This window comes from Rhinolophus hipposideros (genome assembly GCF_964194185.1).
Source record: "Rhinolophus hipposideros genome assembly, chromosome: 23".
Classification (NCBI taxonomy): Eukaryota; Metazoa; Chordata; class Mammalia; order Chiroptera; family Rhinolophidae; genus Rhinolophus; species Rhinolophus hipposideros.
Genome location: NC_138069.1, coordinates 25,952,416 through 26,096,594, shown reverse-complemented (window position 1 = coordinate 26,096,594; position 144,179 = coordinate 25,952,416). Strand labels below are relative to the sequence as shown.

Genomic DNA, 144,179 nt, shown 5'->3' with positions numbered 1-144,179 from the left:
AAAACAGTTACTCTATACGCTTGCCCCTGGTGGAAGCACTGGTCCAGTCCTAGTTACTCTGTCATTGCCTGAAGCAGACGTCATCTATTTTTGTTTTGCTTTTCGGAGTTGCTTTTTGTAATTTCATTTCATTTTTATCTATGATTATATAGAATATTTACATGATTCCAAATCAAATCTACAAAACAAGATTTAGTCAGAGAAGTCTAGCTGGTATTCCTGTACCTGTCATCCTACCCCCTCCATTTCCCTATATGTAACTATTAAAAATAATATTTACAGTTTATTTTCTATTCTTTCCTTTGTTAACATAAACAGAAGCACGCATGTGTTTTGCATGCATCCCTCATTTTAATAAATAGTAGCACATGCTCCATACTTTTTTCCACTTTGCTTTTTTTCATGTAACTATGATTTCTGATGATTGCTCCATAAAGAGATCTCACTCATTCCTTCCTTACAGTTGCATACCCCTCAATTGTAAGAGTGACTAACTGGTCCCTATTTGCCTAGCACTTTTCTGGTTTTAGTGCTGAAAGTTCATGTGTCCCAAACCAAGCTGGTTGGTTGCCCTGTCATTGTATGAGTGTACTATAGTTTATTCAGTTTTCCTTGGATGGACATTTGGGTTGCTTCTAAACTTTTACTATACAAATAGTTCTCACTGAATAGCCTTGTGCATATATCTGTTTCTATTTTTTCCAGTGTATTTTTGTGTTATACTTTTAAAAATGGCATTGCTGGTTCAAAGACAAATGTGTATGTAATTTTTCCAGATATTGTGAAATTCTCCTCTATACGGATTGTACAATATGAGTTTCTACCAGGAAAGCATAATATCCTATTTCTCCAGAGATTCATCAGCAGAGAACTTGTCAAACTTTCATTTTTTCCAATTGAATAGGTGAGAAATTATACCTCATTATAGTATTCATTTACATTTATCTTATTATAAACAAATGTAAGCAACTTTCAAAAGGTTAAGAGCCACTTGCACTTCTTTCTCTGGACTATTGGTACAATTCTCCAGACTATTTTTCTATAAGCTTATTGGTCTTTATCTTCTCTAATTTTAGAAGGTGTTTTATATATTAGATATATAAATCCTGTCTGTGACATAAATTGCAAATATTATTCCCATTTTATCATTTACCTTTTCAATTTGCTTGTAACAACTTTTGCCACGTAAAAAATTTTTTTTGACTGTAATCAATTTATATTTTCCCTGTTGTTTATGGATTTTTGGTCATAATTAAGAATGATTTCCCCATTCACAGGCTATAGAGCAATTCAACAATGTTTTCTTCTAGTGCTTATATGGTTTCTTTTTTTATATTTACATTTCTGATCCACTTGGGATCTATCCTGAAGTATGACATAAGGAATGGATCCAATTTTTTTTCTATGTGGCTATCCAATTATCTGTATATAATTCAAAAGTCCTTCATTATTCCTCTGATTTGAGCTGTTGTCTTTATCACATATTAAATTTGCATATGAATGGGTCTTTCCCTAACTTTTCTGTTCTATTTTATCTCAGTTATAGAGGCTTTACAGCATATTTTAGTATCTAATAGGCATGGCCTCTGCTCTTTGTTCTTCTTTTTCAGGATGTTCCTCACTATTCTTATTTGTTGTTCTTCCACATGAACTTTATAATCAACTTATTTAGCTGCAGAAGAAAATCTGAAGATATTTTTGTTGGGACTGCCTAGGTTTTATAAATTAACTTAGGGAGAACTGTCATCTTTATGACATTGAGTCTTCCTATCCAAAAACATAGTATCAGATGACATTTTTGATTACTTTATTAGACAAGGGAGTTGGTGAAGTGCTTTGTGTGAACATGTGACTGAGGACTACTGGGTCTCACAAGTCTTCCTGAGCCCATCCAATGCCACCTGTTCCAGGAAGTCTGCCGTCTTTTTTTAGGGAAATGATCTCTCCATCCTCTACAGATAAGTGTGGTTCACAATAACACTTTCAACTATTGGTTATACCTATACTTTTGTGTGCCCTATTTCCCCTTCTGGTCTAAGAGATCTCTGGGAACTTAGTATGTATTATAAATCATAGCAATACTGATACAAGCTAAGCTAAGAGTAGAGACTCTAAGCTGGTTCCTTCACATTAATTATTCTTCACATTAATTATCTCATAGTCTTTCCAGGGGTCACCAGCTAGCCAAATCCAGCCCACATTTGACCTGCATGGAAATATTTTATATTTTCAATTAGTTGCCAACATTTAAAATGATAAGATTTCACATAATAATATAGATTTTCAGATTCTCTAAAAGTAACAGAAGCTCTGGCTGTGCTGGGCCACCTTCCCACATGGTAACAGCCAGCTGGAGTACCTGCTGCCCCCTTAAAACCAGGCATGCACACCCCAGGTTTTCCCTACCTCTTCATTTCTGTTACCTACCTGGGCCCTAGAAGCATTTGAGTAAATATCTCTTCTCCTTAAAACCATGGGAAAAGGAAGGAATAAAATCCCTGGCCCTGGAACATAGTGGGGGCCCAGCAAATATTTGTGAAATGCATGAATCCTTCTTTGCCAATTAGATTCTGAGAGCTTAGCTGACTTAGCGAAGGTCACATGGCCAGCAGGTGGCAGAAGAAGGGACCCAAAAGGTCTGCCTTGCTGCACAGCGCAGTGGTGTTTGACAGCCTTCCAAGTGCTGGCCCACTAGGTCTTTCTCACCTATTAGCTGGTTAATGGCCATAGATTTGGTCTCACGCCCTTAACTCTCTCCGATGGAATGTCACTAACCGCCCCATTAACACAGACCTCCCAATAACACAGACACAGGCAGGGCGGCCTTGCACCTTAGGGGGGAAATGGGCCCTGGTGGCTTTATAGCTGCATAGAATTGGTTTCCAATCGCTTTTCTTTTTCTCTTCCCACAGAGCTCCCCTAGGCCTTGTCAAATCTGCTGACCGTGAGCATCCCGGGAGAGCTCTGTGGGAAGGCAGAATGAGGTTTGCCCTAGGCAAGGGGGGCCTGCACCCACTGCTCAGGGATCACCGCCTCTTAGAAGGAAGAGCAGAGGGCTCCAAGTTCTCCATTCTTTAAGCCTCCCCATCCCCCAGGATACGAGAGTTTTACCAAAAAATGAACATTATAAAGATAAGTCATTTTCCCCCCATTCAACAAGTAGGGGTTGGGTCTGGACCCTGCACCAGCCACAGTAGACATGCCCTGCATTCTAGCAGGAGAAGCAGAAAAATAAGCTTGCGAGGAAAATGCAGCTGAACAGGAAAGGACAGGTGCTGTGGGAATACCTGGCGAGTACCACCTGACTCATGTAGGATGGTCAGCAAGACTTCCCTGAGAATGCCACCTTCCAGCTAACACCTCAGGAACAGACAGGGGTTCGCTAGGGGACAGGGAGTTGGAAAAGCATTCTCCAGGGAGAGGAAGAGGAGTGTGAGAAAGCACAGGGGCAGATCTCAGGGGCTGAAGGAAGTTCAGAGGCTGGAGCATGGCCAGCAAGGGGCAAAGGGGAGGCAGGAAGCAACACAGGCACCGTGCAAGCAGCCAACAGTTAGATGTGGAGAACGCTTACTCTTGGCTGAACTAAACATTTCTCTGCCTAACAGGATGTTGGAGAAACTCATCGCTTACCCTGGGGCAGGTACCTAAGGTCCACAACAAAGGACCCAAAAGGGCCGCTTTCACCCTGTTGTGATGAGGACTGCCAACAAGTGTCCAGACACCCTCCTCAGGGCCAAGGAGAAGGCGGCAGCTTAGTCCTGCCACCCCCAGCCAGCCCCCAATTCCCCCTCTGGTTTGTAACTGAAAAGCAGGAGAATTGTGGTCCTGTGGGGATCAAATTTCCTTCCTTCCCACTCCCTCCCACCACTCCCTCCAGCACCCAGTTAAGGAGTAGGGGTAGGAGGACTCCAAGGGAATCCCTCCCGCAGGGTGGGGACCCTGACAAATCACTCTCTGCTGGACATTTGCTGAGTGGCAGTGTCTGCCCAGCTTGTCTCACTGCCATGGGAACCGAGAGTGGGGAGCAGGTTGTGGGTGTGCCCAGCGTGGGTCCCAGAGTTGGGGGTGGATGTGAACATGGAGCCTGGTGCTGGGAAAGGCAAGGACAGCAGGAGCTGCCTGAGCCAGCTGGGTGACAACGGGATTCAGGGCACGCTACCACAAACGATGGCACTTTGGCATGTTGAACATTTTAAGCTGAAGGAATTTGAGAAAACAGCAGCAACACGAAGGACTCACCCCCACCCCCCTCCCTTGAGGCAGGTCATAAAACCCTCAGGTGAGAGCCCTTCTCCTCTAAGGATGCCCTGAGCACCCCTCTGCCCTCTGTAGCTCTTTGCGGAGGAGCTCGCTACCATTTACAACTCAAGGTAGTAAGCGCTGGCTACCGTTTGGCAGTTAGCTGCTTGGCCTGGCCTCTGTCTGCCTGTACCTGGAGGAAAGCAGCATCCTCACCTTTGAAGACAAGGGGACATGGAGAAGAATTGAAACAAACAGGCCTTGCCAAGTTTGCCGCAGTTTACTATATTCACCTCCTACTTCTTGCCCTATCATTTTCTTCCATAACTCCCCACTCTTCATCAAACCTAGCACAGAAATATTCAGCTTTGATGGTTTCTTCAGGTCGTCATTTCCTTATGAAGGCTCTTGTGTCACTTAAAAGTTAGATATATTTGTATACTTTTCTCCTGTTAATCTGTCAACTTCCTTTCCCGCGCCAGCCAAGGACCCTGAGAGGGTCTGTCCCTACAGTGAGTAAGAAGCTGGAGCGTATTATGAGCCTGAAGACGCAAAGGGCTGGGTGCTCAGGGGTTCCCTGCAGCTCTACATGAAAGAGCTTGGAGGCTTCTGAGAGGGGCTGCAGATGGCAAGAGAGAAAGTGCTGCCATGAACTCCTGGCAAAGGCTGAAGGGTGAACAGGCTGCCTTTACGCTAAATTAAATGCCACCCCAGGAAAAGCAGACACATCCCCATACACAGGTCACCACATCAGCAGAGACCATGAGCAGCATCTCATGGAAAGTCACTGACCCTCTGGGAGGCCAGGGACATCTCTCCACCATCACCAGGAGGTCAGATGGGTAACACATCAACTGCCTGCCTTGGACATTGGATGTCAGAGGAGGAGGAGAGGAGGCCGTCACCCCGAGGGGCAGGAGTAGAGGGCGTGAATAAGCAGGCCACAGCCCTGACCCCGCTTCTAGACCTGTTTCTTGATCCATGGGGCCACGCCACACTAGGAGGAGGGAAGAACTGAGGTTTAAATTGGACCGGACTTTAAATGACCAGCATGTTTCGGCATCTGCTGAAGTGATCATTACCAAATGCATAAAGTGGTGGATTCGACTGCAGGCAGACAAGGAAAGAAAAGAGCCATTTCATGTCAATGGCACAATAAATCAGTTACTCGTCCGCTATGTCACTGAATTCTCCAAACAATCATGTAAGGCAGATACGGTTATTATTGCAGTTTTAGAGATGAGACAACCAGGAGATTAAGGAACTTCATCAAAATCACACAGCTGAGGAGTAGCTGAGCTGGGATTTGAACTCTCACTGAGGGACTCTGAAGCTAAATCTCTGAACTGCACCACCTCCCCAGAGGGGAGCCTAGGCTGGCACTACCTACACGCAAGGATCTCCTCTCTCAGCTACTCTCTGAATGAACCCAGTAACAGGGAGCTCACCGGCACAGACATCTTACTGCATTTTCAGATGGCTGCTGAAATAATAAGAACTTACATTTTTTTTTAACAGCGAGAGCATTCCATTGTGGTTTTTTTGTTTGTTTGCTTTTTGTTTGTTTTTAAAGAAAAATGGTTTACTTGGTAACGAGTAAAAGAGGAATTCTCCATTCCTTTTCTCTCTTCTGGTGACTGAACTGTGATAATCAAATAGATAGCAACATAGAAGAATCCCCTTGCAGTCCTTGATCTTCTGCAAAAATACAAAGATACCTGAGTTATGTGACTTGGAATTATTATTTTCTAGACAGAAGTGCCAGCTCTTGTGCTTTCCAGTGTATCAGCAGTTGCTACATTTTCCTTCTTGTCTTCGGGTTTCATGGCAGGAAAGAGAAGTACTTCCTGGATGCTATTGGAGTCTGTGAGAACCGTGGTGACTCGGTCGATGCCCATGGCCAGCCAGCCGTGGGGGAAAGCCCGTATTCCAGGGAGGTGCAGAAATGGCTTCATCGTCACCAGCAGTCCTGGCCTTGGCCTGTTCTTCAAAAAGCTGCCGCTGCCGCCAGACGTCATTCAGCTCGGTGTAGGCACCTCATGTTTCCTTCTTCATGACAAACAGCTCAAAGCGCTCCGTCCGACCCTCTTTAGAGCAGTGCCCTTTGGCCAAAGGGCTCATTGTCTGCGGGGGATCACAGGTGAATGTAGGATCGATACATGTCACTCCAAGGACTCCCCAACAAGCTTCTCAAGGAGCCTGGCTCTCGACCGAGGCCAAGGGCATTCAACAGCTTTTGCCACACGGATTTCATCAAGAATTTTGCGGGTCTCTTCAATTTCAAAGAGGTTAGTTTCTGGTAGCTTCCCCCCCAGGGCTTCCTGATGCTCTCTACCACGCCGATTCTCCCTGGAAGGGTGGGGTGACGTCAATCTCATAGGCCTGGCCCTCTGGGCCATCTGGATGGTAGGTGACTTTGTAGCTGCCTGTAATGTGCTTCACCACCCCTGACATCATTTCCTCCGTGATTCCCATGAGATCGTGATATGCTGCACAGGCCATGGTGCACTCACGGGTGGTGAGCTCCGGGCTGTGAGTCAAATCAATTCCTTCATTCCAGCACTGGCATCCAATGGCAGAAGCCACCAGCATGTGACAGGCGAGTTCTGGAGCAATTCTCCTACATAAATTGGTGTCCAGCTCATTGTGGTAGGTGATAAAAGGCTTGGCCGTCGCTCCCCCTTGGATGATACTCATCATGGGAGTTTCAACCTCTTGGAATCCCAACTCATCCCAGAAACTTCTTATTTATGTGATGATCTTAGAGCGGATGATAAATTTCTGTCTCACAACGTCATTCAGGATCGAGTGCAAGTATCTCTAACAATATCGTGTTTCCTTGTCTTTGAGGCCAAAGTAAAGATGAGGTAACAGACAGAAGCAAGGAGACAGCAGTGGGATCTCAGGGAATGATGCTCAGCTCACCCGCCTTGGTTTCCCCAGGATTCTCCCGAACTCCAGTTATGTCTCCCCGACTCCATTTATTATTGCTACGAATAATAACGTCTTCTTCTGATGTGTAATTCCTGGAATTAGAATTTCAAGTCATTTCCGTGACTTGAAACTTGACCCCCTCTCCTCGAAGGTCATAGCAGATGAGCTTTGCCCCAGAAATTCTTTTGCCATGGATCCTTCCTGCCACCTTTAATGTGATGTCACTCAGGGGGTCCCCAGGCTGCAGGTGACTGTATTCTTGGATGAAGTGGGTGAGGGAGACGTGTACGTGGAACCTGTGGGTCTTCCTCACTGCCTTTACTTGGCGGACTGCTTGCGGTCCTAGTTTGGGTCCAGGCTCTCCTTGGCACCCTTGTGGCAGCAGCACGGGCCTGGCTTAGTTGTTTCTCACTGAGCTCCTTCTGCTTGGCCTCCTTCTCTGCTACATTTTTCTCAGCTTTCAGGCATCTCTTTAGCTCACGTCTTTTATTAGAAAGTGGCTTGTCCTTGTGAAGCACTGTGAAAGGAGCGAGTTGACAAGTCGCAGCTCCCTCTGCCCCTTCTGTGCCCAGGAGATTTGGCACAGGGACCCCTAATAAGCCTTACAGCAGCTTGCATTAACAAGGCAGAATGCCCTGGAACGAATGATTACCACCGCTTTTTGCTCACTGTGGACTCGCCTCTGTCTACGTTCACCTCAGTCCCCTGTACTGCCGCCATCTCTCCAAAGGGTGGGAGGCAAAAAGCCCTTTTAAAAAAAATGTTTATTTTTCAATTACAGTTGACATTCAAGATTACTTTATATTAGTTTCAGGTGTACAGAGTCATGGTCAGACATTTATATAATGTACGGAGTGATCCACTAACTAGTCCAGTACCCACCCGGCACTCGACATAGTTATTACAACATTACTGACTCTACTCCCTGTGCTGTATTTTACATCCCGATGACTATTTTGTGACTACCAACTTGTACTTTGTTATCGCTTCACCTTTTTCACCCAACCCCGCAACTCTCCTCCCATCTGGCAACCATTGGTAGAGGAACTTATATGTTTAAAGGGCTTTGTGGTAAACACACACAACAGTCATTCAATAAGTACTTAGGAGCCACCTCCCACTGTGCTGAGCACCTCCCAACTGCTCTGAGAGGAGGGCTCAGCAGGCAATCCTCTCATCTGTCTTCTGCAGATGAGGGAAGGCAGACATAGAAAGACGGCATTTGTCTAAGGCCACACGGAGCTGGGGCACCACCAGCACTACCAGACATTTCGAGAGAGCTCAGTATGTGCCAGGGCAGTGCGAAGTGCTCCACAGGGTCCTGTGGGAACCTCTCCTGTCCAGTCCTCTTTCCACTACTCCAGCCGGCCTTCCCACACTCCCCACTTCCTGCATGGAGCCCATGGTTGTCTGGCCAAAGGCTGGGAAGACTATAGTGGGGAGCCTGGGGGTCTTAGAGAACACCGAGAAACTTCCTTCCTTCCCCAGGGCCAGCTCATCCCTCCTGCTGACGTGCTACCATAGAAGGTGGTCACAGTTCAAAGGATGGGCCCTTGATGAACGTCTCATCCTCTAGAAATAAGTGGATAACCGTGTGCGCTGCACGCACTGCTTCCTTGCTTCCGTGAGCCCTTGTGACTGCACTGGCCCCGGGAGGTCAGATTTCAAGCTTTCAGCCACTGTCACACTCCTCAGCCTGCCTGTCCCCACCCCTCCCCCTACCTTCCTTGTGTTTTTCAACTTCTAGAGGCCACCTGGGTTGATCCCTGCTCCTGTCATCACATTTCCTTCTCTTACTCTGACCCTCCTGCCTTCCTTTCATAAGGACCCTTGTGATGGCATTGGGTCTATGCAGATAATCCAGGAAATCTCCCCATCTCAAGATCCTTTACTTAATCCTATCTGTCAAGTCCCTTTTGCCATGAAAGGTACATATTCACAGGCTCTGGGGATTAGGACACGCACATCTTCGGGGGTGCGGAGGGGGGGGGGAGGGAGCGAATTATTCTGCCTATCACACTGGCCTATCAACTGTGTGAGGAATCTTGATGTAACAAAAAGAGCCCTGGGGTGGGAATCAGGAATCCAGGTTTTAGTCTGGACCCTGTGCTGACTCACTGTGGGACTGTGGGCCAATCCCCGGCCTTGCTGGACTTTGTGTGGATATAAAATGAAGGGCCAGGGCAGATGGTCCATCTCACAGGCACCTTCCAGCTTCCACTTTATATGCTTCTACATACACGCTTTAGGCTTGGGGTTCTATCCAGCCACTCTTTTTATCTGCATGCGCCCATTTCTTCCCACTCCCAGGGTAAAGGGAGCGTGCCTTCTGAGAAGACCTGGGAGGCCTGCAACAGATCCTCCAGTGGTCCCTCCCTTTCTCTTCCTTTCTATCATATAGCCTCTGAGCCTTTCATCCAGAATGACTTTGAAACCCTGCTATTGATTTTCCTGTCACTTTAGTTCATACCCTCCCACTCTACCTTCCTTTAAGTAGAAGTTTGAAAACCCAATTTGGACCAAAAAAAAAGAAAAAAAGATTGCCCACATGATTTTCGGGGCTTGGCTGATAGAGTAGCTTTTCAAAGAGACTGAGCGTAAAGTGCTTGGGAGGAAGTAATAGAGATGTCCCTTAAATACTCATTTCTGATATGAGCCGACCTCTTTTTTCATTTGCAGTTGATGGCTGTTCTAGCCATGGGCTCCTAGCAGTCACTGAAAAGAGAAAGTGGAAAACCAAATCATGTTTTGTGTGTGTGTGTGTGTGTGTGTGTGTTTTTCTGCTAAATAGGAAGCCTACTTTGTTAAAAGCGAACCAGCAACCTGCTGGGCCTCCACATTTCCTACTAGCCAAGCAATTGATCTTTGCTAGCTGGTATCTCGTGGCTGATCACCTCCTCCATCTATTCTCTCATTGATACAATCATTTGCGAGCATCTACTTTTTCTACTTTACATCGTAGTTAGTGCATGTGCCTTGAAGTCAGAAGTTCATTCATTCCATAAATGTTTATTGGGTGCCTACTTTATGTTGGGTGCTTGGCCAGGCACTGGGGACAAAATGACAAGCAAAACAGATAAAGGGCTTTTCCTCAAGGAGCTTATACTGGTGGAGAAAACAGGGTAATTGTGTAACCCCAAAGTATGGAATTACAAATTGTAAATGTCATGAACGAAAGGTTGGAGAAGTCATGAGAGCTGATTACAAGAGGGCATGGCCTAGTTTATGGAGGAGAGGCCGCCCTGAGGAAAACGTGAGCCACGAATTAACTGGGTGAAGGAGAGGTGTGATGCAGACAGAGTAATCTGCCCAGATAAAGCTCTGAGTAAGAAGAAGCTGGGCAAGTTTGAGGGCCTTGGAAGAATGTAGAGGGTGAAGGAAGAGGGGAAGGAGGAGCCACACATAATGGAGAGTTTTGAATGTATTAATTCTGCAATATAGTCTGTGAACAAGTTAACTTTCATGTCCTCATCCATAAAATGGGGACAATGATACCTTCTTTGCAGAGTGGCTTTGAGGATTCACTGAGATAAAGCATGCCAAGTGCTTAGCTCAGAACTTGGTCTGTTACAATCCTAGAATAAATGGCAGCAATGATTTTATGACTGTGCAAGGTGCACCATTGGTGGGAACTAGAAGGAAAAAGATGAACCAGATTTGGCCCTGATCTTCGAGCAGCTCCTATTACAGTTGGAGAGATCAGCAACAACTAGCCTACAAGTGTGCCAGTTTCTCCACTGACACTGCAGTGTGAGTGAGCTGAGAGGAGGGTGCTGACTCGGGTGGGGAGTCACGGAAGGCTGCATGGAGGGGGAGGCGTCCACATGCACCATCAACATGAACCTACATGATTCTAGTCAGGCAGGAAAGCAAGGAACATGTTGGCCGCCCTGGGAGCATCTGGGATGCAGAGAGAGAAACAGCTGTGTTCCCAGCCTTCCTGCAGAAGGGAAGGGGCTCGGAGGAGCCGCTTCTCTTATTAATCCAGCTGCGAGCATTTTTTACTCCAGATGTTCTCCCCATGCTGAGCCCCTGAGGAATGAGGCTCAGAGGCTCAGAATGACATTAAAATGCTTCCCAGGAAGAGACTCCAGCAGAGTAGGTGAGAAGCTAACAGCAGCAGTGGCAGCAAACAATGAGAGCTCAGAATATGAGGCAGAGAATGCTTCCCGGCACCAACTTACTGAACTGACTTGAACAAGTTCCCTCACCTATGGGCCTTAGTTTTCTCACCTGAAAAGTGAAATGATTGGCCTAGCTGACCTCTGAGGACATTTGTTCTTCTGACATTCTAGGTTTCCAGAAGGAAACTATGTGAAATGGCCACATACTCCCTTGTTAAGATTTTGGGGACAATTTCTATTAAAAGCAAAAGAGAAAATGGAGGCAATTCCCCACGTAATTCTGACTCCTCCTCAAAAACCTTTGTACATGTAAAACCTACACAACTGCAACCTAAGTGAGTTTAGGAGCCTAAAATATATCTGGCAATAATTTAACTTCACTTCATTTTCCGGATCCAGTCCTAGCACAGATATTTCTAATAAATATGTGACCACAAACAAGGCACTTAGCCTTTCCGAGGGTCTGTTTCCTCTTCTTAAAATGAAGACATCTGACTGAACCATCAGTTTGGACCCCTTCAGGTCTGTTTTCTCTGCTCTTTTTTTAATTCATGACTTTGATATTTGTGCAGGTCACTCACCTCCAGCAACAAGGAAGATGTGGGAGAAGCAACCCAGGTAGTCTACCATCTCTCTGAACCAGTGTCACGACCTGAATAAAGTCATGTGTTTAATGGTGTCTTTTGTAGGCCAGAAGAATAGCAAAGTAGTTACAAGCATGGGCTTTGAGGCAGTCAGCCTGGGATCAAATATGGTCTCTCACTTACTAGCGGTATGGCCTTGAGCAATTGCTGACCAATGTGAAGCGTGTATCATTCCAGTTAGGCAGAAAAGCGAGAAGACTCAGCTTCCTTAGCTGTGAAATGGGAGTGAAGATTCTGCCTATTGCTTAGAGTTGTTAGAAAGATTAAATATATAGTGCTTTCCAAATTTTTATCTATTGTAGTATCAAACATAGTTTCTCTGATAAATGGGCAATTGACTCTGAGCCTTGGCCCTAGGTTTAGGGAAATAGGGAGTAGTAGGGATTAAGGCCAAGTAGAGAGTGTACATTGTCTCTGAACGGGGCAGTTTACTCCAGCTGACTGTCACATTGTACGTCTCAGTGTGGCCAGATCTGATTTTTTTCAAGAGAAACCAGAAACCTGTTTTTTTTATGTAAAATTGCCTGAATTTAAGATATTGGCTCACAATGTTTTTACAACATAATGTGCAAATGAGACCCGGCTGCTGCCAGGATGTGGCCCACCGTTGCCAGTTGTTAACCTCCATTAGGTGCTGCATGAATAAGAGGAAAAACCCAGATCGTCTAATTTAGCTCTCTTAACAACCCCATTCCACAGATATGGAAACTGAGGCCAAGGCGAAGAAAGGTGAAATGATGTCTTCAATGTTGCATGGCTGGATTACATTAGAGCCGGGACTCTAACTTAGGTCTTTTGATTCCCAGTTTGGTGCCCTTTTGCCAAACCACAGGAATCCTTCTAGAACCCAGCAGCCTGGGTGCTAAGCTGCTTGGGGTGGACTAGAAGCCCTGCAGGAGCTCAGGCACTGGAGACACAGTACTCGTTGCTTCTCCCCCCCACCCCAGTCCTTTCCTGCAGTGCTTGCAGATGACAATAGTTTGAGATCAACCACAGAAACTCAACCAATGTGCTTGCATGTAATACCCGCAGCCCAACGGTGGCTCAGGGGACATGTGTGGGGGATGTGTGAGTGATTAGGAGCTTCGAGGAATCAGAATTGACTCAGCTGTTCCCCTCAGGCCAAGCCACTCAGCTCTGCCCACTTTCCCTGAGATCAGATGCAAAATGTCTTTTAGTTGCAAAGTGTCTTTTAAAAAAGGTTACAGAACAAAATAATCCTCAATACAATATAACATGTAACCTGCTTTGTGGTTAAATACTTGAGCTTTAGCAAATTTTAAGCTAAAAAAAAAAATGGATGATTTCATTTTTTATAAAAACAAGATTAGCAAATGAAAATCCATTCATTCTTATTAGAAAGATCCAAAAAATGGCTGCCTCTAATTGAGCTTTCAGACACCCTCCCCACTATCCACTTCCTCTGGTGCACACTTTCCTTTGGGAAGCCTGATACATGTACCTACATTGCCTTCTAAAATCTCTCACTTGGGCCCCAGTTCTCAACTTTCATTTCCTTCACTGTAAATTTTAGTGCAAACCAGCTCAGCCTTCCTGTCAGCGCCCCTTGACGCAGACAGGCTCTCTGCCCATCGGGCAGTCCACTTTGCCCCATGCTAAGAACGTCATTAGAGGGGATTGGGATGTGAACCGCTGGCAAATAGCTTCAAGAAACGAGTTTCCCACTTGGGCAGGAGATGGAGCAGGGCCTATCCCACCAGGGGACCGGTGTGGCTTAGTGGCCTTAGTCACCACTCTGTGTGCTTTACCGGGTTTTCATCATTTCTTTTCCCTCAATTGCTTCCTCTCAAAGGTATTTGCATTTAAACAAGAGTTTGCTTCCCCGCTGATTATGTCCCCCTCTCTGATTCCTTTGCAAAGGCGGCCAGAGTTGCTGGCATGTTGGTGTCTGGATGGGCTCCATGGCAACAGCCAGGAGTTGAATGATGTGAACTTCACCTCTTTCCTTTTGCAGACACTGTTCACAGAGTGGGCATATTTAGGAGAAAAATCGAGGAAGTGAAAACAGGACTATTTGTCACCTTTGGGTCTCAGGAGCCTGCTTCGAAAACCTCTGGCAAGAGTGCAGTGGACAAAATTTCTCAGAGAGGAGAAATTCCTCTGGGTGATGTTTTAATGCCAAGAGCACACGGTTCTACGCAGGGAGAACCGTGCGAGGAACAGGAAGAACAAAGTCCCGGGTCTCCCCTGACACTGACCCGTGGCATAACCTGAGGAGACTGGTGGCCTCTGGTTAACTCGAGTGCTTTGCACACTGCTGGGTGGGTGAGGAGACTCTGAGGCTGAACTCCAGGACCCTTGCTGTGGCGCTTAGCTCACCTCCTGCTCTAGCAGAGGGGTTCAGCACGTTAAACACACGTACAAGCTCTGTTGTCACACAAAGCTGGGTCCAAAACCCAGCTGCCTCCCAGACAAGGCTTTTGACTTCAGGCAGATAGCTTACCTGTCTGAAGCCTCAGTGTCCCCAGGGAGTAAAATGAGGTTGTCGCAGATGGACTTGTTCTCAGTTCTTCCCACTTTCCCTCCCTCTTCCACGTGACCAAGAGTGTGACAGAGTACACACGTGCACAAGAGTGTTATCCTCTCACCCTATGGATGTTGGACTTGGCCATGTGACTCATTTGGGCCAATGGGATGTTGTGAGGAGAGGTCATATACCTGCTTCCAAGGTTTGGCTTGGTTCTTGCATGTATGAGTCACCACGGGGAAAACACGGACTTTACAGTCATGGGTCTGAGAAGAATGAGGACACGCGGAACAGACTAGAGACAAACACCAGCCTGGAGACATCCTTCGGCTAAGCTGAGCCCCTCTCAAACTGGCCTGCAGACACATGAACTAGGAAATGAAATGCCTTTTATCATAAGCCACTGAGTTTTGGAGGTAGCTTGCTCTGGAGCATGTGTGTGGCCATAGCTGACTAATACTGGAAGCTACAACAGTGAGAATTCAATGAGAATATGCACATGGTACCCGGATGCTAGCATCTCTGTGTGCCACTGCTTGGTTCAGTCTGTACCAGCCCAAGGTAGGACTCTGTTTATCAACTCTCCCTGCCCTGGCCTCCCACCTCCACCGACATCCAATCCATGACCTCACGAAGCAACATAAATTTTGCTAACATCTGGCCATCACTCTCCATTTGCCTCCAAATCCCATGCGCTTGCTGAGACCTACCTTATCACTCCTTTTTATTCTCAGAGGCAGTTAGCTTTGGCTTTCCCCCTCCAGTCTGGCATCTTATGCCCATCACTTAATGTTGTCTTCAGGTACACCCAGGACCATCAGCAAGCCAGACTTCAGTTGCCAAGATCCGTGCCCTTACATGGTGTGGCAGACACTGTCATTGCCCTGCCCATAGCCCCTCAGTGCTCACCGTTCCCAAACTGCATCTCTACTTCTTCATGTACCTGTTACTTTGTCTAAAGACCTCGCTCAGCCTGTATTTGGGCAGGACGAAAACACCAGGGAGTTGACTCTGTTAAGAGATGGACAGCTGTGGGCGGATAAATCCCTCAGCTTCTTTCCCCCTTGGAATGGGCAGCTCGGAGGCATGTTCTAGGCTGTCTTCCTGAGGACGCCAGCAGACTGAGCCCCACTTGTCCACGGTAGTCATCCGCTCAGAACTACACCTCGTACCGACTTCTTTCCCTTCCTTGTCTTTCTTAACCCACTCGGTCATCATCACTTCCTGGGATCACCTCCCAGATAAGCTCTGTACATCCTGATCTTTGTCTCAGGGCCTACCTCTGGAGAAACTCAACTTCAAATACGTGCGCAAGTGTGTATGATATAAAGGACAAGTAAATATCTTTCTTGCTATAAATAACAGTCTCTCCCTTTCTTAATGCAGTGCCAGGCAGATAGCAATAAATGGTAACCATCATAACGATGATAACTCTGGCAATTTTTGTGTACTTTAGCTGGGGTACACTTGGCGTTGTCCCCAGGAATCAGGAATCTTCTTAGCAGATTTTTCCTTCCTTGTTCCTCAAACACCTGGACTCATGGATACCTGTCTTCCTTGCAGCCCCTGGTTTAGCCTTAATAATGATAATTATAACCCATAACATCTCAGGAGCCTTGTAGAGTTCATAAAATGAGTTAATATTCATTCACTCGCCATTCCTTTATTGAACCATTGTTTTTCAAATGCCTACTATATGCCAGGCATTGCCCAAGGTACTGGGAAAATAGCAGGGGCTAAGACAGACAAAGCCTGTGCCCTCGTGGGACTTAAGTTCTAGAGGGGGAGAGGCACACAACTTAACACTGAATCAATTAAGTTAATTTCTAAACATGTATTTAAAAACACATATTTTGCAGACGAATAATTAAACAAGAGCTTACTGTAATTAAGTGCCACATGGAAAATAGAACACAACTGTGTGATAGGGAAGGATTGGGGGGCACTTTTTAGATGGGTGATCAGGGCTAGTGACTGCAAAGAGAATAGGTACCCAAAAGTTCAGGTGTTTAGCTGGAGTATGGAGCTGACATTTCTCATCTTGGAATCATAACAACCTAGCCAGGTACCTATTCTTAATCCCCTCCACCGCCGCCTTTTTTTTTTTTTTTCCCCAATGAGAAAATCGTAGCTCAGAGGAATCAGATAACATGCCCCACCTCACAGAGGACCTGGAACTTGAAGCCAGTTGTTGGAAGGTTACTCAGAGGCACTGACCAGCAGAAGACCTCAGATGAGATGTCAGAAATCCACGTGACTGCCCTGCCCACCCCCACCCTCAACTTTAAGCCAAGTGCCATTGCTGACTCCTCCACCCACCTGCTCAGTGCGACCAGCCAATGCACCCAACAGGAGGAAGGCAATCCTCACCAGTCCTTCGCCAACAGAGCCAGCTGGATGCCTGGAGCGACACATGCTGCCTGGTCTACCACAGCAGCCAAAGCTGCCAGCTGTCACCTGGCAGCCTTAGGATAATGCAGCGATGCAGGGAAGCGCCACTGCTAACTCAATCACACCTCCTTGCTGCAGGTGGCAGCCACAGAACCACAGCATGAACACGGAGGGAGGGGCCTTCACTTCCAGACACGGTGCCAATCGTGGGCAGGGTGGCTGGGCAGGCTGGTGGCTGCACGCAGGCTAGCAGGCTGGCAGCTGTGCTTCTCAACCTTCAGGTTCTGAGGTCAGGGTTCCATAGATACGACCTTTCCAAGTTTACCCCCAACTTGAAACTAACCAGAGGTACCCACTGTCTAAAATTTTCCTTTATGGGGAAACAGAGGCACAGACCTGGCAATAACTTGCTTATAGTCAATGCGACTGCGAACTCTGGCTAGGACCGAGGGCCCCTCTAAGTCTCTGTCTTGCACCAAGTGTTGAGTACCTGCTCTGTGCCAAGTACTGCACTCGATGCTGATAAGCTCACTTCTGCTGAGGAAGAGAGAAACATGAACTTACCTGCATTACATTAGAGGTGATAGAAGGGGTGTGGGTCATCTCCAGAGAGACCCCAAAGTAGGGAATCAATGCTTCTCCATTCACCAATGGAGGCCAGGCAGAATGTATGGGATCTTGAAGGCTTACGGCAAAAGTAATGCTTGAACTTTCTCCTGCTTTTTCCAATAAGATTTATTAGAGCTCTCCACTTGCTTGAACTCATTTTATTAAAAGTAAAATAAAACACATTTATTTTTAGTGTCAGTATTTAGTTTAAGCATTTAATCATGAAAGAAGCATTATCATCAAGCGGTGTGAGTTTTAGCAGGTCCCTAAACCTCTCCGTGTCTCAGTTTCTTCAAAGGGTGCTTCGGAAGACTGAATGAGTTAAAACGTATCAAGCACTTAGCACTGGAGCCCGGCAGTATGCTAGGATTCTTGCATTACAGCCCAGAGGACACCATTACGTGGAAATCGGGTATAAATGGGCGACTGTAGCAATTCAGACACCTGGAATTTCCAAACACTGCTGCTCTTGGGAGCTGCAGAAGCCAGGTCCAGCCTCAGTGAGCTGGGAGTCTGCGGACGCAGCCCGCGCCACGGTGAATCTGCAGTGTAGCTGTAAGGGTTGCTCCCGGATGCCCTGCTGGTATATGAACGTGACGCTTATTGTTTCTCAAAACACAACTGTGTGTCCTGGGGTGTTTTTTGTTTGTTTGTTTGCCACAGGCCAGCATTTGTCTCGTTTGCTAAAACACACATACAAATAACCCCCCCCCCCAAAAAAAAAGAGTCCACACTGCAAAGAATTTCTATGGAGAGGCGAGATGCATGTTTAGGCAAATCAGGGACAGTAATGCTCCATCACAGCCATTGGCAAAGCATGCTGCACTTGTGACTGGGCTTGGAGGGGTTCTGCACAGAAATGATACCCTAAGCGGGTCTCAGGTCTTCGGTGTTTGCTGGGAGGGGCTGGCAAAGACCAGCACAGGTAGCTGTGAGCAGAACGGAGCAGATGGGAACTTAGAGCTGGACTTACTCCCAAGAGGGCTCTAGTGCATTAAACGCCCACCAAGGAACGTCTGGAGGTGGTAGGACCAACAGCCAGCTGGTCCCAGGTGGTCCCTGGGGGTGGCCACATGCAAGCTGATGAGGAAAAGAAGCAGCATTTATTTGGTGCTCAGGATACAGAGCCTCTCCACCGTCTCACGGCTGGAGGGAGGCAGGAGGAAGCTCAGTACCTGGGACATGCCAGAGCAAAAATGAGTTCAAAACTCAGCTTGGGTGCCCATTGAAGCAGCTGCTCTGTCTCTGTGCCTTCAAAGATGTCATCGTCCCTCCCCTTTTCCCCGGATTTTGTCCTCCATAGGAAGCCATCTGCCTACAGCTACCCTTCAAAACCTGGCTTGGAACTTGCTAATTAAATCATGTCACTGCTCAGAAACCTTCAACAAGTCCCCAATGTGTACGGAAGTCCAAATCCGAGGCTCAGCACCCACAGCCCTCCCTAACATGGCCCTGAAGTCCAACATCTTCCACTCATGTGTTAATCACAGCACACGTACTCACCACAAAGAAACCTGTATTGACTCTCTCTGGGCCTTTGCCAATACTGTTTCCTCTGCCTGAAAGGCTTTCTTGCTCTTCCCTCATCCTAATCCTGTCATTGATTGGACAAGATTTTATTTGAAATGGCCAAGTGGCAGCTTGCAAGAAAGGCCACAGATTCATCCCCTCCTTGAATCCACTCCCCCTTGCTGTGTAACTTTAAGTGCCCTCCCATTCTGACGCTGGGTCCTGGACCCAGCATCATTTGTTTTGGCCAGGGGGATGTTAGTAAATGTGATGTAAGCAAAAGCCTAAAAAGTGCTTGAACTCTTTTGGTTTCTTTTGGAAACCTGCCACCATGGGAATGAGCCTGGGCCAGCCTGCTAGAGGCTGAGAAACTTTGTGAAACACAGATGAGCCATCCCAGCAAGAGCCCTCGACCAATCAGCCCCAAGAGGACCCAGCCTCCGTTCGCAGATGCATGAGTGAGCCCAAATTGCTAACCACACTACCGTGTGCCACATAAATAGTGGCTGTTAAGCCATACACTTTAGATGGTTCCTTAAGCACAATAGATACCGAATGCAGCCATCAGTTGTTTTTATCTCCTACCCTTCCTGTTGGTAATAGCAGCCTGATTTTATACTGATAAACATCCTCCTCCATTCTTAGTCTATGCACATGTTTCTGCTGCAGCCAATTCCACCTGCTCCTCTGACTCCAGAGACAGGCATTCAGTGTATGGCTGGCTGTCGGGATGGGCACCTGATTCCCACGGTCCAATAAGACCCCTATATCTGGGATTTGGTTGAAATTCTTGGGGAAATGGGACCCTTCTTTCAGCAAGGTGGCGAAGCCAGGAGACTGCCAGCCTTGAGCGGCTGGCAGCAATCTTGGCAGCCTGAGAGGAGAGCCTGTCTGAGAATGAAGCTCACGCAGAAGGGAGAAGAACTGAAAGACACAGTCCTACGGACATCACATGTGGCCTGGGGCAGCCTGTGCCCATGTGCCTTGGGGTTCTCAGTTATATAAGAGGAGAATATCCTACACTTCTGTTTCACGCACGCAGGATGAACAGGATCTCTGTGATTTATAGCCAGACATTTGTGACTGACACACTGCTCAAATGCTTCCTTTTCTAAGAAACGTTACCTCATCTCCCAGCAAGAATGGAGGTTCCTATGGATTGTGCATATGGTCGAGAACACTAATTTCAAGTCCGAGAGACGTGTTCTCAAATGGGGCTGTCCTTTGCTAGCTGTGGGTACGAGGCACACCATTTAACATCTTTAAGCCCGGATCAAATGGCTACTTTCTATCACACACATGCCAGTGCTGGCACATAAGTGAGAGCTCCACAGCTGGTAACTGTCCTCCTTCCTCTGAGCTCTGGGACTAAAGAGTAAACGAAACCATGTGTATAAATCACTTGGTACAAGTTTAACAATTGCTATTATTTATTTATTTTTATTATCCTTTACTCTCTTGATGGCAAGAATAATGACTAATTAGCCCTTTAGACCTTACTTATTATGTCTTTTTATTTCTGTTTTCAGTCCAGTGTATAAAGCTTTGAACATAAGTAGATGCACATATTTTTATATGTGGGTTCCTTGGTCAAGGTGATAAGGAATCTGTCCTCTTATCCAAACAAACCTGATCTTATTGGTCATCCAATCACCCCAAATAGGAAAATGCCTGATTTTTGAGAAGGTGTCAGGTTGGAGTCTCAATTGCCTAGCATAGCATAACTTCTGGTCCTCTCATTTGGTGCCCAGTGGGAACATAAAATATTATCTTTCCTAGTAGTGTAGGCTCCAGAGTGACAGCCTGATAGAGCACATGGTGTGTGCTAAGTGATTTACATACATGGCAGTGGGAAGAATGTGGTCACTTGTCACCAGTGTGATTATAATGGACAGTGGTTTCTGTTGCCTGTCTGAATCTTTTAATCCCTCTCTTGACGTTGCAAGTCAAATTTTATTAAGGAATCACTCCTGCTCTGCCTCTCAATCTGTGTGATATTCGAGGGTGGGCTTTCTTGCAGCTCCAGCTGTGGGTCCTGGAATCAGGCCTGGCCAACTAGGGCACTCCGTGACCCTGATCACAGGGTTTGCTTTGGAGGCAGGCACATGACCCACACCAGGCCAATGGGTATCAGTTCTAGGACTTCTGCTGGAACTATTAAGGAAGAGAAGCGCTCTCTCTGGTGGGGTTGCTAGGCTAGAAGGATGAGGCAAGAAGTTTGTGGTTTCTATCTTACAACCAATAGCAAAAGCCTGTCTGGTGGTCATAACAACACAGAGGAAAGCCAAGGCAAGAGATGGACAGTCATGACATCTTTGAGTTCTTCTAGTCAGCTGATATCTTGAAGGCCAACTTTATCCCTAGACTTTTTGGTTACTTGAGACAATATTTCCCCCTTTTACTTAAGGTGGTCAGAATTGGGTTTCTATCACCGAAAGAGTCTCTCAGTCTCAGGTTTGTCTTCTGCTACATGGGGTTTAATAACACCTCACCCTCGCATGTCAGGTGTCTAGTGCATGCTGCACATAGTGAGAGCTCCACAACTGGTAACTGTCCTCCTTCTTCTGAGCCCTGGGAGTGAGGGAAGCCAGCCCTGCAGTGCCAGGCAGCAGCTCCTCCTCTGTTGGCCAGCTGACTGGAAAGTGCCCAGAAGGCTAAACGAGAGGCCAGGAGCCTTCTTTCTTTGATGCAAATAGCATCATTTTATACGGGTGGATGGAGGCGCTCAGTGGAATATATATTTGTCCCTGGGCTTTCTGATTGCCACTCTGGGGGTGCCCAGCAGGCAGCCTGCTGTGTTCTATGCACCACAGCCAGATGATAAACCTTTGATTTTTGCTCTTTTATGCTTCTTGGGAATAATGAGTCGGTAATGAATTACATCCCCAAGAATAGCTGTAATTGCAACAATGCCACAAAGAGGGAGCTGGCAAATCAGCCAGTCCCGTGAAATGCGCCTGCTTTGTTCCAATCACTCTTTTTGGAATGGGTACCAGCTTTATTTTATTATCATTTTTTTCTATCCCAAACTTTTAATAAGTGGTGGGTTTTTCTGTAGGAAGTGAGGAATGAAAGCGGTACGTACGTCTGGGAGGTTTTATTCTTGGTTTGGTTGTTTTATTCCCTTGTCTGTACAATTTCCCCTGGAATTGGGGCTCAGGGAAAGATTCTGCTCCCCTTCTTCCCAAATATCTCAGCTGCCGCCAACCTGGCATTGTCAATGAATTGACACCTCCCTGATATCCATAACAGAATCATTTGTACACTGTCCAAGGTGCTGATCAGTGGTATTTTTATGGAAATTTCAAAGGAGGTCTTGGCCCAGCTCAAAGGCTGCATTGTGTACAATTAGGGAGATGGGTGGTTGGGCGTTGGGGGCAGGGTTGCAAAGGTTGGTAGAGAGGGGAGGTCCCTGACCCCCCTGAGTCCGTTCCTGTCAGTATGTCTTTTTGGAAGTCTATAGCTACCTTGGCTCTCTTTGAGACCCTGGGATTCACATAGAATCAAACGATAAGCAGTCAAGTCAGGATGGCAAATATGATTTTCTAATGTTCAACCTGGGTTGTGGAAAAACATAGGAAGGATCAGTATTAATCATATTTAGTAGCTAAAATTGTTGCATATTGCTATATGCCAAGCACTGTGCCAAGTTCTAGGTACTGTGTTTCCCCAAAAAGAAGACCCAGCTAGACCATCAGCTCTAATGCGTCCTTTGGAGCAAAAATTAATATAAGACCCATTATTATATTATATTATATTATATTATATTATATTATATTATATTATATTATATTATACCTGGTCTTATAGTAAAATAAGACCGGGACTTTTATTAATTTTGGCTCCAAAAGATGCATTACAGCTGATGGTCCAGCTAGGTCTTCTTTGCGGGGAAACACGGTATCCACTTTCTTATTTAATCCTTACAACAACCCAGTAAGTTAAGTTCTATTATTGTCCTGATTTTTCAGTCAAGAAAACTGGAACTTAAAGCAAGGGCTGCGTTTTGACCCCAAACCACCCTCTTAACCACTATGCTATGCCTAGTGAATGTGCTCAAGACTGGGTTCTAGAAAACCCAGGCAGGTCAGCCTCTAGGTCACCAGGTGACTTGGAGCAAGCCACCTCTCTCATCTGGGCCTTGAATTCCCCAGCTGAATTAGTGGGTTCACACTAAGGCTTCCAATTAACCAGGTAGCCCTGGTTTACTGGTATGCTCCCTGACATCGGAAGTCAGCTGGAGTCATCGCTAGGAAAGCACATGACAACAAAGTCACAGAGTGCGCTCCATCATGGAATGAAGAGATGGGTCCACATGACTTTTACAGTTCTTTCTCCTATGGGAGTCTGATGCCAAAATGTTTTTTCACCTATTTTCAAATCTAAAAGGCCAATATTTGTGCTTTCTGGAGCTTGGTCTTGCCAATTGCAATGCAGTTCTATTTGCTGCAATTTACTACGGTGACTCAGCAGGAGGCGTGGGGGGGGGAGGGGGGCGGCATCCATCCATTCTGCCTTCCTCCTGAAGACCTTGCTTGGCTGAGCACAGGGAGAGTGGGTGGGAGGGCCCCAAGATAATTGCTCAAAATATATTTGTTGTTGATGCTCCTTTTGTCTTCTGCAAGCACCAGATTTCCCTACCCCTAGAAGGGTTCTCATTTCATTGAACACCCAATGCCCATTAGGGAAGCTTGTTGCTTTCTTATTTGTGGGAAATATCTGACATGTAAGGGTAGGTACCACTTAAAATGTCAAGGCAGCAGTGCGGTTGGCAGGTAAATTTCTGTGTAAAAATCCATGTTCTGCTTTGGAGCAGGGAAACGATGTAAGACTCTTGGATGGCACTGGACATAAGGACGGCCTTAGCCAGAGAGGAAGGAGCAAACAGCTTCAGTAATCCAGGCAGTTCTTAAGATTCCAGTGCTGGCTCCCTCCACCTCCACATTTCCAGTCTTCCTACAAGGCATCTGTTCCCCTCTCAAGACCCCTTTTCATATTCCCTATTGATCAATGACTCCTCCAGCATTATCTTTCCTCCATCTCTACAGCCATGTCTTCTGGGGATAATGTCCTAACTTATCTTCCTGCCTCTAACTTCTCTACATGCCAATCCATTCTGCAAGCAGCTACCATTTGAAGACTATTGGAGAGGAATTCTGAGTGGCAGCTTCCCAGCATGCAAAGTTTCAATGGCTTCTTCAGTGTTTCCAGAAAACAATTAAACAACACCCCTACCCCCAATCCCCATGCCTAACCCTTATTGAGTGCTTGCTCCATGCTGCCAGGAACTACATGAGGCCCTACATGTGTGAACTTTCACAATAGCCCTATGGGGGGGTGGGGGTGGGGGTATTAATGGCCTCATATGACAGCTGAGTAAGCTGAGGCTGAGAGATGAAGTAACCTGCCTAAGATCTCCCAATTTTTAAGCGCCTGACCCAGATTTAAATCAAAGTGGTCTGTATTTTCTCTCTCTTTCATTAGTACTATTATAGACTTTATTTTTTGGAGTAGTCTTAGGTTTGCAGAAAAGCTGAGTGAAAAAGATAGTTTCCATATAACTCATCTCTGCCCCCTCCTCCAACAGTTTTCCCTATAACTAACCTCTTGCATTATTAGTGTGGTACCCTTGAGGAGCGAGCCTCTATTGATGCCTTGTTAGTAACTGCAGTCTGTAGTTTACCTTATGGTCGGTCCACTTTACCTGCTGTACATTCTATGGGTTGTAACAAATGTACGACGACATGTATCTACGACTACAGTATCAAACAGGACAGCTTCACTGCCCTAAAATTCTCGTGCTCCAGCTGTTCATCCGTCCCCCCACCGCCTGGCACCCACTGATCTTTTTACCATCTCCCAGCTACCTAGAGGCCCTCAGTAGTTTCAAGCTTCTTCCACTCCCTGGAAGAATAATGCAGCGCAAGATTCACCAAAGCCAGACCCTGCCACCACCACCATTGGTGGGAAGGGGCTTCTTCCACTGACGAGGCCTGGTTCTCATTGGGCTTGAGGGTGCCTAAAAGCTCATCATCTGTTTGCCTGGATCCACAGACTTGGCAGGTGGCTGGGGGGTGGAGAGGTGGGACTGAGAAGCATCATCAGCATTGTCAGAGAATTTAGCATAGGGAGCAAGTGATGGGATGTGGCAGCTGTTGGGTCGGGCTCATTTAGGCTGTGATGGGGCAGCTAATGTTTAGTGCACCTTCCTGTGGCAACCATACCTGTAGCATGCCCTTCAGAAGAGCGTTCTCCACCCCAGCTAAACGTGTAGAGCAGCACTTCTGAAACTAATATGCATATGGATATTACGCATCTTGTAAAAATGCAGATTCTAATTCAGTAGGTGTGGGGTAAGGCCTGATAGTCTGCATTTCTAACAAGCTCCCAGGTGATGCTGAGAGTCGCAAGGATGTAGGAAACATGACACGCATTTATCTTGGACGCATTGCCTGTTTTTTCATTTGATTGCAGCCTAATTTTGTTAAAAGCTCTGGTTGTTTCCTATGCTTTAGAGAAATACTTGTATCTGGCTGAGTCTGATTCTAAGCTCCCCCATTCAATGAGAACATTTTTAACCTGCAGTGCGCTCAGATGAAGGCACTTGAGATGGATAATGAGGTCAATCAATAAATATCTGCCAATGTGCTGGACACTGTCCTTCTGGGACTTCCAGTCTAGCAGCCAAAGGGGGCAAAACGAGTAACGTAAGTTGTGATAGGTACACGGAAGGATACTGACAAAGGACTAAGTTTGAGTCTAAGGAGGGGGGAGGATTTTAGAATAAGTGGTTGTGTTAGTTTCCCACTGCTGCTGTGACAAATCAATACAACCTTAGTGACTGAAACAACCTAGACCTATTCTCTGACCGTTATGGAGACCAGAAGTTCAAAACCAGCCTCACTGGTCTCTCAGACCGCTTTCCTCGTCCAGGTTCAGGGGGGACTCGTTTTCCTTGCCTTCGCCAGCTTCTAGAGGTCACCTGCATTCCTTGGCTCATGGCCCCTTCCTCCAATTCTGCCAATCTCTGTGTCTGTTGTCTCATCTCCTCCCTGACTGGCCCTCCCCCCTCCCTCTCCTAAGGCCCCTGTGATTACATCAGGGCCATCAGGATAAGCTCCCCATCGCAAGATCCTTAATCACACCTGCAAAGTCACTTTTGCCATGAAAAGTAACATATTCACAAGTACCGGGGACTAGGATGTGGACATCTTTGGGGGAGAGCAGGCATTATTCTGCCTACCACAGGGGTCAAGAGGATGTAAGCGAAATATTTAAGCTAAAGACTCAGCACAGGTCAGGCATGAGAAAAGTAAAAGAAACAGCTTTCTCAGTGGAGGAAACATCCAGAACAAAAACACTGAGGAAAGAGCTTTTTAGCCCAAGCACTGGAGAGAAGCCCAGGGTGTTGGATCCCAGTGGACAGATGAGATGGGGGTGGAGCAGACGGCAGGGACCTGTGGGCCTTGGGAAAGATGGTGAGGACTCTGGGTTTTATTCCAAATGTCATTAGGAGCCATTGGAAAGGCAAAGCTGGTTACTGATGTGATCTGCCTTTGTGTCCAAAGGAGTGACCGCTACTCAGCTCCAACCCATACTTGCCATGTAAAAATATGCACACGCCCCAGTGTGGCCAGGTCTTCTGACTTCTCAGGGAAAACGGGAAATCTGGCTATTTTTAATGTCAACCTCCCAATTTTAAATTACCGACAATATATTCAAAAATTTTAAAGCACAAACACAAGTAAAATTTGACCAAGAGCCATCTCCGAAGAGGTTCTGGTACTTACTCTCTTTATGGGTGAATGACAGGGGTGAATGACAGAAACATCTGGCCTCACGTTCCTGGTCTGTGCAGTGGAGAGAAAAGTGGTGGTGACCACAGAGGGTTGTTATGAGGATTCAAAGCCTATTAATGAGAGAAATCCATATAAAATACTTAGCCCCGTGCCTGGAAGCATTCAATAAGCACATATCTATGTATATATGTTTTTTAATTTGAGGGGATTACATGAAGGTTTGAAATAGATGACCTTTTAAATTGTTTCTGACTCTGAGATTTTATGATGATAAAAGATTCCTCATTAATCAGACCATATATTTAATAGCAGGAGACCTAAGTTGTCTTCCCTCTCCTGGTTTTCATTTCCTTACCCAGTATGCATTGCACAGAATGTGTGTTTGGTAAGATGAAAACAGTCTCCAAGACAACTACAATGCTTGATGGCCAAAACCACTGTGGCAAGGAACAAGGTCACCTGTCGATGATTATGTGCAAAATCAAGGAGTTAGAGCCCCAGCAATCAAGCGATTAGAGACTCAGTATCTGATGAATTCTGGAATGGACATCTTCTGTGCTTCTTAAAATATGCATGTGGTTTCTTCCTTCTTTCTACCCAGAGGAGTAAAATCTGGGGAGGGGATGGACCTGTATAGCTTCCATCCTCTGGGCAGGTGAGCCTGTCCCCTCTGGGCAGGTGAGCCTGAAGAGTAAGGGCTTCTGTTCAGGAGGGCCTCCTCCCAGAGCCATGCTCCCCACCTCTAGGACTCTGCTCAGAAAAGCAGAAAGCAGAGGCAGGGCAAACCTGAGCCCAGGTAGAGCTCCAGGAAGGAGTGGTTGTCACCGGCTCTGAAGGATGTCATGGGTTTGAATTTTATTAACAGGAGCAAAGCGTGCAAATGACAATGACAAATACATTTCACGGCTTCTTGGAATACCACTCAGGGACACTCTGGCTTACACACATTCCCGTGTACACAGAACTCTGACTTCTTTATCAAGCTTCAGAGGCAGCTTGGAGTTGGGAAGATAAAGCCCGACCCCTGATCACCAACACATGTCTCTCTAATTGAACATCCCCAACAGGAGGCTGAGGTCACAGTGGTAGGCTGGGAGGTCCCCAATGCTCTGAATCTCAGCTTTCAGCATCTCTAGATTGGATAATATATTTCAACTGTACCACGTTAGGGAAATATGTGGAGAAACTGCCCAGCACCACACCAACACAAGGCATGGATTCTGATGCTACTTGTGGCCTGGGCGGGCATTCTTTTGCCGCATCCTGGTGCTCAAGGCCATCTGTGAAGGTTCTTTGTTTGCAAGCCACCAGACTGACTCCAGCTAACTCAGGCCCAAGTGGGTTGAATGGGAGGTTGTGGGGCTGGCAGAATCAAAAGAAAGGCTGAGGGCTTGGACAGGACTAGCAGAGGCATCTCCAGCACCCAGGGCACAAACAGACTCTCTCCCTGGGGACTGTACTTGGTGAGCTGGTGCCATGGTTTTCTGTCTCTGTGTCATTCTGCTCAGGATTTAAATCCCTGAGAGATTCTGATGGCGTGGATCAGCTCTCTTCTGGCCAGGGTGTGGCCAGGACCATCAGACTGCATGCTATGGGGAAGCAGTTTCCCCCAAAGAAATACTGATGTACTAATACCAGAAAAGAAGGGGGGAAGCAGGCAGGCAGAAACAGCAGCTGTCTACCACAAAGGTCCTACATGAAGAGGTTCCAGCCACCCCTGTGGCCCATTTCCCATGGTGTCCCCCCCCTACACACACTGTCCCCTCCTCTTCATTATTCCCCATTGCTTCCAGTTCGTGCCCTGCGCACTCTGGGATGTCCTTCCTAACTAGTTCTGCACGTTCCTGCCCACATCATGTGGACCTCTTCCTGGTTTCTGCCTGTCGTGCATTAAGCTTTGGGTTGGATTGCATGTAGGTTAAGGAATAGGTTTTACTGGGGAAAGGGAAAACTTACAAAGCTGGGCTTCCATACCCCATAGAGAGAAGCCATTGCTGGGCCCATAGCAAGGATCTGATTTCCAGCAGGAACCCATTGGCCCCTATCTTCTCCCGTTTATAGGACAAAAGTGAGGAAACAGCCTTGGTAGAGGAACACACTTGGTGCCTTTAGTCCAAACTTGGGGTGCCAACCACTTATAGGAAACGTCTGGAGACACCATACTTGAACTTGGCATCCATAGAAAGTTAGAGTACCCCCAAAAGGATGAAGGAAGCCATAGTCCTGTGGAAAGCTAAGTTTGAGTATAGCCCCTCTGTTGGGTGAATGGGGAAGGATCCTGATCCTAGCTAGCTTATTTCCAGGCAACCCACATACCCAACTCCAAAGCCACTCCTTTCATAATTCTTTACTGGTCCACACTCTTAATCCCCAAGCCCCACAAACTAGACAGCTGTCATTTCTCTGAACTCTTTGATGGGGTTACCTTGAGAATTCGTCCTCTTTTCCCTGTTTCTATCTTTATTCATCTCTGCCCAGGCTCGTGCTCTTTTTTTTTTTCCCCCAAAGATTTTTATTGGGGTAGGGGAACAGGACTTTATTGGGGAACAGTGTGTATTTTCAGGACTTTTTTCCAAGTCAAGTTATTTTCCTTTTAATCTGAGTTGTGGAGGGTGCAGTTCAGCTTCAAATTGTTGTCCTTTCAGTCTTAGTTGTGGAGGGCACAGCTCAGCTCCAGTTGCCATTGCTAGTTGCAGGGGGTGCAGCCCACCATCCCTTGTGGGAGTCGAACCAGCAACCTTGTGGTTGAGAGGATGCACTCCAACCAACTGAGCCATCTGGGAGCTCAGCAGTAGCTCAGCAGTAGCTCAGCTCAAGGTGCCGTGTTCAATCTTAGTTGCAGGGGGCACTGCCCACCATCCCTTGTGGTACTCGAGGAGTTGAACCGTCAACCTTGTGGTTGAGAGCCCACTGGCCCATGTGGGAATCGAACTGGCAGCCTTCGGAGTTAGGAGCACGGAGCTCCAACTGCCTGAGCCACCGGGCCAGCCCCCAGGCTCATGCTCTTGATTTTAGATGTCTGTAGCCCTGTATCCTCTACTAAACTGGCATCTCTTCAAGGACATCTCACACGTGTGCCTTATCTTTGCACTCCTGTCACTAATTTGAAGTTTGGTCCAGATGGGCTCTCCATACAAAATATAGGATTGACAAACGAATGAGCAGTTTCAACTGCAAGATGGAAATCTACTCAGAGATGCAGTTAGAATGGATCAGCCAAAGTAGCTCTCTAGAAAACCAAGAAGGTGACATGGATGACAACACTCCCAGGAATAAACGGACTAATGGGGAGAAAGCTTGTATGGCGTGCAGGCTGGGTACAGAGTCGCGTTGTTTAAAACATGGATTCCATCAACAAATACTCTCCGGCATCTACTACACATCAGGCTCTGCGCAATGCCCTGAAATACACCAGTGAATAAAGCATTGACAACCCCCACCCTCACCGATTTAACTGGGTATGCTTTCACTTCCTCTAAACCCTGGGAGTGAAGTTTCTTTGCTTCACTAAATCCTTAACACTTCAAAATAAACTGGGCCCTTCTCAGATCCAGATTTATTTGTGCATGGCATTAAATCAGAGGGAAAACTGGACCAAAAGGTCCCTGTATTTGTTAAGAAGTAAACAACAATAACAAGAACAAAAACCTCTTTCCTTTAATCCCCAGACATTCACATGGTCAAGATCTGCCCTGCAGCTTGTTATTAGGCCAGAGACACAGCAGGGTGTGGCATTGTTTTGAGAGACTTAAAAGTCTTCAAAACCTAAATGGCTTAAATGTAGCATGCTGTCTCTGTGAGCTGTCACTCACAGATTGCTCCAACCATTGACCTAGTGAGAGTGAGGACAGATCAATAGTCGGGTAGGGAGAGGTCTGGCTTTTAAGTCCATGCTCCTCTCACTTGCTAGCTCTGGCCTTGGAGAGGGATGGGGGAGAGAAGGCACTGGGTTATTCTGAAAACCTTGGTTTCATCACCAGGAGTCAATCCTTGGAGACTGTAAAGCATAGGCTGCTGATTCTATAGAGATTATGAGTGTGGCGCCGTATCCCTGACTTCCACAAGCACTTCCCTGGTTCAGTTACCCCCGTTATAGGTTATAGTTGTTGGGCAGCATTGCCCATTTTGCGTTCGTCTATCTCCTTGAGAACAAAGAGACCATCTTATTCTTTTCTATATCCTTAGCACCTAGTAAGTACTCAGTAAATGTCTCATGAATGAAGGAACAAACACCCAGTTGTTACAGGCAGCCCATTTTATGGCACTTATGAGAGGAAGAAATGGAAGCATCAGGAGTGGGGTGGGGGAGTTCGGGAACAGGAAGGGAACAGGAAGATAGAAAAGGGGGAAAGAAAAGGAGAGGACAACAAAGGAAAAGGACAGAATGCAAAGCTGCAGGAAGGAGATGCAAACTTAGAAGGTCGGAGCCCAGTGGCTTCCGGTAGGATTCCAGGAAAACATTGATCGGACTCTGTGGTTCCCTAGGGCTGATTGCTGAGAGTGGATTCCTGTTATCACTTCTTTCTGAAGTGCGAATTAGATTAGCCACTGTTCAGAGGTCTTTTGCCACTCTTTATCTCCCCCAGCTCCACTGTGATGGGGACAACTTCAGGGGAACTAATTTTTCTGTACTACAGCCTAAAAGCTAGAATACTATGAGAGCCAGAAGAAACCAGATTTGGCTCCGTGAACTGGCTCACAGAGGTCTTCTTTATCCCTCTGGTTGAAAAAAGGGGTTTCTGCATCTACTCTGATCATCCGTAGGCCTGGATTTCATTATCCCTACACGATTACATCTGTCACACAAAAAAGTAGAAAAACAGAAAAGCAGAGGATAACGGGACTTTTGGGGTTTCCATGTCCCATTTATTAACTCTTACTGTGTGCCAGGCACTGCCCTCAGCAAATCACATAGATCATCTCACTTATTCCTCACCTTTGAGGTAGGCATTTTTATTATTCCCATATACCGACGAGGGAACTAAAGTTGAGAATGAATAAGTTGCCCAAGGTGAGACACCTGATCCCTATCAGAACTCATAACTGAGAGGCTGGGCAGACTGCAGAACCCATTCCCTTCACCACGAGGGCGCAGAACTACCACCCGCCAGGAGGCACCAGCTCACTGCTGGGTATGGCACGACGGTGCAGGTGGTGCTAAGGATGACACCCAGTAGCTAAACTGTTATTACTAAGCATTTATTTTCTGCCCAACACTGTACTAAGTGATTCACAGACACTCTCCTATTGAAACCTCCCAACAACCCAGTGAGGTAGGTTTTATGATTTATTTGTAGACGAGAAACTTGAGGCCCAAGGAGATTGAGGGGCTTAATCAAGGTTGCGCAGTGCGTCGTGCAGCGGCAGAGCTCAGCATGGAAACAGTCTACCTGGCTCTAAAGATGATGCCAAGGCTGGGAAGGGTTAAACAAGAGGATTGCTTCACTGACTGGAGTTCACTCTAATTCACAGAACCTTCCAAGAGGAAGAGATCTCCAGGGATCTTTTGACTCACCCCTCTGCCTTTGGGTGGGTAAGCCATTATTATCTGCTTTTGATAGTTGCGATGGGGTCAGGGAAACAAGGGGCTCATTCAACATCATGCAGCCTGGATATTCAGAAACGTGTCTGACACCATCTCAAGTCCCCCTAAGATTGTTGGGTGAGTGTTGGGTCCCCCTCAGGCTCGCTCCGCTCTTCTGCACTTCATTTCCCCAACTGGGCCCAGCTGATGTCCTGGGGTCCTGAGCCCCTTACTATTCCTGCCTCTGCTGTCCGTGTTGACCTCTTTCTCTCCCTGGAGTTTCTCTCTGGGTGTCCCTCCTGACCCTGTCCAGCGGCTAAAGTCAATCGGATCAAGCTCATTTGCAGCAAAGCATTAATGGCTTACATGGCAATCCTTCCAGGTAACTGCTGCATGTTAAAACACCCCATCTAAATCCTGGACCAATGCTGTGCACTGCAGCGGAGTGGCAGGCAGCCTTTTGGTGAGATTTTCTTTCTACGCAGGCAAACCACTTGCCTTACACTTGAAGGCGCTTCCGCAGAATTACCAGTGCAGACAGGTCTTTCTTGGCACAGCTTCAGCTGCCTTAATCTGCAAAGTGGGGACGGAGACTTTTGCCTGGAAGGAGGGGATTGGGTCTGCTGCTCTCCTGCAGCACTGAGATCAATCTAATTCCAGAAGTCTAATCTGAGGAGGCAGAGGCTGTCAGGCAGCCAGCAAAATTAATGAGAAAACGGGAGCAAACACAATGTGCGTCTTGTCTGCTCAGGTTGGGAGAAGGTGACTTGGTGCGTCTGCGGAGTCGGGTTCTTTGGGGTGTACGCGGTCCATGGGCCTCTTTGGAGGTACAGTGTGCTCCGAGCTAACGCATTCAAAGGCACGGATGAGGGCTTAGACAAGAACGCCTACACCTGGATGGCTTCTGGAGAATCTGTCATGTACTTGAATCACATCTTAGATCTGCCCTCTGTGATCCAATTAATGCGGAGTAGCACACACACAAAGCCCCTCGGTGTGGGAGAAAAAAGATATGCTCACTAGGAATGGCAAGAGGGAAAAATCAATAAATGATTGAAGAGCTTCTGATTCACTGCCTGGGCACACACCTCACAAAGCGGGGCTTCTTCTTTTCTCTGCATTGCGAGATGCGAACATCAGGAATAAGAGAAAGGTGCCATTTGACTGAGTCCCCTGTAATGGGGAGCGTCTTTTATCAAGCATGTACACAGGAGGAGCTGCCATTTCCTGACAACTGATTTGCTTTAATCGACCAAATACTTTTATTCCTGGCTCATGACTTTGAGGGGAAAATTTCTTAGCAGAAAACAAGTAAAAGATGGGTAACGGAGACCTCGTCCATGGATCTGTGAAGAGAAAGTAGGAGCCGAACGACAGGGACAGGTGGTTTAGGGTGAGAGTGGCACAGGCTGTCTTAATTACTCTTGGGTTTTCGGTGACCTGGAAGGTGAATTAAAAGGACACGACTTGCCTTTTTAAATCTCTATTATAGAGGAACTATTCATTGGGTAAGGTTGCAAACGCAATGCCCATGGGGGAAAACAAGTAATATGAATAAGTAGCTGGGACACAGGCATGCACCCTGGAAGGATGCCAGGTGAGGATAAAGGCAGAGATCGGCGTGATGCTTCTACAAGCCAAGGAACGCTAAAGGTTGGTAGTAAACCACCAGAATCTAGCAGAGTCACGGAGCAGATTCTCCCCAGCCCTCAGCAGGCACCAAGCCATACCAACACCTTGATCTTGGACCTTTAACCTCTAGAACTGTGAGACAATACATTTCTGGTGTTCAATCGGCCAGTTTGTGTACTTTGTTACAGCAGCCCTAGCAAACTAATACGTCTGCTGAATTCCAATGGCTTAAAACAACAGTTTATTTCTTGCATATGCTATATGCCCATTTTGGGGTGGCAGGGGGCTCTGCTACCATAGTCTTTCAGGTACCCAGGCTGACGGAGTAGCCACCAGCTTCAGGGTTTGTCTCAGCAAGGGAATAGGGCCTGGAGAGAATGGCACACCAGCTCTTAAACACACTACTCACATTTCATTGACCAAATCAAGTCACATGGCCATGCCTAACATCGAGGGGAAAGGAAGCATAATTATCCCATTACCTGCAAAGAGAAGAAAATGCAGTGATGGGCACAAGTAAAATCTATCACGATTATTTAAGAATATCTACATAGAAAAATGATGGGTTAGAAATGTACTGAAGAGCACTTGTTGATTATTAAGAGTACTCGAATTACTATACTTTTCTAAATTTTCCAAGTTTTTTTTCCCCCTACAAAGGATATGTATTACTTTAATAAGCAGGGGGGAAGCCTTTTACTTTTTTAAATAAAATAAAGGTTGGCTCACTTGTCGAAGGTTAATAAGTGGATGGACCAGAAAAGAACTCAACTCTGTGGAATGAAATTTCCTTATTAGAAAGGCTATATACATAAGATGGACATGGACACCACCAGGCTGAGTTTATTACTGCCTAGAAACCTGATGACAAAGTGGATAACTTTGCACAGTGACATTCCCATTTACCATGTTTATATTCATAAGATAACCTCCCATAAGGGAGGCTTATTCAGGAGATGATGGGGAGGGGATGTTTTTTCCAGGGAAGATAGTCTGTGGACATGGAGGAAAAGAAGGTAGATGATGGATGAGAGATGGTGTCTTATGGCAGGTTCCCCAGAGATGATACTGTATTTGCATATGATTTATTAAGGGAGTGTTACCAGGAGAAACTGAGGAGGGAGTCGGGGTAGCAGAACACAATGGAGAAGAGGGCAAGACAAAGTGTGATTTTTTTTTTTAAAGATTTTATTGGGGAAGGGGAACAGGACCTTATTGGGGAACAGTGTGTACTTCCAGAACTTTTTTCCAAGTCACGTTGTTGTCCTTTCAATCTTAGTTGTGGAGGGTGCAGCTCAGCTCCAGGTCCAGTTCCCATTTCTAGTTGCAGGGGGCTCAGCCCACCATCCCCTGCGGGAGTCGAACCAGCAACCTTGTGGTTGAGAGGATGCGCTCCAACCAACTGAGCTATCTGGGAGGCAGCTCAGCTCAAGGTGCCATGATCAATCTTAGTTGCAGGGGGCGCTGCCCACCATCCCTTGCAGGACTCCAGGAATTGAACTGGCAACCTTGTGGTTGAGAGCCCACTGGCCCATGTGGGAATCGAACCGGCAGCCTTCAGAGTTAGGAGCATGTAGCTCTAACCGCCTGAGCCACCAGGCCGGCCCCGACAAAGTGTGATTTCAGGCACAATCCCAGCCTTATCCCGGGAAGAGCTATGGAGCTTAAATTACACGTTCAAGTAGCCCTGACTTGAGCTAAGGGTTTTCATACTCCTGCTCAGATCGGTCATTGGCTCCCAGGCACTTCCGGCTCTCTGAAACTGAGAGCAGAGCAGATCTGGCAGCCCAAGGCGAGCCTCTGAAGAAAATCACAGGGGTGAGGCATTAGAAGCAAAGCACACAGAAGCTGTCCAGGGAAACACAGAAATGGAGAGGGAATTTGAGGGGCCCTGAGGCACCCCTGAGGGTGCCCACTACAGACGGAGACTCTCTGGAGACAGGTGTTGGCCTTCAGAAAACTGTACAGAGCCTATGTAAGAGCCTGTGGGAAAGGATTTTACTCAAGACAGACAACAGGGCCCTTAACCTGTTCCTTGCTGGCAGTGGTGGAAGGGACCCAGTGGCTTTTGGCCACAGATACCTCTATCAGCTGTCGTTGGGAAGGACTGACAGATGGTTTTAAATCTACAAGGATGGCTGAAAAAAATGTGCATTGTATTGACTACATAGGAATTCCTGACACATGACATGGAATGGAAAATGACACATTGTTGAGTGGGGTTGGTGTCCTTATGACGACAGGACGGGGAAATTCCCCGTGCCTTCTCTCACTATCATCTCCACTGCAATCAAGCTTGTCTGCCTCTCTCTCTCTCTCTCTCTCTCTCTCTCTCTCTCTCTCTCTCTCTTTCTTCCCTCTCTTTCTCTGTCTCCCTCTCCCATTCTCCTGCTAAGTGCTAGAAGGCAGTAAGGCAAAGTTTTCCCAGGGTCTGCATGAGACCAAGCACAGGCATAAAACTTGCAGAGAGTCAGACCTGGTTTCAAATCCTCACTCTGTCACTCACTAGCTGAGTAAATTAACGTCCCTGAATCTCAAGTTCCTTACATATAAAATAGAGAATGATAAAACCTGTACCTATCAGGACTGTCCAGAGGTTGGAGGGAAGTGCAGCTTTTTTGAGTCTTAATTTCTTCATCCATACAATAAAGTTTAATAAAGTTAATGATAAACGATGATGATGATGATGATACTGATAGGTTTCCTGGGATCGAGGTGGGGGTTTAAGAACTAAATATAGCAGTGTGCTGTAAATAGATTACTGTACTTGGCCCATCCTGCCCCCCCCCCCCACACCCCCCTCCACCGGCCAAGTCTCCTTAAAGAGAAGAAGAACGGGTCTTTCCACTCTTGCCACTACTGGGCAGGTTATTTGTCATATAGGCCTGGAAGCTCATCGAAGTGCTGCATCTTGTTTTCTAATAAGAATCCTTCTCTTTCCCTTCCAGCCATCATGATCTTATGACCACAGTTGTCTCTGGGTGAATAGACACAGCCGCCCCCTCCCCCCCACCTCCGAGGGAAAGAAACTCCATCAGGCCGGGCCTGCTGGGCTGAGGTGGAATAACTACGAATGAGGAAATGCCAAGAACCTTCTCTCTCTCCTGAGAAATGCTTTGGGCCAACCTGGACCTGTTTAATTTCTAGGCCAGAAGCATACATTGAATCCTGCGCCATATGCCTGTCTCCCCACCCTTTCTGCAGTAATCTAGATAGAGATTAATAGGGTCACTCTAAGAGGGACACACACAGGGGTGCTGAGTCCTTTGTGTTCATAGGGTTTGAAAGGACGGATCTCTAACAAGTCTAATTTAATGTTGGTTCAAGTGAAAGCACGGTGAATTCCAGGCCAGAAAGAATAAACTGGGATGCCATAGAATGACAGAGATAATTTAATTCAACTCCCTCGCTCAATAGATAAGGAACCTGAGGCTCATCGAGTGAAGGGTGGGCTGATGTATCCACAGCCACGTACTAAACCAAGACAAGGCCGGGGCTGCGGGGTCCTGGGCCAGTGCTCTGCGCTGTCATTCGTTTCTGCACCATTGTCATGATTTTTCTATTTACACACCATCTGTACTTTTATTAACATGGTTCCTTTACTACTTGAATTGACTCTATCTTTTATTCCTAAATAAATTTATTTTGAAAGGAAACTGCTGTAAAGAGAAAGCAAGGATCGTTTGCCACAAATAGAAGGCAGCTATAAAAATAAATGCTGTATGAAACAAAGCAATACAGTTCAATTTTAGCAAGGCACTGCTGTGGGTGAAGAGATCCCTCACTCTCTCCGTTAAAAGGGAGATTCATAATGTTAAAGAAACTAAAAGGAATAGCTTTCTTATCATAGAAGATTTTTAAAAAACTTTAAAAAATGTATTTAAGTGTGTTTTTCCAGGACCCATCAGCTCCAAGACAAGTAGTTGTTTCATTCTAGTTGAGGAGGGTGCAGCTGACAGTGTCCCATGTGGGGATCGAACCAGCAACCTGTTGTTAAAATCACCGCGCTCTAACCAACTGAGCTAACCGGCCGCCCCAGGAGATGGTTTTTAATGCATTTGGGGACCATCTAAAATTGTCTCTCATATCATGAGTGGCAAAGTTGGTCAGGAAAGGAAAACAGGTGAGAAGGTTTTAAAGGAAGTCTAATACTTCACAGTACCCGAGTTAGAATCCCAATTGTGCCACTTCCAGGCTACAAGACTTGGAGCAAGTGACTTAACCTCTTTCTGCCTCAATCTCCTCACTTATAAAATGGGAATAATAGTGTGTATACCGTGGGATTGTTGCAAGTATTAAACTAGATAGAACATATACAGTCCTTAGAACAGTACTTAGAACGGAGCAAGCACACAATAGCATCAGGTGTTACTGTAATTAGCATTGTTAAAACTTAAATGATCTTTATAGCTGGATTGCAAACCTTATTGGTAAAGGATCAGATAGTAAATATTTTAACCTTTGTTGTCTATATGGTCTCTGTTGCAACTACTTCACTCTGCCATGTGGGGACAAAGTGGCCACAGGCAGTACATAAACAGGCATGGCTATGCGCCAATAAAACTCTACTTACAAAAATAGGAGGCAGGCTGGATTTGGCCTGCAGGCTGCAGTCTGTGCTAGAGGCTTATAGGTGTGGAAAACAAAAACAGGCCAAATGCTTTCTAGACTATTTTGAATAAAATACCTATCCCTATGAGATAGCATCCTATCTCCTACCTTAGCACAAATCCCAAACTTTGGAAGTCAATCTCAGACACCTGAAATGTAGATTCTATTCTTACTGCCTGCCATCATCTCAACTGTTCCCCAAATGGCCATGCGACTGAGCAGGTCCTGAACTTGAGGTAGATTCAAGGTTAAAAGCGGGAGGAGTCAGAATCTTGTGTTTGCCACTCTTCCTGCAAGGGGGATCATTTTCTTTTTACACACGACAAAACTGCAGCTCAGCAGGGTGGAGTAATTGCCCAAATGTCACATAGCCAGCAAGCTGACATCAATTCCACAAACATGAAATTTGGTTCCAATCCAGAAACCCTAGGGCCAGCTGCATGTTGTCATGATACTCCCTTTTCCTGTTTCCAGTCGCCATGAGAAAAGAGGGGAGAGCGTGAGAGGGAATGATTTAGAGTTACAAATGATGCTGATGGGTTAGGGCACAATTGTGACCCAAGGAGGAGGGAGAATATGGTCCTCAGAGATCATACGATAGAGTGGGAAGTGCACAGGACCCGACCTGCTCTGTTTCACTGGTGAACCCGAGCTGTATACCTGGGCAGATCTTCTCCACTTGCTGCATCTCACTTTCCCCAAATGTACTAAGAAGAAGTGCATTTATCGATTTCATACAGAGGGCCCAGTGCGTTCCAATACCTTTCTCTCATTTTCTCTCCACAACAATCCTGAGATTTCTATGGCCATTGCACAAATGAGCAAGGTGAGGATCTGAAAGGGCATTCCAACTGTCCAGGATCACAGAGTTAGTGAGTAGGTTGTCTGGCTACAAGTCTAGGTTTTTCCAGTGCACAATCTTCCTCAGAGGACTCTCCGTCCCCTCCAAGGCGAGAACACAAATGAGAAGGAAGTACACGGAGGCTCTGTCGTTCTGGATGAGAGCTCACTCATTTTGCACGCTTACCATGTGCTGGGTGCTGTGTGAGGCCAGGCCCTCCAGACCCTACCAGCTGGAGGCTAAGAGTACCCTCTTTTTGCAGATTTGGAAACTGAGGCTCATAAACCTTAAGTGACTTGTCCGAGGTCACTCAGCTATCAAGAAACAAGACTGAGGTTTGACTCCAGGTTAAATTCACTGCAAAGCCCATACATGTACTATCGTGTTTCCCCGAAAATAAGACCTAGCTGGACAATCAGCTGAGAGGCTCTTGATTGGAGAGTGGTCGCGATGCAAACCACCCAACTCTCCCTTCCACAGTAGCCCTTCTCCTTGCCTTAATTCTCTTGGTGACCAGGGGAACTTTTAGCCTCTCCTTGTCCCATTTCTTCTATTCGATCTATAGAGCAGGGGCAGGAAGGAAGGGCCAACAAGAGAGAAGGGTGGCAGGGCAAAGGCTTCTGGTAGGCACTACCTCCAGGGGTCCCACCTTGAGGGGGATCAGGAATTGGCTAAGAGAAAGGAAGAAAAGTCAAGATCCTTAGCTGCTAATTGCAGCAAAGATAAAATCTTATCTGGAGATGGTCTGAAGGCGACCCCACTCAATCTAATTCCCACCTGGGCTATGTCTACCTGGATGGGGCCAAGTTCACTCCTTAGCCCCAGCTTTTTCCCTGGAGTTGGTGTCTACCAAACCTCTTTTGAGACTTGCTGAAATGCTTTTACCCTCATATATTCTCTTCTAAAAGCTTACTGGATATGTGCTGCGGCTCATTTCCAACAGCAGCTCCAGGAGCACTTTGGCTTTGTGTTGGGAAAGAGGCTTTAGGAGGTGATAATAACATTTCCACGTCCCAACTGGGCCTGCCTGGCCACTGGGGTGCGTGATGATTCCCACCGAGGACTCTATATATTAAAAGGGTTGGCTGTGGAAGGAAGAGCAACTGCACGCCTTCCTGTTCATTCTGCGACGCAACAGCGGCCTCTCGTGGCCATAAATAGAACTACAGGTACTCTAGTCCAAGTTTCTGGGTTTTCTTCACTCTTTCCCTTTATATTTATTGAGACCTACTGTGTGCCAGCCAAGGTTCTAGACACTGTGGACATATCAGTGAACAAAACAAAGTCCTTTCACTCATAATGTTTACACTTTAGTATGTGTGTGGGGGACAGAAAATATACATACGTGTTCGTGTACATATATGTGTAGATGTTCAGAAGAACTAAGGAAAAATAAAGCAGAAAAGAGGGATAGGGATGAGAGGAGGGCAACACTTTTCAATAAGATGGTCAGAAAAGCCTCACTGATAAGGTGACTGTGGGGACAGAGCCAGGAGTGCAGTTTCCAGGCTCTCGGCCTCACGTGGAAAGGTGTTGGCTCAGGTAGTAAATGGCCATCAACTGTGATTGGATGGCTATCAGCTGTGGCTAGATGGCCGGCAGCTGTAACCAGTGAGCCATTGGCCACTAATATAACTGCTGTGGCTACGCTAGCAAAAAAATGGGGGCGAGCAAGAAGATGGTGGCTGGCAAGCGCGGATTGTAGTTAAGACAGCGGGTTGCAGATTGTGTGGCTCCTGCTTCCTGTGTCTCCAGCCCAGCCGCCAGGGAGAATATAGTAGTATGACTCCCCTACCTATGGCTCTGTGGGTGTTCCTTTTTGGCCTCACCATGTCCTGCGTTCTTATGTGGGGAGCGGGAGAAGACCCCGCAGGCCGCCCCGCATGACAGTGACATTTAAGAGGGACTTGAGAGAAATGGGGAGGGATATCCAGGCAGATGAAACAGCAAAGATTCAAGGCCTTGAAGTGAGAGGGCATCTGGCTGTTTTAGGAACAACAGGAGGCCAGCTTGACTGGAACACACTGAGTGAGGGAAGGGTAGCAAGAGATGCTGTCTGAGAGGCTGTGGGGCCAGATCATGTAAGACATGGGCCCCCAAGTGTGTTCCCAGCTTTGCAGCATCTAGTCACCCGGGAACTTGTTACAAATGCAGATTACTGGGCCCAGCCCCGACCTACTGAGTCAGAAACTCTGAGAGTGGGTCCTGGCTGTGTGTATTTTAACAAGCCCTCCAGGTGAGTCTGCTGCTGCAGTCTGGGAACCACTGAGACGAGGCCTCATAGGCCATTGTGGGGACTTTGATTTTTATTCTGAGATGAGAAGCCATTGGAAGCTTTGGGGCAGAAGAGGGACATGAGCTGACTTTGAAAAAAATACACTTGTGCTCTGACCCTAACCCCAGAGATTCCGATTTAATTTGTCTGACACATGGGCTGGGCATTGTAATTTCTAAAACTCTCCAGGAGCTCAGCTGGGAGGCCACTGCTGTAGCTTAGACCGGAGTGGCAGCAGTGGAGGTGCTGAGAAGTGGTCAGATTCTGCATAGGTTTTGAAGGTAGAACTATGAAGATTTTCTGATGGAGGCAATGCAGGGTGCAAGAGAAATTGAACAGTCAGGATGACTCCCAGGTTTTTACCCTGAGCAAGTGGAAGGATGCAGTTTCCATTTGCTATGATGGGGGAGACAGTGGGAGGAACAGGTTCCCCGGGGAAGGGAATCAGGAGTTTGAGTTTGAACATGTTAAGTTGGAGATGTCTACATGAGATCCAAATGGAGATGCTGGCGAGGTTCAGGGGAGATGTCTACGCTGGACATCTGTTTGTGAGCTGTCAGTGATAGGTGGTGTTAAGGCCATAAGGCTGGATGAGATCACTTAGGGAGGGACTACAGATTAATAAAAAAGTTGGACTCAGACCTAGGGGCACTCCAATGTAGAAGGAAACAGGAAGAGAACCAAGTGCCAGTGACGTCCCCGAAACCCAGGTGAAAAGTATTTCAAGAAGGAGGAAATAGCAACAAGCTGCTGAGTGGCCAAGAGGGGGACTGAACATTGACTGCTGGATTTAGCAGCTTCAAGGTCACAGAAGAGCACAATGACTGAGAACAGTGTCGGTGAAAGGATTGGGAGAGGGACAGGGCGTGTATGTAGAAAAGGAGGAGAGACATCTGAGACACAGAGGACAAACGATTCTTTTGCAAAATTTTGCTGTAAAGGGAGGGTGATGGAGGAGAATAGGGTCAACAACGGTCTTTTTTTTTTTTTTTTTTTTTTTTTTTACTATGAGAGAAATAACAACATGTTTGTCTTTCTTGGGAAAGATCTTCCAGCACAGGGAAAAATCAGTAGATATTTTAATAACAACAAACATTTATTAAACACATGTTTATGCTCTCAGCACTGTGCTTCATGTTGCACATGAATTATTTGCCACAAACACTTCCTCCTTACTACAATCCTATGAAGAGGTTCTATTATTATTCCCAATTTATAGACAAAGGAGCCTGACTGAGCTCTGAGAAATGCACTAATGTTCACGAAGACTCACAGCCAGTAAGATGGGACAGCAGAGGTTCCACCCTGGAATTGGCTCCAGAGCCAGAGCCCTTGACACCTGCTCTGCAAAGCCCAGCCATCCGGCTTCCTGCACGTGGGGCATCCTTTTAAATCCTGAAACTTTTGATACTCAGCTAGAAGGGACGAAATGACCTCCTACCCCTTCCTCACAGAGCTCCCCTCTGCACCAGGCTTCATGACCTCTCTTGCTCAGCGTAAACACTGCTGTAACAACAGTCCATATCCGTGGTAGAAGCAAAAGGAAATAACATCTGTTCTGGGTCCAGTGGTGCCCCCCAAACTTCATGTCTACCTGGAACTTCAGCATGTGACCCTATTTGGAAATGGGTCTGCCGGTGGAAGAGAGGTTACAAATGAGTCATGCTGGATTAGGACGGGTCCTACTTCAAGGGCTGTTATCTTTATAAGAAACAGAGACCCTGGAGACCCTCGGGGAGAATGTCATGACCATAAAGTCAGAGATGGAGTGACGCAGCTATAAGACCAGGGATACCAAGGGTGCTGGCAACAGCAGAAGCCTGGGAGAGGCAGGGAAGGGTGCTTCTGCAGAGCCTTCAAAGAAAGCATGGCCTTGACGACAACTTGATTTCAGACTTCTAGCTTCCAGAACTGAGAGAATAAATTCCTGTTGTCTTAAAGCGCCACATTGGTGGTAATTTACTATGGCAGCCCAAGGAAACGAAAACAGTACCCACTGGTCAGAAGTTGGCAGTAAGCCTGTGAAGGATCCTGTGGTACCCCCTCCCCCCCGTGCCATGCACATCAATTCGTGCTGCACTCCCTCGAGGTCACCGTCACGTAAGAACACATGAAGGAGAGGCATAGAATGATACACCTGGGAGGGCCCATAGAGACAATGTAGTTCAGCCAGCGTATTTTAAACACATGGAAGGTAAAGTGCAAGAAGGGCAAGAGGCTTGTCCGAGGTCACATGGCTCTTGAATTGCAGGTGACATATCTGTTTGACTCACACTGCATTCTCGCTAACCTGAAACCCTGCCTCATACCTAGCAGGTGTTCAGTAAATATTTATGGAATAAATGAATGAATGAAACCCAAATGCCTGATCTCCAGTTCAGGATTTTTTTCAAATTATGTTCTCATGCCTTGCTAAGATTAAAACCAACACTACTTTGTTTACATTGGCAATTCCTTTTCTCCAACTGCTCAGACTAAAACCTATCAGCTATGGATTAATTTTTGTTGTTGAAAATATCAAGGCTTCTTGGAGATCTAGCCAGAGAAAATTTCTAATATTGAAGCATAATGCTTTCCACCTAAAAAGGACTTTCCTGTTCCATTGCACATTCCTCTTAAATAAATGGCTGAGTATCCTAAAAACAGGGCTACCTAAAATTTACTAACATTAGACCACCCCATAGACTGTAGTTCTATTTAGCCCCAGGCCTGGGAGATAAATTCTTGACTGGTTATTCACAAGGATAAAGGCAATATGACGAATAGCCACCATTTATCAGGTAACTATGGTGTATCAGCTTTTGTTAAGCAATTTGCTATGCTATAACCTCTCTTCACAATGAAGATTAATGATTCCTTCCAAGGTATTGATTGTACGCATGTTGTCCAATAAGGCAGCCACTAGTCTTGGGAGGAGCGCTTTACGGAGGTCTGACATGAGCAGTACAGACTTGGCGAACTACAGGAGGACGCTATTCTCGGTTTTAAAACTTCTAAGAACTTATCTTACAGATAAAGTCCCTCAAGTGTGCAAAGACACATGTCCAGGGATATTTGTTACAGAAATGTGTGTAAGAGCAAAAGATTAGAAACATCTAAAATGCCCATTCACGGGGTTGGTTAAAATACATGAGATGTTGGTTGGTACATCTCAAATAGAATGCCAGAAAGTCACTCAAAAGAATGAGGCAGGTCTACAGGTATTCTTACGGGAAAACGTCCAAGATACAGGATCTGAACAATACAATCCCATTTATATAAAATAAATACAATGATATAAAATGCATATACAAAGGAAGGTGGGACAGAAGGATGGTATAATCTTACTTGTGTAAAAAAAAGACAATTATATATATATGAAGAAAGGGAGGGAGGGAGGGAAAACATTTCTGGAAGAATGTATAAAGTACTGCCAATATATGGGAGTATATTGGCAACTAGGGAGCAAGGAGTAGGAAGCAAAGAAAAGATTTTTCCTTTTAAACCTAAAAGCCTTCTACACTGTTCATATTTTTAAACAATGCGCATGTGTTAAGCTTATCATTTAAAACCCGGTTATTTAAAAATAAGAAAAGTAGAGGGTATGTGACTTGTTATTAACACCCTTGGGTTGCAAAGAGACCACAAAGAAATCATGCAAGCTTATTTCTGCACTGATGCTCAGAAATTAAGAAAACGTTGGCTCTTAGTAGAATTTATCCTGATCCATGCAAGCTCAGGTTAATAATATGCTCAGAACAGATAGATAGATAGATAGATAGATAGATAGATAGATAGATAGATAGATAGGTAGAACAGGGATAGCAGCACTGAACACATTTAAAACAGTTTGGCCAAGCTGTTAGAAGATATTCCAGAGCACAAGTGTTGGACAGATGAATGGTGCAAGATACTTCACAAAATGTTACTAAGTCTCAAAAGGATACAGAAAAATATACTATGCAGCATGAGTTCTTAATTAATAAAGGGCCTCTTTTTTTCCTGAAAGAAACATTAATTTCCAAATTCTTGCTCTTGCTTTAGTGGAGCTAATATGTGATCCATCAGATATTAAGCTATAAAATTATAGAGCGATCTTAATATTGACTGATTGCTTTCTCTGTGCCAGGCGTTTTAGTCTTCACAACCACCCGATGAGAGGAGTGTTTTCACAAAAAGGTAAACTGATGTTCAGGGAAGTTAAATCCCCTGTCCAAGGTCACTTGGTGAGTAGGTGCGTCTCTGCATTCCAGAGGGGGAAGACCCTTAGGCATCATCTTATTCTGGAGGAGAGGAAACTGAGGTCCATGGGGAAGACGCTTGCCGAGGCCAGAGTCCAGGTGGGCCTGGGACTCAGGCATCTATTCCCAGTGCATGTTTATCCTCCCTCCCCAACACACTTCTCTTTAGACCTCAGTGTGTAGCAGATGTTTCAGACAATGCTGAACTGAATCAAAATGAGCTCGCACTTGGACAATTTTGTAATCGGCCTCCAATAATGAGGTTCCTTTCGGAAATTCGCACTTCCCAAACCTGAATACCCACTTCTCGATTTTTGCACTATCCCTGTGCCCGGGCACCACCTGTCATCAATTCCATAGTTGGTGGAAGGTGGATTACTGTGGTACTACTTATTTTAACTTCATCTAAATCAAAACTATGTGTGAAAACACAGGTTTAGCGATTACCTACTTTTCTCCTGACACGTATTTTGATGTGTAATGCTGAGCATGTTACTCCCCTCATGAAAAGCAGCATTTAATTTGTTTTTAGAATGAAGACTCAAATTCCTAGCCTGGACCTATGGGAAGATGGGTCTGCTCTCTGGCCCAGTAACTCTACAGCATCACCAGAAGCCATGCTGGTTTCCTTTTGTCTACCCAAATGCACCTTGGCTCTCACACCTCCGCACACGCGGAGGTCTGTCTGGAACAACATTCTTTCCCTGAGCAGCTTCTGGCCATCTCTTTGGGGAAGCTTCCCCTGAGCCCCAAGGTAGGCCTTTGAGAGTCTTGTCATACATGTACTTACTTGACCACTGTAATCTTCCTCCACACATTGTGGGCTCCAAGAGGGCAGGGACAGCATTTTTCTTGTTTTTCACTCTGGGTATAGTTCTCAGTAGCCAGCCTACTGGTGCCAGGTGCCCTACTCGCTGATTAAATGAGAGAAGAGAGGAAAACCTATGCGATACACATAAGAGATCTCAGAAAGCATAACACTTCTACACATCTATGATTTCAGAGTTTGTCATTATTTTATACCCAAATATAATGTAAGCCTATAATGATGTCCCTAAGTTATTGACAAAAGACTCTGTTCAGAGTGCTGCCAGGGAAAAGGGGCACTGAAATTCATTTGAAAACTATTTCCATTATTTTGGTCAAATTGAAAAAAAAATCTTACAACGGGAACATTAACTATATGAAAAAACAAAACACTTAGCAAAATACCTACTGATGCCAGATAAACAGTGTTACTCTACTTTGAATTAATGTAAGCTGTATTTATAAATTTTTATATTACAAATGGGTACATTTCATTTTTCCCCATCTTACTCAGTCCCCAGGAGGTTCGCGGGTAATAAAACAAATGAATTTCTTTCTCCATTATTCTGTCATTGCTACTTTCAAATGGCATCTTGCCCATACACTCCAATATTTCTCTCATAAGTGGTAAAGCCTTCAGCCTTCTCATTCATCTTAACTACCTCCTTTGTATTCCAAGAGACAAGTAGTGTATTAACTTCCATCTACATCAGGGAAGGAGGTAAATTGAGGCAAACATGCTAAATGATTTCTTTAAATTATATAATTAATCAGTATTCACCCATCCATCTGTATCAATGATGCAACAAATATTTAGTGATTGCCAACTTGGTGCCAAGCTCTATTTTTGTTGCTGGGAGTATAACAGGAAATAAGTTAGATAAGGTCCCTGTTTTCATGTAGCTGATGTTCTACATGGGGGAAATGGATAATAAACAAGTAAACAAATAAGCACAAAATTAATATCAAATAGTGCTATAGACTCAATGTTTCTGTCCCCCCCAAATTTGCATGTGGAAACCTAATCCCCAATGTGATGGCATTAGGAGTGGGCCTTTGGGAGGTGATTAGGTCACCAGGGGTGGGGCGATGATGAATGGGATTAGTGCCCTTAGAGAGAGCTCTGTCCCCTTTCCACTATCTGAGGACACAGTGAGAAGACAGCCATCTGTGAATGAGGAAGTGGGTTCTCACCCGAAACCAAATATACTGGCACCTTGGTCTTGTACTTCCTAGCCTCCAGAACGGTGAGAAATAAATTTCTGTTGTTTAATCTACTCAGTCTATGGTATTCTGTTATAGCAGCCCAAAGGGACTAAGACAAATAGTGACAAATACTATGACAAAAATAAAAAGGAATTATCATTAGAGTTATTTGACCCTGACTCTAACCCCAACCCTGGGAGCACCTACTCTATTTACTGTTGTGTGGTTACGGAAGCCTCTGAAGCCTCTGAAATGTTGACAAATGAGCAGAGATCTGGATGCCGAGAAGAAGTCAGTGAAGGGAATTTGGAGTCGGGGGGAGGGAGATCATTTAAGGTAAAGGGAACAACAAAACCAAAGGTTTTGAGGTGGGAGCAAGCTTGGTGTGTTCAAGGAACAGCAAGGTGAGTGAGGTGGGTGATGAGTTCACACACAGGGAGAAGCCAGCTCATACAGGGTCTTGTAGGCAATGATAAGGAGTGTGGGTTTTCTTCCAGAATTTTCTAGTGAGGGGAAGCTCTGTAGTATACATGTAGAGAATGACATAATGTAATTTATGCTTTTGTAAAGTTCATTCTGGTTGCAGTGTGAAGAATGGATGACCAGGGACAAAAGTGGACGCAATGAGCTCAGGGGGGCCATTAAACAGTACAGGCAATAAATGAGGCCATTTTGGACTAAGATGGTGTCAACGGAAGTAGAGTAATGGATGGATTAGATATGTCTTCTCAAATGAGACACCAGTCCTTGCTGACCTGGTGGAGAGTGAGGCAAATGAATGAAGGATGATGCAAGTTTTTGGCCTGAGCAAATGAGTAGATGGTGGTGCCATGTACTGAGAAAAGATGGTGGGAGTAGACATTCATGCATCACTTTGTGAGCAGGGCAGGGAATCAAAACTTCTGTTCTTGACATATTAATTTTGAGATGCTTTTTAGAGATACCTGTCCAAGTAGAGATGCCAAGTAGGGAGGTGTTGGATCCACAAGTCTGAAAGAGAGCATTATAGCTGGAAATATCCATTTGGGAAATATCCATTTGGGATTCACACTGGAAATACCCAGTGTCACAGTGGGTAATGTCACTAAGGAAAAGAGTGCTGGTAGAGAGGAGGCAGGCAATCCCTTATACCTAAGTCCCACATTGACCAATGGTCATGGTCATATATCACAGCACAATTTCACCCCTCCCGTTCCATTAAACATTCACTGTCTCTTCTATATGGTGCTCCTCTAAAGAATAAGGGGCTCCCCCGATAGGCGACTAATACATGATGCCATCTCTTAAGTTGCTCACAAACTGGTAAGGAAAGAGTAACAATAATATAAAAGGTAGAATATGTGAATGTATTTCCAAGGATGTGGACGGGATCATCAAAAGATAAACTTGGGAAGATGGGTTGGGAGATCATGGAGGGTCAAGAAGTTGGATTTTATTTTTTTCTATTTAGATAACAGGACCCCATGGAAGACTTCTGAGTTCCATGATCAGATTAGCACCTTTCCTTTCCCATCCATAGTGTATTCATCCTCCTGTGTCTAGCTGAAATCTCACCCCTCCACAAAGTACTGCCCACTTTCTGCTACCACTCACTTTTCATTGTTAAGTCCTTCTGTACTTATCATCTGGTGCTAATCCATTTTAGCACTTGATGATTATGATTCACTGTCTCTTTCAGATGGCTTATTGTAGGAACATCTTATTTTTTAAATGGTCTATAAATTCCTTCTCAGCAGGACCCATGACTTAAATCCACAGTCTTGGGCTTACGGATAGGAACATAATAAGCCCTTAAGCTATGCCTGTTTCTTCAAGTGTCGCTTCTTCAGGAGTTCTTCTCTGACGTCCAATTAGATCAGGTTCCTTTGTCTAGGCTCTCATAGAATTATTTTCTAGCACATTTCTCCATATTTAACGATACACCCTATACGTGACTATTTGAATGGGATATGTATTCCCAGAGGCTGTAAATTCCCAGAGAGCAGGGGCCACCTCTGATTTTGTTCATGGTAGTAGTATCCCTAGTTTGTGTACAACAAACATTTGTTGAAACATTGAATGAATAAGTATGGCCCTAGGTGTTCAAGGGGCTTAAGTGGAGTAGCCTCCAACGTGGTCCAACTGTCTGCCAAAGGTTTCTGAAAGAGCAGTGAGAGTCACACAGCAAAACTCTCTCATAAAGGGAATTTCTCCTGATGTACTCCCCTTCTGCTTAGGAACAATTTCCCAAAGGGGTGGCTCTTCTATGGGAAGGAGGCCCCTTGAAGGCTACTTGATCATCACTTAGGACACTTGAGTCCTCCCTTTCGCACAGCTGAGCAGGAGGCAAAGCAGATTGTTCCCAACTGTCACAAAGAATAAGCACGCTGGCAGCAGCCACTGATCTTCTAGGCAGATGGAGCAACATATGTATTTTTACATATATATTTCCTAATCAATAGGTTCCAGTGAAAACATGAAAACTCAAGAACATGATTGGAATTTAAGGGGCTCTGAAGGAGCTTAATTCCTTAAAGAAAATTAGCACTATCGTGGTTTATTTTTTATTTTTTTTGCTGCAGACTTCAGGAGAAAATAGCATTATTTGAATGATCAAATTTTCTTCCTTTAATATATAAATCTCCTCTTCCAAATTAGGCACTTCTGGTGTTTCTTCTAAGAAATGAACTCCTTGGGCCAGTCAGAAAGAGCTTTGAAATCTTTTAACTGTACTTCTGGCCCCTGTCTGCTTCTATCTTCCCTCACCAGCCACACAGGCCTATTTGTCCATCCGGCCAATCTTGTTCTCCTCTAGGAATTTTGTCATTGCTTGTTCTTGGCAGGTGGTCAGTAAATATGTTAATGAATAAATAAGCTAAGATAAGCCAATTATGCCCCAGGAGAATCCCACAACTTATCTGTCTGCAGTTTGAGTCACATGTATTGCAGACAATGTAAGTGATGACTTGGAGATTTATTTAGTCTAGGATTTATTGCTTCTGATTCTTGCTTTGTTCATGCACGTAATTATCTTCAAGGAAAATGCTTTGCAATTTTATCCATGATAGAACCACATTTTGCCCCCGTAATTTGTGTGAAGATGACCTTGTCACATATTACCAGTGGCCTCCATTCTTCCCTCCTTTCTTAATAGAACACTTTGGGGCAATATGCCCAGTTGAAAATACACATACTCACCTACCCAGGCTTTCTTACAGCTATCGTGGGTAGCCATGTAGCCCAGTTCTGGCAGCAAAGCAGCAGTAGTTGGGTGAGGCTTCAGGAAAGCTATCACCTTCTTGATAAAAAGGTACAGATTCAGCAGCTATGTGTCTTTTGTCCTTTGACCTTCTACCTTTCTTCCTGCCTGCAACGCAGACATGATGCTGGAGGTGAAGTTGTCCACGTGTAGCAGGTACTGTCAGTGCTCTGCCTGTAAACCCTGGACACCACTCCTATATTCCCCACAGGCTTCCTACTGAAAGCTCCTGTGACTACCTGAGGGCTTCTGCTGGCTACAGGACCATGCTCACCTGCGTGGGGCAGGTTGGCAGTGTCAGAGGAGCGACCCTGGGAACAGCCCTCAATGACAAATGGGAATCGTGCATGAATATCCCAGTTCCTTGGCCTTAGGGTAGGATAACTTTGAAGCATGAGCTACATACACTGGGGGCAGACAGAGCTCCCAGAAGTCGCCGGTAGCCCCTAGCCCAATGACAACCAGCTGCCCATAGCAGTAACCCAATATTAATGCATCCTGTATTGGCTTTCTTCTTTTCCCAGTTTCAATTCCCTTTTCCCCTACTTTCCTGGGATCACCTTCCAGATAAACTACTTGCACATGAATCTTTCTCTCAGGGACTCCTGGAAGAACTCAACCTAAGACATCTTGTGGCATGTGGATGAGAGCTACATGCTAAGGGTGGAGAAGAATCTACAAGGAGCCTGAGTCCGTGATGCCAGACTTGAGCCCGTGTACCAGCCTTGTTCTGCTTTCCTCTGGACTTGTTATGTGAGAAAAATAAACTTATTTGCGTAAGCCACCACATTTGGGTTTCCATGGCATGCAGCCAAATGCTCTTGTAACTGAGAGCCCGAGGAATTTTCAGTTGGGTACAAATGCACCCAGTCATCAGTTGGACATGGCTGCTAACAAAGCTAACACTCTGATTACCAGTCGTATACTGCATGGCATGTTACAGCTAGCACCATGTTTGTATTGACTAGTGGGGGAATGAGAACTCCAAGTCCAGCGATCTTCTGCAATAAGAAGATCGGGCGAGGTTTTCATTCTAAGGAGTCTGCCATTTGAGCAATGAGCCGCACCTCCTTCCACCCATTCTCTTTGCCTGTCTTCTGAGATCCTGCGCTTCTCCATCATCACCCTTCACTCCCATGGGACTGCAGTTCCTTGCTTCAACCAGAGCTACCCCTCCCACCTGACAAATCTCATCACAAACTTGACATACTAAACACATGTTCTCCAAAACATGTGCTAAACCCTCGTATCTGTAGGCCTTTGCTCAAGCTCTTGCCATTGCCAAGAATGCCTTACTTCAGAAGTGGGAAACCGCTACATTTGGGCCCAGAGGGAATGGTCTGGTAACTGCAAACTCATGGTAACTGTGGGCAGGACACTCGTGTAAGTAAGGCTCATTGCACCAAAACCATAAATGCTTAGTATTTGTAAAACTGAAATGGGCAGCCACGATGGCATCCAAGTTGAATCCAAATTTACTCCTGCTTAAAGTCATTAACATCAAATTCCATCACGTACAAAAATTAATGTATATATATGCTCTATAGAAGATTTCAGACAAATAAAATGTACTCCACTGAACGTTTAATACATTACATTCAAGGATGACATTTTTTAATAAAGAACAAAATTATAATGTAAGTATTCATTGAAATGGTGACCATTTAGACATCATCTGAACCATACCAAATAATACTCATTTACTTTTATGAAATGTGTTGAGAACCTAGGAGTTTATGGATAAGGGTGAGCATTCTCAACATTACTGGCCTAGATAAGAACAGGTTGTGCTCTTCCTGGTGACGCGGGAAATATGAGATACTTGTGTTCCAACTACTGGTGTGTGGAGTGAAGGCTAGCACCCATAACTGGCTGAACTCTGGAAAACAAGCACGACGTCTCCCATGCCGCTCGGGGACACAGGAGACAATGACTGACCTACGGTGAGACTACGCAGGGTGTGGAGAGGATTGTACCAAGGGCTTCACGTAGGCTGGAGGAACAAAGGAAAAGCTTTGACTTTCAAAACATGTTAAGTGAGGCAAAGAAGCCAGGAGCCTTCTCACAACCAGTCCAGGTCAACAACTCCACGCATATTTATATATCAGGTAGTTGGTTGGAAACACAAATGCTCACTGGGCCTGACTCAAGAATTAAACTATCATAACAGATGCAGCTTTGAGGACAGACTTATCAAACTGCTTCTAAACCCTAAGCTGGGTGGGTATCAGCTCAAAAGATGCCTCTGTCTGGTTTCAGCTGCTATCTATAAAAATGTTTACACGTCTATTTTTGGTAAATTTATTTCACAAAGCCACTATTTCCTAAAAACAATAAGGCTCATTAAATACAAGACAAAATTTATAAATGAGATAACTATTTCAAATACATTTTGTTGAGTAAAGGCGTTTTTACTAACTATAAAAACCAATGAGACAAAAGAATGATTACACCACAGTTATTATCGAAAGACTTTTAGACGATACCGTGTTTCCCTGAAAATAAGACTGGGTCTTTTATATTAAGGTTTGCTCCAAAAGACACATTAGGGCTTATGTTCAGGGGATGTCATTCTGAAAAATCATGCTAGAGATTATTTTCCAGTTAGGTCTTATTTTTGGGGAAACATGGTAGTTTAAAATGTTAAAGATTTTACAAAAAGATAACATGCGACTATTAATTATATATGAAGAGTATTTGATTAAATACAGAAAATATCAGCAAGAGCAATTTTCTTCTTGAAAATTAGCTTTAGAAAGTAATAGCAATTCTGATTGAATTTGGCCTACTTTAATTCCTTATCGATGGCACCATAACCTGGAATAGTCAAAGTAATCCAGTTACGCTGGCCACCAAATTAAGTCACCATCATGCTTCTAAAATAATTTATCTAGTATGGACTGGAGTAGCCTATAGTTATTATATAGCATTGTGTAAACTTAGTTTTTTTTCTTCAATATTTCCTATATTTTTCCAAAGTCCTGTTTCCTATGACTTTGATCATTAAATACGTCTACCATAGAGGTCCAAACACTTATGGTCATTATGAGAACATGTACGGGTAAATGTGACAAGCTACATTCTAAGGAATGACCCCAGAGATCTATTTTGCGACAGGGTTGAAGGTACTATCTGAAGTTCTGAGGAATATTCAGGGGACAGGCCTCAGACAATGGATTTTTAAAAGTTTCAATTTTCCAAGAGAAACGTTCTGGGAAAGGAAAAACTGTTCTGTGATCTAGGGTATGTTCAAGAGCCCTTGCTCTCAAAACCCAATGTATGAAAACAGTTTTCCTTAAAGAAATACAGGTTTACGAGCCAAAGCAAGCTTTAGCTAAACGATTGGTAGCTTTTGTTTGGCTCTGGAAGTTTCCATAGAAACAGCTTGAGAGACAGAAAAGGGATCATTATCATCTTTATCCATAATGCCATCTGATAAAACTGCATATTGACTCATTTATGCGATCCAGAGCAGACACGTTATTTCTGATTAGCCTGGACAAAGGGAGGGAAGAGTTCCAGCTGGTCACACTTCGAATTTCCTACCGCCCTCATCTGAAACCTTAAATTAAAATCCTGACAAAACTCCCTCTGAACATTTCCCTTAGGACCCGCCAGTCCAAGTAATGCTTCAATAATCAGAAGCCAAGTGAAGAAACATGAAGTAGCAAATGGAGCTCCACTGCCAAGTTCTTAAAATTATGACACCAAGCTTCCTGTAGCTGAAGAAATTATTCTGGAGAGTATTTACAATTCCATTATATCAGATCTCAGCCAGGCAAGAAATACTGTCTTAAGTGTTTACTATACACAGTTGAATCAGGTGGCACCATCCATAATTTTTCTCCCTCTTTACATCTAGGTCATTTGCATGTATGTGTATATATCTATTATCTATCTAATATAGTTAATATAGTAAGTCTATTTCATATATTTAATACAGTAACACACCACACAGCATTATCTCATCTTATTTCAGGTTAGTGCTTCTCAGAAAGGCCACAAAATCAGCCCTAGATCAGAATTCTATATCTGAAGTACACAAAAATAAAAACCTTAACAATAAAATATAAACAAAACATACAAGATAAGGAGTCATGCAACTTTTAGCACCATATTTAAGACCACAGAGGGCGAGAGGGTTGACAGAGGTCTAAAGAGGAATCCAGCTTTGGGTTTCTCCCAGGAATGGGATCCCAAATACAGAACCCTCTTGTAGAGTCCAGTACTTTTAAGAAGAGAAAGCCTGAGAAATTCTATTAACAGAAATGTCAAAATCTATGTTTTACCAGAGACAGTTGATTTGACATTAATTCCTATTCTAAAAGCACTGAAGACATTATTCCTTAGGAACAAACTCCTCACTTATGGAGATTAGTTGAGAAATCACTGCCGGCTCAATGAACTAAATGACGCCTCAGTAAGTTAAAAAGACATGATCTATCCCTCAAAGGACCAGAGTACTCACGGAAAGGAGTTTTCTAATGAGCAGTTGGCTCCCTGATATCTGTATAACAATACAGACATGGACTACACAGAAAAGATTCAACCTAGCACATACCACAAGGTAAAATGTCCAAAAAATACCCACACTTTCACGCACTATGGCATTGATGAAGAAATCTAAAAACGAGATAAAGTCTCCACTTGGTCCTCTCCACAAAAACAGACTAAAAGTCTAGGGAAGGGCTTATTTAGTGATGTGCTGAAGATCTTGGCAGTTTAAAAGTGACAAGTAAGATGTTATAGGGCTAGAAACAACTTTAGGTATCATTTAGTACAAATCCCTCATCTTGTTGGTGGGGGATAAGTGTCCTCAAGATAAGTGTCAGCCCTCACCCATGATAAAACCATGATCAGAATGAGAAGCCATGGAGCTCTCAGTCCTGCACTTTCTCCATTATGTTTATCTGTCAGGATCCTTTATATCTTAATGTGTATCATCTAATCAAGCTTGAGGAAAATGGCTGCGAAATATCAGATAGGAAAAAATGCTGCATTTTTACAGATTTTGGCAATAATCCGTGTTCTGATGTGCTTACTATTAACAAGGGGAAGACCCCAGTCATCTCTTGGTAAAAATGTTATTTCCGGCACGACACAGGTTCCTTTTCTGAGCCCTGTTTCTGTAGGTCCCGGGACACCTCACAGCTGGCAGTTTTCATATGCCGCGTCTTTGCAGATAGAGTTCACCTCGGTAGATCCCATATCGTCAGGCGGGCTGAAATGACTGCTGTCTTGAGAATCTGTACCAATACTTTTGGTCTCTGACTGAAGATGGACAGACACTTGAACTGCAATCTCCTGGCCTTGTTCATTCAGAGAAGCATCATCCGAGTCTCCTCCTGGTGAATTACTCCTCCCCATCTCTGGGTTAATGACATAGATGCCACCTTGAGCATTCAAGGCAGGTCTTTCTTTAATTCTTTCTCCCATGTCATCGGGGTCATCCATTCGCACAGCCTCAAACATCTCCTCAACGAAGGCCCTGCAGTTTAGAATCAGGGGTGGAAGAGGGACACTTCTTGCCAGTTCTTCAATGTAACGAGCAAACTCCATGGTCTTAAATTGTGTGACCTTGGCGAGCTCCAGCGTCTTGGCCGAGGTGATAATGGGGATGCGTTTTGCAATCTCAAAGGCCTTCTGTAGTTTCTCAGCCCCTTCAGTTCTGAAGAATTCATTGATAGCCTTCTCGGTCTTACGAAGATGGCTGCTCATCATGCACAGCCGTGTGACATTCAAAATGAGAGTGATTGTAAAGGCAATGAGGCAGACGACCACATAGTAGATACTCATGTCTCCTGAGGTGAAGATAACGCGCAGAGTGACAGAGTAGGAGGCACGGATTGGAGAGCTGACGACACATGTATAGAGCCCACGATCATCAAAGGCTACGTTGGTGATATTCAGGAAGTTATCAGAAACCAACCATTTTCCACCTGCTAACCCAACAGAAAAAAAAAAATACAGCATAAAGAATATTATCGCTAAATATGCCGACTGCCTTATCAATATTCTACTTCTTCATGAGAGTACTTTAACTCAACTCATCTATGAGGTTCTGCTATTTGTTCAAATCGTATAAAAAAAGGGCAGACTATTATGTCGAGCCAGAATTTAAGTAGCCTGGCACTTAAAAAAAAGAATCAAGATCTTTTCAGACAGTAATGATTATCATATCTATTTTTTCACTACCAAATGTCGCAAGCCTTTCAGGGAGACAGGTCTGTTTATATAATGCTAAATGATGAATCTTTAAAAGAATGTTTGTATGTATACAGGCATAGCTCAGAAATATTGAGGGTTTGATTACAGACTACCTCGACAAAGTGAGTATTGCAGTGAAGCAAGTCCTAAGCTTTTTGCTGATGGACAGTCTTGCCTTTAATTTGTTAAAAAAAAAAAAGGTAACATTTATGAAGCACAATAAAGTGAAGTGTGATAAAACAAGGTATGTCTGTATGTGTGTCTACACCACGATCTCTACCTATCCATTTTCATACACTAAAATCTGCCTCAGAAACATAAAACAATGGTCATTTCTGGGGTGACGGGTTATGAGTAATTTTTATTTTCTTTTTATTTAACTGTGTTTACTTTTGAGAATGAATTTATAAAACTAGAGAGAAAGTTGTTTCTCAAGAAAAACTACCGATTTAGTGAATTTGTTCAATTACTAACTGGCTAATCTGGCCTGCCTCGCACATGATAATTTGTTTTGTTAGAAAACGTTTGTAGATAATCACATCTTGATTTTTCTGGCAAGAGTAACTGAAGCACAAGCCAAAAGATATAGCTCACAAACCAAGTAAATGAACAGCTTGGTAAACAGAATAAAGTTCCCTTTAAGACGCCTCGGCTTCAGTTTTTAACCTAAAACATGCCACTTCTCTCCCATACATGAAGGTATCTTCATTCAGGGAACATGTATACAAAAGCATAAAAGAGCATGAAAAGCAAAGCATCCTGACCACCCACCTTGATTCAGCATTATCCTTTAAAAACTTGGCTCTGTCTGCATAATTCCCACGTTTGTGGTAAATTCTCGGTGTACTTAGTGCTTTAACCATGGCAGCCATTCAAAGATGGGATGAATAGGCCAACGGGCGGTATAAGTGTGAGTCCCAATGACTAGAGATGGTGTCCAAGGAGGTTGGGTGACTGCTTCTTAAGCACCACTTTGAATGCCTACTCTTCAAGACCTTTTTCATCCCTGAGATTCTATAGTTCTGGATTATTTTAGTGGCACATCAATTAGTAAGCACTCTGGATTGTGCCCATTTTCACCATCATCAAAATCTATCCAAGTTCTACTGTTATATTTAAGAGCCATCACCATTTCACCAATGTAAAAAGAGAAGGAAAATATGAAGCTATGAATACAGTCATTATTCCACAAGCTTGTCCTATGAACTTGGAGCTATGAAAAGGATACCCTACGGATCTAAGGTATGATGAACTACATAGACTCCATTCATCAACCACTATGTTACGACCACAATCTAAACTCTAGCTCACCTGCCGATAATAGTTCAAGATTTATGAACCTTATACTAGACTGACATGCTCTTTAAACTCCTCTCACTTGAGATTCATCAAATTTAATATAATTGCCCTGCTGTTGAAAGTATCAATGGTAGATGTTAGTGGTTTTCAAAGGAAAGGCAAATAGGAAAATGAAACTGCCATTCCCATTGGCTGGTCTCAACCTAACCTAAGCTTTGTTTATGCAGTCAGTCTGTAATGACCACATTAATGGCATAATTGAAATCTTAGATGTGTTTGGTCCAGATCTTACAGCCCAAAGGTGGTAAGAGTCTAGTTCAGTGGGTCCAAATGTGGAACTCTGTGTCATGTTCAAAACACACATTCGGGGCATCAGTCTACAGATTCTGCTTTAATAGCTCTATATTTTTAAGAAGCTAATTAAAAAACACTATTCTAACAATTCAAACTCTTCAATCCCTTGGAGACCAGTTACTCAGTTTATAGAAGGTTAAAATGTTTAGCATACAACTTTAGAAGGAAACACCATCTGTCTCCTTTCCTGTTTTCTACCCTACTATGGATAACTCAATATCCTTTATATTTCAAGAGATTAGACTATCTTTCTAGCAACAAATAAATAATTAATTAATAACAAGGGGACTTTTCTGAAAGTGTAGCTTGTGAGGATCCCAGAATTTAATCTTTATCCCGTTGAAATTTTCTATCGATTTCTTTTTGAGGTGCTTTCACACAAGTAGTCATCGAAAAAACAAAAAACTTTCTAACAGAACATTAGTTCTCATTAAGATGTGTTCACAGGTCCACAAACAGCAAAATCAAATAAAAGCCTGTCAAAAAGTAGACCATGGTCACATTACTATATCTTTGTGATTTTTAAGACTGAGAGGCAAAAAAAAAAAAAAAAAAAAAAGAGAAACTCTCCTGTTTTCAAGTAAATTAAGGTATAGAATAGAAAAAAAAAAAAGGAGCTGGAAGGGCTTACAGAGCTCTTCCTCAGCACCCTTCTAATTCTCAGAGGTATTAAAAGTTTTATGCAGATCTGTCATCATTTTAAAGAACACCCTGATTTCCTCTAACATTTTCAGTAACTCCTTTCTGAGCAAACAGTTTTTTACTTGTGACACATTTCGTCCAGTCTAGCCCAAATCCTTCTTGCTATACCCACACAGGAGCACCACACTGTACTACTCACATCACAGGCTAGGGGGACGGTGCCCCTGGAATTGTGCATGACCCGCACAGCTGCACGCAGCAGCCCTGATGTAGTCCACCGTCAATGAAAAAGGAAACCAACTCACTAAGAGGAGACGAAATAGCTCAGTCATCACGTGAACACCTTTTAAGTTTATAACTATTCCTTATTTTTTATTTCTTCTGGTTAAGTAATTATAATTATTTTGCTTTTTCTGATAGGTGTAATACTCCAGGCCTTTCAAAAGTTTTAACTATTTACCCTAGTACTTCATCTTTGAGATTTCTGGTGGAATATGCCATAAAACAAAGAAGAGAGAAGTAACAGGAAATGAGTAATTTTGATTCATTTTACCCTGGGATAGTTACCTCTGCCTCTGTCATCCAGCTGCTGTCCTTTTGAGTTGTACCAACTGACATCTTCATAGTGGTCGACAGTGAGAAGACACTCGATCGAAACACTAGCTCCCTCTTTGGCTATGATGACACGATCACCTGAGTGGGAGCTTGCTGAGAGTTCAGAGCTTGGGGGAAATGATACATTGAAGGAACTATGATTTGCTCCCAGTGGGTCTATTTGCTTGAAGCCTACATCTTCCAAAACAAAAGCAGCTGGCATAATAACATTCACTGCTAAAGTGAATAAAAAACAATATGGCTTCATGGAAAAATGGGAGGAAATCTTGTTTAGATTTGCAGAACTCAAAAGCTTCTATACTATAACGAGAGTACAGTGGGTAATTTACTGCTTGGTACTGGAGTTTTCCAAAAAAGTGGTAGGTCCAAGTATATTTTGAAGTCTTCAAGATTAAAAGTTGTTAGTGGAGACCAACCTAAAAGAAAGCCAGATAGGAAGTTTAAACAACTCATAATGGGGTGAAACTCTATGTTCTAGAAATGACATAAAATTAATTAGACTAATTGGCACAAACATCAGGGAGTGAAATAGAACACCACCTAAAAATCTCACACAAGATGGTAGAAAGAGCACTGAATTGGGAAATGGCAGACCTAGATTTTAGTCCTAGCTTTGCTACTAACTGGCTGTACGACCTTGGCAAGTAGCTGGGTTTGTTTAATCATCTGTCAATTGAGGGACTGGATATGACAATTTTTAAGGACTCTTCTGGTTCTGATATTCTATGATTCTATTTCACTCCGAATTATATGCAATAGGGAGCCAAGGAAAGTTAAAATATTTAGCTTAATGATCTTTTATTTCAAAATGCACCAACATCATCTGTTGTTATATCAATAATGTAAATCAGCTGGTACATTGTAATCATAACCATGCTCAAAATTTGAGTAGTTGAAGCACATAGACATAGTAGATATAAATAATGCAGAGATAGATGAAGTAGTTCTCTTGTTTTAATATCAGAAAAAAATTGCACTATTGCATATAGACAAATATACATAAATATACATATACTAACTTCTGAGGCTACAGAACCTCCGTGTTGGGCAAAATTGTTAGAAAAAATAATTTTCCTTTAATAGTTTCTTCAATATCAAGAGACAAAATACAATACATTTAACAGTTTTGTAAGAATACCAAGTTTCTAGCTCAAAGTCTACAAAATTAGCTAAGGGAGGAAATGACATCCTAAATGTCTAGTTGTTAGAAATGCAAATACAAGCTACAGGGAATATTACCAGACATATTTAAAAGAAGAGTAAAATATCATGACTAAAAAGCATAATGACATCCCAGTCTAAGAGTCCATGTAATTATGATCATCTTCCTGGTAATTTGATTCCTCTTTTAAATCACTGACTCTCAAAGAAAAATTTCAACTTTTATTTCCATAAAATATGAAATGAAACACCTAGCTTTATTTCTGAGAAGGACCCAAAATAATTAGTTTTTGAAATGACATTTACTTCCCTTTATACTTACATGAAAGTTTCTCAATAATGTAATATAAAAAGCAATGGATCATTGTATTTTGCCATTAAGCTCCTCAAAGTCTGAATTATAATAAGCTGTAAATGTCATTTAATTTTCGTTAGCCCTTGAAAGGATGGCTGAATGATGACAATAATTTTCTATATCTAGTTTCTATATATTTCAAATTTAAGGATGGGTAATTATGAGTAAAACAAAGAACTTCACACTTTGTTATACATAATAATTGAACACATGTGCTCATTTCCATTTCCTCTCCAAACTCCACTAAAACGACACTAAAGTACTTGGGCTCAGGTGTTCCCCAGGACTTTGATAAGGACTTCCTGTGGCTTCATCCAAGTAAGCACTTTCCAAATTTCATTTATTCTACTACTATCACATTTTTTTTTTGCTATATCTGTGTACCAAATTATTATTATTTATGCTTTTCCTGTAAATCAATTCATTATTTTACTTTCATAACTTATTTCAGAAGGAGAGTCTGTACCACATCTGTGGCTAACAGTAACTGTACACATAAACACACTGAAAGCAAAGCAATATTATTAACTGTCAGAGATATTGCCGTCTGCTGAGCTGGAGGCCTGCCCTTTCTGTGGGGAAAACAAAAACAAAAACAAATAACCCCCCCACAACTCTGTTTTGTTCTACTATCACTGCATTTCTTATCTTTCCCTTTCTGCACAGTCTTGCCCATCACTGAATTTAGAACCACTATTTTAGTTTTGGAAATGATAAAACTAAAATACTTGAGACTAGAGATATACATTTTCATTTATTCAACAGTATCTATTGAGCAGCTACTATATAACAACCTATGGTACTACAGAAACTGTCTCTGCCGTCATGGAGCTCAGTCTGCTAGAAGCCAGACACTGACTAAATATATATAAAATACGTTAAACGCTATACAAGGGAAAGTACAGATGCTACAGGAGCATGCAACACGGGGAGCTGACCTCATTCCAGACAGCCTCTCTGAGAAAGTGACATGTGCAATAGGACCCGAAGGATAGTCAGGATTCGAGAACGGAAGAGAAGTGTTTAGGTAAAGGGATGGGGCAGGGAAAAAGCAGAAGGACCAGTGGTTAGGAGGTATTCAGGAAATGAGCTACAAGGTGTGGTAGTGAGAGGTGGGGGCTGGAGCGTACTGGGTTGGATTCCTGATTCTGGAGGGGAGCAGTCTGAGCCAACAGCAAAATTAGAGGTGGACTCTGGGAACTGGAGTGGGAGGCTGAAGTGAGTGCAAAAGACATGTGTCCAAGGTGAAGAGGCTCAAGAGTTGGGTAGATCACCTGTGCGAACAGTGATGTCCCCCCGGGTCAAGGCAGTTAGGGTAGAAGACACTGGAAACAGAAGAAAAGGACTCACTCTCCCTGCAGAAGCTTTGGAGGAATGAACAGCCTGCACAGGACAGGACTGCGGGCCAAGCAGTGTCCTGGCAGTGTCCCTGCTGTTGGAATCCCTTCTTCATGCAGCCTCCTTGAGCCTCCTCTCAAGGCCTGGCTTTTCCTCCCACTTGGATCCAGCGTGTATCTGGATGCAGGCTGGCTCTTCCCAGATTCCCTACAGCCCTCATCATTACACTGCTCCCCTGGCTCTAGTACCTGCTGCTCTGTACTGCTAGGCAGTCTAGCCCATCTCACCTATGAGACCTGGAAGCACAGGGACTATGTTTTGTATTACCATGCTTCATAACTAGCACATGCTCAATAAATATTTACTGACAGAGATTAGTTTAAATTTCATCAAGTATGTTATGCAACAGGGATCATAATTATACAAACTGACACGCATTTACTAGTACTTATACTCTGATACATAAAAAAGAGCCAATGCGAACAGTCTTGAAAGAACTTAAAGGCATAATGACCAAAAGGAATTCTTTGAACCAACCCCTTGTCGTCATTTACCACCTTGTCCTGGAAGATAATGGTGGCAATAAAAGTTTACCAAGTCCAGAGTTTCCAAACCGGGTAGAATATCACCATCATCTAGAGAGCTTGTTAAAATGTAGATTACTGGTACCCAGCCTAGACCTACTGAGTAAGACTCTCTGGTTTGGACCGCGGAACTTACCATTTTTAATTGGCTCCCTGGGAGATGCTGAGGCTGAGGGTCCATGGACTGTCATCCAGAGATCACTAAGAAACTTCCTCATTTCCTCTGCAACAGCCCTGTCTCATGGTGCTCCAGACTGTTTGAACACTTCTAACATGAGACAACTACACTCACATCCCATTCTGGATTAAGATTACCCTGGAACATCGTAATTGCAGCCCTCTGATAAAGGCAGGGTAGCAGAGAGGTTCAGAGTACAGGCTCTGGAACCAGATTTCCCAGATTCTCTGACACTCTCGCTGTGCCTCAATCCTCTCATCTTTAAAGTAGGAAAAATAATAGTACCTAGTCTCACAGGACTATTGCAAGGTCTGAATGAAAGAGTATATATAAAACACAAAGTCTAGCAACAGTAATCATTGAACAAGCTCTAGTTATCATTATTGTCGATGGTCCTTTCAGATACTGTGCTTAAATCTACACCTTATAGCAAAATCATTTAAGATGAATACAATACTTTTACTCAGAATACTATACAACCATTTAAAAACCTTGGGGAGGAGAGGGAGAATTCCATTATGTAATTTCAATCTTTAATTTTTACATTTCACATTTTTCTTTTCTCATTGCAAGTAAATGTTTTGCAATAATATGGATCAAACAGGCATTGTAAACTAAGCTTGGACCCCAACCATATTACGTTGTTTTTATGTGTCCTGAGTTTGTGGTAGACAACTTTTGTTGTGATCAAGCTAGCCTGTTTCCCCTTTTTGAGCCCCACCTTCTCAGGCCCAAGAGGAAGCCAACCCATTGGCTCACCGAACTAATTATTAGGTTGGTGCAACAGTAATTGTGGTTTTGCAATTATCTTCAACCTTCTAAACCGCAATTAGTTTTGCACCAACCTAATAGAATCTTTGTTCTTTGTATTTGGAATTGAGATACTGTGGGTTAGGGCTATTTTGAGGTTGAGAAGGAGTATAGGGAGTGGAGGTAGTCAAGCTTGGGCAACATACAGAGAAGCAGAGAGGAAGGACAACAGGAATAGAGAAGGGAAAGAGAGTGGTAAGAGAGGAGAAGAGAAGAGAAAGAGACTCACACATACTGCTCTGGCTCCTGACAGAATTCTACCTCGTGGTTCCAATATGACTGCCCCCCCCACCCCAAGAAATACACACCTTTATTCAATTTTATTCAAAATTAAAAGCACAAAAATAAAGACTGAATGTGAAAACAAGTACAGAAATGGAGAAATAGCAAGGTAGGAGAAAAATAAGTTCAGCAAAAGTGACTAAACTGTGGCTACAGCTACCAGGCAATCTTCATCATGGATCTCCTCCTTACATACTGGAGTGTGGAACACAAACTGCAGCTCAAGAGTTGCGGTTCCTGTCCAGCCATTTGCCTCTACTGGAAATTTAGAGAAACCTACAAGACAAGGTCTAAAAAAATACTATGAACACGCTTAAACTTTGCTCTTAAGTCAAGGGTGGCAGAAGTAAGCTTGTGCACTGACTGTATGCCAGGAGAGCAACAGGTCCCATAACATCCTTATATGTCCAGTCAGTCTGTCCAGTCAGGCTGGGACAGGCTTAGTCTGGGCACTTCATACTCAGAGCATGGCTATCCTGAACACAAAGCTCTTCTCACCTACTAAGAGTCGCAACCCATTTGGAGATATGAGGCTGGTGAGCAGTTGGGAGAGAAAACACTGGCAAAGTATGTGTCCAAGGTTACACAGCAGAAAATCACCCTTGGGATCGGGATACCCTTGACTTATCTCCTCATACTAAATTTCCTTTTACTTAAGTCGGTGTGAATTGGTTTCCGCTACTTGCAACAAAAGCTGCATTGACTGAAACCATTCTACTCAGTCTGGAGTAATGATTTTAAAACAGCTCCGCTAAATCAGGGGCTCATCATGCACAAGATGAAGTCCTGGGTGCTGCAATGCATGCTCAGGTGAATTAGGGTACTGTCCCAGACCCTCAGGAATTTACCAACTAGTCTGGAGGGCAGGGGCACAAACAGCTAACTAGATACAAGACAGTGTGAGAAGTACTGAAGAGAAACATAATTGTGCTGTGAACAGGAAAGAGAAAGCAGGACTTCACGAATCATAGGAATGCAAAGCACTTGTAAGTTAGGGACGTCCCATAATATCATGTCTGCTATTCTCAATGTAGCAGCTGACATTTGGAGGCAAAGAAGAAAGAGTTCAAAAAGGAAAAAGCAAAGTGCCACCTTCCTATACACAGCTAAAAAGGGCTATGCTATGCTTGTGAATGAAGTTACACGGCAGAATTTTTTATTACCTTGTTTCAACATGAATAAGGAAAACAGCAAAGTGTAATACTCAAGTTTAACCCAACTCCTTTTTTTATCTTTTAGGTATAGTAAAATGTGAGTTTTTCTAGGATCATGAATAATCAGAAATATAGATGATTTTAACCTACCCAACCATTCTGAATATTGACTTATCATTAAAAAAAAAAAAGAAAAAAAAAAGGAATGAAAGAACTGTGCCTAAACCGCCATCCCTAACAGATTGCCTTGTTGCTGTTCCTGCCAACTTCTATGAAATATTTCCATTCTGTTCCAATTCTCAACAGAAGTAAATAAGGAAGTAATGTGGCTGATTTCCGTTCTTGTGGCTCAATATTAAGTTGGCTAAGGAAATTGCTGTTTGCAGAAATAGTTCTGGGATAACTCAATGGGAGGAAAAAAACTGATGCCCAGATGGTACTGGCTTTTGCTCCATGTATACTGGGATATTAATGCTTCATTCTCCATAATGAAATGTGTTCTAGGCTGTATTTACAGCTCATCCACTCTTTTCTGCCTGCACTGCTGCACTTGAAAAATGGAGGTTTCCCTACCCCTGGCACACAAATGGTCAAAGTGGCATTCTGAATTGGCAAAGGGTAGAAAAAGCAAAGGAAGAGCAGATTGTTAGCACTCCTCTATACTTTGCAAAGAACAAACAGAAAGCAGTTATGCTTATAGTGAAACATTATTTTAGGGATCTGTAACATAAAAGGGTTACTAATATTAACATAGAAATCACCATTTTGAGAGCCATTTTCTAAAAAGTTTCTAATTAAAATAGCCCTTATGCTCCCAGCATCTTGGAGATATCACATACCTCATACATGGCATTTGGGCACTCAGCTGAAACTTCTACATATTTTCTGGCACACTGAGACACATCTTCTGTATTTATTGGAGCTTCGCTTTAAACCGAGGATTATTTCTTATACGTACGACTTTTATCCTTTTTGCTGAAAGCATTTGCTGAAGATATTGGATACAAATGACAAAGACATTGACGTAATAGGCTTAGATTTGTGATCTCCTTATCCAATTTTTTTCTCTAGAGTCTGAAAAATCCCCCAGCATTTCAAACTCAGACTAACTGAAACACAACTCCTCACTCTCACCCTTGGATCTATATATAGCTTGAATGATAGCTACACAATATAATTCTTCCAGTTTTGCAGCATCAAAGTTACAGGACCGTCATGGCCCAGTGGTTAGTTAAGAGTGCCTGACCCTATCCTTGGGTGAAGCTATGGGTTTTTGAGGCCTCGGTTTTCACATTTATTGAATAAGGTTGCTAACAGTAACCGCCTCACAAGGTAGTTGTGAGCTACCCTCCGAGGTGAACTAATGTGGGTACATTATAAATACATGCTATTGTTATTATTTCACCTCCTAGGTGATTTTCAATGAAATCCTGTGTCCTCAACCTAGGTCATAGTTCTTTTGCCTTACCTGGGTACCACAAAAGTCTTTGTTTCTAAGTGGGTCTCCTTAATTCCAACTATACCCCTTAGATGTCCCAAACACTGCCCCTCTCAGAATTGCTCCTAAACACAAATCCAGGTAAGTCAAGGAAATTTTAGAATGTATTGGTGATTTTTCATGGCCCATGAGATAAGCTTCAAATTCTAGTCTGGCACCCATTAATTCCCCAGTAATAGATTCAGGTGGCAGAACAGAAGTAGCTAGAATAAACCCAGCAGTACCTGCACGCAAAGTAATTGCTTGTTGAAGGAATGAATGAATTTAGAAATCAAGTCTGGTTTTTAGTTACACCTGTCACTAGTTAGCTATACTCTCCAGTGGTCTTCGTTTCCTCATCTAAAAGCTGATTGTCATTATCATTCCTTACTTTGCTTAAATCCTATAATCTTCCCAGTCTCCCTGGCATGGTTCAACCTTAAATACACTTTTGTTTTACTCTCTATTCTCTCCAAATAACTTTTCACTTTAAAGTTCTGGTTCTAGTTGTTCCTTTTGCTTGAAACTTCCAGCCCCTTCCCACCAATATCCTCCCATGGAAATTCAACTCACTTTACTACAGTCAACTCTAATTTTACCTTATTCAAGAAGACTTCTCACCTATACTCTCACCTCCGTCCTCTTAATTTTAGATAGATTTCCTTTGCTCTGTCAGTCTCCTAGTTCACTGAGAATACTCGACCGTAAGACATCACTTTCCCTCTTCTATCAGTGATCGATCTGTCCAAACATCTGTAAGCTTACAGATGAGTTAAAAACCTTGTCAGTTCTTGGCATGGGAATGGATTCAACATTCTGAGTTCAGACATTCAGTAACGTGGTAGTCAGAAAGGTACTTGCTACAAACTTCACTGACTTTGCATCTCAGGTTCTCGCAACTCTTAATGGAGAGATTTGAATATGCAAACATAGTGGTTTTTTTCTTTTCTCTAGGGGGCAGAACACTCTAGAGTGAACCTGATCTATAACTGGTTTTCTCAAACTGCAGTTCTTAGACCATTACATCAAATTAATTTGTGGTGCTTGTTAAAGATATAGATTTCTTGGCCCCACTCAGAGTTACTCATTTGGCATCTCTAAGGGTGAGGCCGGGGTATTAGCATTTTTAATGTTCATATAGTTTTAATGACTTACAAATCAAGTCCATATTTCTTTTAACTGTATAGCAATATTGTAATTTGGTGATTCTCAAAGTGTGGTACAGGGGCCTCTGGTGGTCCCTGAGACTTTTTCAAAATGATTTTTCAAAACAATTTTCATAATAACACTAGGACATTATTTGCCTTTTTCACTCTCATTCTCACACATGGTGCAATTTTCCAGAGGCTACATGATGAGTGACGATCACAAGAGAATGAATGCAGGAGATGAGAATCTGGCTGTCTTCTATTAAGCATTAAAAATGTGAAGCAATGCCATTCTTGTCAATAATTTTGTGTGTTTTGGAAATTATTCTTCATAGAAACGCTACTTGTCTCAACATATAATGATCCTACTATTTTAAATAAATCCATAGCTTTTTTGAAAGCTCGGTGTTGATACCTAAAATGGTAAATATTGATAGCTATACCCCACGTAAGCAAAAACTCCTTGCCGTTCTCAGTAAGTTTCAAAAGTATAAAAGGGTCCTAAAACCGAAAAGTTTGAGAACTTTCTCCTATGTTATCAACAGCACTTTACAGATAAGATTAAGACAATTAAGTTGCTCACTGAGATGCCACCCTTAAACCCCAAATTCCAGGCACTTTCCATTACAACAGAAAATCAGAGGAAATTACCTATTTTACACCTCAAACAGTCGTTTTGTTTTTTTTGTAATAGGCCTTTTTAACAAGCTCCCAGGGGATACTGCTGCCCCTAAATTTTAGAGCACTCCCCTGAAAAGCAGGAGGAACTATCTGTAGGGCTTTAGGAAGTGACAATTGCGTATAAGGACACTACAAAGAGGATCCTTAAGACGTGGAATGGAGTTGGAGACTAGAAAGGCCAAGTCCTTCTATCCCCCCGGGACTTGGATTTTCACATCTGTACAAGGAGAGTCTCTCCTGTCTTCCTGGCGGCCAGTCTGGGTTTCCGGCACTCCCACCGCTCAAGGGCAACGGGAGAGGCATCTTTCGGATGAGGGGTCATCTGTCACAAATCAGAGCACGTCACTCTGCTGCATAAACCTTCGATCGCTTTCCACCGCTTTCCAAATCAGTAGCGAAAGTCTCGGTCTTGGCTCATAGACCCGCTTAGGTCTCTGGCTGCATCTTCCCCTTTCAGCTTCCGTCAAGGCAGCCTGTTGCTTTCCCTTGACCTCGCTCAACTTGTTCCCACGGGAAGGCCTTTTTCCATCTGCTATTATTTCTTGCACTTCCAGCGCTCTTCTCCGGGACTTCGGAAGGCTTACTCCCTCACTTCGTTCACTCATAGCATCCCGTCTAAATATATTTCTTTTTTAAAGCACTCACTACCATCTTAGACAATCGTGTTTGTTTGTGGACACGTTTACGGCCGGCCCTGTACAGTAGGATGTCAACGATGAGCGAGGCCATAGTTGGCTCGTAAAGCCGTGGGTCCGAGCCCGGCGCGCAGAGTCGCGCCTGGCAGGTAGCTGGCGCTCAGTAAACGTACGATGGCCCAACTCCTGCAGCTCAGGCCAGGGCTTCAAACAAACCACGATACTCTAGCTTCCTACATGTCGTACCCCAACGCACCGGCTCGAACCCAAGGCCTGGCACCCCCCAGGACCTCCCAAGCAGCGACCCTCATCGAACCCTCACTCACCAGAGCCGCGCCGACCTTCTTCCGGCCGGGGCCGCAGCTTGACCCGGAAGTTCTCTCGGGCAGACGCCCCCACCTCTACGGTGAAGGAGCACTTCCGGGGTTGTAGCAGCAGCTCGGCGGCGGCTGTGGCGGCGGTGAGGGTGGCAGCCGGCTGGCTGCGGGGCTTCCGGGGAGGAGGCTGGCTGGGTGCGGGGTCCCGGGGCCAGACCCCGACGGCCGGGGCCGCTGGGGAGCGGATGGGGGAGGAAGCGCCCTGCCGTTGGGCGGCTGACAGCTCACGGCCGGACGCCGAGGCTGGAAAAGCGCTTTGGTTACGGAAGTGCTACGTTGGTGTGAGGCATTGTGGTGGTTGACACCTTAGGAGCGCGTGTTTACACGAGATCTCCTGTTTGGGACCTGTTCTTGTGTGGGGGGAGACGTGAGCGCGCGTGGTTGTCCGTCTGGAGACAGCCGTGCTAATAACCACGGTGATGATGTGAGCAGCCACGTCCGCGAGGACGGTCGGCAGCTGTCACCCCGCGGCAGCTCCGTGCCAGTCTCTTTGCCAGGCCCCGCACGTGCACCGTGTCCTTTCATCTTCGTAGGACCCTCGTCCAGTGGGTGTCCCTAGCCCCATTTGACAGATGAGGAGACGGAGGCGCAGGTGGCGGGGAACCCACTTCCCACAACCAGGGCAGGGCGGACAGAGTTGGAAGACACTCATTTTAACTCCAGAGGCCCCGCTCTTAGTAGCTAAACTAAACTGCCTTCCATTTTGGTGACTGTGGCTGGAAGTTCCCGGAGGAAATAAGGAAGAGTGTGTGTGTGTGTGTGTGTGTGTGTGTGTGTGTGTGCGCGCGTATATATATGTGTGTGTGTGTGTGTGTGTGTGTGTATATATATATATATGTTTTGTTTTTGTTTAGTGTATACAAAATTTTTTAAAAATATCACTCAGCGATTTAGTTTTGTGTGTAATGGTCCAGTTCTTGGCGTCTTTCTCCTCCAGTTATGAAAATAACACACACTTATACAGGACACCTGGAAAATTGACAAAATATCAAATAGTGTAAATCCATGTATTTTGGTATTTTCCTTTTTTTTCTTTTTTCTTTTTGCTTTTCCTGCTAGATTAAGAATCTGTTGAGAACCGGGGTGGCACAGACATTTGAACCATGACAGTAAGGACAGTGATGGTGACGACAATATTCATAGCCAGCACCACAAAGTGTTCTCTTCCCACCAGGCTCACAGGCCCGGCCCGTTCTAGTTGCTCATTAAATCTTTGTTACGCAAATGAAGGAATAGAGATAAGCAGTGTTTAGTATTTTAGCGTATGCCCTTCCAGTCTTTTATAAAATTATGTAAGTTATTTAGGTAGTGTGTATGCTATATATAAAGTACATACACATTACTATGAGTTGTAACTTGGAACGAGCACAGGAGAGTAAAAAGATAGTAAAAAAAAAATACAAATTCAACTACACGAAACATAGATTAAACTTTGTATAAGAACTGTGTAGTCTTTCCTATTAGACAGGTTCTTGGAGTATGTGGGGCAGAAATTGTATCGGAAATTAGTTCTCAATCTCCAGAGCTTGGTATCCAGTAGGTACTCAAACAATGTTTGCAAGTGAGTGAATTAATGAATATTTCAGAGTTGGTTTGTATGTCTGAGTAGTTATATGTAGGTTGTTGTTTTCTGAGTTTTGGGAATGTATAATGTCTGTATGTCATATAACCATATGACCTGAGGTCCATGGTATTGTATAAATCTCCCTTTCTAGCCTATGCCTTCACGCCGTTCTTCTCCCCGCCTTACGTACTACTGCTAGCATCCATATTCCACACTGTCGCACCTCAGACCTTTGAGCTTTCCCATGTGTTGTTTCCACACCCTTGAATTCTCTAATTGGCATCTTCAACTGTCAACATCCTAAGTGCCCTTTAAGGCAGGTGTAACCAGCTCAGATGTTTATAGGGGCTAATCAGGTAACATAAGCAGTCAAGTTGATTTTGGTGGAGATTGTGGGAAACTAGAGAACACTAGCCTGTCTAAAATAGCCCAGCAGCTATTTGGCATAAGCTAGTTGTTATCAAGTCGAATGTGGGCCCAGTGTTGTGAGATCTTTCAATTTTACAAGGGAATTTGGAAATCTATATTTGTAGATTAAATCTGACTTTTAGATTTTTTAATGTTAGCAATTAAATTTTAAAATGTTTAAACACTGTGCAGCCTGGATTTGGCACTCAAAATCCCAGTTTGTGGCCACTATTTTATGCTTATTTCAGATACTTTGTCCATGAATATTATTCCGTTTCTGGCAGACTTCTTCTTCTCTGTTTTTTCAGCATTTTGTGTATACCTCAATTATAGCTCTCCTTCCAAGCTGCCTTAGTTGTTAATATAGCTCTTCTCTAGTACTTAGAAATGTCTTAGAAATGTCATGGATTGGGTGTAGTTCTGCACTTAGTATAGATCAGTACAAAATACATGCCTATGCATACCTAAGGTCTCATTGTGTGTATCTGTGTGTATGTATAAGGTACATTTATTTCTTCTCTGGTGATTGGTTATCCTGGAAACCAGTGTCTGCTCTGTAAAAACATCAATAGTATCTTAGCTTTAATTGCAGTACTTCTGGAAGAAATCGAATTGGTTAATATTGCTTTTCAAAAGCTAGTCTGCTATAAATTCTGCCTGATGGCTTAAATTTCATAATCTCTGAAAAATTGAGGTAGAAATGATTAATGATTAATAAGATTTTTTAAAATGACAGCCAATAAAAGGAAAAATTGATAAGATGGACCTCATTGAAATTAAAAACTTTTGCTTTGTGAAAGACCCAATGAAGAGCATGAAAAGATAAACTACAAACTGAGATAAAATATTTGCAAACCACATATCTGACAAAGGACTCGAATCTAGAATATAAAAGGAGCTGTCAAAACTCAACAGTAAAAAAAATCAATTAGAAAATGAGCAAGAGATACAAATAGGTATTTCACTGACGAGGATATACAGATGGCAAATGAGCACATGAAAAGGTGTTCAGTATCATTAGCTGTTAGAGAAATGAAACTTAAAGCCACAATGAGATATTATACACCTATCCGAATGGCTCAAATAAAAAATACCACCACCAAATGCTGGTAAGAATACAGAGAAACTTAATCACTCATTGCTGGCCGGAATGTAAAATGGTACAGCTATTTTGGAACAGAGCATGGCAGTTTCTTATACAGTACAACAAGTAAGTACCAGTGATTGTACACTTGGTCATTTATTCCAGATAAATGAAAGCTTATGCTCCCATAAAAACTTGCACATGAATGTTCATAGCTGTTTTATTTGTAATAGCCCAAACTGGAAACAGCTCAGTATTCTTCAACAGCTAAATAGTTAAACAATCAAATACATCCACACCAAGGAATACTATAATACTCAGCAATTAAAAAGGAGAAGCTATTGATACATACAACAACTTGGATGGATCGTGAGGGACTTATGCTGAGTGAAGAGTCGATCTCAAAGGTTACATACTCTGATTGCAGTTATCTAACATCTTTTTAAAAAATATTTATTTTGCTTTCAATGATCTTATATAGTAAGTAACTTTCTCACTGCCCCCTCTTTTGGTTCAAGCCGTTGTTTCTCAGTCTAGTTGTATAGGGCACAGCTCCCTGGCCCGTGCTGGTATTATGAGCCTTGCGCTCCCCCCAGCGGAGGCAGTTGGTCTCCAGCCAGTCATAGGTCGGCTGCTCACAGCAGCTCATGGTAGCTCTTGCCGGCTGCTGGCCACTGGCCACTCCTGGCAGCACAGGATAGCCCATGGCAGCCCACGGCCGCCCACCGCCGCCCACGGCCGCCCAGCTCCAGGGAGAGCTGTTGTTCACAATCTTAGCTGTAGAGGGCGCAGCTCACTGGCCCATGTGGGAATCGAACTGGCAACCTTGGCATTATGAGCACCGTGCTCCAATCTGCTGAGCCACTGGGCTGGCCCCTAACATCTTAAAATGACAAAATTATAGAGATGGAGAACAGATCAGTGGTTGCCATGGGTTGGGAGGAGGATAGGATGTAACTCAAAAAAGGATAACTCAGGATCCTTGTGATTGAAGTATTCTGTATCCTGACTATGGTAATGGTCACAGAAACCTACACATATGATAAATTCTCATAGAACTAACTACACGCATAATAACTGAGTGCATGTAAAACGGATGAAAGCCGATTGGGATTGGTGGATTGTATTAGGTTGGTGCAAAAGTAATTGCGGTTTAAAAGGTTAAAAGGAATTGTAAAAACCGCAATTACTTTTGCACCAACCTAATATCAATATCCTGGTTGTGATATTATTACTATAGTTATACAGATTGTTATCATCGGGGAAACTTCAGTGAAGGATATATCAGATTTCTCTGTGTTATTTCTTTTATTTCTTACACCTGCATGTGAAGCTATGATAATCTCAAAATGAAAAATTGAAACAAATAACATATCAGAGAGCCTATACAATAAATTTTTTTCTTGGGCTTTTATTTTACCAGGTGATGATCTAATCATGTCGGATAAAGATGATATTGAGACTCCAGTGATAACGGAAGCAACCCCCACCCTTGAAAATGGGAACTCTGAGCCAGCCAAGAATTCTGAGTGTGTTGACCAAAGTGCCAAGCCGGAGAATAAACCAGAACCTGTAGTTTCTACTCGGAAAAGACCAGAGTCCAAACCTTCCAGTGACCTTGAGACTTCAGAAGTTCCCCCTGTTCAGGCATCCCAGGCTGCAGGCAAAGTAGAGTATCTGTTAAAAATTAAGATTAAGAAAATGTTAGGGTTAAAAAGAATTTGGAATCAACACCAGTTTAGGATTGTACCTATTTCTTTCATAACCACAAAACATAATTTTCTCAGTTCTGTAAATGCTTTTATGAGTAGTTGCCTTTGCTATATGGTGCTTACATACGTATGTCAGTCAAGCAATACATTTTTTTAGCTAAACAATATGTATTTGTTCACCCATATTTTTGGCTAATAATTAGATACCTTGTCTATACACTCTTATTTTTCTCTAATTTTTTTATTTTTCTTTTGCTTTTTGGTTTTCTGGCTACTGGGAAAAATAGGAGACTGTTTCCAAAGATGAACCCCAGACCGGATGGGGCTATTGGGGCAGCTGGGGCAAGTCCTTACTCTCTTCAGCTTCAGCTACAGTCGCCACAGTAGGTAAGGTCGTCAGGTATTTTATTAATTTTTATGTGTATTTTGCTACAGATATGTGTTAAAAGTGATTTTGTTAATAATTCAACTTCCATATTTACTCAAAGGCTTTGAGGATGCATTAGTAATGAGAGGCCGATTTATCTTGCCACTAGAGCTCACAGCATTTCCTCCTTAGAAGGTTGATATTTAGGAATTGGTAATATAAAACTATTCTTTAGTGATAATGAATCTTTTTTTTTTCTTTTGGTAAGGATGCATTCCCAAAGATTATGTATGGTCAAAATAACATGTCCTGTGGCTGTAATGAAATAAAAAATCTGTGGGTTTGATTTTTGTTTTTTTCCTTCAATTTTGGTGACTAATAGCAAATAATATTCAAATATAGGAATATTATTTTTCTCATTAGGACAAGGTATTTCAAATGTCATTGAGAAGGCAGAGACTTCCCTTGGAATCCCTAGTCCTAGTGAAATTTCAACGGAGGTCCAATATGCAACAGGTTAGTATATGGAAACATTAAGATCTAGAATTACGGACCAAATGGAAAGGGTGAGTTCATTTTTCAGTAGATATTTATTGAATGTGTGATACTCAGGGCATGATGGGACTGGTGAGAAATGAAATATGGAATCTTTGGCTGACAGAGGTCTGTGTCCTTTAAACACTCATGTATCTCTCCACTTTTCTCATTTATGAAATGGGATGATATTTTATATCTCAAATGACTGTTACAAACATTAAATAAATAAGGCCATGAACGTAGCATGTAAAAATTGTCTATTATTTTGCTTGGCATAATTGTGTAAGTGTCCAGTAAGAGTTAGATGAATTTGAATCTGTCATGGTAAGAAAAACTATTTTAATGTGTTAGTTTTGGGAGTGTATTTTTTTGTATTTGGATTTTTATGAAAGTGAAGTTTAATTCTGGAGACCTGCTTTGGTCTAGTAGAAACCTACTCTCACTTAAGCCATAAAGGACAGAGTTATAATAAGGGATCAAGACAGCCTGGACCACAAAATAGAAAGCTTTTCAGGGCCTGAGTTTGCTTTCTCCATCTTTCAGGGGCTTTACTGTCTCCCACTCTTGCTTCTCTCTGCTCATCTGTATCATTTTTCTCTTGAATCAGGCTGACTTGGAGTCTCTGCTTCTTGCCCACTGCTCCAGCTTTATATCGAGTTCTAGTATAAGAACCCATCAGAGACTGGTGTCGGTTATTTCCACTTTTAAATTCCCCAGAGAGAGAGTTATATTAGCCTAAACTTGGGTCAGCTATGGCCAGGAGACAAGATAACATTATGTAACATGACTGTAAAGGACCATGTGGATGAGTTGGGAACACTCTTCTTAGTGATAGCTGCATCAGACTACTTTGGCTGCAAGTAACAGAACATGTGACTAAAAGTGAGTTTATTTTTCTTGTTTAGAAGAACTCCAGAAGTAGACTGTTCCAGAGTTAGTTTAGTGGCTAATTGATGTCAGAGTTCTGTGTTGGCTTCACTACAGTCTTCTTAGTCGTCTCTTTATGGTTGCCAAATGATTCTGCAGCTCCAAGTATAGTGTTTTACGAGTAATGCAGCTGTGCTCAAAGTCAGGAATTAAGTGGATAGGAAGTGTCATTTCTCCTCAGGTATCTCTCACCCTTTAAAGAGAGGAAAAGTTTTCCCAGTAGCCCACAGCATATTTCTCAAATTTCATTGTTAGAGCGACGTCTTGTGTTCATGGTATAGCAGCAAGAGATGCTGGGAGAGTGAGTTTGGGGCATTATGATAAACCTCTTTATCAGGAAGTGGGCTTAGCAGGCAAGGAAAAAGGGATTAGAAGTGGCTTTGAATAGGTAAACAGCAGTGTCTCCCCAAGACCTAAAAGATGTCTACCACACAAGCCGTATTTTAAGAAGGGCATTGAAGAACTGGAGTGAATCCTGAAAAGAGTCAGCAAGATAGTGAAACACCAAGAATTAATGTTTTTTTTACAAGAGAAAGTTGAAGGCATCATGGATATTAAATCTGGAAATCTGGGAAAAGGAGATTGGGAGAATATGTTGGTTCTTTTCACGTCTCTGCAAACCACCATGGAGAAGAAGGCTTAGGTTTTTTGTGGTTCATGAAGAGAGAGCATTGGAAGTTACATGCACTTAGATTTTAGTTTAATACAGAGTTTTTAAAGGGTTAAAAGAGTTAATAAAGAGAACTTTCCAAAATTGGATTGGAAAGCCTTATGATAATAAACTCCTCCCATCTTCTAAAGTTCCTGAGGAGGGGGGTTAATTCTTCTGCCAAGGATATTGTAGCTGGGATGTGTCTTTTCAGAACTTTGAAGTCAGCAAGAGGCCACCAGCAATGGAAATCATTTTCAGTTATCTCTTAGGGATGGGGCAGGGGTGGGGTGTTTGATCCAAAGACTGTGTTTGAATGTGCTTGATAATGACAGGAAAGACCAGTAATTGAGGGAATAAGGAGAAATAAATGGTGTGAACCAAGACTCAGGCTGGAACTACACAGAAGTATTTGTTGAGGGTGTACCCTTCAAGTGTCTTATGTTTGTTCTTTTATGCTTTTAAGCCCCCCAGTCCTTTGCTATTTGTAAACCTGGGGGAAAATGCCAAATGATTACATCAGGGGCTTGAGGAATAAAGCATGTTTTATGCTTGCATTTGCATCAAATGCTCATTTCCTTCTTAGTGTTGTTAAGCATTGTCTCTGGCTTCAGACATCAGATATAATAGGAAGATTATTTTTCTAAACTCCCTCCACAGATTAATTCATTCAACAAAAATTTATTGAGTGGCTACTCAGTGGCAGGCTGTTCTAAGTGCTGGGAAGATAGCAGTGAACAAACAAGATCTATACTTCAATGCTAAAGTGAAATGAAGAAAAATAAGATGAGGGGAAGAGTGCCTGTTGGGCAAAGCACTGTGTTTGGTGCTGCGAGAACTTGGAATGAGTTAGACATAGAACCTGCCCTCTCTTTTGGATCTAATGGATAAACCCATTATTGAAAGAACTAACCAGAGCACAAATCAGGTGAAGTCAAATGTTATGATTGAGGTTCAAGCAAAGGACTGCTGGTAACTTTGAGCAATTAATTTATGTTTTCATGAAGGAAAATATTTTTTTAAGTTAGATCTTGAGTTAGATCTTGAGAATGGGTATGGTTTTGACAAATGGAGAAGCTGTGGTGCAGGGATTTTGAGGTTAAGGTTAATAGGATAAACTAAAAAAAAGTAAGAGGGCATGAGGGTGTTTAGGGAAGAGAGATTTCTGTAGTGATAAAGGGAGAGATACGCCTGTGGGTTACATATCATTGAGATTTTTGTTTTCAAAGCAAAAACCACTTTATTTATTTTTTTTGAAAATAATAATGCTCATTATAGGAAAACTTAGTCAAAAAATAGAAAGCTATAAATAAGTGAGAAATCTTCTGATTCCATCCAGAAATAATATTTTGGTATATATTATTCCATATTTTTCTGTGAATATAACCATACATATTTAGAAAACTAATCGTACTTTCTACTTTTTTATAACCTACCTTTGTTTAAAACCTATCACATTCTATGTCAGTAATATGCCTACATCATCATTTTTAATGGCCCCAGGGAATTCCATTCATGTAGGTATATTTTAAATATATTTAAATATTTTAAATATATGTTAATCACTTTTTTTGAAGCATCATGAACAATGTTATACTTAACATTCTTATGCCTATGTCTTTGTGAAATTATTTCTTTAATAGAAAATCCTAAACATAGAATTGCTGAGTTATGGGGTACTCACAGATACAACTTGCCAAATTACTGTCTAAATAACATTCTTTGAAAAGAGAAAAAGGAAGACCTGTCTCCCATTTCTACTCCATGAGTGTTAAAATGTGTGTAGGAGAAATGTGTTTTATGTTTATCCACATAAGTACCATTTCTGATGCTCACCATTCTTTTGCGTAGATCCAAGTTTTCCGTTGATACAATTTTCCTTCAGCTTTAAGAATTTCTTTTACTATTTCTTGTTAGTTCAGATTTGCTGACAGTGAATTCTCTCAGATTTTGTTTGTTTGGAAATGTTTTTATTTTCATTTTTGAAGATTTTTTTTGGATATAGAATTCCAGAATGACAAATTTCTCCCCCTTTTATTACTTTAAGAATTTTATCCCATTGTGTTCTGGCTTGGATTCTTTCTGTTGGGAACTGTCTGCTTTTACAATTTCTTGTTGTTACTGCTCTTCAGAAGTTTTGATTATGATGTAGTCTTCTTTGTGTGTATTCTACGGGAGATTCATTGGACTTCATGGATTTAATCAAATATGGAAATGTTCGGCCATTGTTTCTTCATATAATTTTTCTGTCCTCCCCTGCACCCTTTTCCCCCTGGTATTCCAGTTACACAAGTCTTAAACAGCTTGGTGGTGTCCCATAGTCACTGAGGTTTTGTGCATTTTTAAGCCTATTTTCTCTGTGCTTCAGTTTAGATAGGTTTTATTGTTGTGTCTTCAAGTTCACTGGTCTTTTCTTCTGCTGTGCCTCATCCTGTTAAGTCCATTCAATGACTTTTTAATATCAGATATTGTATTTTTCAACTCTAGAAATTCCTTTTTTTTTTTAATATCTTACATTTCTCACCTACCTATGCACATATTTTAGTGTCCTGTCTGCTAATTCTATCATCTTTGTTACTTGAATCTGTTTCTATTGACCAGTGTTTTTCTTGGTTATAGGTCACATTTTTCATTTCTTTACTTGGATGCTGGACATTAAGAACATTACACTGTTGAGTGGATATTGTTGTCTTTTAAAGGTCGTGAGTTTTGTTTGGCAGGCAACTAAGATATTGGTAGCTTAGACTGATCCTTTTAAGGCTTATTTTTAAGCTTCATTAGGGTGAATCTAGAAGAACCTTTACTCTCAAGTGCTAGTTTATCCCTACTACTAAGGCCTCTGACCCTTCTAAAGTTTCCACCTAATTCCCAGGTGTTTAACTAGGTTTCTCTACTTGATTGGTCTGAAGTCAAATGTCTTTCAGCCTAGCATGAGCTTTGGGCATTGTTTAGTTTACAGCTCCATGGTAGTTCTTTGTCCAGTATCATCTACCAATGCATGAGCAACTTAGTACTAAGCCAAAGACTCAAGGGCACTTCCATGTAGATACCTGGAACTCTTTACCTCTGTAGTTCCCTCCTCTCTAGTACTCTTACCTGCAAATTCGAGGTGCTTCAGCCTTCCTGGACTCCGGTCTCTTGTCTCTTCCACTCAGTAAACTGCATGCTCTGCTTGTGCTGTGGTCTGGAAAGCCAAGCCAATCATAGGGTTCCCTTTATTTGTTTCTCTTCTCTTGGTCATAGTCCTGTGCTATCTGTTGTCCAATGCCTGAAGGCAGTTGTTTCTTATATTTTGTCCAGTTTTTCTAGATGCTGTGGTGGAAGGGTAAGTCCAATACCGTTTAATTCATCATAGCTGGAAGTAGAAGTCCTTCCAATAATAATTAATTATTTGTTGATCTCCTATGAGAGATTTCTTTGTTGATCTCCCATAAGAGATTTCAAAGTTAATAAAATAGAACAGATTTTTTTCGATGAAACATACTCATCTTTGTAATGCATGTCTGATTCCTACAAATAAGGATAAAATTGAAAATAGGCTGGATTTTAAAGTCAGGTTTATTGAGCTATAATTTACATTCAGTAAAGTTTACACTTTTCAGGTAAATATAGTTTTACATGTTTTGACAAACACACAGTCCTGTTTACATTGTATAATCACAGTCCATTGTGATTATACAAATAGAGACTATTTCCAGTGTCTACTATATAGACAATCAAGATACAAAAATATTTTTTTTATCTCTCCAAAAGTCTCTTCATGCCCCTTTGTAGTTACTCCCCTCTACCTACTCTCAATTCTTGACCATATACTTTGTCCAGATCATGGAAATGGAATCATACAGTATACGTATAGTCTGTTTTAATATATAGCAGTAGTTTGTTCAACAGTTTAAAATAAAAAGAGCTAAGGCTTTGTGTGTGGGAAGCATGGTCTAATTTTTAAAAAATTCACATAGATGTTAATAATGCAAAATTATTTATGGACCATCTCTTCATGTTTACACTTCTCCTCCCTCCTGTAGGAGAGACAAATGCCAAAGAGAATGAAAACTCCTCCCCGATGACTGGACCATTTGGTGTATTCTCAACCATCTCTACTGCTGTTCATAGCACAGTGAGTAAAACGTGTAAGGTGGCCTGTTCCCTTCCATGATTATTATGTTTTTTTGTCTCTTTCTCTCTCTTTTCTTTGAAAAGCCATGGAGACTGATGACTCTTATGACAGTCCAGATCGCTGAAGATCAGTCACTTTGATCTTAGGAGTAGAGTGAGAGCTACTTGAAAACTTTCTTTAAAGAAGTGAAGGGAACAGGAGGTGAAGAGTAACAGAGGCGGTGTACATAATATTTTATGGATTAGGAGTTCTTAGTTTGGTGACTCTAGAAAAACTTCTGCTTTATAAAAATATTTTTCTCATAATTTCATTTTTTAGGCAAAGGGGAAATATGATATAAATGATAGATGCTTGTAAAAATGGATGATTAGAAACATTTTAAAAAGTGTTGTACAAAGCTTAATATATTTCCTATATGAGGATAGATAGCTAGTACTTTTTAACTTTTTATTGAAGTATAACATATACACAGAAAAGTAAAATCCTAAGTGTTCAGTTTGAATTTTCACATCGTGAACACATTCAGACTAAGAAACAACCTGATGGTACATCAGCTGTCTCCCCGTGCCATCTCCCAGGCATCTGTGCCTCCGCTTCTTGCCTACCAAGATAGCCACCATCCTGACTGCTACCATCATAGATTAATTTCACCTGCTTTTGAACTTTACATAAATGCACTCATACAGAATGTACTCTCGTATCTAGCTTCTTTCACTCAACATTATGTTTTTATGATTTATCCATGGTGGAATTTGTATGGTGTATTCCTTTTTTTTTTCTCTGTATTCCATTGCATGACTATGTCAATTTAAAATAGGTAAATGCGTTCCACAGTTTGTAAGTGCTGGGGTAGTTTGCAGTTTTGAGCTTTTACAAATAGTGCTGCTATGAGCATTCTTGTACATCTTCTGATGAAACCTCAGTACAAATTCCTGTTGAGTATGTAACCATGTGTGGAGTTGCTGGCTTGTAAGATATTCCTAGGTTCATTCAGCTGTTGTAGATACTGACAAACAGTTTTCCAAAGTGGTTATACCAGTTTACATGCTCACAAGCAGTGTGTAATTGTTTCTGCGCATTCTTGCCAGTGCTTGGTATTATAAGCCACGATTTTGTATAATCAAAACATGCAGATGTTTTTTTTTCAATATTATTGTAATGAGGTTGCATGTGTTTCCTAGGGAAAGAGCGTTATCAGTGGGGGTTTGGATGCCTTAGAATTCATTGGGAAAAAGACAATGGATGTAATAGCAGAAGGGGATCCTGGATTTAAAAGAACCAAGGGTCTGATGAACCGGAATTCTACGCTGTCACAGGTACTGTTTGTCTTTTTCTGTTTACTTCCTATTTCTGGTTTGATCTTTATTTTTGCCTGTGATAACTTTGGACCTTGTTATTATTTCCTTTTGAACATTTTTAAATGATTTGCCCCGCTTTCTTCCGCTTCCCCACCCCACTCCGGTTCAAGCCGTTGTTTCTCAGTCTAGTTGTGTAGAACACAGCTCCCCGGCCCATGCTGGTATTATAAGGCTTGCGCTCCCCCACGCTGAGGCAGTTGGTCACCAGTTGTGGGTCGGCCGCTCACAGCAGGTCAGGGCAACTCTCGCCGGCTGCCAGCCACTCATGCTGGCTGCCGGCCACTCACACTGGCCACTGGCTGCTCATAGCAGCACACGCAGCACACAGCAGCCCACAGCAGCATACGGCAGCTCACGATAGTTGCCGGCCACTCACGCTGGTCGCTGGCTGCTCATGGTGGCACATGGTAGTCCACAGCAGCACATGGTAGCCCGTGGCAGCACACAGCAGCTCACCCCAAACCTCCTGCTCTTCATGGCAGCCCAGCTCCAAGGAGAGCTTTGTTCACAATCTTAGCTGTAGAGGAAGCAGCTCACTGGCCCATGTGGGAATCGAACTGACGACCTTGGTGATAGGAGCACGGCGCTCCAGCACCCTGAGCCACCCGGCCGGCCCAAATGATTTTTTTACTAAGGGGTTTTTTGAGGGGTGTGGGGTAGGGGAGGAGCAGTGAGAGCTCTAATACTTATAAAAATGCCGGTTCTTTTTTCTCTCCCGTTTTCATTTCTGCAGGAGCCTCCTGTAAGTACAGGACAAGATGCCAAGCCCTTTCAGAGTTGTTTATTAGATTGATGTTTAAACCACTTTCAGTTCCTTGTGTGTTATTTACCCTGTCTAGGATCAAATTATGTCTGATCATTTTTTTCCTGAAGCTCCTGAGCCTATCACATTTGAATCGCAATGCCAAGAATTAAACGGCAGTGCTCTGTACTGTTATCCATCTCAGCTTTGCTTCCCCCAACTTTCAAAATTCACCCTTGAGCTCTCATTACTTGCTGCAGTGTAATGCTTCCATCTCTTTTTCAGGTTTTACGAGAGGCGAAGGAGAAAGAAGAGCAGTGGACCTCCAATGAGGTCACCATGGAAAGGGACAAGAAAAATCATTATGGACTACTCTTTGATGAATTTCAAGGCCTTTCACATCTAGAAGCTCTGGAGATGCTTTCCCGAGAAAGTGAAATAAAGGTGATTCTAAAACAAAAATTTCAACTGGAACAGTCTGTAAGCAAAGGAATGCTGCCTACTTTCTTTTCTTTTTGTACAGTTGAAAGGTGAAATGTATTTCAGATGAAGGTGTAAGACTCTGAAAATACTATGCCAAAACAAACAAACAGAGAAACTAATATTTGAACTAATTGGTAGAAATAGAATGAGACAGGTGTTATTTCTCTAAATTTAAACAAAAAAGGAGCAATTAACACAGCCTAATAGCACATTTGTTATTTTTTCTTCACGTTGGTATTTTTTTTATTAATAGTTTCTTTTGCTTAACCTGCCAATTTAGATACAGTTACCTGTTAGCTTTTAATAGATTCAAGACTACTTCATCCCCCCCTTAATTTCTAAGCTATTGTTAAGCGCTAATAATTTCCAGACATTTCTGGCTCGTGTTATTTTTAGAAGTAAAAATTCTACCTTTCTGTAATGAGCAACCTGTTGTGTTAAGGTTCTTAAGCATAGCTTGTGTTGGCTGGTGAGCTTGTAATTTTGCTTTTAATTGGATCTATATAGCCTTTCTCCACGTGAGAATGTTTTTTGTTTTCTTTTATACTCCCACAGCTTTTAAAACTTATTTTATATTATATCGATATAGGTGAAATCCATCCTTAATTCTCTAAGTGGAGAAGAATTAGAGACTCTCCAAGTTGAATTGGAGCAACTGAAAGAAGCGTTTTCCCTCGCAGAGTTCTGTGAGGAAGAGGAAGCAGAGGCAAGAGGTAATAGGACAACCCAGCATCGGAGGCGGAAGGATGTAATGTGTTTATACGCAGTGCATTGCCCTTAAAATGAATTATTTTCTCTCCAAATCCACTAGCCTGATTGTACTTCTTTCATTGTGGATGTTCATGCACAGTTATCTGCGGCCTCCACCTAACTAGGTGGGAACAGTTGGCCTTATGTGCATGTCTTCTCTCCCACCCCCCAGGCTCTTTGTGGCTTGTCAAAGTCTAATCTTGCAACTCCCTCTGCCTGCTGTTTCAGTTAGAGAGCAGCCCTTGACAGATTCCTGCCTCTGTCTGGCTGGTCCTCCCTGTGAGCTTTTGTATCCCTGGATCCTACTCCCATGCCTCTGGCTCTGGTGACCCCATCCTCATCTTGTATTGAAGCAGGCAGGGTGGCAGTTATCCAAAATGTGGGTGATAGGCGATCTTTCTTCATTTTCAGAACCTTTTTTTTAATGCCATGTTTTTAATATCTGTGTCCCTCAGAAAATGTAAGTAGTAACTACTCATTTTTGCAAAGTTATCAGGAATGAGGTAGTTCACATAAAGCTTAATTTCTGAATAATAACTGTATCTTAAGCTGTGAGTTATTTTATGGTAACATTTTAACAGAAATAGTTCTAATATATATTAACACACTAACTGGAATATTTTTTTTTTTGTAGAACATACTGAATACAGCTTTGCTTTTTTTTTGATGAAACAGTCAGTTGTAAACATTAAAAGTGAATTGAAAAATTTTGTCAAAGTCCATCAAGATATAGATCGTGTTTCCCTGAAAATAAGACCTAGCCGGACAGTAAGCTCTAATGCGTCTTTTGGAGCAAAAATTAATGTAAGACGCGGTGTTATCTTATGTTGTGTTATGTTATAAACTGGGTCTTATAGTAAAATAAGACTGAGTCTTACAGTAAAATAAGACCGAGTCTTACATTAATTTTTGCTCCAAAATATGCACTGGAGCTGATTGTCCGGCTAGGTCTTAATTTCTGGGAAACACAGTAGGAACAATCATCCATGTGGTACATTAAATCAGTGGCTTGAAAAATGTGGTCTGCAGATCCTCTGAAAAGGCTATTAAAATAGTTCTCCCTTTTTCAACTACATATCTTTGTGATCTTGGATTTTCTTCATGTACTTAAACAAAACGTGTCGTAACAGATTGAATGTAAAAACAGATAAAATCATCCAGCTGTCTTTAAGCTAAGCATTAACGAGTTTTGCAAAGATCTAAAACAATGGCACTCGTATCACTAATTTTTTTCTTTTTTGGAAACTACTGTGCTTTTTTTTTAAACGTATGTTATTTATGTCTAGTGGGTTTATTGTTATTTCTAATGAACTAATAAATACCTCAAACATTTCAGTTTTAACTTTTCATGTAAAATTGATTGATATATAACTTACATTAAAAAAAGACTCTTTGGGATTCTCAAAAAGTTTCAAGAGTGTAAAGGGGTCGTGAAACCAAAATGTTTGAGAACTGCTAGATTAAGTTATCCTAAACTATTGTACTTTTAGAAATGTCTCTTTTTACAGTTGTGCATCTTTATTTTCTTTTGTGCATTTATCTGCCCATTTTGAAATTCTCTTCACTGTCACTGAGCTTGCTTCCCGTATTCTCCGCATCTTATTTTCTATTTCTAACCTGCTATGGGTGGAAAACTGGATAACTCATCTTATTTAAATTGAGTGCTCTGAGTGAGAATCGGGGAGTCTTTCTTGTAACTAAAGTTGAATATGGATTCTGGACTGAGATGGATTTTTCTGTTTTGTTCTCATTTGTGTTCTGCACTATGACCTAAGAAGTCAAATTGGCTGGTTATATATATATATATATAACATCTTGCTAAGTGACATCTTAACTCTATATAAAGAGTCCTGAGATGAAATGATTATTGAATGTAAGTTTTTAAAGCTGTCTCGAGGTATTGAGAAGGCAGTGTAGCATGGTGGATAAAAGGATGGATTTTGGAGTTAGACCTGGGTTCAGAATCCGGATCTGCCTGCCATTTACTAAGCCATGCTTCCTACGTTGGGAAGTTAACACTGAGTTTCTGTTTCCTTAACTATTAGAAAAGGATGCTAATTCCTCTCAGGTGGTTTTAGGGACTAAATGAAATAATACATGTAATTTGTGGCACACTAAGGACTCGACTATTATTTTCATTATTAGAATGGAGAAAGTAAATAGATAAAGATTTGCATTTTAACAAATGAAGAAACAAAAACTCATAGACACAGACAGTAGTTTAGTGGTCACCAGAAGGTAAGTGGGGAGGAGGGTGGTAGATGAGGGTAAAAGGGATCCAATATATGGTGATGGAAGGAGAACTGACTCTGGGTGGTGAACACACAATGTGATATATAAATGATGTATTACAGAATTGTACACCTAAAAGTACATGTAACTTTACTAGCAATTGTCACCCCAATAAACTTTAATTTAAAAAGAAGTCTCACTTAGCAGAAAACCCATAAATTAGTTTTGATTTGCTTAAGTTGCTTTATTGTTCCTAACCACGCCCTGGTGTGACAATCCCCAGTTATTTATAAACTTAATTCAAGTTATTTGTACATAATGCCCTTAATAGTATTTGTTCAATTTAGTCAACATCTGGCTTTGGATAGTAATCAAAAATCCTGATCTTTAAATTCTGTTCAGAAGATTCTAAGGGAGATTCTAAACACACGGATTAGTGTCTGTGATATTTCTCTCTTCTGTTTGCCAGAGATCAGGACTCTGCAAATATAGCACTGGAGTTCTGCGTGCCCCCCTTCCTAATAGCCCTCCCCAGTGATTTCGGTGGAGAATGCAATACTGACCTTGATATTTAATTATATCTCAATAATCTTGGTAAAAAAAAATGTGGTGGTACTGTAGTAGCAAAGGGGAGAGAAAAACCACAGAACCTGGTTCTGGTGACGTTGGTGATCTTCATTTTCTATCAGCATCCTTAGCCCTTGCTCCTCTATGTGATTCCTTTGCTTTGGAAGGAGACTTCCTGGTTGGGGAGATGCCAGGCTATCTACTGACTCCCTCCAAGGTACCAGCCATGTCTCCTTTCCATCCTTACACGCTTTTATTCTAATGCAGCAACTACTTTTATACTCAGGTCTGTGGGGAATACATGACAGCAATTTCCACACATGTTTTGATCAACCTTTAGCAGTAAGAGTTTTTGAGCAGTTAGGCCTAGTTTATATTTGACTATTTGTAAATTATACACATGCACTACTATAATATATTTACTTTCTAAAGTATACGATAAAATAGAATTTTTTAAAGAATGAGATAAATGTAAATTAAAGTTCCACTCCCCCCCCCCACTCTATTGGATTATTTTGCGAACCCCTTGGGGTGCATGCATCCCAGTATGGATTCATTCAGATTCATCCCTTGCACCCACATAATTTTGAGCTTAGCTGGGAAAGCAAAATGCCTGCCTAAGAGTCCCGTTTTAGTTTTTTAGACAGTAGGCTATGATTAGGAGTTGTTTAGATGAGTTATATCAGTTACAGTTGTATCAGTTAGTGAAATCAGCTTTCCCCAAACCATATGATACCTGGGATCGCTAAACTATTTGAATTCTCTGCCTTGAATGCCAAAAGAGAAGGACAAAAAATAGCAGAAGGAGAGAGAAGAGCCCAGATAGAATCTTTTTCTAACGATTTTGGGGAGAAAGCAGGTATGAAGCAATAATGATTTGCCCTGATAAACCATGAAGTGGTGACTAAGAAGTACTCATACAGATTGTTAGTGCTAGAAAATTTCCGTGTACAAGTTCTCTGCTTTCTGTGGTGCAGAGAAGCCGGCTTTGGGCTGGGCTTCAAAGGGGATATTGGATAAGATTTAGATGAATCGAGAGGAAGAGAGAGCATTTTCTGCCATTTGTTTGTATGTGTTGATTGTCGTTTTGACCTTGACTCACCTGTTTGCATGTATGTTTCTCAAGTATGAATATTCGTTTTCCCCATTGCTTCACACCAGGCTTATTCCTTATCATCCTTCCAACATTCTGGAATCCCTTGTCCTCTTCCTTTCTTCTTATCCACCATTATTTTTTACCTGGATCCTGGATTGTTGCCTTCGCCTTCCTGCCTCCCTTCTTGTTCCCCTTTCCATCCACCCCACCCAGGAGCAAAAGTGATCTTTCTAAAATTGAAATCGGACTTACCTGTCTCTGTTTAAAATCATTCAGCAGTTCCTCATTCCCTTAATAAAAAGTTTGAATTACTCACCATGGTTTATAAGGCCCTGTATTACCTGGATCCTACTTACCTTCCTAGCTTCATTTTACCCCTCTTCTTTACCTTATAGTCAGACACTCCCAACCATATCAAATTTCTTGCCATGCTTTCTTTCACCTTGGATCTTTGTTTCCTCTGCCTGAAACTCTTCCCGTTCTCCTGATTGGCTTATACTCATGTATGTCCCAACTTAAATTCTTCTTGGAAGTACATGCATAGTATCAGGTTAGGATGCTACCAGTTCTCCATTTACACTTCTGGGATGTAATACAAAGAGCACAGGATTTGGACTGGAGGTGGAAAGGCCAAGGTTTGACTCCTAATTTGTTACGAGATTTGGGGGAAATAAACTAACCTCTTCAAGCCCTAGTGTCTTCATCTCTAAAATGGGATAATGACCCTCTTTGTATAAGCCCATTGAAAGAATTCATTGATACACCTAACATGATTCTGTAAGCACTAAAGCACTGTACTCATATAACTTGCTGCTGCTGTTACTATTACTACGGCCACTGCTACTGCCACTCCTCCCCTTGTCCTCCTCTTGCCCCGTCCCCTCCTGCCCCCATGATCCTCAGCGGTCTTTCTGCAGTGTTTTACATTGGACTTGTTTTTTTTTTAGGGGATGAAGACTTCACCAAAGAGATAACAGAGCTCTTTTCCCAGCTGCATGTCTCCTCCAAACCAGGGAAACTTGCCAGAGTAAGTTATTACTTCTTGGTGATTTTCATTTTTTTTTTTAAGTTGGATTTAGTGGATAAAGTAGGTAAGATTGTAAATTCCTGACAGTGATGTCACCAGAATTGAGGATATATTCTGGGTTCCACACCCTTCTGCCTGCCTCCTGCTCTCACAGGTTAACATGCTAAACTCACATCTGCACCCCTCACCCTTCCCTGGAACACACACATCTGCCATCCTCACTAGTTTTCATTTGGAATGCTTTCTTGTCCGAAAGCTTAAATTAGGCCAGAGAGTTGGTCAACTAAAGTCGGAAGTGCTCACCAGCCTTCATACCAGTGGGCTCGCCTCTATTGAGGTCTGTTCTAAGGGCTCTGAATGTTTCACAGATAATAGGATGCGGCCCCATCTTAGGAAGCTGGAAGGTGCCATTTCCTAGAGCCCAGTGATTCAGATAATGACCGTTTAGCTTGTAGAATGAGACAGTCCCATGGCCTAGGCCTTGGTCTTAGGTGGTGATGCCTGAGCTGTCTTTACACATCTGGGACCTGGACGGACTTTAGTGAAAGCTCAGAGTGGGTAGAGAGAGCCTGTTTCTAGTGAAGTACCCAGGAGCATACATGCCAGTGCCAGCTCAGGGGACACTCACAGTTCACTGGTCGTGGGCTGCTTGCTGCCTCTCATCTTCCTCTCCCCACCTCGAGAATCATTTCAGAGCCAGGTAGCAGACTCACATTGCTTGCTAGTCAGGGAGAGCTGAGAGCTAGTGTGTAGTATCACGGTGATCACCTTCCCCTGCGTTCCCCAGGGGAAGGGGTCTGATCCGTAAGTGGTGTTAGCCTGTTCTCCACGCCCAGGGAAAATGCTGCATTTGCCAAGGAAACTTGTCAGAGCACCTCCCTGCAGTTTATCTCCCTCATCTCAACTGTAACACTTGACGACAGCACTTTCTAGCTTGTATCATAGTAATTTTTTATTGTGGAAATAATATCAAACTTAGAGAAAAGTAGTAAGAGTAGTACAAACAACATTCATATACCTTTTATGGAAATGTACCTGTTATTAATACTTTACTTCACTTGCTTAATCTTTCATGCGTGCCCATGTATTCTCTTTCCCTCTCCCTGTCCCTTCTCTCTCATTTCCCTACTGCACACACACAATTATTATTATTATTATTATTATTATTATCATTATTAATGGGACTATTTTTGAGAGTAAACTATAAACACAGCACTTTACACCTAAGTATTTTAATATGCATATGTATCTCCTAAGAATATGGATCTTCCCTTACGTTATCACAGTAGTTAACCAACTGCAGTAAATTGAATATTGATACTAGACTTTGTTTAATGTGTTTTGTCCACATTCCAGTTTTGTCAGCTGAGTCAATAATGTCCTTTATATTAATTTTTTTTCTCTAACATTAGAGCTATATTATGGATTGTACTTAGTTGTCGTATACTTTTAGTCTCTTTTGATCCGGTATTCATAGTTCCTCAGCTTTTCTTTGTCTTTTAGGATACCGTATTACATTTTTGAGAAATACAAGCTCCTTTCTTCCTTTATAAAAACAGAGGATGTCTTATTTGAGGTTTGTCTGCTGTTTGTTCGTAAAGTCAGGTTATACATTCAGCATAAAGACCTCATAAGATATGTCTCCTGCCCAGGGTATCACACCTAGAGGCACATGATGTCCCTCGGCCCCATGTTGGTGTCTTACTTCTCACCGTATAGTTACGACTTGTCCAGTGCTACTAATGGGGTTTCTGTGGGGAGACATTTTAAGACTGTACAAATACCCTGCTCCTCATTATAATTTCCCTCCTGGGTTTAGCATCTACTCGTGATTCTTGCTGTACCAGTCTTTACCATGATGGTTGCAGAATGAGTTGTTTTAACCCCCACTCATGCTCCACATTTACCAGTTGGCTGTCCACATTCTACTGTAGTTAAGACAAGCTCTCCTTTCTCCCCTATTCCTTTATTTATTATCTATTTGTTGTTAGTATGATTTCATAGGTTTCTGTTTTCCCCCCATTGATTTATAATTCATTACTGTCGTTAATAATGTTTGTGTTCAAATTATTTCAAACTGACTTCTATGTGATATGCCCCCATCATTTTTTGAATATTTCAATATTTTCTGTCATAACAAGATATTCTAGACTCATCTTGTACCTTCCATATTCTAGCCCTGGAATCAGCCATTTCTTTGAGGAACCATATAACCTGGACGCTACATGTGGTTGTTGCTTCTGTGGTATTTCTGCTTCTAGGCCCTGTTGGCAGAGCCAGAGAATATATTCAAGAACACATACATATACCCATACATACACCTATATGTGTATACATATAAATGTGTGTATGCATGTATGTGCACATGTACACATATTCATATTTAGAGATCATGGGTTCACACTGATAACTTCAATTTCAGCTCACCCCTACAGGGCTTTTGTTTGCCTTTCCCCATTACATGTTTGTATCTCTGTTCTTTCATAGTAAGAACCCTGTCTCCCAACATTAGAACATTTCCTTATTTTCTCAGTCCTGTAATGCATTGCTTTGCCCATAGTACTATAAAACCAACCTACAAAAAGAATTTGTGATTTATCTGGTGTTTCTCTATGCTAATTTTTGAATATGTAGAATATTAGCATGTTTCCAAAAATAAAAACTGCAAAAAGCCTGCTCAGAGAACGGTCACTCCCTCCCAGTTCCCATTTACTCCATTTTCCTTGCTCCTTTTAAGTATTAAACTTTTTTATTTTCTTGGATAGCCTTCCTGTGTTTAATTTTTAGATAGGCAGATATATTTTAAAGATACGCAGATATATTTTCTTCTTTTTATACAAATGTTAACATACCCATTTCTTGCATTGGGTTTGGAAGACTGTGCACTTTATGTAAATTACAGCTCATTTTAAAGAAAATCAAAGGAGTAGAGAATTCAAGAAGGAATGAGAGGGCAGCAGTGTTAAGTGTTGTAGAGAAATCCAGTGAGTTAAATGCTAAACTAGTACATACTGTATTCGGATGAGACCAACAGCACCAACTTCTGTGATGCTGACATGTTCCGGGTAGGTGCAGAGTAACCCTGGTGAGCGGAAGTGAATTGTTGATGGACAGTAATATTTTTCTTATTTAGGCAAGAAATACAGCCTATGAATGGATCAGGACATCTCTGGCCAAGCCATTAGAAGAGAAGGAAGAAGGAGAAAACCATTTGGAAGGAGAAAAAACGGAGCAAATCAATACAAATTCAATAGAGGTAACCCAAGCAAATAAGGCTTTTTTTTCCTTTTCTTTCTTTCTTTTTTCTTTCTTTTTTTCTTTCTAATCAGGGACCTTAAGTGCCTTGTATTTTGTTTCACTGCCATCCATAATTTCTACCTTGTGTTCTAAGATTATGAGTGCTAGCTTAGTTCCAGACTAGAGGATGAAAGGAGTGAAGAAATAGAGACAGAAGGTACATGTGTGGTGTCATGCTACAAGACACTTTAAATCTTTTGGCTAAAACTTAGTTACAGGGTCACACCTAACTTCAGGGCAGCCTCTATTTTTCAGCTATGAGTCTAGCTGTAAAGTTGTTTTACTACTATGGAAGAAGTTTACCGAAGGGGAGCTGTTAGTCTCTGTTGCTTTCAAGATATTGAATCCTTCAGTAGGCGAGAAACAAGGTGGTATCATTTCATCTCAGATGAGAAAACAACAACAAAACAGCCAGTGCTTTGTTTTGTTATGCTTTGTTTTGTTTTTCCCTCCAGGATATCCATGCATTTGCAATCCGGAGCCTAGCAGAACTGACTGCCTGCTCAATTGAACTGTTTCACAAAACAGCGGCTCTGGTTCTGCATGGTGAGAAGCAGGAAGTGACAGCCATAGAGAGGAGCAGAACCCTTTCCCAGTAAGTATGATGAGTATCCCTCTAAGTGATGCGAATTGCTGAAAGGGTTTTTTTTTTGGCTATTTCCAAAGTTTTAGAAACTTTCCTGTCAGCAAGATGCTATTCATACTGCACCAATCACATAGTAGAGGCTTTTTCATTTGGAGTTTTTAGTTAATAAATAGCCAAGGGTTGTATTTCTTTTCATTGAGCCATAAGTCTACAGTATAAATCTGCCCTTTTTTATTAACCACCACATACTCTGAAAATTAGTTCTTCAGAGGTTATTGGTCTTAATAGGAATAGAATTTTGCATAGGTAAAAACAGAAAATAGTTCTAAGAACCTCAATTGTTAATAATAGTTATATGCCAGGCATCACATTAAGAGATTTACATGAATCCTTTCTAATTTTTACGATAGCCCGAAAGGTAGATGATTAGTACAGCTTTAAAAATGAAGAGACGCAGACTCAAGAGAAGTTAAATACCCAGGTTGTACAGACTGGGATTTAAACCTAGGTCTGGCTGAGCCCCCAAATCCCTTTTTTTTTCATAATATTGTTGATTTTGAACAGAAGTTTGAAAAATAATAGAATGTAGGTAGTCACAGGAGAAAAAAAAAGACCTACTACTTTAGAAATAAATCTCTTAAATAATGAGAATTTTCAAGGGAAAAAATTATGTGTGAGAGTGTCCAGCATGTTAGGATTGGGAGGGGCCTTTGATGTTCTCCAAACCTCTTCATCTACAGTTTCTCTGCCCTTTATAACATTCCACAAGGGGCGTTTGATTTTGTCTTGAACTTCCTTAGGATGAAGGACTCAGAACCCCAAAGCAGCCCGTTCTGTGGGAAAGTGTTTCTACTGCTTGAAATGCTCTTCCAGTTATGGCTCACTCCCTCACTGAATTCAGGTTTCCTCTCAAATGCTGCTGCCTTCTTTCACCTCCCAGTCTAAAATAGTATTTTTTATTTCCTAATCCTTTACTTGCTTTATTTTCTTAGCTCATATCACCACCTAGTGTATATGTATGGATATGGATGTATGTATGTGTGTATGTTTATATATCTGTGTATATAAATATACATATATGCCTACATGTACAGTATATATGTATGTATGTGTATGTAAACACATATACACATATCTATCTATATATACATATATAGGCTCTCCCTTAATTGACACGTAAGTTAGATAGACTCCATGAAAACTGGGACTTTGCTTGTTTATTGATACCCCAGTGCTTAGAACCTGGCACATAGGAGACTTTCAGTAAATATTTGTTTAATGAATGAATGAATGCATGTTTATTTTAACTATAGTATTTTAAATGGAATGTAGTATCTTTTAAGTACTGTCTTGCCCCCTTAAAATATATTTTAGTTATTTCCTTTGATTTAACTGGAAGGTATATTACTTTCTAGAGGATTTCTTAGAATAATGTTTTTCCAAGGAGTGAACCTCCTCTTCCTGTAGCATGAATGCCTACTCAGATGGGTCCCCAAAGACATTAAGTAGCTGACTTAGGCATATGTACTCCCTTTTAAAGCTTTGTTTCCCATTTAGTTTTCTTCTGACAATTGTTAACTATAGCTTATTTAAAAAAAAAAAAGAGAGAGAAAGAAAAACAAAGGAACCCTCCTGACTTTTCTCCCTTCTTTTCTAGGATGACAATTGTATTGTGTAAAGAGTTGTCCTGTCTGTCTAAAGAGTTCACCACCTGCCTAACAACTGCCGGGGTAAGAATTCATGCCTCTTATTGGGCTGTCGGTTTTGTTTTGTTTTTAAAACAGCTTTATTAAGATATAGTTTATATACCATAAAATTTGCCCATTTAAAGTGTACAATTCAATGGTTTTTTAGTATATTTACAGAGTTGTGCAACCATCACCATAATCCAATTTTAGACCATTTTCATCATTCTCCAGAAAAATCTCATACCTTAGCAGTCACTCCCCATTCTCTTCTCCGTCACACTCTTCTAGCCCTAAGCAACACTAATCTACTTTCTGTCTATAGATTTGTTTATTCTGGATCTTTAATATGGATCGTACAATAATATGTAGTATTTTGTGTTTGATTTCTTTCATTTAGTATGATGTTTTTGAGATTCATCCACATTGTATCAGTACTTCCTTTTTATTACCAACTAATACTCTCTTTTATGGATATACATATATTTGTATATCATATTGTATTTATCTGTTCATCAGTTGATAGATACTTGGATTGTTTTCACTTTTTGGCTCTAATGAATAATGTTACTATGAACATGCATGTATGTTTTCATTTCTCTTGGGTGGATAGATAGGAGTTGAATTGCTGGATCATACGGCTGATATGGACCATTGAGGAACTGCCAGACATTTCCACAGTGGCTGCACTGTTTCACATTCTTGCCAGCAATGAGGGTTCTGATTTCTCCACATCCTTGCTCACACTTGTTATTGTCTATTTTTTTAAAAAATGTTAGCTATCTTAGTAGTTATAACATGGCATCTCACTGTGTTTTTGATTTGCTTTTTCCTGATGTCTAAAGATGTTGAGCATCTTTTCATATGCTTGTTGACCATTTGTATGTCTTTTTTAGAGAAATATCTTTTTGAATCCTTTGCCTGTTTTTAAACTGGGTCACTTATCTTTTTATCATTATTTTATAAATTGGGTTATTTATTTTATTGTCTTTATTATTATTTTAATATTTGATTTTTTACTATTTGCCATTCATTATTGAGTTGTAGGAGTTTTTTATGTAGTTTGGATACAAGTTTCTTTTCAGATATTAATATATGATGTGCATGTCTTTTCTACCAGTCCATGGGTTGTCTTTTCATTTTCTTGATAGTGTCTCTGCACAAAAGTTTTTAATAATGACGAAGTCCATATTGTCAATATTTTTTTTCAGTCACTTATACTTTTGGTATCGTATCTAAAGAATTATTGCCTCGCCTAAGATTGTGAAGATTCACTCCTATGTTTTTTTCTAATAGTTTTATATTGTAGCTCTTATATTTATGTCTGTAATCCATTTTGAATTAGTTTTTGTATGGAGTACTAAATGGGGGCCCAATTTCATTCTTTTGCATGTGGATATCTAGTTTTCTCAGCACCATTTGTTGAAAGCTTTCCCCTATTGGATTGCCTTGTCCTTTTTGTCAAAAATCGATTGACCATAGACATATGGGTTTATTTGGGGGCTCTTATTTCTATTTCATTGATCTCTAGCCTTATGCCAGTACCATATTGTCTTGATTAATGTATCTTTGTAGTAAGTTTTAAAATCAAGAAGTGTAAGTCTTCCAACATTTTTCCAATGCTTTTTTGTTTATTTGGGGCTCTATTCATTTCCATATGAATTTTAGGATCACTTTGTTTATATCTGATTTTTGCAACTTATTTTTGTTCTCTCTTTTTATGAAGTCTGCAGTATATTTTGTGTGGCCCTCTAAGACCTGTGTTAGAAGTGTAGACCTTGATAAAATAAGAACTCCAAAGTTTGACTTATTTTTAAGGAGTACCACCTTACTTACAGATTCTGGCTACTCATATTTTGTAGTTGCCAACCAGTAGGGAGGTTGTAGCTAAAGCTAAAGTGGTTTTTTTCATTTTTTGTTTTTTAAGGAATTGTAAAAATTTACTGAAGGTGTATGAACTATGGAAGATGATTCAGAAATCAGTAATCACGAATTAGGATAAAATAAAATCAAGGATATTTTTAATGAACAGATAAAAAATTACTTTGTAGTAAACCAAGCTTATAGATACAGAGAACAGATGGGTGGTTACCAGAGGTAGAGGGTGGGGGGTGGACAAAATGGGTAAAGAGGGTCAAAAGGTACAAAGTTCCAGTTGTAAAATAAATCATGGGGATATAATGTATAGCGTGGTGACTAATTCTGTATTTGCACATTTGAAAGTTGCTATGAGAGTAGATCTTAAAAGTTCTCATCACAGGAAAAATCTTTTTAGCTATGTATGATGATGGCGGTTAACCAGACTTATTGTGGTGATCATTTTGCAATATATGCAGATATGGAACCACTGTGTTATATACTTGAAACTACTATAGTGTTACATGTCAATTATGCCTCAATTAAAATAAAAATTACTTTGTAGTAAGTATGTAAGTATCAATGTGGCAGCAAAATTATTCTGGGACTTTAAGTTTATTTAAGAGCATGGCCAAATTACTTTTTCTTACTTTTCAATTTAGATCATACCTGAAAGGGATAATCCTGTGATATAGCTTTTCCTTTCCTCTTATGTTTCCTTTGAAAGAGCTTCTGGGTTTCCTGAAGTAAATCTTCTGAGGCCAAATCTTTTCATGTGTTTCATAAAGATACTTTAACCCAATAAGTCAACTATAAGAGGCTAACATATGCGAGTATTGCATTTGCATGATTTAGTTCCATGTTTTCCAAACATACCATCTTAAAAACCATTGAATATTTTGAACAAATGTTCCCTATCTGAATATTTTGTTTTAAAATTTTTCTAAAATTTTTTGGTCAAGTGTACTATTACTACCCATCCCCCTCTTCCAAAATGAAGATACTTTTTAAAGTCAATAAAAAACTGCAAAGGAGTACACTGTTAGTTTGTATAGCACAGAAATTTAAAGCACTTCCAGAGATGACATTTTGCTATCTCTCAGTGAAGACTTTTTCTATGTTCTGTGTGTGTGTGTGTTTGTGTGTTTCAAAGTAGGATCGTACCATGCTCATGTTTTTTTTTAATCTGTGCACATTTAACACTTTATCCTTTATTCTAGGTTAAAGAAAAGGCAGACATCCTTAATCCGTTAATTACTGCAGTATTTTTAGAGGTTAGTAATTGTTTTTAAGTCTCTACCTTCTAGGTGTTTTGTATTAATTCTTCTTAGGTCTTTATTGGCTCTTTTGTGTTTTTCACCAGATTGGTAGGTTAGCCATGTTGATACCTACATGAACAAAATGGTGTGTGTTTGATGCATAGTCCTATTCATTAAGGAGAAAACCTAAAAGATGCAGCTGCTGGGTAAAGTGCAAAGGAAGAAGCAGTAGGCTGTCATTACTTAGTCGTACCCTTAGCAGTTAAGGGACAATTCTCAGTAATGAAACACCTTCTGGATACCAGTAAGTAAACATGAAGGGTTGGAAATTACCACCAGGCCACAACCAGGCAGAGCACTGCTTCTTAAAGGACTATCGTGTATGCAGAGGAGATTTGTTACAAAACAAAACATTTTGTCATTTCCTTGCCAAGCCATTTGCTTTGTTTTGTCAAAGAGGTACCTGTGTTTATGTAATCCTCGTTAGTCCATTAGATTTAAGGAGGGATGGATGGTTTAAGTCCATGGAAAAGAGGGCTACAAGAGGATCCCGTGATGGAGGATTATATTGCCTCCAGGTGTGATGCTCTCTGGATTCCATGTTTTAAGAACTCTTATCTTGTAAATTAATTGTGCAAATAATTTAGATGTTTGATGATCTATTTAAAACATTTACGTAAGTTTGGGGGTCAGAAAATATATTTGGTAATTGGTTAGGTTTTTAATATGATTTGAAACAAATTTTTTGCTAGTAGACTTCTTTAGTTTTAGATTCTTTTAAAATCACCAACGAAATGCTGTTAATTCCTTCAGTGCGCAGCTTTCCCTGAATAGTCAGAGAAATTATTTTGGTCACTTAAGCAAACTATTTTTTTTTTACAGTTAGTTTGTGATTTAGTAGATGGAAAGTGGTGTCGGTGAAAGAAATTTGCAAGCCAGGAGCCCGTCCTGTCCTGGATCTTCCCTGACTTGTTCTATGACCCTAGACCAGGCATTTATCTTCTTGGCAATCTCATTTTCTTTATGTACAAAATACGAGATTAACTAGATGCTCTCCGAGATCTCTTTTGGCTGGAAAATTCTGTATCAAATGTCACACTGAAGTTTAAATATGTAGACTGCATACTTACCATTGGTAAATCCAAAAAAGGTAAACTCACTTGATAAGGGATCCCTGTTGCTTAACGGTTGTTCATGCTTACAGATTTGAGACACTTGTCCTTGAAATTATAAATTTTTATCTTAATGTAATGAACTCTGTTATTCTTTTGGAAATCAGAACTTACGAAGTATAAATGAAGTCTGGCAAACTCTTGAGCATAATAATTCCATAACGCTCCTCAATATGTTTGTTGTACTAGATAGAAATATATCTATACTGTATAATCTTTGACAGCAGTGTTCCTTGTTTATATTTGTGAGTACCCATGTTCACTGATTGTGTTAAGTCTATGGAAGAAAATCTTTCACAATGACGGGAAGTCCTGTTGGTGTAGGATCATGTCCTTCTGAAATCCGTTTTGAGTAATTGACTAAAATGCTGTGACAGGATCTACCCATTTAATCAAGGAATAAATAAATTTTGAAAGCCAAATTTGAGCAGGATGCCAAAGAATGGCTATTATTTCTGATGGGCAAGTTGAACAAAAATACTGACATTCTGTTTTGGTGCTATCATATCATCTTAAGAGCTCGATCATTCTTTTCCCTATAACTTTACCAAAATTATTAAGTTTGCCCTTATTTGCCAGGCTACAGATTCAATTAGATTTTAAAAATTAATCTGTCTTTTTGTTGTTGTCGTCTTATATTTTCTCTTTTAAGTGACTGTGGTATTTTGTTTTTCTTTTTTCTCAATCCTGACAGGCATCAAATAGTGCTTCCTATATTCAGGATGCCTTTCAGCTACTCTTACCCGTGCTGGAGATCTCGCTCATTGAGAGCAAGTCTGAACTACCAAAGGCATGAGCTGCAGCAGGTCTGGAGGCCTTTGTCAGAACATTGAAGAACAGAGAAAATTCAACCTGAGACTTGTGATGGCCAGGAAATGCTACTGTATTCTGGGTACCCTTGCAGAAGTGAGGGAGGAGGGTTTTTTTAGTATATAAAAATTCAGGCAAGATAGCAGGTGTACAGGTTGTTTGTTGCTTTCGTTGCTTGGCTGAAGTATCCAAGGTTCTCACACTACTCTTCCCCATTGTTATAATTAATAAATTATTTAAAGGGAATCTTTTATAAGAAAGTTCAAAAATAATAGTTCGAGGTTAAGGTTAGTGGTACACTCAGGCAAAAATATTGGTCTTTCTTTGACGATCAATGCAAAATGCTAACTTTTGTCATGGATATGATTTTGCAGCCCATGGATATAATCGGTTGTTAAGCAAGAGAAAAAGAACTTAATTTAGTATTCTGTTAGAATTCACATGCTTGATCTATTAATGCCATGTACTTTCTCCTTTCTAATAAAATATATGGCTCTAAGAAAACTGAGTATATATAAACTCTGTAATGATTTCGTTATGACATGAATTCTTGGAATTGGTTAGAAAGTTTCACCTGCTTTTTAATTCTCAGCAGATACTTGCTTTGGCATTGATGAGAAACTTACAGAATATTCTGTAGCCACATGAATTAACTATAGCAAAGTGCCCTTTGGCTTCAAGTTGCTCTCCCACCCCAAAATGACAAGCTCCAAGTTGTAGTTGACCCATACTCAATTGAGTTCAAGACCAGTAAGTGCAATTTAGAGAAATAGTTGGCCTGTTTGCAGATATGCTGAGTCTCTCCAGGATGTCTTTCATGCAAACCCCATGTGCAGGATAAATTCTGTAATAGCCAGCTCCAGAGGAGTATTGAAGCGCTTTTAGTAATGGGGTTTTATTGTTTGAATATTGAGATGGCCTGTAGAGTCCCATAGAAAAGATGTTCATTGATAACAGGATTTAACCTGTAAGATACAGTATATTTTCCTCATTCCTTTTTGTTTGTTTCAATGTATTTGTTAGCACATTTGTAAATACAACTTTTATCCTTCAGATCTTTCAGCATCCTTTTTGCTCTCCTCAACAGTTTAAGAGACTAAAAGTGTATCATCGCCCGAGAAGTTTTTTTGGTATTCTTTTTAGAAAAAGTTCTCCAACTTTGTGGTTTTCAATGATTCAGGTTAACTTTTGTGAGTTCTGCCACTCATCTTCTAAAATTTTAAAATAAAATTTAATAATCATGTCAATTTATCCTTTTATTTTTACAAACATGAGCTCCAGTATCTTTCTCAGACCAAAGAAAGAGCAAAGTGCAGCTATAACAGAGATCGATATCAAGACTATTTCTATGTAATCGCCTTATTTGGGGTAGGGGACAATTTGTAAGGAAGGAGGAAAATAGATTTGGCTAAATATGTACGCCTACAGCACTAAAATGATACTCTGCTTGTGATCAGAAAATTTTTTGAATATTTCTTTTTATAGACAAATTTCTCCCTTCCCAAAGTGAGTAATTCTGAAATTTCATACCAGCAGTTACCTTGTGGTTGATAAAGCTGGTGTCCTAGTCCTATTTGTTGTCTCAAGCTCAGTTGTGTCTGAACCTGGATCCCCTGAACAAGGGATTCCTTAAGGAAGGTTTAAGAACCGGTCACACTGCCTATTGCCTACTCAGACTCTTATACAGTGGCAGTTTGCAGTTTTTCTTCTTTGATCTAGAAACATATCTAAGGTTTTTCTTTTAAGAAGTGGGGACAGAATAGTGACTCTTCTTATGTGTCTATCTGGATTGCAGCCCTGAATTAGACCAGTTTAAAATTTGACCTGACAAAAGCTGAATGTGACTCACTGCCTCTTCTCTTTCTCCCTCATTCCTCTCATCAGCTTCTTCACACCCACTCAAATGGTTTTTAATGGGTTTAGAGGATGACCAGTGAAATGATGAAAGGACCAATTAATTTTGAGTAACAGTTGCCTGTCTTTCACCTAGACTAAAAAGAAAAAAAGTTCTTTGGTTGAATAGAGATAGAGAAATAAGAACATAAACATTCATTCATAGATAAATAAATAAATTCAGGGGACACTTTGGAACCTATTGGATGATGGTGACGGTTTTTGGATGGTAAGTGCTTCATTATTCCATTTGGGGTGGGTACGCGTATATAATGTTGATGTAGTTTCTTGATGACACCTATTTTTTAGGTGTTATTTCCTTTAAATTTTCTGATGTCTAAGATTTACCGCTATGTCATTATACCTGCTTCCCTAATTTCCAATTCACTGAACACCTTGATAAGTAAAATGTTCAGTTATTACTGGAGTAAATGCCTCTCTTCCTATTATCAGGATCTTTAAAGGCTGTGATTAAAAGAGACTTCATTAATTTGATCTAAAAGAAACTTCCATGAACTTGTCCTTGTTTTTCTTCATACAGTATCTTAGAAACACGTTAAGAACAAACTATAGTTTCCTTACTTGTTTTTGATAGATTTTCTCCTTTTTTAGGGACAGATACCCAGATTGACAGGCCTCTGAAAGGTGAAATAGTAATTCTTATAGGTGGCATTACTACAAATCTGAAATCAGTGCCGATGTACAAATGTGAATTTTTCAGTCCTACCTGCAATCAAGAAACAAGACCTTTTGGGTTCCTTCACCTGAATTGAGGACCCTCTCTTTTGTACTTGTTTTTATCTAAAGACCTATTTGAGAGAAAGGTTTTTATAAGTAGTTCATATCAATGGCATCATGTGAAAAAGACATTTTTCTATATTTTTGATGCATTCTGAATTTTAAAGGTGAGAATATGCTTCATGTTGGAAAAACCCAGAATAAAATTATACCCACAGTGGGCACTCAATAAGCATGATATTTAAAAAATGTCAAAGGTTGAAATCTCTAATTATATCATAACATAATGTGATGCTCATTTTCATAAAATACTTAAAGCATGTATGAAGCGAGGAAGTTCTAAAAATAGCAAGCCTCTGAATTAACATGTCATCAAGGTCTCTGGCTAATAATATATGAGAATTTTGAAAACTTGTCCACTGGTGTCACTTTTCACCTACACCCTGATATTCCTCAAGAACCAGTCCACCCATTCCTCCCTGTTTTACTTGCAGTCCTTGTTATTACATCCTTTCTTGTTACCACATTGTCTGGCCAAATTCCAAAGTCCTTTCAGGTGTAACTATCGTTTCCCCAATGAATTCTTCAGGAAAAAAACTTTTTAAAATCAGAATATTGTCTGAACTCATTTGTCTTTTAACCTAAAGACAAGGGAAAAACCACAGTTACTGATCACTTCCCCCTTGCGTATCAATGTTGAAGTTTTTAGTCATTTAAGTGTCTGATTGTCCTACTCTTGTAAAGGACAGATACAGAGACTATAAATCATCATGTTTTTACTTGTTAGCCCCCATATATTTGTCTCTATTTGTACACACTGGCCATTGCTATGGTCTTAAGCTAGTTCTAAAGGGGAACTCATTTTCATAACTTGACTATGAATGCAACAATATTGTTAATTTTTTAAAGTACATTTTGAAGTTTGAATGGGAGTAGTATGTCAGACTACCAGCACCATGGAATTTTTCTGTGTAAATCCTCAAAACTGCTCTGTGAGGTAGGACCATGACACCCCCAGTTTATGGGCCTGCAGAATGGTGTAGTAGTTAGGAGCAAAGGTAGACTCAAAAGTGAATCTCAGTTCCCTCATTTTTCTGGCCTAGTGATCATGAGCAAGTGACTTAGTCCCTTAAATTGCAGTTTTGTCATCTGTAAAATCGATCTCATAACAGCACTTGTATTATCAAATCATTGATAGGATTAAATAAAATAATCTATGTTAAGTGCTTAGAATAGTGCCTGCCACATAGCAGTATAAGCCAATGCTTAGTGGATACTATGTGCCAGGCACTATTCTGAACACTTTGCATGTATTACTTTAACCCTCATCATGAGATAGGAACTATTAGCATGCCCATTTACAGATGGAAAGACTGAGGCACAGAGACGTTAAATAACTTGCTTGTGGTCACATATCTAAAACCAGTGGTCGAGTCAGGATTCAAACCCAGGCACTTTGGTATCTGACTCCCTTTTTTTTAACTATTACATTACACTGCCACCATCAGCTGTCAGTAAAGACAACTATTAGCTACTTTATTATGATGATTATGAAACAGATTCAGAGAGTTTAGTGACTTGCTTGAGATTTCACAACTATAAATGGCAGAGTCCCTGTAGAACCTAGTGTGAACCCAGGTTGTCTGGCTTCCAAATTTATGCTTGCTCTATTTTATTTCTTCTAGGAGAAAAGCTTGGAGGTGCCTGTCTGTTGATAAATATCTGTAGGGGAGCATCTGGGCAGATTATCCAAAGCCACTAGGAGTTGGCATAGAAAGGACAGTGTGATGACAAGTCATGTTTGCAACTGCGAGAACAGAGATCTCAGTGAAGAAAGAGCATCTGTATAAATTAGTGATCAGAAGGAGAGAGGATCACATGAATGTTCATAGCTTTTTTGTAATAGCCCCAAACTGGAAACTATGCAGATATCCTTCAGGTGAATGATTAAACAAACTGGGGTACATCCACACAGTGGATTACTGTGCAGCAATGGGAAGGAACAAACTATTGATACATGTAAGAACTCAGATGAAACTCAAAGGAATTATGCTGAGTGAAAAAAATCCAATCCCAAAATGTCAGTCCATTTATATAACAGTGAAATGACAAAATTAGAGAAACGGAGAATTGATTAATAGTTGCCAGGGATTAGGAATAGGGCTGGGGGCAGAGGTAGGTAGATATGGTTTTAAAAGGGCCATGGGAGGGATCCTTGTGTTGATGGAGGAAAGCTTTGGGTCAAGGGAGTCAAAGAGTCAGGACACATTGCCCACTGCCTGGATTTAACAAAGACCTAGGGGTCCTCTCTCCCAAGTCAATATCCCTTTCCCAGGCACTCAGAAGCAGGAATGGTGGCCAGCTTGGCTCTATCTGGCTTCTCTTAATAATCAGGTACTTGGGTAGCAGGTTTCAAAGTGGGATGAGAGGAATGCAGGGGTTTGAGAAGATTTCCTGGACAATTCTAATGTATCATACTTCATTGAGATGTACCAATTTAGTGGAAAAACATTTACAGAATTATGTTTCCAACATACCTAAAGCCACATCCTGTATCAAACAGGTGAAATAAGCATTAGAAATTAAACGAAAGCCATTTATAAACCAAGGTTTTGACAACAGCTACCCAGGACAGCTTGAGTTCCAATTCTGGCTCAGCCTGTCACAGGATTTATATGAGACACATTCAATCTATTAATCTTAATGATAATAACTAATATTAATTGAGTGGTTATTCTGTGCCAGGCCACTGTGCTGACGGTTTTAAATACATGATGTCATTTATCTTCACAACACCCCCTCAGTCGGAACTGTTCTCTCTAGCTGCAGATGAGGACACGTGTGGCCTGCAGAGGTGAGGACATTGGCCTGAGAATGCACAGCGTGAGACAATGAAGCAGACTCACGACCTGCTCTGCCTGTTTCCATAACCACTGCACTGCCTGTGTCTTGGTTCTCAGCCATAAAAAGAGGAGCCCGGGACAATGGGTTTGGATTCTCCGTGGCTCCAATGAGCTCATTCTGACCTGAACTTGACGTGGAGCGGTAAAGAAATAATTCAAGAACTACCAATTTTGCCTTACAGGGAAAGAGATAAGCTTGGGCAGGCTGAGGGACACAGAAGTAACTGAATGATTTTTCACCCTTCAAAGGATGTGACTTAACTTAGGCTTCCCATTATATCCTGACTGAATATGGAAAATAAGCCATTTCTCTCCAATAGTGTTTGGGTCTCTAAAGAGTCCTATTTGTTGAATGCATATAACCTGTCTCTTTTGATTACCTAAAACACGGGCAGGGGGATAGATAAAACGTCTGTGTGCTGGCTCATCCAGGTGCACATAAAGCCGACCTGGAAAAGCACCTGGTACTGTTGAGAAACGAGGAAGGGATCCAGGACAAGGTAGAAGGGAGAGACCAAGATCCAACGTGAGGAGAGAGAACACACAACAGCACAAACACACACACAAAATACTGATAAGGTCTTCCTTCTGCATCTTGTATTTCTTCAGAATTTAAGGAGGAGACCGTTTTGAGTGGTTCTTGGTTCTCCTATGTCTTCAGGGTTGGCATGACTTAAAAGAGGGGCCACTCAAATGGAATTGGGGTGAGGGAACATTGCTACCTAGAGTAGGCAGACCCATCACCTGTCAGTGGCCATTTAAAATCCCCTTTGGCTTGCAATCCGTTCCCCACTCCTTCCACCTGCGGAAGCGGAACAGCAAAATGTTTAAGAGGGAGGGTGAGATCTCAAGCCAGGTAGCCTCAGTTCACATCCTGGCTCTACCTCTTACTGGCTGCATGACCTGGCGAGTTGTTTAACCTCTCTGCACTCCAGCTTCATGATCTGAAAATGGGGGTGGCACCTGCCTCACAGAGTTGGATGAACTGATTTACACATGTGCTTGGCCATAGTCACCACTCCATAAATGTGAGCTCTGAGATTATGACTAACATGTCAGAGGATGTTATGAGGCCCAAAAAGCTTCCTGATAATCTGCAAGCTGAATTTGTTTCCGTCTTCATGGGAGGCTCTGGAACTTCCTGGAGGCTGAGAGTGGAGAAACTGGACTTCTGGCCTTAGTTCTTTAGTTTTTCTTTTTGGGTCTCAGTTTCCTCACCCATAAGGTGGGAATATTATCTGGCTCTGTTTGCCATGTGACATCTTGTTTGTCCCTTAAGATAATGTACATGATGGCACTTTAAGGGGAATAGGCACCATAAGACCTAGAATGTCAGAAGATAGTCTCTCACCACTCTCGACTATTTCCTCCACTGAGAGTGTAAATAGTAACACCTACCTTCCAAGTGCGGATAAGGTGAGAAAGCCTTTGGAACAATACCAGTTCAGAATCTGTCCCTCTCCTGCCCTCTGCCCTTGATGTCCCCATCTGTGGTCATACTTCCTAGTTAAGGAATCCTAAATTTCTCATTTGTGAGTGAGACAGGCAGCAGGCGGAGTGGAGTATGGTTGCCTGGTGAAGTAAACTGTGGCCAGGCTTCCTTCTGGCTACCCAGACAGTTCAAACCTACCAGGTTCTGCTTATTTCCTTCATCCCGGAGTCAAAGTTGCTGGTTGGACTTCAGTTCCTTGCCCCACCCCGATCCAGTTAGTGAATAATAAGTTTTGCTTAGAGATATAATGTAGAGAATGGTAGTAAGATATCTGGGATCTTGAACAAAGTGTTTGGAGGCCATCCATCACCCCGTCCCCAGAAGATGCAGTTGCTCACATTTCTATTCCCCAGTGCCCATAATACATCAGCTCTTGCATAGACAAATCATCAGTAAGTAAAAACAGCCAACTTCTGGCCAGTGCTTGCCAATGCAGGCAAAGTCGGGCAGTGTCTAGTGATAACTGTACCATCGTCCATTTGTAACGAACTTCCATAGAAATATTTCCACTCCCACTTTAAGATGGGGCACCTGAGGTCTGAGGAGTCTAGAGGAGTGTCCAAAGTCACTCAACTTGTAAGTGACTCTACTGAAATGAGTTCCCTGTGGGCTTTTTGGAGGACCTGTTGGGCTTCCTTGAGACAGTGGAATCTCATACAGCTAATGAAACTCTCAACCTGCAGGATCAGGCAAGCACCTCTCCGCTAATAGAAGAGTATTTTGAAGTGTGAGGGTTTTCCTAATCCCCTCACCAGCCCCAGGTGGGTTCTGCCTTCTATATCCGGGTAAGAGGCTGACCTTGATGTGTGAATCATGGTGACCTTGACTGTGGTTGAGTAGCTACAGCTCTGGAGGGACTCCCCACCCATCCAGCCACCTCACTGTCTGCAGGCTCTGGGGTCAAATTGATCTGGGTTTAAATTCTGTACCCTGTAAAGCCCACCTTTGTGGCCTGTGAAATGGAATAAAATGAGCATTTTTTTCTTATAGGGATGTTTTAGACATACCCAGGGTTGGCTGCTTCATTTGCAGACTCCAGTGCAAAACGAGAATGTGGAGTCCTTGTTCAAAAGGCAAGAATAAAGCTTTGCACCTTCTTCCACGGTCCCTCTCTTGGCCTGTCATGGTTTTTTTATTTGCTATTGAGTGGTGCGCTCCCTCAGGCCCAGGGATACTTGGGGGCAAGTGCAGACCCACACAGGTGCCCGAGCCCCCACCTCAAGTCTAAGTGCACAGGGCCATGAGTGAGGCGGGCGTTAAGCCCCCAGCACATTTCATTGTCCCATCCGACTTTGCTCACAGGAACTAAATTCAAACATAAAGTGATTAAGCATTTCAAGATGGTGACCACAGTGCATTAAACCCCCAAGTGTATGTGCCTCGTGTGACTGTACCGGTTGCACAGCCATGAAGCTGGCCCTGAATGGGCTTGGGAGCCTTTAGCATAGTCTGGCCCGTGGTAAGGACTCAGGAAATGGTCAGTAGAGAGAGCCTCGGCTTTGCTCACTGGTCTCCTTAGGAGTCCCGTAGCTCAGGCCTTCACTTCAGCATTGCAGCTGCAGCTGAGCTAATGGGAGAGTCAGGGAGAGTCTTTGTACAGATGGGGAAACAGGCCCAGAGCGAGGCTAGGACTTGGCTATATTCACCCTGTAGTTTGTAACAGTCAGAAACTAACAGTGATCTTTAGACTTCTATTCAGTGCTGAGTATCTCAACATGCCCCCTCTGGGCCTCATGACCTGGGAATTGTGACAACAGATCTTGCAGCTTCCATGGGGGAGCAGCCTGCCCCAGTCCCCTACCTAGTTTTCCAAATCCTGGCTCAATGCCGGCCTCCTCCAAAAAGCCTTTCCTGCCAAGGTCCTCCTCATAGTATTTTTTCTTTCATACTCCCATTCACCCAAAATGTAATCACAGAATATACTTTTATTTATTTGCTTCCCCCCCCCAACTTTTATTTATTTTAAGTGTATTTTTCCAGGACCCATCAGCTCCAAGTCAAGTAGTTATTTCAATCTAGTTGAGTAGGGTGCAGCTCACAAAGGCCCATGTGGGGATTGAACCAGCAACCCTGGTGTTATGAGCATCGTGCTCTAACCAACTGAGCTAACTGGCCACCCCCTTTCTTTGCTTTCTATATTATCAAACATTATAAGCATATTTGTGGCTCATTAAATATTTTTAACCTTATTTATAAGAGTTTCGTAATCTATTTTAGGGACACTCCATTACTTATTCGATGAATCCCCTAACCTTAGACACTCAGGGTTTTTCCAATTATTTTTCAATTACTGAAAGGCAATGTACAAGTTCTATTCCAGGGATAATCATAATACCTGGATCATCGGTCATTGTGAGGATTTAATTGATTTAATAAGTTAATATAGGAATAGGATTTAGGAAGTGAAACAAATAAGTGCTATCTATGTGTCAGCTAATATTCTGTTTTCTCTATGACTTTGCTAATGCTGTCTATAGTTGATACCATTTTATACACATCTTTAAATACATAAATGATTATTTCTCGAAGTTGCATTACTGGGTCTGAGGGGAGAGCATTGTTAAGGCTGGCAGAATGTGTGTACAGTTTTTGGAAAGTATGGCCTGAAGCTGACAGTGGGATCCAAGGGGTCAGGGAGGGAGGTGGGTGGTGGGGCGGGATTGAGCCCCAGGCTTTGGCTGGAAACATTTGCCATGAGCTGACCTGAGGACATTTGGGCCACCAGTTTGTCCACTTCAGGGCTGAAACCTGAAGGGGAGAGAGTACAAAACCTTTAGAGAGGACCCCAGAAAGCATTTGCTAGCCCAGCATAGGCAGAGCAGTTTGCCCTCCAGCTTCCGGTGGTTAAATAGATATTTTCCTCTGTTCAGTTTGATTCCTGCGACTATGGGATTTGGGGCTGGGATGCAAGGGAAGTGAGATGAAATTAGATGGACCACTGAGTCTTAAATAGCCAGGGATCTACGATATTAGGCTGTTACTTCAGGCCAGCAACTGGGGAGAGGAGCAGGCAGGATTAAGCTGCCTTTGCGGTCTGCCTACCCCCAGTATCTCCTCTGTCACCTGTGTTCCATCATGGAGTGGTGACTTTGTAACTTAAAAGTAATTTGTCTTCAGGATGCACCTTATATCCATAAACACTGGAAGATATGTATTTCATAGAAGGATAGAATCAGAGTTTCAGAGATGAAAGGGAACAAATTCCATCCAGTATTCTCAAGCAGAAATCTCAAACATTCATTTGTGAATCAGAATCCTACATCAGAATCACCTGGCGGCTTGTTAAAAAGGCAGATTCCTGGGCCCACACTCAGTGTCTGATTCAGTGGGTCCTGAGTGGGTCCCAGGAATCTGCCCCTTCAAGAATCCCACTAGGTGATGCATGCTGATGTAGGTGGGCTACACTTTGAGAAACTCTGTTCTATTGTATTCCTAGCAGGTTGGTTGCTCCTAGTGTTGGGAAGCTCACCACTTTAGGAGACAGCCTATTACATTTTAGACGTTCTGCCTTCTCTGGAGCCGGAATCTGTCTCTGTATAAATTTCACCCACTGTTCCTAGTTCTAGCCACGAAGGCCACACAGAGAAAGTCCAGTTCCTCCAGGCTTTGATGGGCAGGGGGATGGCGTCATGAATGGAGGGGTAGGTTCTGGTAACTCTTGCTTCTTCTTCAAAGCAAGGTGTCCAGAGCTGTGGGCCCCTGGAGCCTGTGACCATCAAGACGGAGCCTATCCTAAAGTGAGAATGCTTGATTACATTGGATTTTTACTCTCTATCCTGGGCACGTCCTTCAGGGGGCTGTGACTTGGAGCATGGTGGGAGAAGGGGCCAGCTCAGCAGAAACTCTTTCCCAGAGTCCCCAGAGGTCTGATTAGGATTTGCAGAAAAAAAATGTTTATCAGGAAGTGTGGGGTCACAGACCAATAATACTGAGGTCAGCGGCCATGGCAGCGATGAGCAGACATGGCCACACACATCTGTGAGTTGTTAGAGTTTGCGTGGCTGAGCTCATGCAGGTCATGTGCATGCATGTGGTCACTCACTTGTCATTACACACACCAGGTGCCCAGCATCCCTTCCTGCAGCCCAGAGTAGCCCCCAGCGTGTGCAGTATTTAGCAGAGGCTCCAGGTCTTTCCTGGGGGAGGTGCTTAACTATAGGGCTACCAATCAGTGTTGATTGGGGGAGTGGGCATGTTTCTTCTTCAACAGTAGTCATGCGCTACTTGGTTGGGGAAGGACGCTGGACAGGAGGAAGCCACCCAAGATTCCAGTGCCATCATGGCACCAATTTCATTGCATGTTTTTAGAGATGTTACTTGCCTTCTCTTTCTGTAAAATGGGTTGATAATCCCTTTCATACCCACTAATGAAAATAGCAGTAGGGCTTAAATACTCGTAGATATGAAAGTGCTTTGAGAAAAGTGGGTAAAATCAAGAAAACAACAACAAAAAAAACCCAGCATGTGTAAAAGGAGGAGGGGAAAGGAGAGAGGTAACATGGGAGGAAGCCATCCCTGACAATTTCAGGTCAAGCCAGTTTCTCGCCTGAGCCTGCTTTTCCTCCACCACCCCCTCTAGGTTTTGGCAAAAATGATGACAGAGAAGGAGCAGCAGAAAGAGAAGGGGAGGTTGAAGACTAAGCTGTGTGAGGAGCAGTACAAGGAGCAGATGGTAAGTTTCCTATACCCCTGCTGGGTCAGAACAGTAGTCGGGACATGAGGCTTGTCCCGCTCACAGGAACCAGCTCATGTGGAGACACTATCTGGGGCAACTGCTGTCCAGGTTTGAGCTGTTCCTGGCAGGCAGATGTCCTGGGATAAGGAGAAGCTGGCTCTGCTCAGGGGTAAGAGCACCCAGGGATAAAGCTCTTGGCTAACTGTGAAGTGACTTCAGTGCTTTGTGAATGGGCAAGTCAGTATTAAATGGCCATATGAGTGGATTCGAAACTCACTTCTAAACTCACTTCTGTAAATTACTGAGTAGGGTTTGGAGGAGAGGGGAGGTCCTCTGAGGACACTGAGGGCACAAGATGCTGGGGAGAGCCGGGCCCAGCCCCAGGACTTCCACACTGGCATCGTGTCTCCCCAGCAGGAGAGCAGAGGCAGTGAGGGAGACAGCAAGAGCAGCAGTGATGAGGAGACCACACGAGTGCTGGAAGAGGCACCAGCCTGTGGGCGAGGACGCGCAGCACTCCAAAGCGCCAGGGAAACTGAGTCCCGAAAGGAGCAGGGACTGGTTCAAGCTTTACCCCAAGAGTCAGAGCAGAGTGGGGTTGATCCCAGGGCAGAAGTGAACTCATTGGGGAGGCTCTGGCTCAATGGCTGATGTCACCCCAGGATGGTTGGAGGAAGTGCCTAGTGTCAGATTGGTGTGAGCGCAGAGCCAGATATCAGACTAGGGTCTTTTGATTCCTAACATAGTGCTCCTTCCACTGCCCTAAGCAGGCTGAGTTCCTGGCCTTGAGTCGGACATTATGGAGGAGACAAGGGGAGAAAGTGCCATCTTTGTCTCCAAAGGGAAGCTTTGCGTCTCTCTGGAGAAACAACTGTACCTGCACAGGAGACACCAGAGAACCCTGTGCTGGAAGCCAGTGATGAGCGTGGGCTCTGAGGAGACAAAGTTCTCTGACAGGCCCTGATATACCTGCAGGGGAAGGTCAAAGGCACGAGGGACAAGGGCGTTTCCCCTGGAGTAGAAAGGGAGATGGATACAGCACCGAACGGCAACTGAATTCTGGAGGGATTCCGGCTGTGAAGGTGTGGGGACAGAGCCAGGAGAGCAGTTTCCAGGCTCTCGGCCTCACGTGGAAAGGTGCTGGCTCGGGTAGTAAATGGCCGTCAACTGTGATTGGCTGGCCATCAGCTGTGGCTAGTTGGCCGTCAGCTGTAACCAGTGAGCCATTGGCCACTAATATAACTGCTGTGGCTACGCTAGCAAAAAAATGGGGCAAGCCAGAAGATGGTGGCTGGGCTAGCAGGAGCGGATTGCAGCTAGCAAGTGAGGTTGGTTGGCAGAGACAAGTGGACAGCGGGTTGTGGACAGTGTGGCTCCTGCCTCCTGTGTCTCCAACCCAGCCTCCAGCGAGACTATAGTGGTATGGCTCCCCTACCTATGGCTCCGTGGGTGTTCCTTTTTGGCCTCACCATGTCCTGCGTTCTTATGTGGGGAGCAGGAGCAGAGACCCCGCATGCCGCTCCGCGTGACAAATGGCGCAGCGAGCAGGGTCCCCCGCATGACAGAAGGAGTAGAGCGCGAGGTCTTGGATCCGCCAGGACTTCCCTAGGGGCTCCCACGTGCTCTGGCCGTGCAGCCCCCGTCACTGCCTAACCCCCTGGTAGGGTCTGACTTTTCTTCTGCTTGTCACACAGAACCAGGAGATGATCAACAAGAAAAACAAGAAATGCTTCGATTAATTGCAGGAACCAGCTGACAGGGGAGCCCAGGAGACGGGTCAATCAGGGGAGAGTGAGTGAAGGACTGTCACACAATGAAATTGTCCACTTACACCAGTCAAGCCTACCACGTTCGTCTTTGCTCTGTGGTTTCACTTAGATCAGTTTGACAGTGTCCTAGCAACAACAAAACCTTAATAGTAACGTTTATTGAGCCCCTGCGATACCACAGTCATGGTGCTCAGAGTTGTTCTCAATTATTTCCTGTAACCCCACCAACAACCGTTAGGACTGTCGTATCATCATTCTCAATTACTGATGAGAAAGAGATCTGGAGGCTTCCCAAAGTCAACACAGCTGTGGGGTGGGTGGGTGGTGCCAGGAGAGTGTCCACTCTCCAGTGTTGGACTATTTGCCTATGCACTGGTGAAACACGGGAAAGCCCTGAGCCCAGCCTCTTAAAAGTTCACTGTGCCGCCTTCAGGGCCATCTCCAGCCCCCCTCAACCTAACACAAAGGAACTGTAACTAGATCAGGGCATCTGGGAACCAACCTGGCTGGACCAGAATCCCATGACAGAAGCAGAGAGGAGAGTGGGGTAGAAGGATACCTGCTGGCCCCGGCACCAGAGCTGGGGTTGGATCCCAGTCTTGCCCGAGAGAACCTAGGCCTTTGTGGTTTGCTTTCTGCACCTGTAGCTCTGGAAATAACCCACAAAGGAAAACTGTTTAGGTTTCCAGGGAGTTGGCTCCATCTTCTGCTCAGTCCTGATCACTGCACTGAGAGCTCAAGACCCAAGCAGGGAACAAATGCAGCCTCTTCCTCCCTCAAGGTGCTTCTCTGGGCCTCAATCATTTAAACCAGAGGCCATGGATCTCATGTCCACATCATGGAAAGGGGCCACTAGGGCAAACCGCTCCTCCTCTGCTTCTCCCATTACATCTGGGCTTTTACTGGCCAGATACTAGGTCAACGGGAGTGCTTCCAAGATCCTCTCTTGAACTTGTACTCACCTTCCAGAAATAAGTTGGATCTGGGTAGGAGGAATGAGTCAACCCTAGACTCTGCCAGGAGGCCGCAGATTCTGAAGCCAGAAGATTAGAAGAATGGTCCTTGGATCCTCCCCAGGCAGGGCTGGAAGATAAAGTACTGCCTCCTCGTTGATGCCTCTCGAATCTCTCCAGCCCTCCACGTATTTCCTTGCTGCTGACGAGCAGGTAGAGAAAAATGGCCTGCAGAGAGAAACAGACAAGATGTGGGAGATGTACAGTGAAAGAGAGAGAGACAGACTCTCAGAGGTTAAAGAGATTGGAATTAAGATCGGAGAGAGACAGACATACAAAGAGATGGAGAGGGACAGACACATGGAGACACAGAGGGAGAGACTGGAGTAGAGAGACACTCAGAGACACAGAGATGGTGAAAGACAGAGCTCCTGCCTTGGCCCTCCATAGTTTTCCAGGTTTTCCCAAGGTCCGCCGGCAGGGCTGATTGCCTTCCCCGAAGTACCCCCGAATCTTCCCCCACTCACCTTTACACTTGGGCAAGCTTCAGTGGGTTTCTGCCTCTTGCAAAGATGTGATTCCCAGCTAACTCAGCCCTGGAAGGGTTTGGGGAGGGCTGGGCACACTCACGGATCTGCCCAGGAAGCAAGTGTTGCCCGCTGGAGAAGCAAATGCTCCATTCTGCTCAACAGACCATCTGTCACTTCTCGTTCCATCCAGGCCCTGGAGATGACTCTATTCCTCGGAAAACAGCAGGAGACCTGCCAACTCCCAGGGGTGGACAGGTCTGGGGTCAGCGGCAGTCTTCCCAGCGGACTCCCTGCTCCCCTGGAGCAGAGGTAATGAGGGTCAGGCCGTGCTCGCTGGCACCGAAGGCTGACGTTCATCTGATGCTCTTCCCTTCTGGTCACTGTCCCCGCTGTCCTCTCTGCTCAGGCCACGCCCCTCATCTCGCCACTCCTCCAGGAAGCCTTCCTAAAGACCCTGCAACACACACAAATCCTTCCCTTTCTAAACTCCCCTGGTACCTATCGTCTCTTGTGTCCTTTAGTGTATTTAGCTCCATATTATGTCTCCTAAAGGACTATTATATTAAGATGTAAGCCCGTCATGCTTGCCGTGTGAGTGGAAAAGGAAATCACTAAATTCCTATTGTTTCTGGTAATAAGAGCTATTCATAACATAGGATGTTATTTAGATGTTATTTTGAATTTTCCAGGTGCTGTTCTGAGCACTTGTCATCTAGTAACTCTGACAGAACCTGGGGCACAGAAAAGTTAAGTCATTTGCTAGAAAAGGTCATATCTATAATCAGTGGCAGAGGACAAAGGAGATTTCATGACAGATTCCTCCTTCCCACTTTGCTGGCCAGTACCTAAAAGTCCACCATTGAATGGGGTGGAGGCAAGTTTGGAACAGAGAAAACAAATGGGAAGTCAGGAGGTTTGCTCCAGGGACAGAGACGAGGCTCTTTTAGCTTGAGCTGTTCATTCATTGAGGGAACCAAAGGGAGATAAGCCTGAAAGAATGGGGGGGAGGACTCTGGAATCATAAAAGGTTGAGTTGATGGGGACTAGGGGTCATCTGGCTCAATCTCTTATCTGTAATAGGAATACAAATATGTGATTTGGTAGTAAGAGTCTGGTCTGAGGTTCAACTCTGCTCTGTGTTGCTGGGTAAATTACATGTCATCTCTGATCTGGGTTTCTCCTGTCTCTGATGGAAATACTACAGTAGTTTCCCCATATCGGCAGTTTGGTTCTCTGCAGTTCAGTTGCCCGAGGGCAACCTCGGTAGGAAAATAGTAAATGGAAAGTTCCAAAAACAAACAATTTGTTAAGTTTTAAATTGCCTGCTGTTCTGCGGACCGTGATGAAATCTCGCACCATCTCGCGTGACTCATCCCTTTACCCAGCGTCTCCACAGCTGTTGCGCTGCCCGTGTCCATTAGTCACTTAGTGGCCATCTTGGTTACCAGATCGACTGGTAGTTCTGTGTTCAAGTCGGCCGTTATTTTCCTTCATAACGGCCCCACAGTGCAAGAGTACATGATGCGGGCAATTCGGATAAGCCAAAGAAACACCAGAATGTGCTTCATTTCAAGTGAAAAGGTGAGTACGGGACTGTAAGGTATTTTGTGTAAGAGACCGCATTCACATAACTTTTATTACAGCATATTGTTATAATTGTTCCATTTTTTTCTTAGTTATTGTTGTTAATCTCTTACTGTGCCTAATTTATAAATTAAACTTTATCATAGGTATGTATGTGCAGGAAAAAATATATATAGGGTTTGGTACGTCGGTAGTTTCGGGCATCCACTGGGGGTCTTGGACCGTACCCGCCATGGGTAAGGGGGGGACACCGTCATTCTTGCCCTGGCTCCTGAAGGAGAGCAGAATTTGCCACCCCAAGTTGCGCCGCTTTGGCATATTGATTATCTTGAATTAAAGTTATTTGAGAAACAGTGAGTGCAAGAAGGACAGTCTTCCTTTGTGGCCCTGAAAGCAGGAAACGTCTCCCACGTGAAAGGTACCCTCCATGTACCAGGAGGTAGGGACGGGATTTAGGGCGAAGGAAGCTGAGCAAACGCACCTTATTGCTTCCTCACTCATTTACTTCCTCTAGTCCAAACTTTTGACTTGTCAGTTCTTCACAAATTTACTGTTTCTTTGTCTAAAAGGTATAAAAGCTGCCTGCTTTGGTTACTTTTTTTCATTCTCATATTTTTAATGGGGTTTTCCATATGTACGAAATGTTTTTCTCTCTTGTTAAGCTGTAGTTTATCAACTAAATTGTTAGGCCCGCCAAAGAACCTAGGAGGGAGGAAGGGGAAAGTTTTCCTTCAGTGCTACTCTGTCATTGGCATAAGGATTTAGGGAGCCTTGGGCTGAGGAGTCACTAAGAGATTCTGGGCAAGGGGCCCTCTTCTCCTCTCTGGTCCTTAATTTACCATCTGAAAATGGAGACCCCGTCCATCTCCAGGGTTCCAGGAGGCTGTGAGGCTGGCCAGGATGTCCGCGGCACGCAGGAGGGGAGACAAAGGAGACCTGGGAGGGCCTTAGGGGAATGGAGGGGCTTCTGCTTTAGGCATAACCAGGATTCTTCCCCACTCTTCCCACTGGCTTCTAGAAGGGACCAGCCTGTTGTTTTGGCTGTTGTGGGACCTGGTGCTGGAATTCTCTCTCCTCCCTTTTTCTGGGACAGGTGATGAGCTCAGGCTGGGGTTGTGTGCTGGTCTCATCTGCCCTGTACTCTCCTTTGTGAAGGGGCCTGAGGGAACCAGACCTGCTCCTCCTCTTCCCACCATCACCTCCCTCCATCCCCACCCTGACTCCAGAGGCTTCCTCTCTGCCCAAGGAGAGAGAGCATGCACTGTTCTGACCAGTCCTGCCGCTCACGTCAGCATTGGCATCAGCTTCCCAAGTACCGCCCCCCTCTTGCCTCCCCGCCTCCACATGAGGCATGCCAGGCTGGACTCTCGGCCACATTTCATGTGGGAAAGTGGACACTAAGTGGACAAGCACTGCTGGCAGAGTCAGAACTAGAACGCCTGCCCTGGTGGTCTTTGTGCGATGTCAGTGACTCTCAGATTTGCAGTGGCATAAGAATCACATGGGAGTTTCCAAAAATGCAGATTCCTAGGCCATCATCCCCAGAGAGCAGATTCACAGTCAATGGGACCTGAGCATCTGGGTTTTTGACAAATGCTCAGAGAATGATGAGACACACCAGAGCTTGAGGATTCCCCTCACTTTCTAAATTCCAGGCGTGTGGTCTGCAGGAAAGGTCCAGAGGAAAAGTAAACTTTATTGAGTCCTCAACTATGTCGGGTACTTTAAATGGGTCATTACCCGAGAAGGAGATATTGTTATTCCTATTTCATACATGAGAAAACTGAGGGCTGGGGAGGTTAAACAGTTTATCCAAAGTCTCAGAGTTGGTAAGCAGAAACGCTGGGATTTTAACTTAGGTCTCATAGCTCCAGGGCCCAAATCCCTTCTTGCCAAACTTTTCCAAAGAAATCATCCTCATGCTTCCCCACACCCACCTCTAAGGCTCCCACCTCATTTTTCCCCTTCCCCTAGCCCCCCATTCCAGATACCCCCGACAGTGGGAAGTGTCTTTTCTTGCAAAGCTCCTTTCCTGCCAGCAGGTGGCAGTGCTGGACTAGGTATGTCGGTAAAGAGACGGAGCCGCTGATTGGAGGACTATAATCTTTTGTTTTCCTCACCCGGTTTTACAGCCTCTTTCCCTCCCCCTTTCTAGGCTTGCTAGACTTAGATTTGCATTCGCTGAGCTGGTGCTGTTCGGTAGCTCACCATCTTCCAGGTAGGGACACTCCAGGAATTCCAAATCCCATGATTGCAGACTTGAAAGCCTGCTGCAGCTGCAGTTTGTATTTGCCAGGTATATGCTTGGCACCGTTAAGTGCTTTCTATGCATTACCTGTTTCATCCTCTCTACTCCCCGCAAACCTGAGTTAGGTGCTATCATTCGACGCATTTGTTCAGAAGAGGAACTCAGAGCTCCAGGAGGATAACTATGGAAGTCTCTTGGACGAGGTCAAGCAGCTGGTTACGTGGCAGAGACAGGCTTGGACCTAGAAGTTTCTGACCGAAGAGCTGTGCACATAACCCTTATGTTCTCCTTTGCATAGAAGGGGAAAGTGGACGCCTGGAGAAAGAAGTGGTTGACTCCTGGGAATTAGCGGCAGTGCTGGGACAAGAATCTAGGCCTTCTCAAAATTCTAGCTCTTGCCTGCATTCAGCTGTGGACGCGTCCCTGCCCCCTGCCTTCTCCAGGCACAGGTTCATTGGCAGGTGCTGTGCCCAGGGCCAGGTGAAGGTGGCTGGGAGGGTGGCATGGTGCATCAAGGATGTTGTCAGTCCCGTCACCACGTGTCCCCAGCTCCTAGCATGGTCTGGCATAGAGTCGGTGCTCGACTAACATTTATGGAGGGAGTGGAGTCCTCCTGTTTGACTATCTCCTCAGGTCCTCTTCCCAGGTCACCGGACCAGGGGATGTCCTGTATTCTTGGGGTCCTCTGGCCTTGCTGGGAGCATGCATGTAGTTTCTTAGCACAGACTGTCTCCTAGTTCTTCAGCATCCCAGATTGTTCCTTTGTCTGTCCTGCCTCCAGACGGAAGGACCCTAGGGGACAGTCTCTTGCGTTCCTGTGTCTGTTTCATGGAGCCTAGCACAAGTTGAACATAAAGTAAGCTATATATGAAAACAACAGTCTAGATTGTATCCAAGCATGTTCACTATTGCACAATAGAAACTAAGCCAGAGGAAGAACATTACAATCACCCCCATGATAATAGGATTCTTGTCTTCAATGATATTTTAATGGAACGGAGTTTTCCCCTCTCTCTTTTATTATGCAAGAAATGCATATTTATTGTACAAACATGAAAAATACAGAAAAGCAAAAACCATTTTAATTCACGGGAAATGCCATTTCGTAAGCCTGTCTGCAGTCTCGTTAGCCATGGCCCTGGTTATAACCACCTCTGTATGTTGAGGGCCTACGATGTACTATTCATAGCTGCTTTACCTAATTTTTAAAGGACTTTATTGAGGTATAATTTACATACCATCAAATCCACCCATTTTAATTAATGAATCATTTTAAAGCCAAGATTTTTACTACATTTACTGAGTTGTGCAACCATCGGCATAGTCTTGTTTAAGAATATTTCCATCGCCCCAGTAAAATTCCTCAGCTTCACTTACAGTGGCTCCCCATTCCCAACCCTCACCCCCAAGCTCCCAGTAGTTTGTTTGCTGTCTGTTGGAGTTTTGCCTTTTCTGGACATTTCATAGAAATGGAACAATACACTAGGGGGTCTTTTGTGTTTAATCCACACACTGATAACATCAGGCGCAGCTTCTCATGTACAACTGAGGAAACTGAGCTTTTGTGACGATTTGCCAGAAGTAACCACATGGGTAATGAGCGAAGTAGCCTGCATTCAGCTGAGGTCGCAAACGTTCTCCACTAGCTTGTCACTGTGAGATGGCTGTTCACGTCCTCGCCTCTGCAACTCCATGTTCATATATATGTTTATTCTCCCAAAGGGATTGTACTCTATGTATCCTTTTGCCACTTATGCTTTCACTTAATAATCGGTCGTGAGCATGTTCCCGTGCGAATAAATGCACATCTGTGACAGCCACAGTAGATTCTCGCCAAGTACGGTGCTGCAGGTAAGGCTTGGCGCCTCCACTGGCTGGGTTTCAACACCACTTCTGCCACTTCCCGTCCATGTGACTTGGGGACAGTTACTTAACCACTTTGCACCTCAGTTTCCTTGTCTGTGCAAAGGAGATGATAGTGCCAGCCTCACCCAACTGCAGTGAGAATTCAGTGAGCGAATACAGACAGAGCCCGGTGCCCAGGCACTGCTCAGCCATGCCAGTGCATTTATCTCAGTTGTTGAACTAATGAACGAACCCCTGCTTTCTGCATTGACTTCAGCCTGGAAGCTGGCATCGAGGTAGGGCACCTCCATCCCTGACTGAGCAGCGGCAGAAGGTCATGCTGTCTCCCTGCATGTCCTGCACAGCTGGCCTCAGGCTGTCTCTCTGTGGATGAGTGGAGCAAGGGCCTGAGGGGATCAGGAGGTTGACGGCCTTATCCTTATTCTAACTGGAATTCTGTTCCTGGGGAGTACGGGAACGAGGTCCAGAGCTGGGAAAATGTTGGGATCAGCCCCCAGACTCCAAGGGCTCATGCAGCTGGGCAGAGGTCAGCTCCCTGCCCCGGCCCACTCTGGTCTGGGCAGCACCTTCTTGAGGCTCCAGCCTGGCTTCTGCTGGCTGGTACCTAGGAGCTAGGACATGGCTCCAGCGCCATCAGTCAGCCTGCAATTAATGCAATGGAGGCGCACATGGTGCTTTGCAGATGGTGGGTGGGAGGACAGGATGTGGTGGGAAACAGCCTCACCAACTCCAGGGGCGGGGCTGGCATCTGTCTGTGTTCCCTGGTATTTGGCAATAGAGGCTGCCCGGCACTCACGTGGTGTTGGCAGCCTTTGAAAAGGCCTGCGGGGGCCCAGCGCCTTTCCTTCTGTTGGGTCAGAATGGGGCCACCACTTTGCCTTCTGGGCAGTGGGGTGAGCAAGCCCAGAACGAGGACACTAGCCACATCCTGGCGGTGGGGTGTGAGCAGAGGACGGGCATGGGAGGGGGTGGGGTGAGCCCAGGAGTGGTGCTCAGGCTGCAGGGCTGGACCTTAACTGCAGGGACTCACAGGAGAGACTTAGGCAACCCGTTTGTGCCTATGGCAGCATGTGGTAGGTGATAGAAACAATCTAAAGAATGCATGGAAATCCAGATGTTCAGCAAAGCCCACATTTTTGCCAGGCAGCACCCTGACAGGCTGCACAGTGCCTGCCCCTTTTGTACGGCGCGCGCACTCTCCCCATCATCATCCAGCCCAGAAGCTCAGGGCCATAGCCATTCATCCGTCCACACGGGGCCAGTTTCCTTCTTTTGAGTTTGTGACCTTTGGCCTGGGAATGCTGTGCTCAGGACCTGGCTCCCTACTAAATGGGATCAGAAGACTCCAGAAGTGGTGACTCCAAGCTGAGACCTGAGGCTCAGCCCATGCTATGAAGAGTGTTCCAGGCAGAGGGAATAGCAAGTGCAAAGGCCCTGAGGCAGGAAAGGGCTTCCTGTGCTCCTGGAACTCCTGAACTGGAGTGCTCATCAGGAGAGGAGAGAGAAACTTTTGGAGCAAATTACAAAGGAATTAGAGGGCAGCTCCCGCATAGCCTCCCTGCATCCTGACAGCACCTAGGAGCCTGCCTACCCAGGGCAGATTCAGGGAATGGAGATTGGGGGACGGGCAACAGAGCGCCATTGAGCTGCCCTTTGGGGTCCCTTTGGATTCTCTGAATGAGGAGGCTATTCAGTTGGCCCCTGTGTCTATGTGGCTCCCTCCCCTGGGACCCGGGGGGCAGCTGCACTCCATCAGTCCTGCTGGATGAGGAATAGATCTGGTGGCTGCTCTGCGCTGCAGGCTCTCCCTTGAGGGCTGTTTTGAGCTTTGGGAGCTTCTCGGGACCTCAGGGAGTGCAGACGCCTTTCTATTCTGTTTTAAATACAATTTAATCTTCTCTAATTATGAAAGAAATGCATGTTCATTACAGAAACTATGGACAAGAACAGAGAAAGACTTACTACTAAGGTTATACTGTGAGCCTTTTAGTGTACATGCTTCTGGGTGTCCTCTCTGCTGAGGTGCCCTCATTCAGGGGTGACATGGGGGGTCAGGCAGAGGAAGGGGTGGGACTCTAGACTTGGACGACCTTGGTTCAAAACCTTGTTCTGATGCTTGTTAGCTGCACGGCCTTGGGGAGCTATTTGGTTTCCTTGTGCCTCAGTTTCCTGACGTGTGAAATGAGAATCATGGCATTACCTTCCTCACTGTATGATACAGACTGCATCATGTTGTCATCTGTTTTTTTCCAATTTGCTCCTACAGTTGGTATGGATTTTATTCCAGACACCTAAGCATTAGCTCTTTAAATTAAGTATTTTCTCACCCTGCGCGTCCACCCTGCCTCACTGGAGGGCTCTCCACATCCATCCCTGGGGCCTCCCTAGAACTGGCCAGGAAATTGTGACAGCTTTGTCTCAGGTCCTTCGCACGTGCCATAATATGGGCTCATTGCCCAGTGTGTGAGGCCCCTTGATGGTGGGGCTGCTGCAGGTTCTGTGCCAGGTGTGACAAGGGGGTCTTTGCTGAGATGGAGCAGGACAGGGCTGGAACTTGGGTAGAGCCCTCTGCTGCCATACCACTGAGGACCTCCATCTGCCTGTGGGGTAGTCAGAAAATGGGGTGGCCAGGGAAGGGAGGAGGCAAGAAAAGGACGGGGTGGGCAAGGAGGCAGTTCCGGGAAACCTTTCTCCCACCTCTCTTCGCTCACCTCTTTCTGTCCTCTTCAACAGCTTATCCCTTTCCCCTGTAAATTGCACCAGTGAATTTAGAATTTGGAACCAAAACCCAGAAGGAAGGTTGCCTTGCAACACAAATCTCCCCTGAGTCCAGTGAGCACAGTTTTGGCTTGTTTGGGAGAGTTAAAAATACAGTCATTCCCAATCTCCCCAATTCTTGTGCACAGTGGCAGCAAACGCCAATGGATATCTCCACTTATTATACAGTGATTATTTTTTTAAATGTCACAAAGAATTCTTTTACGGGGTAAAATAATTCTTTTATTAGTTGCAAGAGGTCCCTACATGTGGGTATTTCCCATGTTTCCAATGCTTTAGTGTTATATATAACATTAATGAACATTCTTATAACTAAAATGTGGATGGATTTTCGATGTTTTTGTAGAATTCCTAGGAGCAGTATTATTGGGTCAAATGATCTGGCTTTTTAAAAAACAATGTGCTTTGTTTATTTAATTTTTTTTTATTGTGGTCAGAACAGATAACGTGAAATCCACCCTCTTAACAAATTTATAAGTGTACACACAGTACTGTATAACTACAAGCACAGTGTTCTACAGCAGATCTCTAGAACTTACTCGTTTTGCATAACTGAAATTTTAGACCCATTCAATAGCACTTCCCATGTCCCCCTTCCGCCAGCCCCTGGCATAGCTCGTTTTCAAGATATTTGGTCTTTTTGGTCCTCCAGGTGGTTGTGCAAAGTCCGGTCAATCAGCAATCCGTGAGAGTTCTAAGTTCTTCTCAGAGATAAGAGGGACTTTTGTCTAGCTTAAGGGGTTTCACCAGGCGTGGCTTTAGGGATGCAGTGGCTTCTTTCTGTGAGGTAGCCTGAAAACTTCATGGAGTCTAGCAGTGAAATCCCTTGATCATGTAGCATCTGGCAGAATGTGCCTCTTTCCCTGGCTGCCTTCCCCTGCTGTGACACCTGGAGCTCACTTCACCTGGGACTGGTGATGGGGAACAGAAACGTATGAAGTCCTTAGGATACAGAGGCTGCTGGCACAGCCCTGGGACGTCTCGCTGGTGAAGGGAGAAGCTCTTGAAGGGTGCACAGGTATGCATAGGAGCCCATGTGTATGTATCACACCATAGGCCTGGTGAAGCTGGAGGGGATGAGCAACTGAATTGACAAAGGCCCCTGGGAAATTGTAGCAGTGTGGAAGGGGTAGTACTTGTGAGAGGCAGAAGTGTGCAGAGGTTGAGTTGGTCATGAGAGGGAAGAAATCAGAGGGCAGAAATTGGAGGGAGGGGCTCAGCTTGTTTGATTTCAGCAAGTCTAAAGGGACAGGTGGCATTCGTCAGGGCTCCTCGTGTTTCCTCTCAGTGGGTCCTGGCAGGAGGCTGAATCCTCTGCTTGCACTGCAGAGAAAGTCATGGTTAGGCTGATGCCTTAGAGTTCTGACGGCCAGTTTGGGGCATTTTGGGATGGGGGAGGCTCTCTGAACAACAGATGGTCATTCCTTCATTCTTAGAATTAAGTGGCTTTTTCCCTTCCAACATTTTTTCTCTGTAGTTGCTTCCAAATGCCCATTTGCAAACTGGTGTGGGTCTACTATGGAATTTTTATTTGTCTGTGGTAAACTGATGAGAAAGAAGAAGGACTGTGAGGTAGATTTTTACTGAGGCTAGGTTTATTTAATTTTAAGGACTGTTCTTTATTCTGAGGCAGTCACCTTCCTTTGGTGTTAAAATGTTCTTTCTTTTATGAAATAATTATGAAAGTAAATGGTATTTTCTTTCACTCTTCTCATTTGGCAATTTAAAAAGCTGGAAGTTTTATGTAGGTACTTTTCTGTGCATGCCCCACCCTCCACCCACTTTTGTGTTTGGGTGTAAGTTTACCTAGTCAATAAAAATCCAAAAATTTAGGGTTCACTGATTAAGTCCTCTCAAGGGTGAGCCCACCCCATGGCTTTATTTCTTATCATGTTGGCTTTTATCCAACAATCTCTTCATTCAGCAAATCTCAAGAGCCGACTCTATGCTGGGCCTTGTACCAGGAGCTATGGTGGTGGGCCTGGCTGGTGGTGAGTCACACTTGGTCTGGCTTCCCTAAGTCTTGACCCTCCTATGGTAGGCAGAAAATGCCTCCCCAAAGGCAGCCATTTTAAAATCTCTGGAACCTCTGAATGAGCCTTATTTTGCAAATACTGCGATTAAGTTAAGCGTCTTGATGGGAGGTATTCATCTTGGATTACCCAGTGGGCGCAAATTGTAATCACACGTATCCTTGTTAGCGAGAGACACAGGGAGTTCTGAGACAAACACATAGATGAGGAGAAGGCTGTGTGAAGATGGAAGTTGTGATTGGCATGGTGTGGGCTCCAGCTCAGGAATGCCTGCAGCCACCAGAAGCTGGATAAAACAAAGAACAGTTGCTCCCTTCGAGCCTCTGGAAGGAATGTGGCTCTGCCAGCACCTTGATTTTGGACTGCTGGCCTGCAGAATTGTGAAAGAATGAATTGTTGTTGTCAGCCATCAAGTGGGTGGTAAGTTGTTATTGCAGCAAACTAATATACCTCCCACCATGTCCATGGAAGTGGCTAAGCCAGGGTGAATGACTGGGGCCTGGTTGTCACGAAGGGATCAGGACCAATGATACTGCTTATCATTACAGATTCTGTGGAACGAGGTTTAGCTGATCTGCTTTTGCTGGGAATCCTCCAAATCTTTTTCATCAGGGCCTGGATTGGCCCTTTGTGGCCCTTGCCTCCCACTCTGCTCCACATACGAGTAACTTGTACCTCTGCTCATAGTAAGTGACTCCAAACATAGATATGTGCCAAAGTTATTTTCTTTATCTAAAGCAAGTTGCATCTGCTGCAATATTTCTTTGTTCTGAGTGCTGGGGAATTCAATCTCCGTCATCCCCGGGGCCCTTCCACGTCCTGAGCATGGGGAAATGCCCGGAGTCCTCGTGCACTTCGTGGGTGGCTGGAATCTGTGTCCATACAGTCACAGTTGACACCCTCCTTGTCCAAGTGTGTGTGACCTTACAGGCAAGTGACCATGGGGGTCACCAATGGGGACAGGCCACTGTCTCTCAAGATGTGCCACAAGGCATTGCCCCCTTTGATTTTCTAGCACTTCCCAGCCCAGCAAGGGGCAGGAGACACCCGTAGCCCACTGTCCTTGATTCACTCAAGCCCTGGAGGACACTTTCTGTTGTTTTCTGCTTCTTAAACTTCCAAATCACCTCTTGCTTTCCCTCTCTGTAACAATCCAGAGGAATCCCCCTGTTATGGACTGAATTGGTCCCCCCTAAAATTCATAGGTTGAAGCCCTGACCTCCAAAGAGACTGTATTTGGAGATGGGCCTTTATGGAGGTAATTAAGGTTAAATGAGGTCGTAAGGGTGGAGCCTAATCTCATAGGATTGATGTCTTATAAGAAAAGGAAGGGCCCAGGGATATGTGGTCACAGAGAAGGCGGCCCGCCTACAAGCCTGGAAGAGGCCTCACCAGAAACCAGCTTTGATGCCACCTTGATCTTGGACTTCAACCCTCTAGAACTGTGAGAAAACACATTTCTGTTGTTTAAGCTCCGCAACCTGGGGTGTTTTGTTATGGCAGCCCTGGGACACTAATACAGCACCTCAGTGAGGTGAGGCATTTCCAAAAGAAACCAAAGGAGAAGTCCTTCTTCTGATAGCCTCCCTGTGCTTTCTGTTTGTCCAGCAAGACTCGAGGCCTGGGGAAAGGGAGCGCCGCGAGGCCCTCTGTTAGTGAGGTCCAAGGCTAGGAAAGCAGCTGCAGCCTCTCTGTAAGGCATCAAGAACAAAACAGCAATACATACAAAATCATTATCCTGCCATCTCGGCACTGGTTCTCTTTGCAAGCTCACAATATCCTGGGGCTGACTGCGTGTTTTCCAACGTGCTTTTTAAAGGATGCAGCGTGCTTGGAGCCTTCATCTCCTAGGTAATACTGTCCAAGACCAGACATGACTGGGCAGGAGAGGCACCTGAAGGATAAAACCCAAGAGGTGAGAAGGGAGGAGGTGTAGAATTTTACACATCAGTGTTTCCCAGAATGCATCTCATGGAGTCATAGGTCATACATAAAACAGAGTTCTGTGGTGTCAGGTTAGGGAAATGTTGGGTTAAGTTGAGTTAAGTATTTTCTGTAATGCTTTAGATCTTCACAGAATCTTTACTATGTTACCGTACACTGGGAATCTCTAAGGGGGACTTCACAGAGGCACATTTCCCAAATCTATGGCGCCACTAAACTGTCCATTCACTGAGCATGTTGTAGGATCAGTGTTTTGTGGACTCCATTTTGGAAACTGCTGATATTCAATGGAGAATTATGAAATATGAGACCTGGAAAGGACTCTTGATATTATATGGCAAAGATTATAGTCTGAAGCCTTTGCATTTAAATTTGGGTAAACTGAGGCCCAGGGAGGTGAAGGAACTTGCTGGGTTCATCCAGTTGTTAGTGAAAGAGCCAGAGCTAGAACTCAGGTCTCCTGATTCCCAGCCTGGTGTTCTTACTTCTATACCCCTGCTGCCTCCAATGCTGACTAATACAGAGGTACCTTGCCGGGAACTGCTGGCTCCAGAGAGACTTAGGCAGGCATCCAGCCTTGACCCAACTCCTGCTCAGGGCAGCACCTAATCTGACAGTCAGTGGGCTGGGAGTATACTCAGCATCTTGCCTATTATTTATTTATTTATTTATTTATTTAAAGGAAGAAAGCATTTTGCATTTGATAAATCAAATCCAAATCTATTTTATCCAGCACATTTCCTGGTAAGATTAAAGGCCTCAGGGAAATTTAATCCTGTGTTTCTGATTCATCTTCATTTAAACTCATCTATTTTCGTTCTCTATGTTATTTCCCTGGCCCCAGCCCTCTGAGCTTTCCTCTAATCTCTCTTCCTTCAGAAATAAGGCATTCTATTTGGACAGACAGAAAGGTTCCCCACCCCAATTGTCATACCTGTCCCCTAACCTTCCCCATCCCCCCCAAAAAAAACCCTGGAAATTCTTTAGTACCTTTCAAAATGGAGAGTGCATATCAGAGGTCTGCAGAGAATCAGAATAGTGTTCGAGACGATAATGGAAATAATTAATGCCCCCTTCCCCTCCCCAAATCTGGCGTGGGAAGATCGAGAATGATTCAGCCTAAAAGATGGTCAAGGGGTGATTTAACCATCTTGGCAGAAGAGCAATTGTTTCCAAACCTGGGACCAGGTCCTCCAAGAACAGAACAGGAAGAAAGAACCTGAAGCTGCGACCTGAAGGAATTAGGTTAGACATATGGAAGGATTTCTTGATTGAGATGGTCTTTAACCCATTAGAGTGGGTAAGAAGGATTTATAGAGAGGCCCTTGGGGTAGTGGAAAGATCATAGGCTTTGGAGGAAGAGGTTCTACGTTTGGTCCTGCAAGCCTTGGTGTATGCAACTAAGGCACTGACCTTGAGACCCTGCGTCTCTGTCTGAAAAAGTGGAGGTGATTTACCCACATCACAGCATTGTCGGGAGGCTTGCATAGTGTATGCCACGTTCTAGGCCCACACAGGAGGCTCAAAACTGGTGGGGTTTATTTAATGTGATGATAATCCTGAGGATTGCGATGAGTGACCGATGAGCACTGGTTCCCATTCTCTTATATTTACAGTCTCATGGGGGTGAAGCCCTAAGCTTGTGAAATATCCAGTAACTGAGGAAGGGATAATGGCTCTCTGGGGTGCTTGAAAGAGTTATGCTCCTCAGGAACTCGGGGCACAGAATCTACTTTTCTCTCTCGTGGGTGAATTTCTGGCCTTACTGATTGGTTCAAAGACCAGGAAGTTCTAACGTTTAGAAATGTTCCCTCACATGGAGTCATTATATGCAGAGGTTTTTTTGGGTAAATTCGTCTTGAATGGTGATGTGGGGCCGTAGTACAAATAGACTAATGCAGCTAAAATGAAGTTTTTCAGATCAGGGGAGATCCTAGCTTTAGTGGAGAAAGTCAAGGGTAGCTGACGGTTCCTCACTAGAGGATTTGAAGGACATCAGAGAAATGCTATATTGGTTTTTGCTCTGCATAGCCATTTTCCTTTGGCTTCAGTTTCTGACTTATTTTTTCAGGTATCCAGAAATTTTTAGTGGATTGTAAGTGTATGGAGTCTCTTCATGCCAATACATAGCCTACCTGAAAACTGCCGTCCCGATTAGCTACAGAGGGTAGTGTACCAAGTGAGTCGTAAGCAGTACAGACTGAGTGAAGAGTGAGGTCAGGACGACCAGAGTGATCCCAGCAGGCTTCCTGAAGGAGGGAACTTGCCTAAACCTTACAAGGAGTGATAGTTCTTAGGGAGGCCAAGGTGATGGGGGACAGGCCATTCAGGTGAGGAGACAGTCTGGATTAAGTTTCGATGCTAGGAATGAACCAATGGTTAGGAATATTCCTGTGGGTGCCATTAAGGAGACGAGTAAGAAAGGTGGCAGGTCAGAGGTAGGGGGCAGTTATTCAAGTCTTTGGAAGTCACCAATGTGGTATTTGAACTTGATATCATAGGCAATGAGGAACTAGAGGAAGTTTTTTGACAAGGGAACAACATGACAAAATGGGCATTACTTTATATGACAAACAGGATATTTAAGTGCTGAGTAGAAAATCTACCAAACCAAGACAATAATACTGGGGAAAAATTCAATTATAAAAATAATTTGTTCCTGGTTCAACATTTAGAAAATGCAGGAAACTATAAGAAGAAAAAATTAGTCATACTATTCACAGATACTTTTAAGGATTTGGTATAGTTTTTCTTATTTTCTTTTACTTAGGTGTTACAAATACTCATATAATTTGTATACATAAAATTCATATATTCAACTTTACATATTTAAAAGCTGTAAGTCTTTTGTATCATTTTAAACTCTGAATAAATATAATATCTGTTTCATGATATTCTAAGATACACCAAACCATTTTCCAGTTGATATTTACTTTGTTTTAAAATTGCTATTTATAATAAATGTGATTTGGTAAACATTTTGTGTGTGGATACACAACACACACACATATCTGTACTTATATTTGTTTGTTTTAAAATACTACCCAAAGTAGAAATATTTCATCAATGTATCAATGTATAGGAATAATTTAAAGAATTTAAGATTTTTGGAAGATATTACAAAATTGCTTTCCAAAAGCGTGGTACCATTTTACATGTCTGTTAACAGTGTTTGATCATGTTTACGTAAGTACCCCTTGCCTGCTCTATGTATTCTAAACAAACAAACAAAAAAATCTTTGCTAAATTGAAAGATGTAAATATTTTAATTTTCATCTCTTTGATTACTTATGAAGTTGAATATTTTTACATATATTTGTATGTTATTTAAACTTTTATAAATTGCTTACTGATATCTTTTGGCCAATTATTTCTATTAGAATTATGGTTTTTCTGATTGACTGAGCTCTTTTTATAGTAATGATTTTTAATAGCTATTGTTTTCTGATAATAAGGTTTCTCTTTGAAAACAATCAGAAAATGAAGATACAGTTTGAAAAAAGAAAGTAAATAGTCCAACTCTCCAGGGGTAAGCACGGTTGATGTCGTAGTGAATGACCTTACAGAGTTTTTCTCCTGATCACAGACATGCGTATAGAGATATGTATCCAAAATGAGAAAGGTTGGACCACAATTTCCACACTATTTGCAATTGCTTTGTTTCATGTAGTAGACTATGGACATCTTTTCCATGCCAATAGATGTAATATACACCTACATTAGCATCTTTACTATTTGGGTAGTATATGTATATATTTTGTTTATTCGATCAATCCCCAGATTAATTTATTAAAAGTTAAGTTGAAAAGTTTCTATTTTTTTATTTTAAAAATGTCTTCAGTGACTATATTATAGTTATAACTGTACGTCACTGTCCTCCTATTTCCTGAAAAATAATTCTGAGAAGTGAAATTGCTGGGTCACAGAGTCAACATGGTTAGTGTGTTGATATGTATTGCCAAACTGCTCTCTGTGAAGTGTTAAGAACCGTACTTCTGTCCACTAGAGTGTGTTTCCCACTATATCACCAATGCTGAGTGTTACTGTTCTTTTACAGCTCTGCCAATATGATAGGTGAAAAATACGTTTCTTATATTTATTTGCTTTTTTTTTTTTGGTTATTAGAGAGATAAAGCGACTTTAAATTTATCAACTAGCTATTTTACGTTTCCTTGTCCATACATGGTCTAATTTTCTTTTGGGATGTTTACACTGGAAAATTTATCCTTCTTTATGAACGCCATATATTTTTCTTCTTTTATAGTCAATTCTATCAGTTTTAATCCTCATGAGTCTTTTCTTCTTTTCTGATTAGATCTGGGGAGGTAGTTTTTGAATTACCTTTTTGAAATCTGGGGAGAACATGGATTTGTTCAGGATGGCTGATCATTTGGAGATGACGATAGAAACAGTTGTGCTGTACATGGGGCATAATAGAAGATTAGTGTGAATCTTTCCTAATGTCTGGTTTTTCTTTTCTTTTTAAGTGGCACCTCCATTCTCCTGGACAGTAGACATGGAAATGATCTTTTCATCTGTGTTTCTTCTTTCCATATGTCCAGTGTGTCTTCTTCCTTTGAAACATATCTTGGATTTGAACTTGGCTCTCCTTTTTCCCCCCAACATCATCTGGTTCTGGATTACTGCCACATTGTACATATTTGTGTGCATGCATGTATGTGTGCACACACATACAGCTCTAGGAGGACAGATCTTTGGTCACCTTACTGACTGCTGTATCCCAGCACCCAAAACAGATCCTGAAACGGAGTAAGTGCTCAATTGATATCAGTTAAAATGAAGACATGGATTAGAAGAAAAGTGTGGGTGGTTGAGCTCCTTTCGCATCAGCAATTATGCCCTTAGGAAGAAACCAGTCTGTGTACCCTCTATCCATCTGACCATCCATTCTTTATTTATTGGTGCCTAAAATCCCTTGTGAAAAGTGACAGGTTAAAAAATGAATTGATTGCAGTATTAGCTGGGACTCTGGCAGTATAAAAACTGACTTGAACTAGATTAAGTAAAAGGGGGAACTTATTGTAAGACTGTGGGTTGTTTCCATGGAAATCACAGACAGAGATGAAACTGGACCCTTGGAGGTGCCAGAAGAAAGGAAATGAGACGTTTCAGTCTCTGGACTTCTTTTCCTTTCTGAATGTCTGTTCTTGTCTATTATTTTATTTATAACCTGGAGGACCAGGTTTCTTCTTAGACTTCAGAGACAGCCCCATCATTACTCCTGAATTTATATGTCCTCTAGTCAAGAGACTAGCCTGGACTGAATTAGAATCTCTCAGTCCCGTTTCCAAATTTCCAAAAGAGGGGACAAGCACCTGTGACCTGGGGGCAGGGTCATGTTGTATAAGCATGGCTTGTGGGGGCCGATGGCCTGAGGAGTAGTTAAGGGGAGTTTGAAGAGCTTTGCAGACACCATAAAGGTGTCTACAGTTGCAATCGTGAGCCTGGCTTTGGGCTGGGTAGAAGAGACTGTCTTTGTCAGCCAAACTCTATTGAGGTTTCTCCCTTAGAATATTCTGTCTATCTGGACTCAATCCATTTTGATCAAGAATCCAACAAGACTATCCATAAGATATAAGAATAACAGTTAGAATAAGAATTATAGAAATGCAAATACATTTCAACTAGTATTCAACCGTTATCTATTAGTACTCACTATTTGTCAGCATTGTTCTAAGAGCTAGGGATGGAGCAATCAACAAAACCGGCATACTCACCGCCTACATGGAACCCACATTCTTGGTAGGGGATGTAGGCAATAAATAAACAAATAAACATATTGTGGGTCAGATGATAAGTGCTATGGGGAAAAAATAGAGGAAGGGGGGTAGAGAGTGTTGAGTGAGACTCCACCTGTAAATTCTAACATCATCCAGTAGTGATTTAAAGCTTTTTCCTCTTTTTCCTCTGACAACCTTGTAGAGGTACATCTTTATCCCCACTGTTCATCTCTTTACTTCAGTGACCAGCTATCTCTCTCCGCAAAAAAAATCTAAAGCTCATGCAATTATAGATACTATATTTTACTCTTTCTGGTGAAAACATTAACATGTCCAGGGAGAATTCTCCAACTAACTTTTGAAGTTCAAGGAAAATTGATTTTGAAGTTTCTTCATTACAGTTCTATTCTCTGCTCATTGGTTGAAATGGGAAATAAAAATGGATGGTGAGGGCATTTGTTTGTATAAAGCCACAGGACATTCTATATTTAAATCAAGAAAAGTATTTACTGTTACTGTTTTTTTTTCTTTCTAAGGTAACTTTGCTCCTATCACTGATAAATGATTATATCACTATATCATCATTAATTATGTAATATTGATTCAATTTGTCAAGATTTTGACGATTGACCAAAGTACAACTCAAGCCATTTAAATCTTTAAAAGGGCATTTATTGGCTTTCACAACTGTAAAGTCTAGAGTACATGGCTTTAGGCATAGCTGGATCCAGGTGCTCAAATGAAATCACTGTGGATTCATGTTTACTTCTCAGCCCTGCATGTTATTGTATTGTATCACCCAGGCAGGGAGATTCCACGTGGTGGAAATGTGGTTGCCAGCTTGCCAGCACAGCAACCCCTGTGAAAGTGCCTTTCCCCAGTGGATTTGGCAAGGATTTCAGGAGGCTCTCAGTGGCCTTCCTTGGTGTACGTGCCCGTCCAAGGAGGATTGAAAGTTATGATTAGCTTACCTTGGGACACATGTTCACTTTTGGAGCTGTGGTGGAAATTGTCCCATAATTAACACATGATCTAAAAATTGAGGAAAGATGATCTTTTCAGAATAAAGCAGTATGGTTGCTGGGAAGGCAAAAAAAAAAAAGGTGTCTACTTCAAGGACTAGCTATGACAGATAACATGATGTGGAGAAAGAGACGGGTGCTTCAAGTCAAAACACATAGATCTGGGAACTCTGGATTCTGTAAATTCCTAAGAAGCTAATTTGCATTCTAAAATGTCAACATCCTCACTTGTCAAGTGGGGATAATATTCCTTGCTCCACTTAATTTACATGGTTGTTGGGAGAATGAATTTTGATCAAAGATGTCCACAATCACCAGTTCCTTTACCAACCAATTGCAGTTCGAGGGACTAGATGAGAAAATGCTTCCTCTTTAAACATTTTAGATTATGGAAATTATGGCTATAGAGGAACTAATTTTTATAAAGACATGAAAAATAGAATTTACTAGGATTTTAAACTAGGGATATAAAGTAGCTTCTGTACTGAAAGAAAGAGGAGGGAATAGAAGGAAGAATCTTTTTCAGAATCTTTTTTCAATTTACCTCTCTTAATTTCTCTTTCCATTTAGAAGCAGTTATTTGCCTGTCCTCCCCTTTAGCTTCAGGGTTGCTTAATTCCTGCCTTGCAGAGAAGTACATAAGCAGATGCTTTTCTACAGGAGCAAGAGATTCTGTGAGGGTCCAGATCCGTTGACAGTAACCTCAGTCTTTTGCATTCATCTGGTTCCAAGAAACAAAAGCCATGATGGGATTAAATGTCCAAGGATTTATTGAGGAAAAACAACTGGGAGAAAACATGGGGAAGAAGGCAGGAACATCTTGGAAAGCTATCAGACTAACACAAATCGGACTCCTGATGAAGGAGAAAGGGAATGGAAGGCTTGGTGGAAGCATCACATGATGCGAGATCAAAGGAAAGCTCCCCGAAGCTGTCAGGAGTTATGTGTCCCCAGGAATGGGCTGCCATATTGTCCCTGCCACACTTGGTCTGGGGCTGGGAGCAGCCCATGAGAAACTTGGTGGAGGCCATCAGCAGGGCCCTTAGTGAATTATGCTCCCTATAATTGAAGATGTATGAGGTACATTTGCTTGGCCATCACCTCTTTTGTCCTCTCTTCCCTCCTACTTTCCTTCTTTATCTGCCTGGAATGCCTTAGTTTGGCTGGCATTCTTGTCTCCAGACCCCATCTCAAATATTATCTTCTGAGGAAAACCTTTGTTGACCACCCAATCTAAAGTAGCCACTTTTTATCTGTCGTGTCACCTTATTCTAGTTCTCTGCATAGCTTTTATCAGGATTGGGAATTTATTTTTCTTTCTTTATTTAGTGTCTTTATCCACAACTAGAATGTAAATTCCAAGAAGGCAGAACTACTATTTGTCTTGCTGACCATTGAATTTCTAATCTAGAGCTGAGAACAGTCCTATTACAGAAGGACACCAGTAATTCCTTACTGAGTGAGTGGAGGAAAATGGGTGGATGAGAGTTTAACAGCTTCAGGACCATGGAAAGCTCCCACCAGGGCCTTTGGCTTCCCAAACATACATGATGAAAAGGATCCACTTTCTGACTGTCATTAGAAGGCAAAGATCGTCCGAGAAATTGAGACCTTTAGGTGTCCTAACTGAGTGGATGGTCCCAATGTAGCAGCTGTCAGATTTTTTTCACCCCTGCTTGGGTCGTTCTTGTCACTTATTGTTGAATCCTACTGTGATTTCCAATATCAGTCTGGCCAGGTTTCTTGGGAACATTATCTTAGTCTAACTTTTTCTTTTCTACATCTTGTGCAGGGGTGCCTTTTTTCTTTTCCTTATGGCAGCTGCTAGTTATTGAGTACCTCCTAGGTTCCAGGAATTGTGCTTGTTCTCGAGAATTCAGAAGTGAATAAACAAGGCCTTTGCTCTTGAGGGGCTTTCTGTCTCCTCGGGAAAGCATTCTATAAGAGAAAAATGAAAGAAAGGGTTATGGGATAAGAGAGAACAGAATGCCCGAGGAATGATTTTTCGATAGAGAAACATTTGATTTGTGGTTTAAAGAACTGAAAGGAGTTGATAAAGCAGATCATACAGAAAGTTCGTTCTAGAGAGAAAAGCATAAAAAGAGGCAGGAAAATGTATGGTGAATTCAGCAACAGAATATGCAGCTAGAATATGCGCAACAGTGAGAAGCAAAAGGAAATGAAGCTGAAGTGATAGGCTAAGGCCTGATTAGGAAAGGTCTGAATGTCATACAAATGATTCTGGAATTTTTTTCCTGAGATAGTGGATAGGCTCAGGAAGGGTTTTGAGTCAGGGAGAGACAATTTTATATGGTGCTTTGGGAATATCACTGTGTTGTAAATGTTGAAGGAGATAATGCTCTAAAACGGGCTTTTAAAAACAAAACTACCACCCTGTGATAGTTGTTGTCATTCTCATTGTTGTAAAACCTCTACTGAAGGCTGTTCAGTGGAAATGTCTATTTGGATCAGTTCAATTTAAAAAAAATCAACTTTGTTTTTACTCAAATGATGCAAGTTTGTAATAGAAAAAGATACAGATGAACAATAAGAAAAATAAATTGCCCCTAAGCCTATCATTCAGAGGTAATTATAGTTAGAATTGTGTGTGTGTGTGTGTGTGTGTATGTTGAGGGGAGCTATTTTGCACATGTGTTTTGCACAGGATATGTAGATATCCTGTACATATGCTTTTTTGCTTTATAATGTATCATGGACATAATTCTATATCATATCAATAATTATGTATCTCATTTTAGTGGCTACCTATATTTCCATTGAATTGATGTACCCCCCAAATCTTTAACCAATTTCCTCTTGTAAGATTTATTCCATATTTGCTAAGAGAAACCTGGTGGAAAATGGGGAAATGCCTATGAACGGTAAACTTTGGCCAAGAGAAAAATTTTGAAGATTTTCAAGGAGTGGATTAACATAACTGGATACCAGCTCGGCACAAAATTTCAAACTCTGTGTAGCTTTCCAAATAGGTTGTGGCCTGTTAGGCTTGAGATAGTGCTGGAGGGTGACCTGTGGGGTTTACTCTGGATTCAGGGAACTCAAATGGCTGATTTGTTCTTATCTGACTGCTGCCATGGCAGGAACTTGGCATTGGAAGCTGAGTTGCTCTGACTCTGGCAAAGATGACTGGAGGCCAGGAGCGCTTTTGGGCCCTAGGTTTCCATACCTCCAGCTGCGAGCCTTTAGATCAGAAGCTGCCAAACTTTCTGGATCAGTTCCCTTCTTAGTAAAATACTGTTCAGCACACATCTCAAATACATGCACATTTATTTTAAAATTACCTTCCAGTTCTGCACTAGATATTTAGTACATTATAAAACCTGCAGCAAATAGAAATTTTAAAAGCCTGAGAGTGGAAATAAAACATTTAAAAATAAAAGCAAAATCTTTTTTGCTCTCAGTTAAATATTATCATTCACACAGTATGCAAAATGGTTAAATATTACTAGTATTTTAGAGAGACCAGTGTGGTTGAACTATATACTTCACTGTGCTTTTTTTAAAAATCTCGGTTTAAGACTTTGATATTTATGAATTCTTGTTCCAATTCAGTTTGACACTTGATTTTCACTATGAAAATCAAACAAGTACTGCACAGAGATATGTTGCTCCAATTAGAACAAGGGTATAATTGGAGGTACTTTATAAAATCATGTTCATTTTAAAATTCTATCCATTTTATGTAAAGGTTTTGGATGAAATTTAGCTAGTAAATTTCTATCTTCTTAGATATCAGTTGGTTGGTTTATTTTTAAAACTGGGTTAAAACCACTGAAATTCTTCATTTGGAAAATTTTTAAACAGGTTAGGAAGTAAAGTTTTTATTCAGGACACAATATACAATGGGTAATCATTTCCAACATCTGTTTCAAAATGTTCTTTCCATGGCAGGAGTTTTTTTTGTTTTTTTTTTTTTCCCCAAGCAAATTTGGAAGATTTAAATTTTTTTATAAAAAAGATGGGTAGTTTCACTTTAATTTCAACAACTCTTCAGTATTTACCTTTAAAATAATCAACTAATCTCAGTGGAGCATTAAAGATTATCATGATTACTTCCTACTCATTACAGAGTAGTATCAATATTTCACTATTTAGCAGCTTTATTTCTTTTATAAGTTAACAACCTTAGTGACATCTTGGAATATATAAATTTTAATACATTGTAATACCCTCAAACCAAGCAAACAAAGGAGGGCCCACTTTTTCTTTTCTGAGCTATGTGACTCCATTCTCCTTCAGGACCCATTATGTGCTTTAGATAATAAGTGATTTCCTAACCTCAGACGGAAGGAACCAGTGCCGCCTGCATATTATGTAGTAGTAAAGCTTACTTTCTTTCTTAATTTCAACATCAAATTTGCTATAAATAGAGCTTCTGATTTATTTTCTTCCTGTACTCCAATCCTGCATACTCCTTGAGGTTCATGAACACTACCCAGTACCTTCTTTTCTCTGGGACACTGTTTCCCATCTTTAAAATGAAGAAAATGGATAAGATTATGTGTCTGAGACTTTTCTACTCTGACATTCTAGGATTCTTTCAGTTTTTCAATATAACAAGGGTCAACTAGCAGAAACTTGTGTTGGGATGCAGGGTGGATGAGTGTTGATGGAGGTGGGGATAGGAGAGGTACCATTGAATGTAGATGTGCTGTGATGGGTAGTCCCAGGTGGGAAAGGGTGTGTAGTAAGCAGTAGAGATGTGAAGATTGATCCTGCAGACCCTGCTCTTGCTTCTGACCTTGGACAGGTTATTTTTGACTTTCTGGACCTCAGTGACCTGATGGTGAAATGGAGTGGGGAAAGGGAGTAGATTATCTTCCAGATCTCTTTCAGCTGTAAGGGACCCCAAGTCTGTGGGGTCCTTGGAAGAATAGAGAATAGTATAGGACAGGTCAGGTGGGCCTCATACTGAAGCCCAAATTCTTCTTTCTGCTCTTGGCAAAGGTGACCTTGCTTTGGACTGTAGCTTCTGGGGCTTAGGGGACCCTTCCATAGTGGCAGAATTACAGTCTCTGGGCTCAGAATGCTCCAGCTCTGCTTTTTAATACCTATGTGACTTTGGGCAAGTTTTTGAGTCTATCTCTCATGTTCACCATTTGTGAAATAGTGTTAATAATAGGACTTTCGTCCTGCATTGATGAGAAGGTTAAAGCTAAATGAAGTGATACAAAGCAGAGTTTACCATAGTGTCCAGCATATGGTGCATGTTTAATAAACGGCTGCGATTGTTCCTGTAGTTCTTATCATGCTTCCCTTCTCTCACCTGAGGGAACCAGCACACTTGCTTTGGCTGAACCAAACTCAGCCCCACCAAACAAAACAAAGAACTAAATTTGCAGAAATTGAAAGTCTTTCTTCCTACTGGGTCTGTTTTCAAGTCCCACGAATGATCGATTCTTCTAGTTTTTTATGCTAGCCCTTACATATTCCTTCTTCCTTCATCCCTACAAATGCCATCTCTTCACACCAAGCAAATCTCAATGCCAAATACACGCCTTTTCTTTTTCTTTTTTAAAGAACAGCCTGAAGCTTGGTTGAAGCAGAAATATTACTCTGTTAGAGCTTAGAATGTGCAAGTGGAAGTCTCTTCCACAGCCAGGTGCATGAGCCCCACAAGATAAGAGTGTTAACAGGTGCCTTTCCATGTTGCAAATACTCTCAGATGAATGTGAAGGCACCCGTTAATAGCATACTATTTCTCCACTCTTGGGCACATCATTATTGCTCAGCTTTCTAACTTGATGTCTTAAAATCAAACTCTTGATTAAAAAAAAGTGGGACAAGGAATTAAATACTCCCACTTCTAAATTGCTCCCAAATAACTAAGCACATGAAATACTTTTGGCTGCCTTTGTGGAAGAGGAAAGGTTTTCGGAGAAAGGACTTGAAGGTGGGGGGCTGCTTCTGCAGTGACTGCTGTCAAGCAGTGGGCCACTGCGATGGAGTATGTGCCTGAGGTCCCCAGCCCGGGGGAGGCCAAACGCTCTCTGAAAAGATGTCAGAAAATTAGCCAAAAGGCTCTCTGAAAAGATGTCCGAATAACGCTGCATGAATAAGTTTTGATTGACCTATTTGTTTTTCTGTGTTTCCAACTGGCACGGTGCTGTGCCCAAGAGGCATGTGAGGTTGCAGAATAAACATAACATGTTCTGTAGTATCGCTTGGTCTTGGCACCTCCTCCTCCTCCATTAAAGATGAACATTAACAGGGATATAATTTGGAAGCTGTTTTGCAAATGTAGAGGTGAGGAACTGTGCCAAATCCGGGCTCTGGCACTAATGAGTGTAAGCAAGTGATTTCCCCTTTCTGAATCTCAATTTCCCCATGTCTGGAAAGGGGGTAATAATCCCCACTTCATAGGATGGTAATGGAGACTAAATGAAATTAAGTTTAGCTCTTAGCACAATGCCTGATGTATGTAAGTGCTCAGTAAATGGTGATTATTACAGGCCCTTGGTAAGAGCAGAGTTAATTTGGTTGCAAGCAACAGTAATCAAGTCAGTCTAGCTCAGATAAAGGGAGGTTTATTGAAGAATTTAAGAGGCAATCTCAAGGCAACCAAAGATGGCAAGTACAATTCAGCTGGTTTTGCAGAGACTGACCTGGTAAGTCTAGAACCAGTGACTCCTTCATTATGCTTTTCTCCGTATCTTTATTCCATTTGTCTCCTGGGACTATGTGTCAGTTAATTCCCCTCTGCATTTGGGACACTTGGTTGGGAAAATTTGAGAAAGTGTGACTGAATGTACTCCTGATATTGTGGATACAAAGGATGAGCTGTCCGAGCAGAAGAACCTCAGATACCAACTAGTTCATGGAGGGCCACAACGTAGCACAGGGGTTCTTCTCACCCCTCTTAAGTCCATGGCAGAAATCACCCATCGATCTTGACAGCGTTTTACACTGAGTTCAAAGTTGGCCTCATAATCCTTCTTAGCATTACATTTCCAGACAACCCCGAGTAAATGAATGGAGGAAGCTCATGAGACTGATTGGCTATTCTTTAACCACTTTGTTATAGATGAAGAGCAGAGGTTCAGAGAGGGAAAGTGGTTCGCCCAAGATCACATGGCTGAGCTAGAGTTAGAACCACACGCATTATTTGGTGGGTAAAACTATCCCGCAAGAGAATCAGAATGCAACGAAGAGCTAAGCCAGTGGGAGCTGGAAAACTCCAGGAAGGTTTTGTAATGAGGACTGCAACTATCTAGACCTGAGAGGACTTGGACAGGTGGGCAGAAGAGCAGCATTCATAGTGACGTACAGGCTTTCAAAGCTGAGGAGAGAACTGGAGACCTGGTTGTTGAGGCAGGGTTCTTCCATAAGCTGCTCTCCCATCCTGGTATCCACCATAGGAGTCAGCATCTTATCTGTTTCTGCTTAGAGGCCAGAAATACAGTCTAATGCAGTGGTGTGTCAGAGGTCATCTGATGATAACTGGCTCGCTGTCTTATCATTGATTAGACAGACTAATGATGTGACTTTGCAGAAGAGACCGATCGGTGCACTTAAAAATGGTTTTTATTCTTTCAGCACCATTTTTGCTATAAGCAGATCAAACACCAAGAGGAAAGTAGAGTTCCTTCTGCTTTTGGTGGACCAGGTAGAGGCACACATACCTCTCTTTTCTCTTTAATTAGGACCAAGGTTACAGGTTTCATTTGCCATGATCTCCATTTCTAAAAGGCTGAATATTTTAGAAATTCTTCATTGTCACAGGTCTTCAGGAAGAGCCTGTGAATTGGGATTTTCAGAGACAATGCCTGCTATGGGTTGGACAGTTGGGTGAGAAGTTTCTGAAAGATGTTTGAAGTAAAGCCCAGTGGAATTCCAAGTCCAGCTTTCCCACCTACTAGCTGTGTAACTTCAAGCAGTTTACTAAACCACTCTGTGCCTCTGTTTCTTCCTCTGAACCACGTGGATAATATGAGCACAGATATCATAGAGTTGTTTGGGGGTTCAGTGGAACAATATATGGAAAACTTAGCAAAGTGTCTTCATAAGTGATAGCTGTCAGATTTTTTATAATTAATTTGTAACTAGAATGTTCTCTTGGCTCTCTAGGATTTTCCTGTAACAAAATGCTTCAGTATCATTTCAGGATTTCTGAAAAGGGGCAACGCTGGGTATTTTTCATTTTTTCCATGGCATTCTTCCTTCCCCAAGGGTAGATGTGGCATTTGGGCCACAGAGGTAGGAAGGAATCTGAAAATGGGATGTCAGAGCTGAAAGAACACTTCAAGGCCAGGTAGCTCTAGTGCAGCTCCTTATTCTACAGATGTAGAGCTCCAAGCCTAAACAGACTAAGTGACTTGCGCAAGTCACACAGCGAGTTTGTTACAGAGAAAAGGAAAGGAAGCAGGTGAGAAGTGAAGGGATGCCTGCACTGGAAAATATAATGTCTTTTGTTGTTGTTACTTCAGGCCCTGGTGGTCGGGATGGGAGGATAAGGCAGAACTGCATTCTTATCCAGACTCTGCCAATGAGTAGCTACATGACCTTGCTGCTACCGTGTTTCCCCGAAAATAAGACCTCACCGGAAAATAAGCCCTAGTATGATTTTTCAGGATGACATCCCCTGAACATAAGCCCTAATGCGTCTTTTGGAGGAAACCTTAAGATAAGACCTGGTCTTATTTTCGGGGAAACACAGTGTCTCTGAGCCTCAATTCTCTCACTGGCAAATAGAGAATAGTTCAGTATTGTTCGTCATTATATCATAGCCTTATAAGACTGTTGGTGAATTAAATGAGGTAATACATATGCGACGGCTTGGGACAGTGCCTGATACATAGTAAGCACTCGATAAACGTCAGTAATAATGATGAGGACAATGACATTAATAGCATCAAATCAGCCTTAGATCTAAGTGGGTCAAAAGGAACCCATGCAGTGGATCCAGGAAGAAGTTGCCATTATCAGCCCCTCTCTCGTTTCCCTCTTGGTGCGGTCTTCATGGGGTGTAGGTTTGGCAGAAAATACCGTGCATATCTTCTGTGTGGCATGCTACTTTCTCTACAGCTGGGTGGAGGAAAGAAGGCTGGGAACTGGGCTGGGTGGCCCTACTTCTAACTCTTTGTAAAACTGCAGCCAGGCAGGCTCGAGTGGAGTGGAGTGCTGGTAGTGCAGGATGGGATGTAGGAGGAGAAAGTACTGGGTTAAGGAAGTCTTAAAAAAACAGGGTTTGAATCCATCTGACTGGCACTTGGGCTGGTGCTTCTCCTCTTTGAGGTTCTATTCCCTGCTCCATGAAAAGGGTGTTTGTTTAATTCATTTGTGAACTGCTGACTGGGTCCCTGCTCTGTGCCGGGC

The 144,179-nt window shown here is 42.8% G+C and overlaps 2 protein-coding genes and 1 pseudogene across 4 annotated transcripts; 1 reads left to right on the top strand and 2 right to left on the bottom strand.

Annotated features, from left to right (window-relative positions):
* Positions 1 to 5,987: 5,987 nt before the first annotated feature.
* LOC308491592 (lysine--tRNA ligase-like) lies at positions 5,988 to 7,893 on the bottom strand (annotated as a pseudogene). Its single transcript has 2 exons — positions 7,843 to 7,893; positions 5,988 to 7,735 (listed from the first exon to the last, which is right to left on the bottom strand). The product of its transcript is annotated as a lysine--tRNA ligase-like (transcript).
* A 44,656-nt stretch (positions 7,894 to 52,549) lies between these two features.
* Positions 52,550 to 70,392, bottom strand: MFAP3 (microfibril associated protein 3). Of its 2 annotated transcripts, XM_081035191.1 has the most exons (4): positions 70,338 to 70,392; positions 66,910 to 67,058; positions 60,161 to 60,624; positions 52,550 to 57,033 (listed from the first exon to the last, which is right to left on the bottom strand). In XM_081035191.1, the coding sequence occupies exons 3-4, from the start codon at positions 60,453 to 60,455 to the stop codon at positions 56,237 to 56,239; spliced, it is 1,092 nt and encodes a 363-aa protein (XP_080891317.1). In that variant the 5' UTR covers positions 60,456 to 60,624; positions 66,910 to 67,058; positions 70,338 to 70,392; the 3' UTR covers positions 52,550 to 56,236. The 2 variants fall into 2 exon arrangements, with proteins under 2 accessions (XP_080891317.1, XP_080891316.1); XM_081035190.1 differs by lacking the exon at positions 66,910 to 67,058 and having other exon boundaries at positions 70,338 to 70,382.
* A 19-nt stretch (positions 70,393 to 70,411) lies between these two features.
* Positions 70,412 to 101,729, top strand: FAM114A2 (family with sequence similarity 114 member A2). Its single transcript, XM_081035189.1, has 14 exons — positions 70,412 to 70,471; positions 74,868 to 75,112; positions 75,444 to 75,543; positions 75,947 to 76,039; positions 81,662 to 81,753; positions 82,935 to 83,069; positions 84,139 to 84,297; positions 84,926 to 85,049; positions 89,929 to 90,008; positions 93,142 to 93,264; positions 93,761 to 93,900; positions 95,549 to 95,621; positions 98,654 to 98,707; positions 100,559 to 101,729. The coding sequence occupies exons 2-14, from the start codon at positions 74,882 to 74,884 to the stop codon at positions 100,658 to 100,660; spliced, it is 1,506 nt and encodes a 501-aa protein (XP_080891315.1). The 5' UTR covers positions 70,412 to 70,471; positions 74,868 to 74,881; the 3' UTR covers positions 100,661 to 101,729.
* Positions 101,730 to 144,179: the final 42,450 nt, after the last annotated feature.

What these genes read in the sequence shown, in the direction of transcription:
- FAM114A2 (XM_081035189.1), top strand. Translation starts at nt 74,882, where the DNA reads ATGTCGGATAAAGATGATATTGAGACTCCAGTGATAACGGAAGCAACC. An exon ending in GGAATTCTACGCTGTCACAG is followed by an intron (nt 83,070 to 84,138) that starts GTACTGTTTGTC and finishes TCTCTTTTTCAG; the next exon opens with GTTTTACGAGAGGCGAAGGA. An exon ending in AGGAGCAGAACCCTTTCCCA is followed by an intron (nt 93,901 to 95,548) that starts GTAAGTATGATG and finishes CTTCTTTTCTAG; the next exon opens with GATGACAATTGTATTGTGTA.
- MFAP3 (XM_081035191.1), bottom strand. Translation starts at nt 60,455, where the DNA reads ATGAAGCCATATTGTTTTTTATTCACTTTAGCAGTGAATGTTATTATG. An exon ending in GCTGGATGACAGAGGCAGAG is followed by an intron (nt 57,034 to 60,160) that starts GTAACTATCCCA and finishes CTGTTGGGTTAG; the next exon opens with CAGGTGGAAAATGGTTGGTT.